The 144179-nt window shown below is 43.2% G+C and overlaps 1 protein-coding gene across 1 annotated transcript; it reads right to left on the bottom strand.

Moving 5' to 3' along the window:
• Positions 1-47762: 47762 nt before the first annotated feature.
• On the bottom strand, positions 47763-114748 carry LOC124622035 (15-hydroxyprostaglandin dehydrogenase [NAD(+)]-like). The gene is made up of 6 exons (XM_047147593.1): positions 114618-114748; positions 92399-92525; positions 86294-86400; positions 68283-68456; positions 50530-50681; positions 47763-48387 (listed from the first exon to the last, which is right to left on the bottom strand). The coding sequence occupies exons 1-6, from the start codon at positions 114708-114710 to the stop codon at positions 48258-48260; spliced, it is 783 nt and encodes a 260-aa protein (XP_047003549.1). The 5' UTR covers positions 114711-114748; the 3' UTR covers positions 47763-48257.
• Between the last annotated feature and the right edge of the window lie 29431 nt (positions 114749-144179).

The raw sequence follows: 144179 nt of genomic DNA, 5'->3' as shown, positions 1-144179 counted from the left end.
AAATCGCGAAGGGTGAAATTGCAACCAAGTTTTTTGACAACATGTTCTTCTAGCAACGGGGCAAACTGTCTATTTGAATCCACGTAAAAAGCAGAAATATACGCCACCATTACATACGATGCTTTGAAAATAAAAGCGAAACGCGACAGGCAAACTTCGGTATGCTTAAAACAGTAAACCAACAAATAACAACTGTAAATAATTTTTTATTCTAGTCACTATTATTATCCATTGGGTGTAGTGTACTACCTTCAACGCACAGTGCTCTGCAGAGGGTAAGTGGGTTTCTGACATCTGCAAAGGCTAATGATGGTGATACGCCCTTCTCTCTGGTTTTCTGGATGCGTTTACTGTTTCTCTCTTATCATCAGCTACCGGAAGACTGAGTCGTTCCTGTTTCTTTGCAGTGCCAGACGTGACTTATTCGATTACTCGATTACTGCAAGTTACCACAAAGTTCTCTGATGGTTCTTCTAGCTATTAATGACTACGTGCGGCTGATAATGACATGAAACTCGAAACCGATCACGAGTTTCAGTAAACTAACATCTGAGCAAGAAATCGATTTCGATAATTTACTGTTGCAGACCGTTCCTCGCATTGGAAATAATGTTCGGTGCAGAATCAATGAAACCGTCAGCGTTCCTCTTTGGTAAATTTACAAGTAGACAGCGCAATGCTTAATGCACTGAGAAGAATTGCAAGTTATCGCGACTTTATCGTGAATTAAGAAAAATTTCAGAATCGACAGTATAACTAGCTTCAATACAATATGCAATATATGACGCCTCATTGTAACATGGCTTTATTTGACTTTCTATTGTTGAGGAAATGTTCCACAAAAATTTCATAAATCCGTTTAATTAAATGCAACAGATAATTCTAACTTACGGAACATGTTAAGAATTTGACAGCTGTATTTAGATGACATCTGGTCATTATCGACTTCTTTGTTCTTCGTGAATGGAATGTAATTTACAAGACCTAACATCAGCAGACAAAAATTTAGATCGGACGCAATTATACCGCCAGACCTCTGGCGTACCGATTTTAAATGGTTCACAAAATTTTAACATCCGCGATTGATGTGCGAAAAATATTCCTTCCGCCTTTGGAAAGGGAATTAGGTTTGTAGGTTTCGTCGTTACATTATTCACATAAATAGTTCATAATGTTCAATATACAGATGTAAAACAGTTCTGTGTGTCATGACAGTGATGTTAAAAGCTTTTTTAGTCTTGAAAATATTGTGTGCTATATAGATTTCAGTTCAGTATTTCGTCGGTCTTGTATTTACAACAGTTTCTCAGCATTAAATTATGAAATTGATATGTGATTTTCAAAACTGTTCAGTTAGTATTTCGTTACACTAATCCCGAGTTTCAAATTTTGCTCTCAGTGGTTGGATATTACAGTGACGGAAAAAATCGCAACAGCAAAATATAGTTAATATATAACAATGAAGTTTCGAATACATTCCTGTCTAGTTAACGCGTTTCAGTGATCTACATTGCAAGTTCACAGGTTAAAATAAGCACGACGTCAACCACAGCAGGGACTAGGCGCTCCAGTCATGGACTGTGCGGTTGGTCCTGGCGGAGGTTCGAGTCCTCCCTCGGGCATGGGTGTGTGTGTTTGTCCTTAGGATAATTTAGGTTAAGTAGTGTGTAGGCTTAGGGACTGATGATCTTAGCAGTTAAGTCCCATAAGATTTCACACACATTTGAACATTTTTCAAGCAATGCAAATTCGAAATGTTGGTACTTTAATAACCCGTGTAACCGTCAGAATGTTGAATGCTAGCATGAAAACATGTATACGTACATGTATTGCCTTCTACAGGTTCCCGGTGTCAGTTTGTGGGATAGAGTTCCATGCCTGTTGCACTTGGTCGGTCAATGCAGGGACGGTTAATGCTATTTGTGGCATAACATAGGGGATATCATCCAATGATGTCCCATATGTGCTCGACTGGAGACAGGTCTAGTGATCGAACAGGCCAAGGCAACATGTCGACACTCTGTAGAGTATGTTGAGTGACAACAGTGATATGGTAATAGCGTTACCATGTTGGAAAACACCCTCTGGAATGCTGTTCATGAATGGCAGAACAAGAGGTCGAACCACCAGATTGACGTCAAATTTGCAGTCAGGATGCATGGGATGACTACGCTAGTGCTCCTGCCGTCATACTAAATGTCTAGCACACCGACAGGTTGGTTGCAGGCCCTCAACTGACCTCCTCCTAATTAATACATGGCCATCAGTGGCACCGAGGCAGAACCAGCTTTCATCAGAAAACATAACAGACCTCCACTCTGCCCTCCAACGAGCTCTCGCTTGTCACCACAGAAGCCGCAAATATCGGTGGTTTTGGGTCTTGGGAATGTACGCTACGGGGCGTGTGGCTGGAAGCTGTCCTCGAAGTAACCGATTTGTAATAATTCGTTGTATCACTGTAGTGCCAATTCCTGCTCAGATTTTTGCTGCACATGCAGTACGATCCACCAGATCCATACGCGGAATACGATGGTCTTCCCTCTTAGGTAGTTCGAAGTAGCCGCCTGGAGCCCGGCCGTCTTGCGACCACACCTTCTAGTGACCACTGCTGACAGCAATCGTGTTCAGAGGCTACCTTCCTGCCAGGGCTTTCTGCAGTGTCGCAGGAGTAACATCCAGCCTATCATAGACCTATTACACGACCTCGTTCAAACTCAGTGGGATGTCGATAATGGCATCTTTTTCGTCTTCAGAGCATTCCAACGAAACATCAACTCACCACGTCCAGTCTCTAAGGTAACTAACGCTCAGACCGTTACAGCGTGTCTTTAAAGCAAACGTGATTTTCAGTCTCATAGTGCCACTACTAGCGCTACTTTATGCGGCCGACATGAAATTTGAATAGACGCCATCTTTCGGATGTAGAAACACGCCTACCAACTTTCGCTCATGTCGCACTACTCCATCTGGGTGCTGATTTTTTTTAGTTAGGTTAAGCTAATCCCTGGGTTAATTTCATTTTGGCTCTCTATTCGGTCTAGTTCTGAGACAAAACATAGTAAAACCCCAGGAGAGCCGTTCAACCACTGATCAAGTGCTTCTACACAATGACAGGTTAAACTACATTTCGACAATTGTTATAAAAATTTTTTCAGCAATGTTTCCAGTTTAAATATCTTTTTTGTGTTAACATTTACAATGACTAAAGTTTCTTTTCATTCGGTACAATTAATAGAGGAATTGATTTTAAAGAGCGTAATCTCATTAAAAGATTCAAAATGATATGATAATTAAATCAAGGCCCTACGCTGCCCACAGGCGTTGATAAATATCAACGGGGACAGTTGAAAATATGTGCCCCGAACGGGACTCGAACCCTGGATCTCCTGCTTGCATGGCAGACGCTCTATCCACCTTTTTTAACCACTTTTTTATTATTATTCCACAAAAACAGTAAGAAAAAAGTTAGCTTACAATGAAATGACATAAATAAGGTGAAAGATAATTGCAGTCATAAATTACAGCATTCAAAGAATGAGGAATGATATGCAGTCTTTAGCAGTAGCACTCATTCAGCATCTCCACTGTCACCTTCAACTTACTGGTGGCAGTTCAGCATGCACATTTCTTATCTGAGCCACCGAGGGCACAGAGGATAGTGCGACTGCAGGGACTTATCCCTTGCACGCTCCCCGTAAGACCGATACTCCCAACTTAATGTCAACACACTACATTCGTAGTGCCCCTGCCCGTTACACTCATTACTCGCGGAAGACAATCTTACCCGGTCCCGCAAGTGTTCGGGAAATATGTGTGCATCTGCACAGAAGCAGAAGGTCAATCGCCGGTTAGCCTTAACTATATACGAAGATGGTATCAGTTCTTTCGGACATGTCCAAAAGAACAGATACCATCTTCATATATAAAGGATTCAGTTTTATTTGATTAGTGAGAGTACTTTTATTATTTTACAAGATTTCCTTTTGTGTTGATATGAACACTTACTATTATTAGTGGCAGGAAGAAGAGTCTTTCAACTTCTCTTAAAACAACTGCTACTGAAATCGGGTAGGATTCGGCAGAAACAGCCAGTAGTAGACAAAACTATATTTGTTACAACATAATCTTTGATACTTTTAACGCCGCGCGGGATTAGCCGAGCGGTCTAAGGCACTGCAGTCATGGACTGTGCGGCTGGTCCTGGCTGTGGCTCGAGTCCTCCCTCGGGCATGTTTGTCCTTAGGATAATTTAGGTTAATTAGTGTGTAAGCTTAGGGACTGATGACCTTAGCAGTTAAGTCCCATAAGATTTCACACACATTTGAACATTTTTGATTTGATACTTTTAACATTATTTCGCGGACGACAATTTGACGAATTCAAATCTGGTTTCATGTCTTTGAAATGCCATACACACATCTACCAGTGCAATTACTGAATGTCTTAATAGTGCTATTGACAGCATTTCACAACTTATGTACAGCTGCCACACACTGCAGTTCCAGCAATACCGGCTGACAAGCGGTGACTGTGAATGGTGCGATGCAGTCTCCATCACGGAGAAAGGCGTGCTCAGAAAATTGTATCGTACATGTTCCTCATGACACGTGTTTAAACCGTGTTCGTGATCAGTGTCTCACATCTTACTCAAGATCCATGAGTTCTCATCATGCAGTAACTGCACCAGGGAAGCAAAATTCATTTTATTTGAAGACTAAATTGATTTCTTTTTAGTTGTGTTCGTGCCATGAACAGTATTCACGAGTGATTCATTCTATACTGTACGACTGTGCATAACGTCCTTTTCTCACCGACTAGTCTGTGCAATTACATCGCCTTTCGTTTCATTTGTGTGAAGATTGAGACCGAGTCAAACGCGAATTCAACTGAACGTTTTATTCTAACAGTAACTAAAACATGGTATTACTTCCCTAAACAGTACAAGAACATTTCTGCTTCTAGTTGCAGGGCCATCACACGCCTATGAGCATTTACCTGTTCCGTACACGTGCTTTAGCAAGTCGTTACTTTCACTGGAAGAGTCTACCTTATCAGACTTACCCCCATGTATAGAAGTCAGTACTTGCACCAAGTTCTGTTCCTGGCAGTTACAAAATCGCTAGCCGGAAACAAGGAAAGAAGTCATCAAAACAGGCCTATGAGCAAATATGCAAAGTATCAAGTTCAACAAAATCTGAGCACTTTCAATCGTCCAAAATTCTGTGAGATTCGATTTCATTTTTATCATTCAGTGTGAGAATTTCTGTAGCATTTTATACGACTAAAATTTTCATACATTGTTTACTGTGAATGTTGTCTACCTGCTTATAACTAGTAACGCAACTATCTGCTTAGAGTGATCCATTGGCCACAAATTTTTATATGCATCATGACGGTCATCCCTTGAGTCAGTGAATTTAGTGGATATGGAGGCTGAGCAGGTGAGATGGTAACACTGCTGGTGCAGTTGGCTGAGCTCCGGAGCTGGTATGCGTCCCAGTCATACACACTAAGACGTCAGTCAGTGAAACAGCATTGTCTGGAAACATACTTACTGACTATGATTTTACAGTATGGATTGCCTTCTGCAGACTAGTAGAAGGTATGCTGATTTGCATATCTGAGTACGGCAAGAAATGCAGACACGGACACAGCGCTTCGTCGGCTGCGGCCGTTGTGCAGCTCGGGACCCGGCGGCGATGTTGTGCAGCTAGCTGGATGAGAATTCTGTAGGCGCAGGCCTACCGTGGCTCACCACCAGGCAGCGCAGTCCACTCCAGTTCTCTGAAAGGCTGAAGTGCGCTGAAGAGAATGCCAGCAGTATATCTGGGAAGGTGAGTGCCATGAAGGTAGAAGCTGGGGCCCGAATCAACAACGCAAGTTACATCCAGGAAGGTGGTACAACGTACAGCCAAAGACGCGGTGCTCAGGTGTCTCGCCCAACAGCTTTTCGGCTGTTCGCCAGGGGAAGGCCCAGGCATGGACTTATCTTCTTCAGTCACAGCAGTGACCAAGCAGCAATGGCAGCTTGCAGTGGCTGAGGTCTTCTACAGCTGGCTGGCTGTAGTCTCGGGGGCGAAAGCTTCGCACGGTACCAGGGAGGATATAAAAGTTCGCCAACCAAATTATGCTGTGGTGCCGGCCGCTGTGGCCGAGTGGTTCTAGGCGCTTCAATCTGGAATCGCGCGACCGCTACGGTCGCAGGTTCGAATCATGCCTCGGGCATGGATGTGTGTGATGTCCTTAGGTTAGTTAGGTTTAAGCAGTTCTAAGTTCTAGGGGACTGATGACCTCTGATGTTAAGTCGCATAGTGCTCAGAGCCATCTGAACCATTTTTTATGCTGTGGTACTTCAGGTATTGGCCAACGACCTTGCCGTAGTGGTAACGCCATTTCCCGTCAGATCACGGAAGTGAAGCACTGTCTGGCTGAGCTAGCACTTGGATGGGCGACCATCTGGTCTGCAGAGCACTGTTGCCAAACGGTGTGCACTCAGCCCTTGTGAAGCAAACTGAGGAGCTACTTGATTGAGATGTAGCGACTCCGGTCTCGTTAACTGACATACGGCAGGGAGAGCGGTGTGCTGATCACATGCCCTTCCATGTCCACATCCAGTGACGTTTGTGGGTGAGGATGACACGGCGGTCGGTCGGTAGCCGTGGGGTCTTCCAAGGCCTGTTCGGACGGAGTTTAGTGTAGTAGTTTTACCTCAGGTGTCGTCAGTTCCCCATGGTGTTGCGCTTTCGGTCAGCCCTGGGGTGGTTGAGATCAGGGGTTACTTGTTATGGGTATGTATGGGAAGGCTTGTAGAATGACAAGTACTGTCATACTGCGCCATCTGCACTTCTCGATTAGGGCTCGGCTCAGTGTGGAAATGTACAGGGTGTTTGAAAAAGAACTCTCTAGTTTTAATGTGTCCTAGAATCTGTACAAAGTGACATACACTATTTTAGTTTGTGGTATTTGATTCATAAATCCTCCAAGGTTGGCTCACCTATAGCTGGTAGGTCTGCTTGACCTTGAGACGGCACCAGTGCTGCTCTTTCCTCTGTTCCCTCAGTTCAGTCCAGGCGTGCGTGCAGTACAGTGCAGAACATCTCAGCGACAATTTGTACTCCGCAACAGAGAGCGCAGTATGTTATTTGGCTTGTGAAAACTGAGTCAGTAATAACAGTGCAACGTAATTTTAGACGTCATTTACGGGAAAGAATCGTCGCGGCGGTTGGGACGGTTACACCTGAAATGTTGGTGAATACGTGGCGAGAAGTGGAATATCGTCTCGACGTGTGCAGTGCAACAAATCGATCCCACGTTGAAGTCTGCTAACATTAAACAAAACTTGATGGAATTCTCTTTCATGATATGTACTCACTGATGTAATTTTTCATTAATTTCCCCATTAAATACATACTCAAAACAAGGGAGTTCTTTTTCAAACGCCCTGTATTATGAGCGGTGTCCTGTCTTTTGGAACACTGCACTCCTTGCGTACCCTGTATACCAGTAGTGACGGGGTATAAGCTGATTTTGATTATCTGTCGTCTACGCCTCCCTATTAACTTAAAAAACTTGTTACGTGCACCCCGGGAGTTGGACCTGCTGTGAAACACCATTATCTAATGAACTCCCAAGAAACCTGCAGAAAATTAACGCCAGTTATATAACGTCTTAATCGGGGAATACTCCTCCATTTAAGTTTTCAATATTTTCTAAAACACCTACATAAACTGTAACTTGCGTCTCTGGCAGAGAATCACAAAGAATCATCAAATGATTAACTTACAAAAATGTAAATAGTATCCTACTAAATCTCTTTTACATAAATGTGCCTTATTTTTTACTCTGAAGATTCTCCTGAAACACCTACAAATTTGATTAATTCTGAAGTAAATGCATGCACGTTACATAATTCTCACAGATCATTATCGTCAGGAAATGTCTGTCTGTATCTTCTCTGCTTTGAATTAAACTCTTCCATGAAATGGAATATGAACTGTGGCGAAATGTGTCTCATGATATGGTGGTGCTGCTAGCCTTGGATTGCTCCAGGCTTCTCCTCAAAAACTTAAGAGACAAATCTAATAACTCAGATCGTTGGCTTCCTGTTAAGGGGCTTGACTGTGAAACTTTTAACTTAATGCAATTCTTTATTCAAGGCGTGGCAGAGAATTGTGGTTGTTGTCTTTCATCTTCGGGTGTCATACTTTTAATCCATTGCAATCTGATCTGGCAGTATTTATCACGAACATCTTCGATTTTCATTAAATCGACCGAGCCTGAACATCATGTATCACAAGATAACAATTAGCCAGAAAAAAATTCGAGTTTTGTGTCATTATCTCTGAGGAATTCAATGCAGTCTTCCACAAGATTCTTAACAGCAAAGAATGCACGTCCTATCGCTGCAAGGAAAATATTCGGCTAAGTCTGCACTTAACACATTTTTTGATCTGGTGCTCACAGCTTCCAGTATTCTGCAGTTATTTACAGGTAAAATTGGAATACTTTATTGTTCACGTATTCTCATACAGAAATCTGTGGACACATTTACATCCAAACAAGCACCCAAAACTATTGTTACTGGTAACTTCTTTATCCGTGACTGTATGACTGATTGTTTAACACCTGTACTGTCAATGTCAGAATGATTAATGCCGGAGCATTACTCCTGCCTAATGTACATCGTGTCCCTGTACCTCAGAAGATCAACTTTTCAGTTACAGCCCTTGCTTCACTCCATGACTGACACATTAGGGCAAGATGTCGTTATATCTACTTTCTGTCTCATCATTCGTCTGATGATTTAGATTGTCGACGACCTGTGTTACGATCAGTGGCTATTTTCGCCAGTTCTGGGGGTTCTGTCTATTGTCTTGCTTGTTGTTATGCCAGTGGTTATTATTATTTTGCATGTACCTAGGACTGTACCTCCACTCTAGACTTTTCTGCTTGTTATGATTACTGTTTTTGTTGCTGAGTTGATTACTAAAGTGCCCGTTATTGTGTACCACAATGTACGCATTGTGCTGATGCTAATGACGGCCTACACGGAGATTTCCTGAAGAATTACACCCTCATCCGTTACCGTTACTTGGAACAGAAAGCTGATTAACTAAGTGGCATCAGGTCTATTGAGTCAAGAATAGATGTGAAATCCTTTAAGTTGGTTTCTGATAAATGAATTAGTTTTTCTCTCTCTTCTGTAGTCAGTTTCGCCTTTACAATCCGCAGAATGTCACTGTGCGAAATCTACATCTACATTGATACTCCGCAAGCCACCCAACGGTGTGTGGCGGAGGGCAATCACAATAATTTGTTTTGTGAATATATTTGTCAAAATATTGGCTCAGGCTTCCCTACATGAAATTAAACAGTTCTGGATTAAACACTTCCTTTCTAGGCATTCTCGGAAGTCATTAGACCTGTACTTGGCCAGAAAGGGTCTTCCGAATTGGTCGTAAATTCAACAATATTCCGCAGCTTCCGTAACTCGTAAGTACCCGTTGCTGTGAATGTATCCACTGACGAAGCAGATTTTCTGGATGTCGTTTCATGACCTTGATATCACACCTAGAAAAGTACATGTGAAGACAACAGCGTGTGTACTTTTTTTATCAGCTGAAAAAGTCTGAAAGTGCCTGTGATTAATCAGTTTCTCTTTTGTGAACATTGAGGTGTAAGTGGGCACTGGAGCTGCTGTGTGTTGTAGATTCTGCAACAATCGAGCAACTGACCCATTCTCTTCACGCCGTGTCCTCCCTGACATCGGCTCATTTCCTGCGATAATTAGGAATCATACACAACAGTTTGTATGTCGCGTACTGCCGCCTTAATTTCAGTTAACTCACTGTTGAACACATTTATTTGTTCTCTTATTTCCTATAACTCATTTTTCCTGGTACCGGTTGAATCATCATGTTCTTTAGACCTGTGAGTAATTGTAACCTGTATCTTGTTATTGCTTTTCTTCCTTACCAAACGTCTAGATCGCGAGTTCGGTTGAGAGTTGCTCTCTCTGCGGCACGAATTGTTCAGTTATGCCGTTTCCCTGTTCTAGTGAAACATTTCTGACTAGTTGTGCTAACTACTGAGCAGTGTAAGACAATGATTCTTCACTTAGTTCCCCAGTTAATCTGGTCAAAGCTTCAGGTATGCCTTTCTGAGCTTGCCTTAATTCGTTTAACTCTTTCGTTATTTGCACTAGCAACTCACAAATTTCATTCCTAGGGTAGTCCTTACTTCAGAAATTTTCTTTGCTAAAGTTTCAGAAGCTTCTTTTGCTATGACAGTTTGGTTTGGGGAATTTTCCTATTATAACTTCTCTTGATTTTGTGCCGTTACAGTTGCTCTTGATTTTGTGCTGTGACAGCGACTTGGTTTAGCACTTCGATCATTGTTCTGGACAAAACCTCTAGTTTGCTAAACAATTCCACTAACGGATATCGTGGTTGAGTGCTTTCAGCAACTTACTCAACATTTTTAATCAATTACTGATCATTACTTTCGTCAGTTCCTTCCATATTCGTTTGCTTGCCTATTTTTACCATAATAATTGGAAATTTCAGAAAAAAGAAACAGAAATGGAATTTAAGAATTAGGACACTGCTTATCCAATTATTATATGTGCTAAGTCTTTTTTTCAAATTTTTTAGTTCTAAAACAGCTACTTGTAAGAAACGAACTATGTGTGCATCACAACAATGTGTACACGACGCAAAGTGGGTAACTGTACTAAAGAGCGAAAACTTCCTACACTACAGGCAGAATTTTGAATGTATTTGGAACTTTTAACTTTACACAAGGAAAAATATCACATAAAGCAAAGTAAACTTGTTTTCTGGCTTTTTCTCCAGCTGCGCTGAAGTGATTTCAGCTAATAGGACTCCATTTACCGTTTTTACATTTTATTCTCCTCCCACGGATTTTTCATCAACAAATAAGAAAGCCGGCCGTGGTGGCCGAGCGGTTCTAGGCGCTACAGTCTGGAACCGCGCGACCGCTACGGTCGCAGGTTCGAATCCTGCCTCGGGCATGGATGTGTGTGATGTCCTTAGGTTAGTTAGGTTTAAGTAGTTCTAAGTTCTAGGGGACTGATGACCTCAGAAGTTAAGTCCCATAGTGCTCAGAGCCATTTGAACCATTTTTGAACAAATAAGAAAACGTACAGTTCTTATGTACAATACCGTGCATAACAATACTCATAACATTTCCTTTGCTTAATTGTACTGTCCGAGAGCACCAGTATCGTAAATTCTTTAGCGACGATTTTAGATGTTATGTTTGCGGCAGTAGGGTGGGATATCGCTTTTGGATTAATTTTTAATTATTTTTTTCTCATTTCTTATTGTGAGTGGTTATGTTTTCCCCCAATGTGCAACGCAGTATATTACACGGAGGGAAAAAAAATCGCGACACCAAGAAGGAGTTGTGCGACCTAAATGGAAGTTGATAGGCTTGCTTTTTCATCTGGAGGATATATCTTTTCAAATTTCGTGACAGTTGCATATGAGGATACAAATCAGTTTTGCCTTAATACATGATGTAATGGTCGTCAGTGTTGGTCACCTTTGAGACAGGCTGTGGTGAGCTGATGTTAGTCAAGAATGCCTTTAAAGCGACAAAGACGCCATTACCGACACCTCACTCAGTTTAAAAGAGGTCGTGAAATAGGGCTACGAGAAGCTGGAAGCTCCTTCTGCGAAACTGCAGAAAGACTTGGCAGGAATGCAGCCACTGTACATGATTGCTGGCAGCGATGGTCACGGGAAGGTACGGTCGCAAGAGGACCGGGCCCCGGGCGTCCACGTGGCGCTACATCGATGGAAGAACATGGTGTTCGGCGTCTGGCTGTGGCGCATCGGACTGCATCTGCAGCAGCAATTTGAGCAGCAGTTGGCGCCACAGTGACACAACGAACTGTTACAAATCGGTTACTTCAAGGAGAGCCCCTAGCCAGACGACCTGTAGAGTGCATTCCACTGACCCCAAACCACCGCCATTTGTGACTTCAAGCGTGTGAACCGAGAGCTCATTGGAGGGGAGGGTGGAGGTCTATTGTGTTCTCTGATGGAAGCTTTTTCTACGTCTGGGCTAGTAACGGCTATGTGGTGGTTAGAAGGAGCCCATTTGATGACCTACAACCAATCTGTCTGTATGCTAGACATCCTGGACCAACACGTGGAGTTACCTGCACGCAATCTGTCTGTAAGCTAGACATACTGGACCTACACGTGTAGGCAGCAGGAGCTCTCTCGTGGTTATCCCACGCACCATGACTGAAAATTTGTACGCCACGCTGGTGATTCGACCTGTTGTGCTGCCATTCGTGAGCAGCAATCCAGGGGGTGTTTTCCAACAGGACACCGCTCGTCCCATATCGCTGTTGTAACCCAAAGTGCCCTACAGTGTGTCGACATGTTGCCTTAGCCTGCTAGATCACCAAGTATATCTCCAGTCGAGCACATGTGCTTCATCACTGGGCAATAATTTCAGCGTCATCCACAAACAGCATTAACTGGCCAAGTGCAACAGGCATGGAACTTCATCCCACAAACTGACATCTGGCACATGAAGAGAGCAATGCATGCACGTTCGCATGCTTGCATTCAACATTCTGACAGTTACATCGGTTATTAAAGTACCACATTTCATGTTTGCAGCGCCTTATCTCATACTGCGATCTTGCAATATTAATCACTTAAATCTGTAACGTAGACAGCCGGCGGGTGTGGCCGAGCGGTTCTAGGTGCTTCAGTCTGCAACCGCACGACTGCTACGGTCGCAGGTTCGAATCCTGCCTCGGGCATGGATGTGTGTGATGTCCTTAGGTTAGTTAGGTTTAAGTAGTTCTAAGTTCTAGGGGACTGATGACCTCAGATGTTAAGTCCCATAGAACTCAGAGCCATTTGAAACATTTTGTAACGTAGACAAATATATTTCCTAAATGTCATTACTCTACGTTACTAATTTCTTCGTGTTCCTATTTTTTCCGCCAGTGTATTCATTGGTCTGACTTATTAGCGCTGTTATTTATTTTTAATTAGGCTGTGAAAAATAAATCACACGAATGTGCCGGCTCGACAAGCACAGAAATCAATCCGCTAAACATTTTGTTATCCCACCAATTGTGAAATTTCCACACAATATGGTTATCAGTAATTAAGTATGGCACATCGAACTACGTAATGAGAAGGACAGATTACGAAGTTTGTCACACCTTTATAAGGAGTGATCAAAACGCTTCCATTTGATGGCGTTGCTGCAGCTTATATGCAACGTATCGGGTCTCCTTTTTGGACATATAAGCAGTGAGATTTAGGCAAGGGATTAGTGTGGCAGTCGTGTCTTGTCGACATATGTTTTTGTAAATGCGGAAACACGTGAACTATGGTGACGTTATTATCAAATGTGTCCAAACGGGACCAACGTGCTGTTATTCTTTATTTGTCTGCCGAATGAGAAACGTCAGACATCCCTCGAAAAATTTATAATGTGTATAAGGCAGCATGCTGTCGAAAATCACCGTTGTGGAATGGTATGTCACGGGGTGCTGCTGCTCCATGGCAACTCACTTCCCCATCACAATCGTTGTAACCCAGAAGCTACGCCAACTCAAGTGCGAGACACTGAAGCAGCCGCCCTACAGTCCTGATATCTATCCATGCCAATGTCACGCCTTCAGCCTTTATGCAAATGCCTTGAAGGATCAACTGTTCCTGCCGGACAAGGATGTCCAGGAGCCAGTACGGACTTCTTCATGCAGCAGGACACGGTATTTTACCAAACGGGTATCTCCAGCCTCGAATGTCGGTGGGATGATTACTTCAATCCTCAACGGTGACTTCGACTGATTGGCATACATTTCGGGACTGTACTGCTTTCGAGTGGAAACTTTTTGATCGTTCCTTATAACTGAAGGTCCATTAACTCTTGTGTGATATAGTGTCGTCAAATTTAAAACAAAACGTCTCCCTTTCTCCGCTATTGACATCAGATAAGCAGAGGCAAATTAGTATTAATAACATTCACTTACAAGAAGTAGTGGACAATTAAACTATGGCCGCTCATAAAGATTACACGCCAAGAGCGTCTCTGGCAGTCACTGGTAATAAAAATAAACAATTTTTTTCAGCCTTCAGTTACAAGATAATTTTTACTCGTTTACCTAGGTTTCGATTCCAGTAATGGAATCTTCTTCAGAACCTATGAATTAAACCACATACGGACATATATTACTCACTGAAATACATCATCAGTCTAATGATTGAATAATAAAGAAATTGTGATACTTACAAAAAAATAAATTATTTTGAGAGCCAAACACTGGCCATGTCACAGATTAAAAACTGAAACAATAAAGACGCATAATCATAAGATTATGTCTGTCAAGATCAAAACCATTAAGGCGAACGTAGACGGAGCTGCGCCGGCCAGAAATAAGGACCACATGTGAGCGGCGCGGAAAACTAGGCGTCGCGAACAGTTTCGCGGCGAGGCTCGGCCGCGGCCAAGCGCATGCGAGAACGCAAGAGCAGGCGCAGGCGCCAGAGACAAACTGTCTCAAAATTATTTAGAGCACATATACATATAAACGAGATGTGACTGAAAGCCGTCCTGCAAATGGACAAACCTATCTATTGGTATGGCAACATTAAACAATTTACCTGAGAACAAACTACAAAGCCAAGGTATAATTTTTTTTTTTTACATTTAAATATTATAGTAAGAGGGCGAAGCCCCGTTACAGTTAACTAAAAAATTAGTGTCGAAACCATGCTTGCTAAGCACAAAATGTCTTTAACATAAAAACGCCTCAGCAACTATGTGTCATTAACAAGAATATTACGAAATACAAAGACACACATGTACAATCGCACTATAATAAAGGGACAAAGCAGATAGGGAAACAGCATCGGCCATTCGAGGCGGACTGTGGGTCAACTCCACTGGAGTAAAGGTTGAAATCCTTCGAAATAACTTCTATCTTTTAGTTGCAACTGATCATTAAGTGAGTTGTCTCTATCAATAATAAGATGTTTAAAAATTTGCAATTCTTCGAGGGTGTCTAGCCTACATCCCTTGGCTTCATTATGCAAAAGCACTGCGTCTTTTAGAGGCTTGGGAGCATGCGCCTTTTGGACCAGATGTTCAGCAAATGTAGATCCTCGTGTTCCATCACCGCTTTTTGTCGGCCGATGCTCTTTAAACCTAACCGACAGGGCCCTTCCCGTCTGGCCAATGTAATAGGAAGGACATTCAGCACACGTGATCTTATACACACCTGACAGCGACGATTTATCCGTACCTTTATCCAGAGAATGAACTAAATGCTTTTTGAGGTTGTTGGTGGTAGAGTATGAAACTTTACACCCTAGGTTTTTTAATAAACGACCTACCTTATAGGATATGTTACCTATAAAGGGAACTGATATGTATTTCGTTGCCTGGTTTTGATTGTGAGTACCTGAACTGGAAATGGTGGTAGTCTTCTTTCGTGTTTTTTTGTTGAACAACTGTCTCACTATACTGGGATTATACCCATTATTCTGAGCGATGTTTTCGAGGACTTTTAATTCGTTCTGTAAGTTGACTGGCGAAAGCGGAATGGAAAGGGCTCGATGGATACTCGAGTGAAAGAAGACCATTTTATGGGCCTGAGGATGGGTGGAATCAGCTGGGATGATGAAGTCGCAATAGGTTGCTTTCCGAAAAATTTTGAAATCTATTTTGTTGCCAATAATGGATAGAGTCAGATCAAGATAGTCTAAGGTCCTAGCAGCTGCTGATTTTCTTGCGTGAAACTGATTTTTTCATGGAGGTTATTGAAATTGGTAAATAACAGTTCTAGCTCTTCATGGGAACCTTCAAACACAAACAGCAAGTCATCTACATATCTCGCATCGAATATTATATTATTTGCCAAATCTGGATGATTCCGAAAAAACATCTGCTCCATTGAGTTTATAAAAATATCTGACATGATACCAGCTAACGGGCTGCCCATAGCTAGACCACAGGGTTGCGAATATATTTTATTATTGAAAGAGAAATAATTGTACTTGAGGGTGGTGCGTAACAGAACCATTAGTTCATCGATCTCAGGGGCAGATAATTTTTTATGGTATCGCAAATTGGTTTCTATAATGCCCATCGTCTGCTCATCAGGTACATTAGTATATAAATTTTTAATATCAAATGATAAGAGTTTTGTGTTGTTAGAACAGGCTAAAGTTTTAAGTTTGTTGGCCACGTCTACCGAATTTTTGACGGGAAAGTATTTTTCAAACACAAAATTCTCTTTCAATTTACGGTGTAGGGACCTAGCTAGTTTGTGGTATGCCCTTTTGGTACTGTCAACGATCGGACGGATAAGATGGGAAATTTTGAGAACCTTAAACTGGCTTCTCAAAATAGGTGGTTTCGGATTCATGTTTATAAGGCATTTTTTATAAAACTCGCCGATTAACTTTTTTGTACTGCTAAGAGCCGACTTTATCTCTTTTTGGATCACGGGTGTGGGGTCCACCTCGATTGGCACGATGCCATTTTCCTCAAAAACATTTCCATTTTACGGACGTATTCGCTTTTGTGAGCGATAATTAGGGAATTGCCTTTGTCGGCCTAAGTTATCAGTGCTTCATTATTTTTAAGCTTAATATTAATGCTCTTCAACGTTTGATATACAGTAGGAACAGGATTTTGAACAGAGTAATCTTTTTGGACAATTTTACAGGCGTCATAAGCTATTCTTGTTTGCGCATTTTTTGTTATTTTAGAACAATCAAGCCCAACTTTGAGGTCGACAATTAAATTTTCTACACTTTGAGAAGTACATTTAGGTTGTACATTAAACTTGAAACCTTTACATAAAAGCTGGTTCTCAGCTTCGGAGAAACAAATACTAGTCTTATTCACTAAGCGTTCGTAAAATTGGGGTAGGGCGGCCGCCCCATTACATGTGTTATGAACGCCAGAAACCTCAACACAATTTAATAATTTGGCTAGCTTTCTTTCATGTCTAACACTAATTTCGGTTTTACGGTTTGCTAACCATAAACTAATATGCATCCAAAAAGAATCAATTTGAAAATTAAAGGTAGTCTTAAAAATTTTTGAAAGTTCAAGATATAGTTCATAAGCTTCTTCATTCAAGCTGTCTTTCTTGGAGTACAACTCAGCACTTCTTTCATTTAAAATCTGGTGTACGAGTTTCCTTTTAAGACCAGGGGACTTATTACAAACTTTGTTATTAATATAGCCTTTTACAAAATCAGGTACTACATTTGACAACTTGCATTGCTTAATGAAAGATATTGCCATACCTGTTTTCAGTATTTTATACACTATGTCCATATATCTGTTAGCTGCTTTACTTGCCTCGGCAGGTACAAATTTACTTTCAGTAACCTCCACGAAAAGATCAGTTCCACGCAAGTAATTCAGACAGCTGGTAGGACCATAGACTATCTCGATCTGACTCTACCCATTATTGGCAACAAAATAGATTTCAAAATTTTTCGGAAAGCAACCTATTCCGACAACATCATCCCAGCTGATTCCACCCATCCTCAGGCCCATAAAATGGTCTTCTTTCACTCGAGTATCCATCGAGCCCTTTCCATTCCGCTTTCGCCAGTCAACTTACAGAACGAATTAAAAGTCCTCGAAAACATCGCTCAGAATAATGGATATAATCCCAGTATAGTGAGACAGTTGTTCAACAAAAAAACACGAAAGAAGACTACTACCATTTCCAGTTCAGGTACCCACAATCAAAACCAGGCAACGAAATACATATCAGTTCCCTTTCTAGGTAACATATCCTATAAGGTAGGTCGTTTATTAAAAAACCTAGGGTGTAAAGTTTCATACTCTACCACCAACAACCTCAAAAAGAATTTAGTTCATTCTCTGGATAAAGGTACGGATAAAACATCGCTGTCAGGTGTGTATAAGATCACGTGTGCTGAATGTCCTTCCTATTACATTGGCCAGACGGGAAGGGCCCTGTCGGTTAGGTTTAAAGAGCATCTGCCGACAAAAAGCGGTGATGGAACACGAGGATCTGCATTTGCTGAACATCTGGTCCACAAGGCGCATGCTCCCAAGCCTCTAAAAGACGCAGTGCTTTTGCATAATGAAGCCAAGGGATGTAGGCTAGACACCCTCGAAGAATTGCAAATTTTTAAACATCTTATTATTGATAGAGACAACTTACTTAATGATCAGCTGCAACTAAAAAAATAGAAGTTATTTCGAAGGATTTCAACCTTTACTCCAGTGGAGTTGACCCACAGTCCGCCTCGAATGGCCGATGCTGTTTCCCTATCTGCTTTGTCCCTTTATTATAGTGCGATTGTACATGTGTGTCTTTGTATTTCGTAATATTCTTGTTAATGACACATAGTTGCTGAGGCGTTTTTATGTTAAAGACATTTTGTGCTTAGCAAGCATGGTTTCGACACTAATTTTTTAGTTAACTGTAACGGGGCTTCGCCCTCTTACTATAATATTTAAATGTAAAAAAAAAAAATTATACCTTGGCTTTGTAGTTTGTTCTCAGGTAAATTGTTTAATGTTGCCATACCAATAGATAGGTTTGTCCATTTGTAGGACGGCTTTCAGTCACATCTCGTTTATATGTATATGTGCTCTAAATAATTTTGAGACAATTTGTCTCTCGCGCCTGCGTATGCGCTTGCGCTCGCGCATGCGCTTGGCCGCGGCCGAGCCTCGCCGCGAAACTGCTCGCGAGGCCTAGTTTTCCGCGCCGCTCACATGTGGTCCTTATTTCTGGCCGGCGCAGCTCCGTCTACGTTCGCCTTAATGGTTTTGATCTTGACAGACATAATCTTATGAGTATGCGTCTTTATTGTTTTAATTTTTAGTCTGTGACATGGCCAGTGTTTGGCTCTCAAAATAATTTAATTTTTTGTAAGTATCACGATTTCTTTATTATCAATCATTAGACTGATGATGCATTTCAGTGAGTAATATATGTCCGTATGTGGTTTAATTCATAGGTTCTGAAGAAGATTCCATTACTGGAATCGAAACCTAGGTAAACGAGTAAAAATTACCTTGCAACTGAAGGCAGAAAAAAATTGTTTTTTTCTATACATATACGGTTGCTGACGCGCTGCATGATGTTAAAGACTGGTAATAAACTATTAGTTCGTCTCTGCTCAAAAACTGAGCAACAGTTCTGTAAATAAAATACACCAGGTGATCAAAAGTATGCGAACACCCCCTAAAAAATACGTTTTCCATATTAGGTGCATTGTGCTGTCACCTACTGCCAGGTACTCCATATCAGCGACCTCAGTAGTCATTAGACATCGTGAGAGAGCAGAATGGGGCTCTCCGCGGAACTCACGGACTTCGAACGTGGTCAGGTGATTGGGTGTCAGTTGTGACATATGTCTGTACGTGCGATTTCCACACTCCTAAACATCCTTATGTCCACTGTTTCCGATGTGATAGTGAAGTGGAAACGTGAAGGGATACGTACAGCACAAAAGCGTATAGGCCGACCTCGTCTGTTGACTGATAGAGACCGCCGACAGTTGAGGAGGGCGTAATGTGTAGTAGGCAGACATATATCCAGACCATCACACAGGAATTCCAGACTGCATCAGGATCCACGGCAAGTACTATGACAGTTAGGCGTGAGGTGAGAAAACTTGGATTTCATGGTCGAGCGGCTGCTCATAAGCCACAGCAATACCGGTAAATGCCAAACGGAGCATAGCTTGGTGTAAGGAGCGTAAACATTGGACGATTAAACAGCAAAAACGTTGTGTGGAGTGACGAATCACGGTACACAACGTGGCGATCCGATGGCAGGACGTGTATATGGCGAATTCCCGGTGAACGTCATCTGCCAGCGTGTGTAGTGACAACAGTAAAATTCGAAAGCGGTGGTGTTATGGTGTGGTCGTGTTTTTCATGGAGAAGGTCTTGTAGCCCTTGTTGTTTTGCGTGGCAGTATCATAAAACAGGCCCACATTGATGTTTTAAGCACCTTCTTGCCTCACACTGTTGAAGAGCAATGCGGGGAATGCGATTGCATCTTTCAACACCATGGAGCACCTGTTCATGATGCACAGCCTGTGGCGGAGTGGTTACAAGACAATAGCATCCCTGTAATGGACTGGCCTGCACAGAGTCCTAGCCTAAATCTTATAGAACACCTCTGGGACTTTTTGGAACGCTGACTTCGTGCCACGCCTCACCGACCGACATCGATACCTCTTCTCAGTGCAGCACTCCGTGAAGAATTGGATGCCGTTCCCCAATAAACCTTCCAGCACCTGACCTGCGAGAGCGAAAGCTGTCATCAAGGCTAAGGGTGGGCCAACACCATACTGAATTCCAGCATTACCGATGGAGGGCGCCACGAACTTATAAGTCATTCTCAGCCAGGTGTCCGGATACTTTTGAATACATAGTGTAATAACATAAACGGTTTGTGGTGGGGGCTTTGTGTTTGGAAGAGCGATGATTTCTTAAGATTGGAGATGTTTCCAGCTCCTGTTGCAAACAAACTTTGGTGAGGCAGGAGACAGCACTCAGCAGCTAGTACTGATTCAAGGAGCACGAATAAATAAAATAAAATAAATAAAAAAAATTACTGTAGTAAAAACGTTTATATTTTTTACATATATCAATTTTAAAGTACTCAGCGAAGTTCCTAGTCTAAAATAGCGTGAATATTAAGAGTTTAGAAAATGGAAATGAATTCTACAAGGTTACAAGCAATGCTTAACGCAGTTTTAGCTTATTTCCCACGTGGATGGGCTTGCATACTGGTCACCAGCAGAGAACATTCAAGGTAGGTACAGAAGCACATTCACGTGCTGACTGCACGGACTGCCGACAGTAAATCCAGCGCAGTTCGAGAATCCACAGGCACGACCGACAAAGTACAAGAAGTTGAATATCCCCCCCCCCCCCCCCTTTCCCCAACCCCTGCGAGAAAAAGTAAACGACAGACTGTGCTTGGCAGAAAAGTGTTGCCAGTATTGTCGGCGAATGGTGAATGAATATAACTGAATTCTTACCTGACTATGACCGCAGGAAAGAGCTGTATGTAAAATCAATTTTCGTTGAGCTGCAAGGCGCTCTCGAAATAGAGAGTCGGTGGATAGTCCTCGTCGGAGTGCAAGAAGGCCGTCATGGGCCTTGTGGGGCGGTGGTAATGTTTCAAGAGTGCTGAGTGCATCAAGGCGGCAACGGGTGATATTCAGTGATCAGTAAAACTGTTCTGTAATCGAAAGCTTTGAAAGAGTTTGCAAGATCACGCCTGGTTGTGGGGATGGGATTCGGCTCACATTCCAACTTTGTGGGCAAGTGTTGCGGTTTAGTGATCGAGAACGTGTTCCGCAGGCAAGGGTCTTACGCCAGAACATGGAACCATTGTAGCCGTCTACACAGAGGCGTTGCCTCAAAGTAGTATTACGTGTTTGGTTGAGGGAGTACCGCAAAGTTGCCGCGCACAGCCTACTGCAACTGTCGGGGATCAGCTTATGCCGATTCAACAATAGTTGTAGGTAGTGTTTGATGAAAACGAGGCCGGCTTGGCGGAGTCTAATAGAAACAACAAACTCCGTTCTTTCCCAAGAAAATATAAAATGCGCCCATTTTGTGTGAGTCTGTTTCAGTTTTTGACGTTATACTGTTATTCTACTTTCTTTGTGGGGAAGACTGTCTCCGACAGTACCCTCCGGAACTACTAAAAGCCATTTGGGTAATTGTGATATTTGAGGTATTCATTTCTAAATCTACATCTACTCCACAAACCACCAAACAGTGAGTGACGGTGGGTACTTCTGGTACCAAAAATTGAGCCCCCTCCCCCCCCCCCCCCCTTTCGCTGTTCCGCTCGTGAATTGCGTGTGGGAAGAATCATTGTCGGTAAGCCTCTGTATTAGCTCTAATTTCTCGAATTTTCTCATCGTGGTTGTTTCGTGAGACGTATGTAGAGGGAAGCAATATGTTGTGCGACTCTTCCCGGAAAGTGCTCTCTCGAAATTTCAATAGTATACCTCTCGGTGATGTACAACGCCTCTCGTGTAATGTTTGGCATTAGAGTTTGTTGGGCATCTCTGTAACACTCTCGCGGCGACTAAACGATTCCGTGACGAAACGCCCCGCTCTTCGTTGGATCTCCTGTATCCCTTCTGTCAGCCCTACCTGTTATGGATTCCAGATTGATGAACAATACTCAAGAGTTGGTAGAGCAAGCACCTTGTAAGCCGCTTCCTTTATCGAATTACATTTCCTTAAGATGCTTCCTATGAATCTTAGTCTGCCATCTGCCTTTACTACGGTTTGTTTGATGTGTTCATTTCTCTTAAGTTTACTCTGGACAGTTACTTCTACGTATTTTACGATAGGTGATGTTTCCAGCAGTTTGTCAACAGTACTGTAATTGTACAGCAATGGATATCTTTTGCTGTGTACGTGCAATATGTTACACTTATTTCCGTTCAGAGCCAACTGCGAGAGCCTGCAACATTCGTCAATCGTCTGCAGATCATTCTGCAAATCGAAACTGTCTTCTGGCGTTGCTACTTTCTTATAGACACCCGCATCATCTGCGAAAAGCTTTAATTCCTACCGTCGGTTTCTGCTAGATCATTTATGTGTACTGTAGACAGTAAAGCTCCAGTCATACTTCCCTGGGGTGCTCCGGAAAATACCTTTACATCCGTCGATTTCGTCCTGTTAAGAGCGGCACGTTGAGTTAGGTCTGCAAGGAAGTCTTCAATCCAGCCACAAGTCTGGTCCGATGGTCTGTAAATTCGTATATTTTTTCAATGGGCGGTAGTACTGGACTGTGTCCAATGCCCTCCGGAAGTCGAGGAAATCGGCATCAACCCGAGCTCCTTTGTCTACGGCGCTGTTGATTTTTATAGAGTAGATTTTCGTTCTCCAAAACCTTAATAATTCTTGGGCATAAAATGTGGCCCGTAATTCTACACCAGACTGACGGCAACGATACGGGCGTACAGCTGTGTGCATCTGTATTACGACCCTTCTTGAACAGCAGGGATGACCTGCACTTTTTTCCAGTCGCTAGATACTCTTCGTTTCTTCAGCCAACTATCCTAAACTGCTGCTGGAAGTGGAGCAAGTTCTTTCTCATAACCTTTGTAGAGCCTTATATGTGTCTCATCTGGTCCTGACATCTTTCCAGTACTAAGCAACTGCAGTTGTTTTTCTACTCCGATCTCAGTGTCTGCCATTTCGACGTTCGTGCGACTGAAAGGGACCGTACAACGATCCTCCGCGGTGAAACAATATCGGAATATAGAATTCAGTATTTCGGCATTCTCTTTGTTATTTTCGGTTTTGATGCCAGTTTGGTCACTGAGTTAATTAACACAGGATTTCGAATGGCTTATCGATTTTACATTAGACCAAAACCTCTTACAGCCTTTACTGTGATCGGATGACAAAATTTTACTTTTAAAATCATTGAACGGTTCTCTCATTGCTCTGCTTACGATCATTTTCCCTTCGTTCAGCTTTTTTTTGTTAACTAGGCCTTAATATTTTTAATCAGTCTAGCGTCGGATCTGAGAGTGTTTTGAAAGTAGCTGGCTTGCTGCAGTGCATTTATCAGTGAGATAGGAGTGGTGATGTTTTTATACCGCCTCTCCGTCGATCACAGACTGGCGCCCCTTATCTAGACTAATTTAATAATGCAGCATGCTGAAGATGAATCGGGGTCCACCAATGAACGTTTCTGAGAAATAGTGCGGAGCACTTCTTAATGTAATTAATCTCGCACTCCGGACAACGCCAAGGATGTCTGGATTTCACCAGCAGATGCACATGGGACTTGACTGATTTCATGTAAGCTCTGAGACCCAGATGGAATTCCCCCGTCAGAAGTTCACGTCCTCCCTCGGGCATAGGTGTATGTGCTGTCCTCAGCTAAGTTAAAGTTAGTTTAATTTGTGTGTAAGCCTAGGTACCGATGACCTAAGCAGTTTGGTCCCGTAGTCCTTACCACAAATTTCCAGTTTTTTCCCAGGTGGAAGGAACATTTCACGCTCTTCGTAAAATTATGCTGTCTTAGATTGCAGCCAAGATTTAACAGCGTCTTGACTTTCTTTTCCAGGATGACAGTGTTTGGATTCAAGATACTTTTTCGTCTGCATGGAGAGATGGAGATTATTTGGGGCCAGTTATGAATTGTAGGGCTGTTGCTGAAAAGCAACCCGTTCTAACTGACGCAACAATTATTTCGTATGCTGGGCAGATTATGGCCAAGCACTTTCGTGCAAAAATACTCAACGGTATGCAAGAGGCAGCTTTTCCTTCTCTTTTCATAATGGCTCACGCCAGGCTCCAGAATTAAATCTCCCTGCACAGTTCATCCACGAACAATTTTCCTTCAGTGTCCCAAAACACAATAAACATGGCCTTTCTTGCTGACAAAATGTGGCATGCTTTTTTTAGTTTGTTAGGTGAGGCGGTTTGATCACACATCATAGACTGATGTTAACAAACCCGTATCCTGTTGACAACAACGATTCTGTTCATTGGGACTTACCCGTTGGCATCTTAGCGATCATGAAAATGATCATTTTTTATAAATTCCACAAAACTTAAATCTGGATAGTCTGACAGGGTTTCAGTTACCGTCCGCCGGAATACGGGTCTAGTGTCTTTACTATTGCGTCATCTAGCTCGGTAATATACTACGAAAAGTGTGCTAAAGTTGTCCGATATTTGAAACACTGTGAAACGCCCGTTTTTGGGAACTGCGCAGGAAGTAGCAGGAATGAGGAATGCTGTCCTTACATTTTATTTATTAATTTAATTACTAGATGAGAAATCCGGCTTTGCCTAGATATTACTTTGTCATTTTTCTATTACAAACGAAACGTTGTACGTACTCCTCCAGTAGACTCGATGAGAGATAATCCCGGACAGTTATCCGAACTCTGGATGCAGCTGCTTTGCGTGTCTATAACGCGATTTTTGAACATCTCTATAGCATCGACTCTTCCTAACCCTATAGGCGGATATAGTTTCAGCCTACAGCCTTTGGCGCTTCGCAGTAGAAAGCTGTCAAAAACGCTGCCAGGTGTCAGTGATTTCCTTAAGCTGACTCGACTGTAGGACTGTATTAATACCAAAGAACAAATGTATTAAAAATTAAAGCATCATGCAGAATTTTTTTACCCATCTCAATGTTTATGATGTCACATCTAGTCAGCTACGTGTCGCACGATGGTATATTTGTGTAGGTACACTCAGCGGAATATGTGGATACTGTATACGAAATAGGTTACGAATAAAGTAGGTAGCAAAGAAGTAATGTACTTAAACATCATGCAGTATGAAGCAGTTTTTCATGCCTCTCAGTGTCTATGACGACATACCTCCTGAACAGTGTGTAGTGATACAATTTTGAGGGTGCATTTATTGCGAATAGAGTCAGTAGCACAGAAACAATAAATTGAAAGGTCATGCATGATGTGGATCTTTTTCACGTTTCTCTTTACTTATGACGTCACAAGTGTTCAATTCCGATAAAAAGTACTCCGTCTTCAGGCCACGAGTGGCCTACCGGGACCATCCGACCGCCGTGTCATCCTCAGAGGAGGATGCGGATAGGAGGGGCGCGGGGTCAGCACACCGCTCTCCCGGTCGTTATGATGGTATTCTTGACCGAAGCCGCTACTAGTCGGTCGAGTAGCTCCACAATTGGCATCACGAGGCCGAGTGCACCCCGAAAAATGGCAGCAGCGCATGGCGGCCTGAATGGTCACCCATCCAAGTGCCGACCACTCCCGACAGCGCTTAACTTTGGTGAGCTCACGGGTACCGGTGTATCCACTGCGGCAAGGCCGTTGCTCCTCAATTCCGATAGGCGTGCAGTTTTTACACACACAGCGATTCTTGCCTGACAGTAAGGGATAGGTGTTCCAAGTTTGGTTGAAATCGGTCCATGGGTTTAGGAGGAGATCTGGAACACACACACACACACACACACACACACACACACACACACGCATCAGTTTTTACGACATGTATGGATTCACTTATTTGCTATTTTGTGACTGTTATCTAGATACAACAGTAGAACACCGGCCGCGGTGGCCGAGCGGTTCTAGGCGCTTCAGTCCGGAACCGCGCGACTGCTACGGACGCTTGTTCGAATCCTGCCTCGGACGTGGATGTGTGTGTGATGTCCTTAGGTTAGTTAGGTTTAAGTAGTTCTAAGTTCTAGGGTACTGATAACCTCCGATGTTAAGTCCCATAGTGCTCAGGGCGACAACACTAGAACAAATATTGTAAATAGTCCTCACGGATTTGCCAACGGTTCACGTTGCACGGGTTCTCAGCCGGGAAAGCTTGAAGAGTCACATCAGACCAAGTGTTGTACATGAGACTGGTATATAACCAAAATTTAAAATAACACAAAATTTGAAATGTGGTACAATAAGTCAGCATTTTTGTGTTTAAGGAAAAAACTACTCAAAATATCTACTTAAAAACATAACACTGGTAAATCCACGCTGGAATAGCGACAATATTGTATAGAAACCGGTATTCCATGCATTTTCTCTCCAGTCACCTACCACCTCCCACACTCCCACCATGTGTCCACTATGGGGCCCTTCCCTCGTGATTCAGTACCACCAGGACTGGAGCAACTGAATCAACTCTCCGCCAGGATTTCTACTACCAATTGTCATACCCTGAAATGAGGACTATACCACCCACTATCCTTCCCACCCTTCCCACCCTTCCCACAGTGGTATTCCCCCACCGAATCTATGCGATATCCTTGCCCATCCCTACTCCATCCCTTTTCCCAGTCTCTTGCCTCATGGGTCATATCCATGTAATAGACCTAGATGGAAGACCCGTCCCATACATTCTTCCACTACCACTTATCCTAGTTCAGTCACAGGCATCTCCTATTCCTAAGCTGCAACACTGTCCTGCTTTCTCCGTGGTATGGCAAACAACAAGCTGCCTGTCCACATGAATGGCCATCTATAAACTGTGGCCAAGAGACAGCTGGACCAACCAGTTGCTAAACATGCTGCCACACACTACATGCTTCACTTTATTGACTACTTCACAGCCTGTGCTGTCTGATTCCTTCCTACCATAAGCTTTTCTCAATTTCGCAGGTGGGAACTTTTCCTGCAGTACATCGTACGTTCCCATAACTCACTTGGCCGCAACTTTCGCTGGTCCCTATTTTACCTATCCATTACCGATCCATTGTGTCATTTTTATAAACGATTTCCAATTTAACTTTCGTAACGCTGGATAAACAAATGAAATCAGTTTGTCACTGTCTGATAGACTTTTGACATATATGTTAGCATTACTCTTTAGATTGACTAGTCCCTGTTAGCTATCGCGCCTGCTTGTAAGTTCTATAGTGCAAAAGATTTATTATACGTATAAGCACATTTTTTGGTTTTAACGCATCTATCTAGCTATTTTATCACAAAGCTACCTTAGGCCTTGTGCCAAAGGCCTTGTCGCATGGAAAGTCCGGTTCCCGCCAGTTTATCAAAGGTAAGCGCTATCGGATTTAGCTAGCATTTAGATGGGTTGTTGGCAAGCGGTGTGCACTCACCATTGTGAGACCAGTCGAAGAACTGTTTATATGTGAAGTAGCGGAACCGGGCATGAAAACTGGCAACGGCCAGCGGAGCGGTGTGCTGACCACATGCCCCTTCATATCCGCATCCTGCGACACCTGTTGGATGAGGATGACACGGCGGTGGTCATTGTCATGGGCCCTCCGAAGCGAATTAGGACGCAGTTTAGTTTTCCTTAGTATTCATGAATTTGATAACAAGAGGTAATAGTATTGGGAAGTAGTCACAGTCAGGTATTTGGTTGCATAAATGCGATTAACCAAAATTATCTGCTCAACAATACTTTCTGAAGCCTAGTAGAACTTATTTAACTGTGGCAAGAAATTTAAATGCCTTTAAGGCTTCTCGCACTGTGCGAATTGTATATGACAGACTTGTAGAAACGTATTACAGAAAATCTATTCAGACATTCCGATTCTAAATTAATCTAGGAATGGATATTAAAAATAAATCCTTTCATTTACCGATATCGTATCAATATCAATAACAAAAATTATTTACTCCAGCGTCTCCTGGCCAATCGTCATAAAAAGCGTGTGACAGAATTTTTTCCGTGTGTGTAGGACCAGTTAACATGTATCGATATAGTACCACGCACACGGCGAAAGATAAATATTTTAAACACGAATAAACATGATCAAGTGAAGCAATAAAGCAAGACTGTGTAAACATTTCACGCATATATTTTGTGTGTATGTAGAACATTCATAATTATTTGACGTTTCATGCATTTTTTAACTTTGAATCTGTTGTGACTTGGCAAGACAGCCAAGCCACTAGGAGGTGAAGCCGAAAGGCACGCGTTTAAGCTCACGCAGGCTGGCGTGAGGTCTGGAACAGGTAAAGTAATTGAGACTAGCAAGTAAAGTACGTAGCTTCTTGAATACTTAACTTTAATCCATAATTGGTGAACATCTGTCTGACGGTACATGCATCACAAGATAAATAGCAGTTGATAATGGCGCCTTGCTAGGTCGTAGCAAATGACGTAGCTGAAGGCTATGCTAACTATCGTCTCGGCAAATGAGAGCGTAATTTGTCAGTGAACCATCGCTAGCAAAGTCGGCTGTACAATTGGGGCGAGTGCTAGGAAGTCTCTCTAGACCTGCCGTGTGGCGGCGTTCGGTCTGCAATCACTGATAGTGGCGACACGCGGGTCCGACATATACCAACGGACCGCAGCCGATTTAAAGGCTACCACCTAGCAAGTGTGGTGTCTGGCGGTGACACCACAGAATCCATGACATATTATTATCTTTGACAATCGTATTCTTGTTAAATGAATTAGTGATTATGATATGTGCCTCGGATAAAAAGGACAATTCAGTACATGTATAAATAGTAAAAAGCATTGTAATAATCTCTCCGTTCTCTTTGGGTTTCGTTACGAGTAACACTTGCGTGTTAAGCAAATGTAGATGCTGGCCGTGAGTCTTTTGTTCATGAAGCTTGAGATCCGCCATTAGGCGAGTTGTTGTAAAAAGCATTTAATTTAGCGGAAGCCGCTGTACCAATCTGCGAGGGCAACGGCCGCAGACGCGCCACATTTAAAAAATATTTATTTCAGGCATCGCAGTCGCCTCGACGGTAAAGCGAGTTAATATTATTTAACATTTTCTTACAGCTTCCAGAAGTGCGGGCAGACTATATTATATTATTCAGTGCATTTCTCAGTTTGATTTGGAAGGTACTGTGCGACATGTTCTATGCGATCACAAAAATATAACGAATAACTGTGTTATGACTTTATCATTTTCACATTTTGTGGCAAGGTCTGCTCTGTGAAACTAAAGCAATATTTTACATTTTTTCTCTGAGATTACGAGAACGCTAGCTAGCCGCGCGCCTGTTCTAATTAACAGTATTCAAAAATCCACTGCATAACGTAAACAACATTCAGTGCTGTGACGATCATTTGAATTTCATTACTGACTCTTCTGAATACGATGCAAGGCAGTGAGTTCAGATACAGTATTCTTTCTTTCTTGATTACGTAACAGTACCAAGTGATTGTTTCCTACATGATTATCCAGAGCAGATGTAGAAAACCAATAATTTGATCCACGGTGTGCCACATTTATGATAAAAGCGTTTATTCCCTCTCCCACTCCATGTCGGAGCTTAACATATGTGTGCTAGTGTGACTCATACAGCCAAAGTGAAATATTTACTCAACATTACTCAAAGTTACTTGCTTTTATGAAGAAAGAATTACCAAGTAAAGACAGTGTAATAACATTGAATCAAAATCATAGCAACGCGTTACAAATAATTTTGTGTACTGCCATCAGCTCTGAGTTTCAGTTTTATATCAGTCTGAACATTGCAAGTCCAAACTTTAATATCGTAAAGCAAAGTTACTAGTTACCATGTTCCAACTTACTTGCTGCTACACATACATAATCATATCTAAATAAATAAAACCACAAGCCGAATAAAATTAACTCTAGTAGTAAAAAAGTGAGAGGAGGAGTAAGGGAGACGGAATAACTGGGCCCAACGTGGGGCAACGAACAGTTGCAGTGGCCACCATATATGTGCACAATAACTAATCCAATGTACTTCTTTTACAGAGGATAAATTATAAATGGATATATGTATTTATGTAATTAACTTTTATGTATTCGTATAACTGTGTAACCATTATTGTGTACTGATATCCGTGGTATATTTACATGTAATCTTCAATCACGGAGAGGTACCAGACTGACTAAAAGAGTTAGAGCACAGTACGACCTGCCGAAGATTTGGCCTTGGCGATCGCCAACAGGAATTAAAAGACCAGAAAATAGAAAATTTTCTCACTCAGCGGGCTGAGAGAGACGAGTATGTTGTGAATTAATTAGCGGCTATGCGAAAAGAGATGGCGATGTTTAAGTCAACATACGAGTCGATTCCCAAATCTGTACAAGAGCTATCTGAACAGGTTGGCAGTTTGCAGTTGGCGAACACCACCCTAGTAGAAGAAGTTAGCATGTTATCCAACCGTATGGAGGAACTTGAAATAGACACTGAGCAAACTGTAGAACAAAAGTTAACCGAACAAGCCACAAAACTAGAAACAGAGTTTACTTCGTGGCTAGAAACTAAAGACAAAGACATCGAGTCTAAGGTCAAGGCCTATGTAAATGAAGCAACAGTAGAATGCGTAGGTACTGGTGTTACCAAACAGATTCAAAGTTACGTACAGTCTCTTAAGCAAGTGCTTAAGGACGACATACCGAGTTGGCAAATGTCAGTGACAAAAAGGTTAGCCAACTTGGAAAAGAGTTTGTCAGGTGTGCACAAGACTAGTGTAAGTGATTATGTGCCACACACAACTAATGTTTTTGGTACCACAATTGCTTACGCTGGGCGTAGCAATAATGCTGAATTTAACTCCAACAATGCCAGAAGCTGCAGCACACCTACTGAGCATGTAGCTTACGCGCCAGACGCACCTACGGCTAACACAAAAATGTTAGTCGAAGAGAGCTTGATTAAAAATCGCCAATTTCAAAGATTTACTACAGACCGGAAATCGGTGCACCCAGTAGTATTCATTAAGAGCTTTCGCAACATATTGCCTAGCGTGTGGAACGACCAACAAAAGATCCATTATATAATATCTTACATACAAGGAGACATCGCGCTCTGGGCTACAGAGGCAGCGGATAGCTGCAAAACTTACGAGCGATTTGAAAAGGCTTTCCTTTCAAAATACGGGTCCTCTTGTATGCAGGAGCGCCTAAGGAAGGAAGTATATAACCTGGAACAGTATTCGCCACGCCTTGGCAGTTTGCAAATGTACTTCGAGAATTACATTAATAAAACCCGCTACTGGAATGAACCGATCCCACCCAGAGACATTATACGGCTGTTGAAATCTCATTTGCCGTCTAACATTAAAGAGAAGCTAATCCATATGCCAGAGACCGACATGGAGCACTTCCTGTCCATCTTAGACTGTATCGATCTAATTCAAGAGGATGCTAGAAAAGCCTATGAGCACAATAAAACAATGGCTCTAATGGAAACGCCGATAGGAATGGCAAGGCACCGCACCCAAGCCATGGTAACGGCGGGGGCGGAGGCAAGCGACAAGAATATAATACAAACAATAAGCGCAACTCAAATGGTTATAGTTCACCACCGAATGGCAAAAAGCGGAGGTACGATGACCGGTTCGAGCCCGGATCATCAAACGCAAATAGGTGGCGGAGTGACAGAGGTCAGTGGCAGAACTATTCTGAAAATAACAGGAATTGGAATGCCAGTCCACGTCGCGACCCAGAGCGTCCAAACCAGCAGGGCTACGAAACAAATAGGCAACCACAGCAAAACGTGCCTATAGCACAACCGTGGAGGCCTAGTAAGTCACATGCAAACGTCGTTGAGGTCACGGAGGAAGCACATCCGTGCACTTCACAACAACAACATCCAACAAACTAACTGCGGCCGCGATATGCTCTTCGTCGTTGGCCGTGGTTAAGGGAGAGAGCACAACCACATACATTCAGGGAGTAAACATGATCCGATACAATAACGGTATGAAGATAGAGCAAGAACTGTTAGACGAGCCACACGTGTGTGTGGAAGGTGTAGATAACACGGTGCAGGCTGTGATAGCAGCATGTGTTTACGACGTAGCCGTAAACATTATCATTGATACGGGGGCATCAGTAAGTGTCATAAGTTTTGACTCGTACAAAGTACTGACGAAGGGACGAAGACTGCCGACCTTCCCAGTCAACAATTGTCGTGTATCCGGAGCAATCACTGCGAGAGCCCAATCAATTGCGCACCAGGTGCACGTACCGATAAACATTGAGAACGTTGCCATAACGAGCACATTTCTCGTAGTTAAAGGTTTACGTGTGGACTGCATACTGGGCGTCGATTTCTTACGCGAAAGGGACGCAATTATCGACCTTTCTGCTGGGATTCTGAGTATTATTGATAAGGGGGAGAGGATTGAATTGCCTATGGTACGGACCAAGGAAATGTTAAAACCGTGCTGCAACCGTATCAATATTAAACATAAAACCCCATATGTGTTGCACGTAAGTAGTGACTTCAAAGCTAACGACCTGTACTACTCAAACAAAAACGATAGCGATTTTGACGTAAATATAGATGCTTTTGCTCGTAAGGTACTGGAATCAGAAAAGTTAGATCCTGAACAACAACAACAGTTGACAAAGTTATTGCTGGAATATACTGATGTATTCTCTGTACGCCCCGGAATAATAAGAGGTTATCAATTCACTATAGAAGTGAAACCCCCCCAAAACTTATTGTTGTGCTGCGTACTCCATACCATGGTCAAAGAAGGAAGCAGTGGCGCAGATGCTGGCATGGGAAATAATAGAACCATCCCTGTCCCCGTAAAAATACGACAAAGATGTGAGAAATTCACCAACCTATAGTATAGGGGATTTAGTCCTACTCCGGACCCATCCTAAGCCATCAGCTACATTAAAACAGAACAGCAAATGGCAGCTGGTATATCAGGGGCCATTTGTTGTAATACAGGTTCCACACGCTCGCAGTTACTTGTTGGCACACCCACAAACAGGTAAAATTAAGGGATTCTGCCCCCGCAAAGACGTCAAGTTGTTAAAACAATAAAACTTGTAAATAGTAGTTATAGGATGATTTATTTTGTGCTTTAGATGTTAAGGATTATGTATTGTAAGTGTAAGTAATATGAAACCACCCTGTCATAGAGGATAGTTAACCAATTTCCTATGAAATGCGTTGTACAAGAAGGTATTAACATATTCAAAACGTTTGGCTCCTCAAGCCAGAATTCTGTTGAGAAAGTAAACTGTTAAGCCTTGAGTGAAAGACTATTTAAGTGCCTTATAGGCATATTCACTTCTTAAAGATTTTTAAACTATCTTGCCTTAGTAATAGGATGGAAGTCAATAATATTAGTTTCAACATCTTGAAAAATATTGCGTTCATTTTACTATAAAGGTAATTGAAGTCAACATAAAGACAATGTGTCAAACAGGGATATTAAATAAGTTATTGCACAAATATGCTCAAGTCAAACTGAGTGCACACTAAGGGACTCGTTAGCGGATGATTTTCTGGCAACTACACAATTCTTATAAAAATCACACACCTTGACTAATGTAAAAGTACGTAATCATTGTGGCTGTAAATGTTACGCTCAATGAACTTTGCAAATTATATGGACTCACAATGATGAGCATTTAACTGTGGTAACAATACTGTTATTGGTTAAAAAAGAACTGTGTGTTGTAACGCCAGTGATGTAAATATCAGGCATTATATGTGTGGTGTCACCGCCAGACACCACACTTGCTAGGTGGTAGCCTTTAAATCGGCCGCGGTCCGTTAGTATACGTCGGACCCGCGTGTCGCCACTGTCAGTGATTGCAGACCGAGCGCCGCAACACGGCAGGTCTAGAGAGACTTCCTAGCACTCGCCCCAGTTGTATAGCCGACTTTGCTAGCGATGCTACACTGACAAATACGCTCTCATTTGCCGAGACGATAGTTAGCATAGCCTTCAGCTACGTCATTTGCTACGACCTAGCAAGGCGCCATTACCAGTTATATTGAGATTGTAATAACATCTAAACAAGAGCGATGTTCTCCAATTGTGGATTAAAGTTAAGTATTACATCAACAACGTACTTTATTTGCTACTATTAATTCCCTTAACTGTTCCAGACCTCACGCCAATCTGCGTGAGCTTAAAAGCGTGCATTTCGGCCTCCTCTAGCAACACGGTGTTGGCTCTTCAGCCAACACTTCAATATGTGTAGCAGGGACAGACAAGACTGTTACGTCTACACCTTGTGCAATAAGAAAAAAGGTTATCATTTTGGGAACGAACTGTGCACTAGTGGCACTTCCAAACTAAAAAAAGTCGAAGTATTCGCGCAGGACGATATCTGTGTCGATCGCAAGGGGAAAGTGAGTGTGTTCGGTGGATCCTCGCGTGTCGACAGACACCAATAGGTGCTTCAACCGGGAATACAATCGAAATATGTGTAGTGCAACTCCGCGTGTGATGTACTTTGAGAAAAGTGTCACAGTACGTGCAGTTGTATAGGCCATGAATCCGTAACCGTGAACAACCCCGTGCAGTTCGGTCGACGGAAGGAGTACTTGGACAATACATCAGTGTTTAACCACGTGTATTTCTCCCCACAGCTAAAAAGTAGCCACGTAAAGCGGTACACTGTGTTTGACATTATGTTTCATGCTTCCGTCAGCGAGTGGGGCGGATTAGCAGCCGCCGCGTGACGTGATCCAGACGGTCAGCAAATGGCCGACCTAAACAATTGCCGGTCGGAGCCGAATCAGCTGATCCGGTACCTACTCCACCTGCGCAAGCGCCAGCTATGTCATTATTGTGTACTGATATACGTGGTATATTTACATGTAATCTTCAACCACGAAGAGGTACCAGACTGACTAAAAGAGTTAGAGCACAGTACGACCTGCCACAGTAAAATCCCGGGAAAGCTGCGCCCAGAATCATGGAGCAAAAAGGTAATACCACAGTGTAGTCAGTTTGCGTGCAGAGTGCATGATGCTTGACCACTTTCAGGTCGTATCTGGTGTGTGTTTGTATGCATAATTCTTGTAGAATAGAAAGTAGTCTGTTAGTGTTTACTTCTTTTTTGCAAGTGTTTATTGTTTGTGCATAGAATTTAGTAAATATTTTGTATCATTTCGTGTGTTGAAAGTGATTGATAGGATCTGTGTTCACGGTTGAAACCATAATTATGGTAGTAAATCTGAGAAGACAGCGTACAGAAACCATGAACACAGAAGAACAGCAACCCCATCACATTGTGGAAGTAGAGATAGGGGCTGCAACTAGCCCCCAGAGTAGTGAACGGAAGGTTAACACAAGATGCGGAGGTGGTGGCGGCGGCACAAGAGACCGTGCCACCGTCTACCAGCCCATTAAATGTAGAACCATCGCAAATACCAATGCCAGATGGTGGCAATGGTTTGGGTAGTAATTCTATTCAAAGCTCATTAGAGAGAATTCTAAATTATCATACTTTATTTGTGGAAGAGCAAGTGGACAGGGAACGCAAACTTGAGCTTGAATTGGCAAAACGCGACCGCAAGCTGACCGAAGATTTGGCCAACAGGCATTAAAAGACCAGAAAACAGAAAATTTTCTGACTCAGCAGGCTTGATTTTCTAACAGCTGTGCAAAACTGAACGTACTTAGACATTTCTCTCTTTACTTATTTTGTTCATCACTAAACTGACACACTTTTTTTTTCTTTAAGCGCAACGCAGTTTTACGTTCAATAATCCCTACAAAAGAATGGCCCTGACTAACAATAACCTTTACCTTTCATGAATCACTTACCTCACAAAAACCTTCGTTACTGGAACTACTGCAATACAGCGAGCGCCAATACTGCCAGCTGAATGAAAGATTCAAACCACTGAAGGCAACGCTGTGTGCTGCTGAGATCCAATTGACCAACACTACAATAGTGAATGTTCCAACAATGCCAACTAGCCACAGACTGCACACGGCACAGTCAGTGATTTTCATACGGAGCGCTACGTGGCGTTACCAACATAAAAACTTAAACAGCCTATTTACATAGCCCCCATGCACCCCACAAAAATTTTACAAATTGTTTTGGGCAGTGCCCAATGCTGATCTGAAAAAAATTTTCAATGTTACAATAAAAAAGATATCAAATGCACACACTTGTTGATACACTCTTTGTCAAAAGCAAAAATTGTCCACTGTCCATAAAGACAGTCCTGATCATTCATCACAGTAGTAATTGCATTGCACAAAGTCTGATCAGGAAAAGAAAATGCACACGGAAGTAGCGGATTTCCATGTAGTCTTGAAGAAGTAGTGTTGTCCTTCCAATGGAAAGACAGTGCTTACTCTTGACATGCAGTCAAGAGAGCAAACCCACAGCAGAGTCACTCGAAGTTTTGAAGAATATTGGTAGGTAGGTCATCACAGAGCAGACCCACTGTAGTCCTGGTAGAGATTATGGTAATGGTGAGCCACCAAAGCTGCAGGCCCACAGTAGTATTTGTAGAGATGGCCAGCAGCCATCCGTTGCAACTGTGCAGGTGCACAATCACCATCGAAGAGTCTTCCGAATAATATAGAAAGTCCATGAGCCACCACTTGTGCGCTCAGAAAAAATTTTTGAGTTGTCCTTAGAACCAGCAGTGCTGTTAACTAGTCAACAGATGTGCAAACGCGAACAGTCCCCTTTTTTTAAAACTTCTAACATATTGTGCATATACTATGACCAACAGAAACGTGTGCAGTGAATTAAACTTAATTTGAAGAACTGGTTTCGATAAATTTACAATATAAGCATACAATTACAAAGGTACAAAATACATCATTAAAGAACATATTAATACATATAACATTTGTAGTAATATGGGCTTTATAAAAAAATAGAAATAGACATATACATCAGTGTTACAGAAATTATGACACAAGTAAATAAATAAAAAATGAGAAGAGCTTTCAAAACATTAACTTCACACATGAGCATTAAAGCAGAACAGAATAAATAATGTCTAAACATCTTTACAAAGTAGATAACATAGTATTAGAAAACTTCTACAGCATAACTCTTATCAGATAAACACATAAAGACAGGAAGAACACAAATACACAAGGGTATATGAACACATAGTGGAATAACACAAAAGGAAAGAACGGTTTGTTTTCAGTATGACATTTGGTACTGCAGTATTTATCCTATTTGATTTGTAAACAAAACTTTCTTTTCTTTTTGGAGATCTCCCTTAGTTCATAATTATTCCCAAAAAGTCCTATCTATACTTGTTGTCCCTAAACCCTACTGTTTTGTTCATATCCTCTTTCAAAATAATTATTCTCCATTGTACACTACTTTATGCCAATATTTTTTTTAATAGCTTCTTAATGCATTTCTTCCAATTCATCACATCTCATCCTCTTATATAGCCTACCATCTCTTAAGCTAACTTAAATCTATTGAGTTCAGATATATATACTAAGGGACGAGCAATGCAGCAGAACAAAACAATTAACACAAACAGCAAATACAAAAAAAAAAGGAAATTGGCAATGCAAGCAGCAATAAACATAAATCAGCAAAGAAAATGCAACATTACAACTAATATGAGCCAATGTGCAGCAAAAAGAAAAATAAATCAGTAGTAAAACTGGCTTAGCAGAGTAACACAAAGTAAAATTCAGTAGCACTATGCCTGGCAAACAGCAGCAGCAAATTCAATAACTTATACCTAAACATGGCAAAGCTCAAGCAGAAAAAATATTACAGTAAAGATAGGAAATGTCTAATACCTATGTCAGATTTTAACACTAGAGTGATGCATCACAACAACTTACTCTACCAAAAAAGTTACCAAATCGTTGAAAAAATTATGGATGCAATTCCTGTGAAGGAAAATGTCTATTTCTGCTCCCTTTTTCAAGACAGTAGATCATAAAATTATTCTATACTGGGTCTGTAGACAGAAAACTTTTCTATTAGTACAGCTATTACATTTTATTATAAACAATGCTGCGGTGCAGCTAGAAACTAGATATTAAACAAAATGAGCATATATATATATATATATATATAAAGCAAGGCATGAAACGTCATTCACTAGCCATATGGCATCTCCTAAGTCAGTAAAAAAATTCTCTGAATAGACAGCTGTGTAATTCTGTGTTAGAGGAATATGGTGCCGATGTGTAAAGGTGTATAAGCAAATACCATATTAGCTAGGGCTCCTACCGCTTGGCTTGACACGCGCTTAGTACACAAAGCAGGCGTGCACTCCCTGAGGATGAATGTAATTATACCCTCAGGCATTACAGATTACAATACATCACCGAAAACCTTTTTTTTGTGTCTTTATAATTCAAAAATCTTTAAAAATAAATGTTTTAAGTACTAAATTAATCACTCAAATAAGTGTAGTGTAGCGCTAAATTGTGCGCCTTGTTGTAAGATAATCTCTGTGATTACTCAATGGTAAAAATGTGCGAAGTGTCGTAATTATCGTCGTCCGTAAGCAAAGTTCTGTAGAAGCCAATGTACTTAGTTCGTAATAAACAAAAGTGAAATGCTATGCATATACATATCGTAGTTATTACGTAGATTACCGTGATCAAGAAAGTACTATACTGTAAGGTTTTGTTGTGCTACAGAAAAGGCTGTCTCATTGTAGCTATACCACAAAAGTTACTAATAAAACATGTTTCACTTTCCAAAAGAATTCAGAAAACGTGGATAGATATAAAACAGATACAGTGCAAAAGCAATAATATAAATTGTGTCACTCATTAGTAGCGTAGTGATATAATCGTGTAGTTGTCAAATAAACTAACCACTGTGTCATCTGGTGTCTCTCAGAAAGTACTTTAAATCCAGAATGTATTTTCAAGTAAACCAAAATGTTGCATTAAAATCTCAGTAGCAGTACCAGTATATGTTCTAAGCATGTAAGCCTTATAGTCGTTACGTAATCGTGTAACGAACAAGGAATAATGTATAGACTGTGTCGTCTGTTCACTACAAAAATGCATTCGTAATTAATGTCTAAATAAGTTCCCTAGGTTCGTGACTGTATAGTTGACTTCAAAACATTGTTGCATGTTAACCGTTTCTAAGTGTGACAAACCATACTAGTAACGTGAAGTGAAAAGCTTTATGTGGTATACATCGGTAAAGAATTCTCAAAATTTTCTCAAGGTTAGCGTCCATGTTATTTTTCTCTGAGTCAGACGGCACACGTGGCCGCCTGCGGTGCGAATCATTGTCTGTTACCTGTGCTGTTGTTGTCGCTCGTCGTTACTGGGATTTGGAGATCTAATTTCTACAAATTCACCTTGTCGAGAGGGCCCTGCCCTGTTTGAATGCTGCAAGTTCTGATTGAATTCTGGTCTGTTGTTAAGATTATATCGTCTGTCGTCATGTCGGTAGTTTCTGTAATTTCTTTCTTGTCGGTCACATGGTGGAGAACTTCTCCCTGAGTCGTAACTACGCGCTAGGCTGTTGCGTATGAAATTGTTCTATCTCCCTTGATAATAATAGTTCTGGTTCCCATATTGTCTGTTTCTATGATTGTCTCTGTCATAGTCATTACCGCAGAGAGATGATCTTTCCCTGTAATTATTACCATTCTGCCAACGGTTGTCATGTGGGTGGTGTCTGTTTCGGTCACGATTTGCGTTGTAAGAATAGCCTTGTCGTGTCCAGCTATTATTTCTGTAATCGTGGAATTGTGGCGGATGTGACCTGTAATTGTTGTGTTCCTGTTTCCGCGTCCCGCCATTGTCTTGTAACAGTCCCTGAAATGCTTCAATGTCGTCTTTGCAACGTCCTGCCAAAATAATATGTCGTAAATGTTGAGGCACTTTGATTAAGCAAATGCGAATAAGTTCCGAGGGGCTGTATGATTTTGACACATACTGATTCTTATGCAACATGTCTTCAAAATATTTCACAAGACTGGAAAATTCAGATTTTTCGAAATGTTTCATCATTATGATTCTATGTTTTATGCGATCTTGAGTAGCTTGTGACCAATATGCTGAGATGAAGGCATGATAAAATTCTCCTTCACTGTGACCGATCGCATTCTTATAGCTGGTTCATTCTTTAAGTAGCTACACATAAATTCTAGTCTGTGCTCTAATGACCAGTTGGGAGGAAAACAATGAGAGAATTGATGAAGTCATGCTTGTGGATGAACGTCGTTGCCAGAATTCTTAAATGTTTTGAATTTACGTGTAGTAATGAACAGCTTATTATCAAAGTCATCACGACGGCGAGTCGCATATCGGTCATTGTTACGTCGTGTCAGCGGTTCCACCTCAAAATTTGGTGCACCTTGCCAATTTCTTCCATAATTTCCGAAATGCCCTGTGTTATTATTTTGTGGCTTTTCCGTATTTCTATGTCCCTCTTCCCGTATTGGAACGCGAGTGTCCTCTGAAATATGTAATTCTTGTATTATTTCTGCCAACTGAACATATACTTCCCAGATTTATCTTTTGTGTTGCGTATTAACATGATTTTGTTTAAATTTCTTAATTTGTTCATACCCTTCTGTGTCAGTGAAGGCTACGGGTCTTGTGTCATTCAGATCATCTACCTTTGTTGATAAGTTAGTGAACTGATCCGAAAGTTCGGCTACTTGCTCCGATAATGAACTGATTTCCTCAGTGTGTTTTTCTGAACCAAATGTCAGAGTGTCCATTTGTGTTGAAAGCGTATCTACTGTGTCCATTAAGTTTTCCTGAGGTTTTGCAAGTTGCGTAACCGAATCGGTAGATGCAACTGAGTCAATTTTAGCTTGCAAGGTGTCGTGATTTTCATGAACAATAGTTTGCAGCTCTTTTATGGCTGCTTTGTGATTGTGTAATGCATTTTCATGACGCGAAAAAATTGCTTGAAAATGCTCACAAATATGTATTTTTAAGTCATTACAGACTTTTTGACATTTAGATTCAATTTTAAGTAACTCCACAGTTAAATCTTCACGCGTTTGTTCAAGCGCTTGTTCCAATGAGTCTAACTTTTGAAGCTGTTGCTGTGTTCGTCTCTGATTTTGTTCCATTGTGTCTAAGTTTTGTAACTGTTGCTGTGTTCGTTCCTGATTTTGTTCCAGTGCGTCTAATTTTGAAGCTGTTTTCCCATTTGTTGCATTGATTGTAACAACAATGCACTGGTGTCTGAAACATGTTCATCTGTACTTTTGGGCAGTGCATTTGCACCGGCAACATTTGCATTTTGTAAAGCAGAAAATGTGTCTTAACTGGATTGAGAAACGGGTAATGACGCAAACCCTGAATCTACGGTATTTGCAAGATTGTGTCCTGTCATTTCGGGTTCATGGGGCGAGCTGTTGCCGACCGATCGATCGACAATACTACCCTGTTCACTAGTTGTTTCACTGTCTACACGATTATTTATTGCCTGGTCCATTCCCCTATGCACAATTACCAAATTACTATGTTGAACATTAGTTAATTCATTACACGCTGGCGCTAACACACTACTCTCCTCTTCAGTGTCATTTTTCAGTTTACTTTGGAGCCTAGCATTACGTTTTTCACTTGCCATAATTCTCACAATATTACACACGATAACACAGAGAAGCACAATTTGAAGAGCAAAATAAGAAAACACATTAACATAACACTGCAAATAATATCTAATTAATTGCAAGCACAGCTGCGAAACGTTTGGTGCAAATCTACATGAATGCCACAACTGTTTTACAGTACAACAAAGAAAAACTACAACTACTAAGGAGATTCTCTCTACAATTACGCGCTAGTAATAGACAACAACTACACTAATTACACAAACTACAAGAAAAAATCAGAAGATTCCAGTGGAGTATCCTCGGCTAAGGGTCGACATAGGAAACGTCCCCTTTGAAACATTTGTAAATGGCAGTGCTGGTAAACTTCTACGTTATTTGATTTTCAAACGGCTGAGCAAAACTGAACGTACTCAGACATTTGTCTCTTTATTTATTCTGATCATCACTAAACTGACACACAATAGATTTTTTTTAAGCGCAACGCAATCTGACTTTCAATAATCCCTACAAAAGAATGGCCCTGACTAACAATAACCTTTACCTTTCTTGAATCCCTTACTTCACAAAAATCTTCGTTACTGGAACTACTGCAATACAGCGAGCGCCAATACTGCCAGCTAAATGAAAGATTCTGACTACTGAAGGCACTAACTACTGATAGGCATAGTTAGGAATTGAAAGATTTTGATAGAGAACAAACAATGTATTTACCTTAATAGTGTTCAAAATTCATAATATATCGGTTCATGACATCCAGTCTTACAAATTTCCTTTTCTTGACGGACACACGTCCAGATCGTCCGCTCTCAAAACTCTGCCTTCTCTCTCCCCACATCCACCACTGTTGGCGGCTCACTTCCAACTGCGCAACGCTACGCGCTGTTCACATCCAACTGTCCAACATTACAATAGTGAATATTCCAACAATGCCAACTAGCCACAGACTGCACACACCACAGCCAGTCATTTTCATACAGAGCCCTACGCGGCAATATCAACATAAAAACCTAAACAGCCTATTTACAGTTTATTTACCGGTTTAGGCTTATGTTAAAGCCATCTTCAGAATTTTTGGCCCACTATGGCTAGTGTTGGCGGCTCCTCGGTTATCTCGTGGTACCATGATCGTACACCGTGTGCGATCGTGGTACCACGAGATAACCGAGGAGCCGCGAGCACCAGCAATAGGGGGTCAAAAATTCTGAAGATGGCTTTAACTTAAGCCGAAACCGGTAAACAAAAAATATTATTGCGATCTCGACTGTTGATTTTAACCTAAATATAGCACCAGATCGCTGCACTCCTCGGACAATGTTGTTTAAATTTATGGATCCTTTAAAAGTCGTGGTCTCTCTACAGATTTCACGAATTTACGGGTAAATGGTCAATGTAGGAACACGATTACCTTCCTCTTTCAATTGCTAGGGTATTTCACCTTAAGCAAAATGCTCTTGAGTCATTACCTTGCACAAGATCCCAAAACCTACCAATACGAGTACATTGAATAACAACAACTCTGTACTCTAAAAGTGTGCCTTACACCTACAAAATAGCCAGACCTCAATTACCTCTGAGTCATTAACTCTTGTTCCTTACAACCTGTGAATACACTTCAGTACCAATAAATAATTACGTAAACCCGAAAACCACTAACTCGCCACCAAAGCTCTCCTCGAATCACATTAACTGCTATGCCAATTCCAACTTATCAGCAACGAAATTGACAAACCAGATCCTCCAAAATTTGTTTTGGCAGGATACCCAAAGTTGCATGTATTGTCAGTAGTCTCTTCCAATTATAATTCGCATTCAACAGCTCGCTCTCAGCAACTATCGTGCCCAAAACTGCCGCTTCACAACTTGAGCCGACTCCTCGTTCGGTTAAAACGATGCTGCCTATCTAGACCATACGGAAAAGGATGGGAAGCATTAATTTAGGCAAATCTACGGCGCCACTATTCCTTTTAACAATATAAATATTGTTGTTGAGGGCCATTGGACTCTCAGCTGCCAGCTCCGACAGTAGGTTGTAACCTCTTTAGACTGTGGGGAGACAGGTGGCAGCACACCACAGAAACCTTTGAACATGCACTTACTGTGTCACGATGTTATGAAAACTACAACACAGTTACAATACATATATTAGAAAACTTTCACAAACATCAGTTTTTACATTTCCTTAGATATTAACCTATTTTTTGATGCAAAATTCAATAGGCGACACTATAAAAAATATGCATGTTCAACTCGACACAGCACACCTGTCCCCATCCAGCAATACCCAGCCTTCTACTCCACCAACACGCCCAAAAGTTTTGCAACCTCCTCCGCTTTTCTCCTCCCACCCTCTCCCGTTAAACCATGTAAAGGAATTATATATAAAAAAAATTATGAATATATAGACACTAGTTCAACTACCAGAGATTAGTGCGTAAAGCATTTGCTGAACAAAACAAGCTTTACGCTCTTCGTTTATAAGTTTTTGAATAAGTTACCTTTCGCTGTTATCCTGTCCTAGTGTTAAGAAGTGTTGTGCTATTTCTTACTGATAACATTGGGTTAAATAATGAAAGTGATTTTGAAGCAGAGCGATCTCGTCTTTTGTGATACCATGAGTCCCAGCTCCTGAACTCACAGCACTTCACGCGAAATATTTATTGCGCGACATCCACAATAACTTTTATTTCAAAATTTCGAAGACCGATTGAATAAAGATTTTTCTAACATCGACAATAGCAAAACATAATAATATAAGAGGACGCGTTACAACCACCTGACTGCACCTGGCAGCCCTACCCCATCCCCACCACGTCCTTACATGCTTCTCCTAGCAGCACTACACCTTCTCTCACCCCTACCCTACAATCCCTCTGCCTCCCCACCCGAGCTACCTCCTTACCACACACCACCAACAGGTTGCTTCTCCTATCAGGCGCAGTTGCAGTCCGGGCTCAGTGGGCAGAGACAGTGTTCATGTGTGTGTGAGTCTGTGAGTTGTGATTGTATGAATATGTGTGCGTTTTCTACTGTGGAAGAAGGCCTTTTCGCTGAAAGCTTAAATGTATAGCAGTCCCTTTGTTGTGCCTTCCCACAAAGCATCCTCTGCTCTGTATAGAGAGTAGCAAACTAACTTATTCATAATACTGTCTATTTAAATATACCAAATAAAAAGATAAAAATAATGTAAAGATCTAACTACTGCCTTTTGGCCTTCTGGCACGCTGATATAGGCTCAACTAGAGTCCAGAAGCCACATGATACTGTCCACTGTACTACACCACATTGCTACATGATAAATTTTATAATTTGTAATTGTAGACCACACTGTACTGTACAGCTCTAACCTATACATCACTCCACTATACTACACTACACTACTGTACTTGGTATCAGAAGCAAAACTAGATTTACTCATTTTCTCTGTATTGTTTATCCCTGGCACACTAGGACACAATTCACCCAAGTTCTAGAGATTGGAAGATGGCTCTCAGAATCTCTGAAAATTCTGCGTGGTTCCCCTGACGCACATATCGCTGTCTTCCAGCAAGTCGTTGTAGCCTGAAGCTCTGCAGTGGTGCGTCTTATACTATGATATGTAGCCCCTTCCTGATTGGATCTCGGCCGTGTAGGCTGCAGATCGTAAGTTTATGTTTTGGCTGTCAGCAAGTTCAGTTTGTGTCACAACTCCACATTCCTTATTATCTAATAGAAACTTGTATTACCAAAGAGGTTTGTATTATGTAAATTCTTGCGTATTTGCATGGATAAGAATCTGAACTAGATGTCACATGTTACGATATTCGATATGCAAGATGAGCAGCTATTTGTTTCCAGGTAACAGCAAACCCTGAAGACACTGTTCATTGCTCAGAAGTGTGTAATATGGGTACATGATTTCTTCCTCAGGAAGTTTATTGTCAACAGTCAGTCTAAAAAACAGAAATGATTTACCCTAGTCAGCAGCCACAAATGTATCTTGAGCACTTGCCTACCTACAGAAAGTTTTAATAGGTAAGAAAAGGAACTTCGAACAAACTAAAAGTATATCTATTCAGCAACTCCTTCTGGACGGAAGAATTTGTGAATGCATAATGCTATTTGAAGGCCGCTGTGGCCGAGCGTTTCTAGGTGCTTCAGTCCGGAACCGCGCGACTGTTACGGTCGCAGGTTCGAATCTTGCCTCGGGCATGGATGTGTGTGATGTCCTTAGGTTGGTTAGGTTTAAGTAGTTCTAAGTTGAAGGGGACTGATGACCTTAGATGTTAAGTCCTATAGTGCTCAGACCAATTTGAACCATTTTGAGTTATTTGAAGTGTGTTTGTGTGAGTCTAATTTTAAAAAAAGGTTATTTAAGTGCAATGCAAAAGCCCAACCACGTACACGATTCACATGTTGCCATAGGTTTCACCGATAAATGGTATTACATTTGCAAGCAAACTGATAGTTTAATATTATGGCAAGAGTTTACAATTACGGGTTATAGAATCTGTGAATAACTAACCAACAAACTTCATTATTAATTCCATGAACAACATTTGTTCGAGTGCTTCGGTCTGTTAAGTGTTGATACTAACAGTGCGCTAAATGAAATCTGCTGTCCTCATGAGATATTCATGAAGTGTTGCGGCTGGCTGGACGTACTTGAGGCGTAAATGATTCAGAGGTGAATTTGTCTTCACTAGTAATAGTGTGCTGTATTCTGAGAAGTAATATTATATATAGATTAACGATGATTTCTTCATTGAACTTAGGCCGGCCGCGGTGGTCTAGCGGTTCTAGGCGCTCAGTCCGGAACCGCGCGACTGCTACGATCGCAGGTTCGAATCCTGCCTTGGGCATGGATGTGTGTGATGTCCTTAGGTTAGTTGGGTTTAAGTGGTTCTAAGTTCTAGGGGACTGATGACCACAGATGTTAAGTCCCATAGTGCTCAGAGCCATTTGAACCATTTTTCGTTGAACTTACCTTCTGTAATTGTTGAAAATCATCAGAAATGTGGAGTTGAGTGTATATTTTTGCACACATCACTATTTCGCTGTTTTAGTAGTTGGTGCACCTACGTAAAATCAGAAAATGGGAGCACAGAACTTTACGTCTCGCTTTAACTGTCTTACTGTCTATCTGTCATCTATTATACCTACGTTGAATTTCATTTTTACTTTAAAAATATACATAAGAGATTCATTCTAAGGAAAACAGTGTGTATTATTAGTCAAAATTTCCTAGAAACTTTATTTAGCATCTGAAACGCATAGGAAATCTTATATATATATATATATTTTTCATTACACTACAGCATCACTTGGAGTAACTTGATACATATGTTTGACTCTTATCTACGCCTAAACCCATTTGGATATAAAACAGTACAGACGAACTTATAAGTTTTGAGATGAATTAAGTAACTTTTTGTATTGAATGATGTACTTACGTGTTCGTTAATTATGCAGTGGACTTAAAATTAATGGACTAATATGAGAGACTTTAACATCAATATGATGGTTGTAGTGGGACTTACTGTTAAGAAGTAGGATGTTTATTAAGTTCCACTATCATTTCAAAAAATCATAACTTGGCAACTATTAGAGACAGAAAAGCATGGTTTGTTGTAAAACTTTTAGTAGACTTCAGTGTTCTTTTTTCCTTCATCGTGTGTTGCAGATTTGATTTGGAGCACACGGAAATGGTGATAGAGTAAGAGAAGACGCAATGTGCCATCTGATATGCAGAATCCAAATCTGTTTCAACGGTATCGTGGAGTTATCGACGCCAGTATGCGAAGGCATCACTGGCAAAAAAAAAAAAAAAAAAAAAAAAAAAAAAGGTGGTTCAAAAACTTCAAAGAGACAGGCAGTGTCAAAGGCCATACCGCGCTCTCCTGGTGCTACGCCGTTAGACTTGTTTGTGTGCGGTTTTGTCAAGGATCACGTATACACGTCAGTCAGTGACATGCCTACCCTTCGTGCACGAAACAGTGAAGCGATCATTTGGAACTGTTGATACTGCTATGCTGAGAAACCGAATATTGCCTTGTTGTCCTACGAGCGACTTGTGAGGCATGCACTGAAATTGTGGCGAAACAGAAAGAAACAACTTTGAGAGCTGGAAACGTTTTACAGCAAACCATAATGTTCTGTATCTTATAGTTTACAAGTTATAATTTTTTGAAATGATAGCGGTACTTTATGGCCACTCTGTATATGACAAATTCTTAACAATCTCTGAGCAAAATTCCTGTCTATATTCATTTCTGGACACATTGTATATGACAAATTCTTAACAATCTCTGAGCAAAATTCCTGCCTGTATTCATTTCTTCCACATGATTTAGTAACATGGCCAGGAAAGTATCGTAGAGAACAGGTATGGAAGAAAACTCACACGAAGAGTTACATAACCTAGGAATCAGTTAGGTGTGCAGACATTGAGATAACGGGAAGGACAGTTTAAGGCAAGCGGAACGTCGGTCGGCGCGCTGTGGCCACTTGAGCACGAGAGCCGCTGGACTGCGGCTGCGGTCAGACCCGCATCTGCTCGCGGGCAGGGATGGCCACCTGGTAGGCCGGCTGCCCGCCCTCAGACACCCACAGAGAGCCGTTCTCTCCTCGCCGCAGCACCTCCACTGCCGCTCGTGCCACGGCGTCTGGCCTGACAACAAACAACACTGCTTAGTTCTGAGCGTTATACACTGACGGAAATAAATCGCAACACCGAGAAGGAGTTCTGCGACATAAACGGAAGTTGGTAGGAGTGTTTCTACATCTGAAAAACCAGAATGGCTGGAAAGGGGTAAACTGCTGGATCCCAGAAAAGGTTTCCAACATTGAGACTGAGATCAAGTGCTCAGGATATGCAGTGTGTCGGCCCAAAGAGACCGCAGCCACTAGTGAGGACGAAAGAAACTATTAGTGTGAAAACTGAGCGTAAAATATTTTGGATTAACTTACTTTTTGTTTGTAGTAATTATGAATTTTCTCTTGAAAAAGCTGTAACTACATCGAGGTGATAAAGTCATGGGACAGCAAGATGCACATATGCAGATGGCGGTAGTGTCGCGTACATTAGGTACAAAAGGACAGTGCACAGGCGGAACTGTCATTTGTACTCAGCTGATTCATATGAAAAGGTTTACGACCTGATTATGGCCGCACGATGGGAATTAAGAGACTTTGAACGCGGAATAGCAGTTGGAGCTAGGCGCATGGGACTTTCCGTTTCGAAAATCGTTAGGGAATTCAATATTTCGAAATTCAAAGTGTCAACAATGATCAAGAATACCAAAACTCAGACATTACCTCTCACCAAAGACAATGGACAATTCGAGCGAATGATTTTGTCACCAGATCACCCGACATCAATCCCATCAAACATTTATGGGACTTAATCGAGAAATCGAGAGGTCAGTTCGAGCGCAAAATCCTGCACCAGCAACACTTTCGCAGTTATGGACGGCTATAGAGGCAACGTGGATCAGTATTTCTGCCGGGGGCTTCCAACAACTTGTTGAATCATATCGAGTTACTACACTACACAGGGAAAACGAAGGTACGACACGATTTTGGGAGGTATCCCATGACTTTTGTCACCTCAGTGTATACACAGAAGAGCCAAAGAAACTGATAAACCTGACTAATATTCTAAAGTAGAACTGGAGCGAACTGACATAATGAATGCTGCAGGGCTGCCCACAAATCCATAAGAGTACGAGGGGGTGGACACCTCTTCTGAGCAGCACGTTGCACAGTATCAAAGGTACGCTCCATAATGTTCATCTCTGGGGAGTTTGGTGGCCAGCGGAAGTGTTTAAACTCAGAAGAGTGTTCCTGGAGCCACTCTGTAGCAATTCTGGACGTGTGGGGTGTCACATTGTCCTGATAGAATTACCCAAGTCCGTCGGAATGCACAATGGACATGAATGGATGCAGTTGGTCAGACAGGATGCTTACGTACGTGTCACCTGTCAGAGTTGTATCTAGACGTATCAGCGATTCCATATCAGTCCAACTGCACACGCCCGCACACCATTACAGAGCCTCCACCACCTTGAACAGTACCCTGCTGACATGTAGGGTCTATGGGTTCATGAGGTTGTCTTCATACACGTTCGTCCGCTCGAAACAATTTGAAACGGGACTCGTCCGACCAGGCAAATTGTTTCCAGTTACCAACAGTCCAATGTCGGAGTTGACGGGCCTAGACAAGCGTGAAACTATGTGTCGTGCATTCATCAAGGGTACACGAGTGGGCATTCGGTTCCGAAAGCCCATACCGATGATATTTCGTTGAATGGATATCAGGTTGACATTTGTTCATGGCCCAGCACTGAAATCTACAGCAGTTTGCGGAAGGATTGCACTCCTGTCATGTTGAACGAGTGTCTTCAATTTTCGTTGGTCCCATTCTTGCAGGACCTTGTTTCCGACTGCAGAGATGTCAGAGATTTGATGTTTTATAGGGTTCTTAATATTCATGGTAGACTCGTGAAATGGTCGTACGGGAAAATCCCCACTTCATCGCTACCTCGGAGATGCTGTGTCCCTTCGCTCGTGCGCCGACAATAACACCACGTTGAAACCAACTTACATCTTGATAATCTGCCATTGTAGCTGCAGTAACCGATCTAACAATTGCGGCAGACACTTGTTGTCTTATGTAGGGCTTGGTGACCGCAGCGCCCTATTCTGCCTGTTTACATATCTCTGTGTTTGATTACGCTTGCCTATACCAGTTTCTTTGGCGCTTCGGTGTAGTTAAGAGTGCGTTTATGTAGGAGCAGACGGCGGCACTCACTTCTGCAGTGGCAGCGCTGCCACCTCCAGGGCGGCCATTTGGGCCATGGAGGACATCTGAGGGCCTCTTGCCCCAGCCAGCATCGGCGTCTCCGTCACGCCAGGGCATATGGCCATGACGCGCACTCCCGTACGTTCCCAGTGGTATGGCATCTGCAACAGAGACCAAACCGGACAATCGACAGAGGCAAAATTCTATTATCTGGTCGAAATAATCTGGACACCCTCATGTAACACTGAATTGACCAAAAGATGTCACGAGAGGTGGACCTGCCAGTATAAAAAGACGTGGGGACTAATGTGTTGTCAGCAGAGAAGCAGTAACAGGAGAATGGGTCAATCAGGAAAGATCAATATCTTCGAACGTGGGGAAAAAAATTGTGGTAACTTCCTACGGGAACAAACTGCTGAAGTCATCGCTCCCTAGGTTTACGCGCTACTTAATCTAACTTATGCTAAGGACAACACACACACCCATGCCCGAGGGAGGACTCGAACCTCCGACGGGGGGGAGCTGCACGAACCGTGGCAAGGCGCCCCGGACCATGCGGCTACTCCACGCGGCCGGAACGTGGCTAACCATTGTATGTCACCTGGGTAAGAAATTCACCAGTGACTTTGGAACCAATCATAAGCTCTCCACGTCGACTGTGAAGTAGAAACCCGAAGGAACATCCACAGCTAAACCAAGACCAAGCAACCTCATGTGATCACCGACAGGGACCACTGAGCATTGCGTAGGATAATGTTTTACAGCATGCATGATATCAGCGGAAGAATTCACTCGTGAGTTCCAAAGTGAGACCAGCAGTCCAGCTAGCTCATTGACTGTGCGCAGGGAGTTTAAAATCAATTCACTGCAGTGGTCAAGCGGTTCCTTAGAAGCCACACACTTCTGTTGTCAGTGCTAAGCGACGCTTGAGAGGTGGTGTAAGAAGAAAATGGTTCAAAAGGCTCTGAGCACTATGGCACTTAACATCTGAGGTCATCAGTCCCCTAGAACTTAGAACTACTTAAACCTAACTAACCTAAGGACATCACACACATCCATGCCCGAGGCACGATTCGAACCGGCTACCTTAGCGCTCGCGCGGTTCCAGACTGAAGCGCCTAGAACCGCTTGGCCACTGCGGCCGGCGGTGGTGTAAGAGCGATGCCACTGGACACTGGGCGAATGTAAACGAGTGGTTTGGAACGATGAATCAGGCTACACCTTGTCGCAAACCGATGAATGGGTATGGGTTAGGCGAATGCCTGGAGAACGCAACACGCTATAATCAGTAGTGCCCACATTGAGGTACAACGGAAGTGCTGTTACAGTGTGGGGGTGTTTTCCGTCGTTAGCGTGTGGTCCCTGCGCTTAAGCAAACGCCAAGTCCGGGACGATTTGGACAAGGTTTACTCCATCGCGTATTGCGTACAGTAGAGAAACAGTTCGGAGACGGTAACTGCATCAGCATTACAAGGCACCTTATCATAAATTAGCATCTGTCAGGCAATTTATTATGGACAATAACAATCCTGAAACGACTGGCCTGCCCAGATTCCCGACCTGAACCCAATGGAGCACGTTTGGGATGAGTTATAACTCGACTTCACTCCAGATCTAACCGTCCAACATCGGTGCCTTCTCTGGTTTCGGTTCTTAAAGAAGCATGGGCTACCATTACCCCACAGACGTCCGCCTACTTAGCTGAGTGGTAACGTGTTTGCCTATCGTGCAAGCGGGCCAGGGTCCGATTCCCGCCGGTTGGAGATTTTCTTCGCTCGTGGACTGGTTGTTGTGTAACTATTGTGCTTGTGTTCTAAAGGACAGGAACTTAAAAATAACAATGACTTCAATCGACTTTTTCCGTTGAAATATTCTTTACTGCAGAAACTGCATGCATATTATTCTACATATTGACTGTAATCTGTCAACTGAATAGACTAACGATGTAATTTGGTGTTATAAATACAGGGTGAGTCAAGAGGAAAGTTCAAGCGGTGATGGTATTAGTGATTCTGAACAAAACATACGTCCTGTTCCTAACAGTTTACGAAGAAAGTGACGAAAACACTGGGGAATACGACAACCGCGATGATGATGATGATGATGAAGTCCCATACTCCGTGACGGAGCGTAGGGGAACAATGCGGGAGACCCGCGCCGCCGTACTAGGCAAGGTCCTAGTGGAGGTGATTTGCCACTGCCTTCCTCCGACCGTATTGGGGATAAATGCTGATGATGAAAACGACACAACAACACCCAGTCATCCCGAGGCAGGAAAAATCCCTGACCCCGCCGGAAATCGAACCCGGGACCCCGTCGTCGGGAAGCGAGAACGCTACCGCGAGACCACGAGCAACCGTAGGTGATAGTAAATGAAACACTGTGATCTTATGTTTCGTTTATCTGTGTAAATTTCCTCACAAAATAAGTTGAGAAAGTTCACCATCAACTACAATGCATTTCGCAGAGTTTATAAACAGTTGCTGTGTTGCCGATCTGAGTTCACTCGTGTAGTGCTTTAGTTGAGCACACACACGTAAAATGCGAACGAGAAGTTCCTCCTCTGCGTCCAGTCTGCGTTTGCAAACCTGGCTCTTAAGCAAACCCCACAAACAGTAATCTAATGGAGTATGACCAGCTGACCTCAGCGACCAAGAAGTAACTCAATGGAGACCTGCGTCACTGTGCCACTGGTCGTAAGGAATGAGCAGCAGCTCCGTCGTGCGCAAAGTACATACGACGTCGTGTTGCAAAGGAATATGCTCCAGGTATTCTGGTAAAACCATTTAACGGCACTCAAGATACCATACTCCACTAAGATGGTTATCTGGACGTTGTTACTCGGCGCCCCACCATGCACAAGTGACGTGCGCTTTGAAATGGTCAATAAAGACAACACTGTGTAGCCTAATGTTGCTTTGTTGTACTGGCATGCGACTACTGGTGAAGACGGTCATGAGACAGCTGGATGTCTGATAGGCTTAAGAAAATTACATATGTTCATTTGAAGTTTTCTGGACAGAATCATCACTACTATCACCTCTCAGAGCATGTATCTTTCCTCTTGACTCATACTGTATTTACTGCGAATTTATATTCCTTAGACGTTTTATACAAGCCGCAAACGCCACAAACGCTAAGTGACGAGGACGAGGAGGGTGTATTTATTCATGTCCACCACGCCAAATAAAGGTTAGGGGAAATGAAAGTAGGTCAGATTATCACAATGGAAATTGTCAGCACATTTTCTGCAGTTTGAAATAGCGGACATTTATAGAGAGAACCATCTTATTTCGAAAACTGCTCGGTATCATAGTTGGAGGTACTTTAAAATTCCCTGTCAGACTGTGAATCCCTGTATAATGCGCTAAATGTCCTTCAGATGAAGTCATTCCAGCAATTGTTATAGATATGTCAAACGACTTGGAATATCAATTGTACGTGATGCGTTGTGTCTTGAACGGGGATTATAACATAAACATTTGTGAAAATAAAACACGGCTGGAGCAGTGTAATCGAATTAAGTCAGGTGACGGTGAGGGAATTAGATTAGAAAATGAGACGTTGGGTACTGTACGAGTGTTTTGCTACTTGGAGCTGCAAAATATGTAAAAACGGCAAAAGTAAAGAGAATTTAAACTGTAGACTGGCAAAGCAAGACCATCTTTTCTGATAAAGAGGAGTACATTGACATCGAACACAAACGTAAGTAAGAATACATCTACTAACACATTGAGTAACAATTATTAGTGTCGTCCCTATGTACAGATCAAAGCGTTTTTCCAGTTTACGGTACATCGTTCAATGAACTTACCGCTTGAAGATGGGATTCAGAAAAAATTAACCATCTTACAACAACTGGGGCTTAGGGCAGTTTTTCATGCCGATATGTTTAGGAAAATGTCCTTGGTGATTACAATTAAAGTTAAACTTTCAAACCGCTGTAGAAACAACATCACTGGTCAGAATGACGTCAAATTGGAACTGAATATTATCGGAGAAGGGGGAAAACGTATGGGAGAAGAAAAATAAATAGTTACAAAATGTAGCAATAGATGGCACTATAAGCATGATTATTTAATAGTGGTCGACTACAAATGACAAATGAATCATATAGCAATGCCTAAGGTGTACGTTTGACGTTAAACTAATTGTACTACTCAGTGTGCATGGGTGTACGTAAGGCCATCCACCACGGCAAGGTCATATTACATCGGACGGAAAAAATCGGTTTTAATTGTCCTGAGGCCAAGAACCGCATAAAAAACATCACTTACATCGGGTTTAATTGTCCTGGGGCCAAAAACGCATATAAAGCATCAATCACATCGGTGTTTAATTGCCCTGAGGCCAAAAACCGCATATAAAGCATCAATCGTATCGGTTTTCAATTGTCCTGAGGCGAAAATCCGCATTAGAAGCATCAATCAAAATCAAATCGAATTATTAATTTCCGTGTGACTGGCGCAAAACATGTTCAACATGCTGTCCACAGTTTACTGCAACAAGTTGAAATAGAGAAACAGCATGTTCTACAACTGATCGAAGCGTTTCCAGGGTCACATTCAGAATATGTTGCGCAGTGCGTGCCTTCAATGCAGCTAAGTTTGCAATCGGAGCAGTGAACTCTACATCTTTCAGATAACCCCACAGCCAGAAGTCACACCGATTAAGATCAGGTGATCGGAACGGCTAGGCTGTAGGGAAATGGAAGCTGATAATTCTAGCGATTCCGAAATGGTGCTTCAGCAGCTGCTTAACTGGATTTGCAATGTGCGGAGGTGCGCACATCTTGCATAAAAATCATCCCACCCACGCATCCACGCTGTTGGAGAGCTGCAATGACGTGGTTGCGCAAAAGACACTCATAGCGCTTACCAGTGACGGTACAGGTTACATGACTGGAAGTACCTGTCTCTTCGAAAAAATATGGCCCTATGATAAATGATGCCGTAAACCCGCACTACACAGTGATCTTTTCAGGATGAAGTGATACTAGTTGGTTTTCGTGTGGATTTTCCGTTCCCCATATTCGACAATTCTATGTACTGACATATCCTGTCAGATGGAAATCTTCCATGGCCAATCAATGTCCACTTCCATGGGAGCAAGAAACTCTAAAGCAAAGGCCTCTTTTGCTGGAAGGTCAACAGGAAGCAACTCGTGCATATCTGTAATTTTGAATGAATAGCAAAGATGGATGTTTCGTAGGATTTTACGCACTGTGCTCACAGGTATGTTCAATGTTTGGTCAATTCTCCGTGCACTACACGATTGCACACCGCCACTCGTCTCCTCCTGCACTGCTTTGGCCACTGCTTCCACTAACGTCGAATCAATTCGTTTCCTCCCCCTACCAGGTTGCACACCAAAAGAACCGGTCTTTCCTAATTTCGGAGTCATTTTCACCAGACCCACCGCAGCCATCGGTCAAACGCCTTTTTTCAGACCCTTCAGTGTCCGGAACTTCTTCAAATGGCTCTAAGCACTATGGCACTTAATATCTAAGGTCATCAGTCCCCTAGACTTAGAACTACTTAAACCTAGCTAACCTAAGGACATCACACACATCCATGCCCGAGGCAGGATTCGAACCTGCGACCGTAGCAGCCGCGCTGTTCCGGACTGAAGCGCCTAGAACCACTCGACCACAGCGGCCGGCAAACTTCTTCAGAGCGACATGTGCACAGTCTTGTAATACGGCTTTGCAAGCAGAGCGCTATCCTCCATTGAGAGAGTCTTGGTGTACGTCACAGACGCGAAATGAGGAATAGCCATGTAGCCGGCGTGTTTAAATAGCCATGTCGCCGGTGTGTTTATGCCAACTTCAGTGGGTCGTGCGCATGACTGGTGTTGTCATTTACGTATTATGACACATACAGCGCCATTTATTAATCAATTTTAACACTAGTTTTGTTGTTTTACCATAGGTTTTCCCCCTTCTCCGATAATATTGCGTTGCTGTCTGATCTCATTCTGAACAGTGGTGTTATTTCTACAGCGTTTTCAAGGTTTAATTATAATCATCCTATATAACAAAAGACGGGATACCAGTGCAAACATGACCGAAAATGAGATCACATTAACAAAAAGTAAAACAAAAGAACTAAAGAAATGATGTTCCCCACGACTCGAAACCTTGGTACAATTTCTGTTGAGCTTATGAGAACATTCCTGAATAGGGAAGCTGAATAGGGAAGCAATAACACGCTACAGAAACCAACGCAATGTAACAATATTAAAAGTGAATCGTTCAGTAAATCATGCATCTGTGAAATTTATTGTGGAAAATGCCCCAAGTACTATATTGAGCAGGCAGATGTACATTAAGGGAACATATTAGAGAAATGGATAATAGTACTTGGATAGTCAATATTCATCTTATTGATCTTAAAGGGACCAAATATTAAACAATGCGTCCCTCCAAGTCTATTACACTATACAGAAGAACAGGATGATGAATATTTTTACGCCGGCGGAAGTGGCCGAGCGGTTCTAGGCGCTACAGTCTGGAATCGCGCGACCACTACGGTCGCAGGTTCGAATCCTGCCTCGGGAATGGATGTGTGTGATGTCCTTAGGTTAGTTAGGTATAAGTAGTTCTAAGTTCTAGGGGACTGATGACCTCAGAAGTTAAGTCCCATAGTGCTCAGAGCCATTTTTAGCCATTTTTGAATATTTTTACTGAAATGTAAATATACGATCTTCTTAGGTTTCGACTTCGATCTCATAGAGGATTTCCGGATAACGTCAATTCAGTCTTTCAGTTTTTGGAAAAGGGTAACTGAATGCTCTACGTGACCGCTGTCAGAACCCTATCCTCACCATACATCTAATTCTCTTAATAATGTAGTACAGGCAAATTTACGTACCACTCAAATAACTACACAGCCTGTAATGGGTATATGTGCAGATGTGATGTTTTTATGTGTGGTGAATTAATATGTGCACACGTCAGTAGGTTGACTTTTTTTCTGCGTTGAACAGTTTTCCCAAAAACGTTATAACCTGATGTTCTCTGCATGGTCGTAAGGAAGTAAGATTGGGTTTAACATTCCGTCGACATCGAAGTCACTAGAGAAGCAACAAAAGCTCAGATTGTGTCAAGGATGGGGAATGAAATCAGCCGTGCCCTTTCAAAGGAACCATTCCGGCATTTGTCTGAAGCGATTTAGGGAAATGATGGAAAACCTAAATATGGATGGCTGGACGTGGGTTTTACGCCTCGTTCTCCCAAAAGAGAGTCCAGTGTGATAACCATTGCGTCACTTCGCTCGTGCACAGCTGTATTGCACCACCAAATGGACTACACTGTCAGTATAGACTAACCGTTTTGTTTCCACGCGTCCACATTTTAACATCTGACTGCTGCCACGGGCAAATAAACATTTACGGCTTTCTCTTGCAACATGTACTTGGAGGTACTATCCAACCTAAAAAAAAAATTGCTGCACCACGAAGATGACGTGCAACAGACGCGAAATTTAACCGACAGGAAGAAGATGCTGTGATATGCAAATGATTAGCTTTTCAGAGCACTCACACAAGGTTGGCGCCGGTGGCGACAGCTACAATGTCCTGACATGAGGAAAGTTTCCAACTGATTTCTCATACACAAATAGCAGTTGACCGGCGTTGCCTGGTGAAACGTTGTTGTGATGCCTCGTGTAAGGAGGAGAAATGCGTACTATCGCGTTTCCGACTTTGATAAAGGTCGGATTGTAGCCTATCGCGATTGCGGTTTATCTTATCGCGACATTGTTGCTCGCATTGGTCGAGATCCAATGACTATTAGAAGAACATGGAATCTGTGGGTTCAGGAGGGTAATACGGAACGCCGTGCTGGATCCCAACGGCCTCGTATCACTAGCAGTCGAGATGACAGGCATCTTATCCGCATGGCTGTAACGGATCGTGCAGCCACGTCTCGATCCCTGGGTCAACAGATGGGGACGTTTGCACACAACAACCATCTGCGCGAACAGTTCGACGACGTTTGCAGCAACAAGGAGACCATGGCTGCGGTTACCCTTGACGCTGCATCACAGACAGGAGCGCCTGCGATGGTGTACTCAACGACGAACCTGGATGATTTTTTCGGATGAATCTGGGTTCTGTTAACTGCATCATGATGGTCGCATCCGTGTTTGGCGACATCGCGGTGAACGCACATTGGAAGCGTGTATTCGTTATCGCCATACTGGCATATCACCCGGCGTGATGGTATGAGGTGCCATTGCTTACACGTCTCGGTCACCTCTTGTTCGCATTGACAGCACTTTGAACAGTGCACGTTACATTTCAGATGTGTTACGACCCGTGGCTCTACCCTTCATTCGATCCCTACATTTCAACAGGATAATGCACGACCGCATGTTGCAGGTCCTGTATGGGCTTTTCTGGATACAGAAAATGTTCGATTGCTGCCCTGGCGAGCACATTCTCCAGATCTCTCACCAATTGAAAAGTCTGGTCAATGGTGGCCGAGCAACTGGCTCGTCACAATACGCCAGTCACTGCTCTTGATGAACTGTGATATCGTGTTGAAGTTGCATGGGCAGCTGTACCTGTACACGCCATCCAAGCTCTGTTTGACTCAATGCCCAGGCGTATCAAGGCCGTTATTACGGCCAGAGGTGGTTGTTCTGGGTACTGATTTCTCAGAATCTATGCACCCAAACTGCGTGAAAATGTAATCACATGTCAGTTCTAGTATATTATAGTTGTCCAATCAACAGTTTATCATCTGCGTTTCTTCTTAGTGTAGCAATTTTAATGGCCAGTAGTGTAATATTGTTCAGTATAACGTCCTCAGTCACCATTATTTGCACTTATACCCCTTACGCCCTGTATAATACAAGAATATACTTAGATCTGTCATTGGTATTATATGCCTCTGTACAGCTATGCACTGTTTTAACATCTTTTTGGAAATTATTGAGTGTTTTGTAATTTAATTTCCTATAGCCTTCTAGCTTAACAAACAGGAGTGTATTTGAGTTGGGCTGTACAGGAAGTCGCAATAGATGTACGTATGCTGTCGATGGTGAAAATATGGACGTTCTAAATAAAAAATGTGAGTGTTACGAAGCTTTTTCTGAAGTTATTTGTCTCAATAGTAGTCTTACATGATATCCTGCGAACTGTAGATGAAGGACAACAGATAGATTCCACTTTCCTAGATTACCGAAAAGCGTTTGACACTTTGCTCCATTGCAGACTATTAACGGAGACAGGAGCACACGAAATAGGTTCCCAGATATGCGAGTGGCCTGAAGACTTCTTACGTAATAGGACGTGGTACGTTGGCCTCGATGACGAGTATTCATCAGAGACAAGGGTATCGTCAGGAAGTGCCCCAAGGAAGTGTGGTAGAATCGCTCTTACTCTCTGTATACATAAATGGTCTGGCGGACAGGTTGAGCTGCAATCTGCATCTGCTTGCTACGCTGAGGTGACTTCAGGAGCACGCACGATGACTGAGACAAAATTTCTACACTCCTGGAAATGGAAAAAAGAACACATTGACACCGGTGTGTCAGACTCACCATACTTGCTCCGGACACTGCGAGAGGGCTGTACAAGCAATGATCACACGCACGGCACAGCGGACACACCAGAAACCGCGGTGTTGGCCGTCGAATGGCGCTAGCTGCGCAGCATTTGTGCACCGCCGCCATCAGTGTCAGCCAGTTTGCCGTGGCATACGGAGCTCCATCGCAGTCTTTAACACTGGTAGCATGCCGCGACAGCGTGGACGTGAACCGTATGTGCAGTTGACGGACTTTGAGCGAGGGCGTATAGTGGGCATGCGGGAGGCCGGGTGGACGTACCGCCGAATTGCTCAACACGTGGGGCGTGAGGTCTCCACAGTACATCGATGTTGTCGCCAGTGGTCGGCGGAAGGTGCACGTGCCCGTCGACCTGCGACCGGACCGCAGCGACGCACGGATGCACGCCAAGACTGTAGGATCCTACGCAGTGCCGTAGGGGACCGCACCGCCACTTCCCAGCAAATTAGGGACACTGTTGCTCCTGGCGTATCGGCGAGGACCATTCGTAACCGTCTCCATGAAGCTGGGCTACGGTCCCGCACACCGTTAGGCCGTCTTCCGCTCACGCCCCAACATCGTGCAGCCCGCCTCCAGTGGTGTCGCGACAGGCGTGAATGGAGGGACGAATGGAGACGTGTCGTCTTCAGCGATGAAAGTCGCTTCTGCCTTGGTGCCAAAGATGGTCGTATGCGTGTTTGGCGCTGTGCAGGTGAGCGCCACAATCAGGACTGCATACGACCGAGGCACACAGGGCCAACACCCGGCATCATGGTGTGGGGAGCGATCTCCTACACTGGCCGTACACCACTGGTGATCGTTGAGGGGACACTGAATAGTGCACGGTACATCCAAACCGTCATCGAACCCATCGTTCTACCATTCCTAGACCGGCAAGGGAACTTGCTGTTCCAACAGGACAATGCACGTCCGCATGTATCTCGTGCCACCCAACGTGCTCTAGAAGGTGTACGTCAACTACCCTGGCCAGCAAGATCTCCGGATCTGTCCCCCATTGAGCATGTTTGGGACTGGATGAAGCGTCGTCTCACGCGGTCTGCACGTCCAGCACGAACGCTGGTCCAACTGAGGCGCCAGGTGGAAATGGCATGGCAAGCCGTTCCACAGGACTACATCCAGCATCTCTACGATCGTCTCCATGGGAGAATAGCAGCCTGCATTGCTGCGAAAGGTGGATATACACTGTACTAGTGCCGACATTGTGCATGCTCTGTTGCCTGTGTCTATGTGCCTGTGGTTCTGTCAGTGTGATCATGTGATGTATCTGACCCCAGGAATGTGTCAATAAAGTTTCCGCTTCCTGGGACAATGAATTCACGGTGTTCTTATTTCAATTTCCAGGAGTGTAGTTGGTGTGATGAATGACAGCTATCTCTAAATGTAGAAAAACGTAAGTTAATGCAGTAATGTTCGAATACAGCATTAGTAGTGTGCAGCTTGATACAGGCAAGTCGATTAAATATGTAGGCGTAACGTTGCAGAGCGACTTGAAATGGAACGAGCATATAAGGAATGTAGTGGGAAAGTAGATGGCGATTTCGGTTTATCCGGAGAGTTTTAGGAAAGTGTGGTTCATCCGTAAAGGAGAGCTTGTATAGATGGCTATAGCTGAATCGGCGTTAAGTTGATCTCTGACAGTTGCTGTGAGCTGGGCGCAGCAGCGTCGCGGGCTTACCTCAACACATAACGTGACGCGATGTTGTAAACTTCTCTGTGACAAAGCCTTAGTGTTGGGACAAATTTTTAGACGGTTACTGGTTTTGCCTGCAGCCGTTAGAACTTCGCTGTTTAAAGCTCGCAACAACGCTACGAGCTATTAGGGATCAACTTAAGCCGCCTCGACTAAAGTGCGACCCATTCTTGATTACTGCTCGAGTGTTCGGAATCCTCATGAAGTCAAATTAAAGGAAGACATCGAAGTAATTCAGAGACGGGCTGCTAGATTTATTACCGGTGGGTTCAAACAACTCGCAAGTATTGCGGAGATGCTTCGCGCAGCCTGGTAGGAATACCAGGAGGGACGACAACGTTCTTATTGAGGGACGCTGTTGAGAAAATATAGAGAGCCAGTATTTGAAGCTGACTGCAGAACGATCCTACTGCCACCAACGTACATTTCGCATAAGGACTACGAATATAAGGTAAGAGAAATTTAGGCTTGTACAGAGGCATATGGTCAGTCGTTTGTCCCTTGCTCTGTTTGCGAATAGAACAGAAGGGAAACTACTGGCAACTGTTAAATGTACCCTGAGCCACGCACCAAAAATGGCTTGCGGTGTATGTATGTAGACGCAAATGAAGTGAAACGTAGACGATAAATTTATTTTAGATCATTGGCTTATTTTATCTGGGAAGATTTGGGCCATCAGACCATTTCTTACATCCAACCGGGCGTTCAACATATTTTACATCACATTCCTTACAATAAATATGTTATAAGTTATATTTAATATTGAACATTATAAAACATTTAGTAATTTCTATAGCGCAGAAAGAGAAAAAAATAAACACGATTTACAATCGTTCATAAGAGTCAACAATGCCAACAAGTTTCATGAACCCGCTACAGTCTGGAGCCGAGCGACCGCTACGGACGCAGGTTCGAATCCTGCTTAGGGCATGGATGTGTGTGATGTCCTTAGGTTAGTTAGGTTTAATTAGTTCTAAGTTCTAGGCAACTGATGACCTCAGAAGTTAAGTCGCATAGTGCTCAGAGCCATTTCAACCATTTTCATGAAGGTAGATCTAAATATTGACGGCTAGAAGTAATGGGCGTGAGAGGAAGGATGGAAGAGGGACAGAGAGAAACACGTAATAAAAAACAAGTTTTGGAGAGAGGGGAAAAGGAAGTGCCTCGAATGACTGAGAAAGGAAAAGAAAAAGAAGCAGAAGTGGTAGAAAATAGGAGCATTTCCTTCGCTGTTTTAGGGAGGGAAGACTGGCCATACATGTCGGTTTTAGGGAAAACCTTATGAGGGTGACAGAAGATAGTCTTTCAACTTTTCCATAAGAGCAACTGGGTATTTATCAGTGCGCAAGGTGCAGGGTAGTTTGTTGCAGAGGCGGGTGGTGGCAATGGAGGAGTTCGCGAATGTTTTTGTCTTGTAGATGGACACAGACAGGGTACTAGATAATTAGAGAATAAGTGTTTCTGAAAAGTGGTACAGGATGCTGTAGATCGGCTTAGTTACTCATGGAAATTAAGATGTCGCAGCGCATATTTGCAGCTGCCCTTGCGAATATGTGAGAGGTGTGCAGTATGCACAATCGTGCACAAAACGAGCGAGACCCCTCGCCTTTTTGTTATGCTGATCCGCACAGCTTGAAAGTCTGCTACACAGCATAACAGGCAAGGCGACGAAGTGCTACCAACTTATTACGCACAGGCGTGAAACTGAAAAACTATCCGAACTTTGTCAGACTGTTTTCAATCATGTGTAGGACTATATTAATGTGAGTTACATTTGATTTGAACATCGAAGTTGTTTGATGTTTGTATATTTTTTGTTCATTATTTTCAGCCATAGACAAACGCCTAGGTGTGTTAAATTGATACTGAAATAAAATGTCATGCATGGACCAATAGCATTAAATTCTTAACTACTTGTTATGGTACTGCAGTATCCGCCAACGTTTTCAGACGTCCATATCGCATACGACGTTCCTAGGGTGTTTATAAGTGGATATTGCAGACAACTTCGTACAAAATTTGAATGTAGCTTCGTAAAAGTACCGTGATCAAACGATCTGAGTTGCTGGCGAATACAGTTTATCCTCACTAGACAGTATATATTTTCATTATACATCCGGTGAAAAGGGTTTCGCAGGCCCTTGTGGCCCAGCGGTTCTAGGCGCTTGTCACGAACCGCACGGCTGCTTCGGACGCAGGTTGGAATCCTACCTCGGACGTGGTCGTGTGTGATGTCCTTAGGTTAGATAGGTTTAAGTAGTTCTAGGTCTAGGGGACTGATGACCTAAGCAGTTTGGTAGCATTGTTCTTAGAGTCATTTTTTGACCTTTCGCGAAAATTTTCTTTACATAGACGGCCATATCTTTAGATTGCGTTGATATAAAAGCTCATTTTTTACACCATCAAGGGACCGTATACCGCAGGAAGTGCGATACATTTCCGCTCATTATGTCTACCCGTGCTCGAGGTAAACGCGTTTTAAGGGTTGGGTAGACAGATAGACGGTCAAGTAAGTGAGACTAGTAGGGTTCCATTTTTACGATTTAGGTGACGAAATCCTAACAACGAAAATAGCAACGACCGTTACTGAAGGTGAGGGCCGCATAAATAATTCCCCCCACTCTTTATTCGAAATGTTCTAGTTGCAGTCCTTACATCAGCATATTAATCGTAACTCCGCTTTTGATCCAAATCACGTTTACAGGAATGTAAATAAAATCCATCTGCCTACACACGTGCTAATTCAGATCCCGGTATTAACGCCACCGCGTTTTAGAAGTGCGAGCATTCAAATGGTTCAAATGGCTCTGAGCACTATGGGACTTAACATCTGTGGTCATCAGTCCCCTAGAACTTAGAACTACTTAATCCTAACTAACCTAAGCACATCACACACATCCATGTCCGAGGCAGGATTCGAACCTGCGACCGTAGCGGTCACGCGGTTCCAGACTGAAGCGTCTAGAACCGCACGGCCACACCGGCCGGCTGCGAGCAGAATTATCCTACTAAATTTACTCGCCAATAACAGTATTTAGTTATTTCGGTAAACATCCCGAATGATTGTCACATAAGCGGTGACATAAAAGTAGAAAATTCATGTTTTTGAGTCCAGAAAGCTCTATGCAACGGAAACTGCAGATCATTTTGCCATTTTCATTGCGAAATTGCCGCCTTATTCATGTCTGGAGTAATAATAGAGGGCTGTTTGCCTGGGTTCTCTGCTAGCATCGTGAAAGGTGTTTGCTACTGCAAGGGAGGTCTGGTTTGTTTTCGGTTCTAATCAGGATGGAGGCAGATAGTCTATCAGTAAAGCAATTTCTCGGGCCCCAATACGTTTTATTGCAACCTTTATTCTGGCGCCTTGTGGATGTCAATATGAAACTCTTGTAGAATTTCATACTTGTTACTGCCTACCTTTTCCGCTTCTGTCAATAATTGAATTGACTTAAGTGTGGCACTGAATGATTTGTAACAGAATTTTGTTATGAATCTTCATGCAGTGCTAAATTTGCACACTTTCATGGTGGGTCAGCAACGGTAATCCAGTATGGCTGGTCTGAACGTTGACACAGACCGTTTCGCGGCCGAAGGCGTATTATATTTTGCTAATTCCTAACGATCTGGGGTACTTTGTCTTACTAAAACTATTATGTTATCTCGATAAGCTGAAATTCATTGTTATTAGTACAGTTCATACTCATTAGCGTTTCTTCTTTCATTTATATCTTATATTTACGTGTTGTGTTTAACACACTAATCAGCATTAATATAGTCTTACACATGATTGAAAACAGTCTGACAAAGTTCGGATAGTTTTTCAGTTTCACGCCTGTGCATAGTAAGTTGGTAGCACTTCGTCGCCTTGCCTGTTATGCTGTGTAGCAGACTTTAAAGCTGTGCGGATCAGCATAACGAAAAGGCGAGGGGTCTCGCTCGTTTTGTCCACGACTGTACATTCGTGGAGTGTAGTTGAGTGCAATGGAATGCATATACAGAATTGTGTTATATTTGTGTCGTGTGATGCTATTCCTCTCGAACAGCACCAAGTGGACCACCAAACTTAGGACGTCCTCATCCGACTGGTGCATCGTCATTAACATTGCCACATGCCCCCAGTTTGTGAGACAAAGCGGCGAGGCTAGAATTAAATCCCGGACACTGGCGCAAAGACTCATCATCAGGAAGCCTACGTCATCACGTATCCTGTGCTTGCTGACCAAATACTGGCGGTGAAAACGTAATTCACCACCACGATTTGCACAGTGCGGCAACTCGCGTCAAAATCTGGGCAGAATTAAAAAAAATTAAAAAAAAGATGAGCCCGTTCCTGCTTGACATTAGTCTCACAAAATCATGTGCAGATTGCAATGGCACATATTTATCCATTGCTGTGGCGTCGTTCGAGTCTCACGTCGTCATGATACATTCCGTGACAGTGGACGGTAAACGGTGAATCGACCAACGACCAATTTCTCATTTTATTGTTTGTACGGCCTATTTAATATACTACACCGATCGTGACTAGTTATCAGGACAAAATAAGATGGGTGCCACTCCAGAAGGTATGACATTTTAACCGATGTAATGATATATATCGATTTAAAACTTAACTGCTACCGATATTTTCCGAAATCGTTGGCTACAAAATTTCCTCTGCGTGGCTCCACTTTTGTAAATGGTCCTCCAAGTAACTACATAGTATAGTCAACGAGCTCAAATATATTTGCGTGCACATATTTGCACTTTTTATTGGACGGTCATGTTTCTATACTGCGGGAGTGCCACAAGTTAAATTGCGTCCCTCATTATTGCAATTATCTCATAAACTATTATCTACACAGAAAACATCAGTAGGGTTTCCTGTATAATTTTTGAGGAGCTGTTTGGAATGGTGATCATAATTTTTTTGGTAAATAGGCTAATGATTTTTTTACGTGATTAAAATTTCCTCCAGTAATATTGCTTTCTTCTCTAAATGCTGAAAACTATTCATATTTTGTGCAGAGAATTCCAGAATTATAACATAGCTACCAAGGACACTGAAAAATATACTGCATTTCTCGAAAGCCGGGTGCCAAATTCACCGGATTCACAATATTCTGCAATAATGCCGGATGCCGACATTGGGTCACAGTTTTGATGCGCGGATATGAGACAATCGAAGCTAATCGGTTGCCGATTGGTCGTCTGTCTGAAGAAGCGCAGGAAGCTCGTAGTAAGCATACCCGGCGTTATTGAGAAGATTTTATACGGAAATATTCCCGTGAGAAACCTATGCATTTCGTATTTCATCGGCTTTTGGCATCTTCGGATCCATTAATCACGGGAGTACAGGAAATGAAAGTTGCAGTTAAACAGATATCACCTAAGGTAAAAGATCTGCTTTTCTAACCATCTCCCAGTAGACAACCCGAAAGCGATTCCTCTGAAAGCAGTAATGACAAGAACGACGAATGTGACTACGATTTCGACTGAAAACTGTAAAATTACGAGTAATTAGATGGGTAGGTCACATAACTAATGAGGAGTTTTTGAATAGGATTGGGGAGGAGTTTGTGGCACAACTTGACTAGAAGAAGGGATCGGTTGGTAGGACATGTTCTGAGGCATCAAGGGATCACCAATTTAATATTGGAGGGCAGCGTGGAGGGTAAAAATCGTAGAGGGAGACCAAGAGATGCATACACTAAGCAGATTCAAAAGGATGTAGGCTGCGGTACGTACTGGGAGATGAAGAGGTTTGCACAGGATAGAGTAGCATGGAGAGCTGCATCAGACCAGTCTCAGGACTGAAGACCACAACAACAACAACGAGTAAAACATTTCAATACAGAAATTTCGACTTATATTTCGTTATTAGCGATCTCACAATACTTTATACCAGAAATTTTGCTCGAATGAGCCAGATTTATGATTTTAGATCTGCCAAACTGGATGCGCCATTTTGAATTTTGTAAGCCCGACATCGGATTTCTAAAAAGCGACCCAAAGCACCTACAAGAAACTCAGTTTTGTGCGATTTTATATTCACTTTTGTATTATGCCCAGGTTTTGAACCAACTTGCCTAAGTGTGCGCCGCACCTCTTAGTGGAGCGCCATCGCACGGGCGTACGTTAGCGATCCCGGCTACGGAGACGAGTTTTCAGGTAATTAACAAAGAGGTAGTGAATAGAATTAGGAAAAAAAGAAGCTGTTGGCAATGGTTGACTAGCGATGGGATAAGTTGATACGACACCAAGACACAGTGAGTTTATTAATAAAGGGAAGTGTGGGGGATAAAAATTGTAGAGGGATTCCGAGGCTCGAATACAGTAAGCAGATTCAAATCCAGAAGTCCTACAATGAAGCGATTATTGGAGGGTAGATTAAGGTGCAGATTTTCAGCAAACCAGTCTTACAGCAGAGGAGAACAGCTATACACTGTGATAGGTGTTTTTTTTTTCAGTGAAAACTGCGTCATCAGCTGGTATTGATGCGGAGTGTGGGCGGGACTCACCCCGAACGAGCGCACGAGGCCGACGACGGCGTGCTTGCTGGTGACGTAGGCGGGCGCGCCGGCGATGGCGGACAGCCCCAGGATGGAGGCGACGTTGAGCACGGCGCCGCCGCGGCCGCCGCGGTCACGGCCCATCGCCTCCAGCGCCAGCAGCGTGCCGCGCATCACCGCCGCCTGCACACAAGCACACAGACACACAAGCGTCACATCCTGGCAGCCGACCACGTGACCGCACAACTGTGACTGAAGGAGACGGGAGATTTTCCCAGTCTGAGGGTTTGTGACAACGCAATCACACTAAATTGAAATAGAGACTGGAGACTGAGCATTCCGGTCACTGCTGTGAATGTGTAGCTCACAGCTTCTGGCCATCAGCAGTGTCATATAATTCTCGTGAATTCACTGACCTTAACGTTTGTAAGACGTCGTGGTCTCCTGACCTTCATTGGTTACATATTCCGCCCTCACAATCATATTCCGCACAAGACGCTTCATTCGAACTCAAACTCGATAAGATAAAGTCAATGTTGTATGAATTCATGTAAACGATATGCAAATAACTAATAAAGCGCAAGTGTGCACTGTGGTTGAAATACTCGAGGCTGGCGTACACACATACATTCCAGACACGACGGTCACAGGAGCTTTTAGTTCGAGAGAGGCAACCGCACGCCAGGAGGCCAGTCCCAACCCATCTACGTCGGCCGGTGGACGCCCATGGAGCAGACAGCGTTCGCCCGACGGAAAGGAGGAACGACCCCGTGTTCGGCTTAAAAGCAAATTCTGCTACATTGTTTGGGAGTGGCCAGCCTACACATTCTTTACACATAGCATGCAGTTTCAGAGATTTTCACAGGGAGACAGCAAACACCAAACGCCGATACTACAGATTTCCGGATTGGTCGCCTTAAACGAAACGTCATTCTCCCGTTTTAGAAGAGCAATGCTGATTGGCAGACTATATTTATGATGTCTTGAGCTGAAGGAGTAATGGAAGAGACTGAAAGATATACCCCTTCACGTCTGGCGTGGAGAGGCGCCGTTCTGTTGTCGCTCTTGGAGCGAGGAACAAGTCTCTCCTCAGTACTTCACTGGGAGAGCACCTCTGTCGAGAGCGAATCGAAGTGCGACTTTCTATACTGAGTCTTTGCGATTAAGCGTTGTTCACTGTGTTGGCCGACACACTTATTGTGCGGTGTGAACGGACAGAGTAGTAGTTAAATGCCTGCGAGCGAATTTTTGAGTGGCATCGCAGTGGACTGGTTATCTGACCGGTGTACCACGCCAATAGTTAGACTAGGGGCGAATAGGAATCCTTGACTTCATCAAGGTGTAGGGAGAGTTTGTTTGGCGAAGGTCAATCCAGATAGAACGAGAGTTATCTTCTTTGTCAGCAGTGAGCGGCACAGACAGCAGTCATCGCAGCTTTCGGTATTGTGCACTACAGCTATTGCGAGCCCCATATTTTCTCCACAACAGTACACTTCACTGCATTTCACATGCGACAGCCTCGACTGTACCTAGCAATATTCTAAAGGATAATTATTCAAGTTGAGTAGGTGCGCCTCTCAGCCTTTCTGCCAAGTCAATAACAATCTTAAACTTTGTATAGAAATTTCATTAGCGAATTCTATCCTTGAGAGGTAATTTCACATTCCGAAAAGAACCAGGATATAACTTGTTCAATTCATAACTAAAAGTGCCATTGTGATTTCTTAGAATTTTTTCAAAATAAATAATAACTTTCGTTAGTTTCATGTTTTTCTTACACTAACTAGCACTACTCCAGTACCCAAGTATCCCACTAGTTACGTAAGAAATTTTGTGAATTTATTGTTGAAAGTTTTTCAGGCATTTCTCTTTAGAACGTTAGGAGTGTCTGTCTGACTTCTGTAGTAGTGTGGGGGTGGAAATTGCATCTTGCAGGAGCCACAGGGTAAAGGGTACATCTCAGATTAATACGTTGCACAGAATAACAGAATAGCAGATCAACCACATGCTCACACGTTCAATATGTGAGCAGTTGCTTCAGTCTAAAAGCTCCGTAATTTTCTAACCTGCGTTATAAACGATACTAGCTGTACCAGACCACGCTTTGTTGTGACTCAGTCTGCTTAAATGGAAGAGAAGAAAGGAAAAAGCACACATTCCTAATATGTGCGTGAACTGGATATTCGTTCTAATCTCCTTCTCTTCCCTGTCCCTGTCTGTCACCCCCTCCTCCTTTCTTTGTCCATCTCCTCTTCGTTCCCCATCTCTCTGTCCACCACCTACTCCTCCTCTCTATGTCCATCTTCTCCTGACCCCTCTGTCTACCTCTCTGTCTACCCATCACATCCTCCCTGCTTCTCCATCCATCTTCTCCAACTCCCTCTCTCCATCTGCTCCTGCTTGCTCTCTCTGTCCACATCCTGCTTCCGATTTTCTATTTCTACACTCCTGGAAATGGAAAAAAGAACACATTGACACCGGTGTGTCAGACCCACCATAGTTGCTCCGGACACTGCGAGAGGGCTGTACAAGCAATGATCACACGCACGACACAGCGGACACACCAGGAACCGCGGTGTTGGCTGTCGAATGGCGCTAGCTGCGCAGCATTTGTGCACCGTCGCCGTCAGTGTCAGCCAGTTTGCCGTGGCATACGGAGCTCCATCGCAGTCTTTAACACTGGTAGCATGCCGCGACAGCGTGGACGTGAACCGTATGTGCAGTTGACGGACTTTGAGCGAGGGCGTATAGTGGGCATGCGGGAGGCCGGGTGGACGTACCGCCGAATTGCTCAACACGTGGGGCGTGAGGTCTCCACAGTACATCGATGTTGTCGCCAGTGGTCGGCGGAAGGTGCACGTGCCCGTCGACCTGGGACCGGACCGCAGCGACGCACGGATGCACGCCAAGACCGTAGGATCCTACGCAGTGCCGTAGGGGACCGCACCGCCACTTCCCAGCAAATTAGGGACACTGTTGCTCCTGGGGTATCGGCGAGGACCATTCGCAACCGTCTCCATGAAGCTGGGCTACGGTCCCACACACCGTTAGGCCGTCTTCCGCTCACGCCCCAACATCGTGCAGCCCGCCTCCAGTGGTGTCACGACAGGCGTGAATGGAGGGACGAATGGAGACGTGTCGTCTTCAGCGATGAGAGTCGCTTCTGCCTTGGTGCCAATGATGGTCGTATGCGTGTTTGGCGCCGTGCAGGTGAGCGCCACAATCAGGACTGCATACGACCGAGGCACACAGGGCCAACACCCGGCATCATGGTGTGGGGAGCGACCTCCTACACTGGCCGTACACCACTGGTGATCGTCGAGGGGACACTGAATAGTGCACGGTACATCCAAACCGTCATCGAACCCATCGTTCTACCATTCCTAGACCGGCAAGGGAACTTGCTGTTCCAACAGGACAATGCACGTCCGCATGTATCCCGTGCCACCCAACGTGCTCTAGAAGGTGTAAGTCAACTACCCTGGCCAGCAAGATCTCCGGATCTGTCCCCCATTGAGCATGTTTGGGACTGGATGAAGCGGCGTCTCACGCGGTCTGCACGTCCAGCACGAACGCTGGTCCAACTGAGGCGCCAGGTGGAAATGGCATGGCAAGCCATTCCACAGGACTACATCCAGCATCTCTACGATCGTCTCCATGGGAGAATAGCAGCCTGCATTGCTGCGAAAGGTGGATATACACTGTACTAGTGCCGACATTATGCATGCTCTGTTGCCTGTGTCTGTGTGCCTGTGGTTCTGTCAGTGTGATCATGTGATGTATCTGACCCCAGGAATGTGTCAATAAAGTTTCCCCTTCCTGGGACAATGAATTCACGGTGTTCTTATTTCAGTTTCCAGGAGTGTATATATATATATATATATATATATATATATATATATATATATATATATATATATATATATATATATATATAAGAACTCCCGGAGATCGGAGATACATGATTTTGAGCAAAAGCATTTACATTTTTATTTATACTGATTACTGTTTGCATGACTTGCATCGTCATTTTACATTCTCGTACAAGGATTTTACATCTTAATGGTTAAATATACTTAAAGTAATACATAATATAAACAAACCCAAAATTTTATAGCTGAATATATAGGTCTCTTAACCAGTCCACAGATCTCGATGTCACCCAATGCACTTCTTTGAGTCCATCAGGAAATTTCCGTTATAAACACTCTTCAGTCACGTGCTGCATAGTTTACACACCGAACGCCCCCCTCCACCCCCCCCCCCCCCCGCCCTGGCCCCCTCACCATCCGCACACATCAGGGTTTCCTTGAATTCCCGTTCGTACAAACAAGCATCACACTTTCCATGTCTTTTACGTAATCGATTCAGAGCTGTCGACAGTTTCCTGGGAAGACCAAATCCATCTACGCGCTTGGTAGTATCAAAATTTGCTGGAAGAACTTCTCCCAAACCGATTTCCTTTCTTGTCGCACGCCACATACAAGAGGCACGTCTTTCCTAGGCCAGGGTGGTTTGAGTCTGCTGTAACGTATATTCTGTAGCTGATTGTGCAGAAGCGATTTCTGATGAATAAGTACACCTTTGGTACTCTCTTACAGCTGGTGCTTTTCATTAAATTGATGGTGGTGCAATAGTAAATAATACTCGAAGCTAAAGAAGAGGTGTAGATTTTTAGTAGTGCCACAAATTATTCTCATTGCTTGATTTAGTTATCACCAACTTTGAATTCATATCCACTGTTTTTCTGTGTTAGAGCACAGTACTCTGCCGTAAAGTAAACTATAGCCAATGCAGCAGTACAAAAAGAATTTGTGCTTGCACGCCATCCTGACCTAGTTAGTTTTCTAATAATATTAGTTCTGTTGTTTACATTTTAGTATATTTTCTAAGTGGTTCTGAAAAGAAAGCAGCCAGTTCAAAATGACCCTCAAGTATTATGGGCATGGGTGACGTCCAGAGAAACATTTTCGAATATGACATTTAATCTCAGCTCACGGTTATTAAGATGGTAAGCATTTACCTATGTTTTAGATGGATTTAGATTCAGTTTCCAATTGTTGGAATAATCACCCATTACTTGTAAACCTGCATTCAAAGCTCCTTCACACTCTTCCAGGTTTTGTGCTTGATAAGCTACTGCTAGCTCGTCAGCAAGTTAGGTCTTTCTAGCATTTGCGTTGGACATATCACTGCTATAAAGATTAATAACGGTTGATGATAGCAAGGAGCCCTGATGTAGCCCATCTTTCAGCCTTCGCCATCTATAATTCTTTTCATCGAGGAGTACTTGGAATCGCCTGTTGCTAAGCAATCTGTCCATTAGATCAACTAGGATTTTGCATGATATGATTTCTGTAAATTTAAGTTTCAGACCATGGAGGCATTCGGCATCAAACGCTTTCGTAATATCAACAAATGATACTACAGATAAAAGATATTAACCTTAATATTTCACTGATCACAGTAACTGCCATATTTTCGAAAACCGACTTATTGGAATAGAGTTTCTTGGTCAATTAATGGTTGGATTCACATTGGAAATATTCTTTCTAGTAGCTTATTATCCACTATGTAGTAATTAGGTCTGTAATGTGATGCTTCATTACCATCTTTGTCAGGATTCTGGGCGCTATTATTTTTGCAGCTCTTAATTTTGCCGGCAGTTTTCCACTCAACAAAATCATGTTATGCAGCTGTAACAACCACTGCTTAGTTTCCGAGCTTGCGCTGCTCAGAAATTCTGGATAAATTACATCGAAAGCGCCGCTCTGTTCATACGCACACTTGCCAAAACTTCCTTTAGCTCACCAGCTATGTACTCGCGCGATAATAGGCGCGATAATTTTCATGTCTTAAAAGTTGGTTCTGATATAACACGACACACTATGTCGACTCAACACCAAATTACTTGAAAGTACCTGTTTCTCATCATTCCTCTGCTAAGTCCGCTGTCATCATCACCCTGCCTTACTTTCTGTTCTAACCCAATCGTGCAGTACTAGAGCGAAATTAATCAAAGCTAACAATCGTGCCCAAATCGAAATCCAACCTCTTAACCTCCAAAATAAAAAATAAATCTTCACCATTGCCTACTTACTACAGCAAACCAAGAATGAGGCTACTAGCATCCACAATACCACTCATCCCCTACCCCACCTCCGCCCATGAACTCATTAAGTACTTAGAGAGTCCCGCCGGCTCTCCTGCTCTTTCTTCCGTATGTATTAAAAAGCTTTGTATCGGTTCACAGGCCACAATCTGCTCCACACTACCCATTAGCCTACAACAATCCACCTCTCGCTGACAACCTAAGCAAAGCCTACCATTTTGCCCCCTATCTCCAAGACACTCTTAGCTTCCCCATCACGCCCAACTTTGACCCCACCATGACGGCATAGCTTCAAGACCGAATTGACCCATCTGTTGTTCCCCATGCTCCTAATTTCCAATATTTATACTCCATATCAACAGCAATCAATGTACACAACAAAAAGGCCAATACCACAAAGAAACTTATACTGCTACCAATCATGACTGGGTCACATACCACCACATTACAGAATGTCATATCTCCTTCTTAGAAGTCCTTACAGTTCTATATAACTCCATACTCCACATCACTTTCTACTCTGTGCCATGCAACTCCTCAAAAATTCTCCTCCATTTAAAATCCAACAACTTTTCTCGTAAAACCTCTTCCAACTGACAAGTCAGCCTTTCAGAAGGGTTCTTGAATCTATACTCTCGATACACATCCGAAAACGTTTTGAACAACACCTCCCTCTCCCCATCACTAAGTGTGACTTCTATCTGCTGATAATCAACTCCTACACATGGTGCTGACCCTCTCTAGTCCTGTTTCTAGACATCTAAAAAGGCTATGAATGTGTCTTTTTCAGAATACATTGGTATGCACTTCCTATCAGTCAGTTATGTCTACCTTATTGCCACTTTCTAATTAATCGTTCATTCCATATACAGTACAGAGCACTCACTCCCCTATTTTTATCCACCTGGAAGTGAGCACTTAAGATCTGTTCTGTCACCTATACCCTTACTTCAACATACTGACAACACCTTCCTTGCTGTTCATTCCGCATTCTATTTTCCCTTATGAAACCTCCAACTTCGCTTTACTGATATTTCTGCTGACATCGGGAAATACCTTGTCAATAATTGTGGGAAAAATTATCCGAGCTTTCTGTTCTCTAAACTTTTACCTCATCCTCCATGACGTTCCTAATTTAACTACCTGAAACACTAAAATTCTTGGGACTAATATCCGATGAAAAGCTAACATGGAACACTTAGTTAATAATGGCCAAAAGAAACTAAAACTACCAACTGACCGCACATGGGGATAAATCCATTGACAATCATGCACAGATACAAGATATTTATTTGCTCCCTCCTCACATATACAAATGGGTGGATCCCCATCCTCTAACATACTTCATTTCGTCTCGATTTCTATATCCGTTTACCATCCATTACCCTCATTACCTTTATCATCCCCCACCCAGGGAGGCTCGCCACTCTTTGGCAGGTACATGCTTGGCTACCACTGGCCCCCCGCCTTTGCAGCACTTTTTCCCTTCCGTGATGTATGTCTATCCTCTTGCTATTCTTTTTCTCCTCCCTTGGGGAACATGTCTGGGGTATGGCTCAAATGGCTCTGAGCACTTATGGGACTCAACTGCTGTGGTCATAAGTCCCCTAGAACTTAGAACTACTTAAACCTAACTAACCTAAGGACATCACACACATCCATGCCCGAGGCAGGATTCGAACCTGCGACCGTAGCGGTCGTGCGGTTCCAGACTGTAGCGCCTTTAACCGCTCGGCCACTTCGGCCGGCTGTCGGGGGTATTATTCGGAATGTTCTGCCTTCTGTCGCTGACCTGCGAACAGTCTCAACTTTATTTTTGGCTCCCTTTTCCTTTCTTTGTTTCCCTTCTCCTCTCGTTGATCTGCTTCGGCGTTTGAGGATCCTCTTTTTTCTTCTTCCTCCCAGTGTGCTCCTGAAGGCTGGCCCACACGTCTGACACATAAAATGTCGACAGGTAGGGTTCGCACGAACCCCCCGGTACAGACCAGGCCCAGGGAGGGGTGATTGCCTGAGGTGTAACCTTCCCAAATTGCCAATTTAATTATTTTTGTCAACCATAAGGCTATCATATGTGCCACGAAAACAAAGCAAACAACACAATAAAGATTAAGACGGTATGACAGCATAAAATCCATTTCTATAATAGGAAAGAACTCGACCAGAATAAGTTAACTCCCAATATTAACAGTCGCCGCCATAGTCCCTTCTTTCTGTGCATGCGCACTGTGCAGCTTACTCGAAAATTTAGAACTCCACACTCGGCTCCATGTAAAGCTCACTGACGTCATAGATATATCCTCCTCGTCGTTGGTTGCTGGTTCAGAAGCAGGAACAAAAGGAACAAGCACTTTGAGTAGACGATTTTTACCAGAAAGTCGATCGTGTAAAAACATAGGGCTGTGTTTGAATACGACTCGCACTGTTCGAAAAGTTTAAGTGACAGTTTGGGAAATTTCGGGTTGTGCTCCATCTTCTGATTGGCTTGCTTTCTAGTAACTTCTGCTGGTACTCTCACAACAACATACCCATATCCCAGTCCGTTCTAACTGCCAGCCAGACGTTCTGGATGTGGCCATCTTGAAAAACATCGCCGCTCAGTTTTCACTGGAAGTTCTCCACCAACTGGCCTCCGACCATGACCCAGAACTCCTGCACCACGGGTGCTGTCCTTTCATTTGATGTTCGTTCCACTGTGACCCTCACCGACTGGGAGAAATTTGCCATGGTACTCAATAACATCACTCGACTTAACAAGACCGGCCAATATAGTCCGTGCCTTGGTTTACCTTACCACCAAAAGCAGTGAAACTCTCCACCTCCACTGTACCTCGGGCTTTGACCCCTCTGGACGATTTGCCTCCCCTGCTACGGGAGCTGAAATTGCAAAAGAACTGCTACCACCGGCGGTGGAAGCAGTTTCGCGATCCTCGGGACAAATGCTAAATGAGACGCCTCCAGCGCAAATTCTGCCACCGGCTCGCGGAATGGAGGTCTGTACAGTGGGAGGACATGGTGTCCGCTTTCTTCCTCCACCATAAGTCTGACTGGGCTGTCATTCGCACCCTGTGGCGTTCTGTGCCAGCGACTGTCCATCCCATTCGCACGGCAGAGGGCTTGTCGTATGATACCCTAAAAATTGTGGAAACGCTGGCCGATGCGTCCGAAGTCCAAAATCGCCCCCTTGTCCAGGACCTTTCTCCGGACGAACTACAGGTCGGAAACGATGTCCTGACAGCTGTTGCCGCTTTGTGCAACCGCCCAACCCAGTCTGTCCCCCTCCTTTCGTCCATGGCAGAAATTCACCCTATCCTACGACGGAAACGTGGCTGGTTGGCCCCTGGATTGGACGGAATTTTAAATGAACATCTTTGCCAGCTTCCCCACACGCCTCTCATCTTGTTCACCAAGATTTTAAACTGTTGTCTCAGGTCTTGCCTTTTTCCACCTCAGTGGAAACAAACCAAGCTGACTGCTATCCCCAAGAGGTTCAAGGACCCTACGGTCCCCACCAAAAACAGACCCATCAGCCTCCTAAATACTATGGCAAAGGTCCTTGAATCTGTCATCCTCCACCGACTTTCCCAACCTCTGGCGGTGGTTGGGACAATCCGACTTGAACAGTTTAGATTCACTTCGCACCTCTCTGTCGAACTTCAGGTCCTACTGATCACTGAACATATCAGCAAAGGCTTCAACACCACTAAGTCGACAACTGCCGTTTTCCTGGACTTGCAGTACGCCTACGACAAGAAAACCTAGTACACAAGATGCTGACGCAGATCCCTACACAGGATATTGACGTCAAGATCGTGGATGACTTCCTCCGTGTAGGACTTTCCTAGTGGCTCAATGGAGAATGCGTTCCGGCATTCGCCAATTGTCAGGGGGCACGCCACAACAATCGGTGTTGTCTCCCGTCCTTTTTAATATCTATGTGAATGATATGCCGGTCACCCCCGAGTGCCACCTGGCACAATATGCTGACGATACAGCACTATATACTACTGGCCGTATTACTGACGCCGTCGTCGCATGCATCCAGCGACAGGTGGACGCCACCATTACCTGGTGCTGGACAAACAAAATAGCTCTCAATGCCGCCAAAACTACGGCAGTCTATTTCACCAAACGGCGCTCAGTCCTCCGCCGTAATATTTCGATTGCAGGCGTGCAGGTGCCCGATGCCCGACGACCACCAATCTCAGGTTCCGGATGGCCCACAAGTTGCTCTTCCACTGTCATGCGGAGTATGTCGCCAACAAGATTCAAAAACCGACCAGGGCTTTGTATCCCCTCTACCGCAGTATGAGCCACGATTAGTGTCATCAAGATGCGGACGTTGCAGCACCTGCAGGACAAGGTTCTCAGGTAGAGCCTGCACGCCCTGCCACTCATGAGAATTGTGACTCTCTACGAGGAAGCGGATATCGGCTCCCTCGAAACGACCAAACGCAACAACGCGCTGCAGATGTATGAGAAAATGGATGCCCTGTGGGACACTGTCCATGGGTTATGCCACGTTGGAACCATACATCCAAGCATCTACATCCGGTTCCTCTAACCATCCAAGAGGAAACGAATTCCGATCATGGCTAACGATAGTCCTGGCGCGCCCACCGCGGATGCATCCTTTGGTGGCACCAGCCCCCCATTCTACGTCCACTATTTTCCCACCCTACCTGACCCTGTCGGGCTAAGTTTTTCTGCCTGTCTGATGTAGTACTGTCACCGTTGGAGGGTTGTATGGGGACTCCAAGTCCCACTGCCACACCTCCAAAGTGTATTGCAGTGGCGCACCGTCTCTGCCCTGTGGATAAATTTACTGCCACACCAACACAGTTAGTGCGCAAAAGACCGGTGATGCTGTATTATAACATATCACATATGAAAAAAAAAAAACACAACAACCTGTCGTAGCGTTTTTAATGAACTGTTTATTTTAGACTACTGGCCATTAAAATTGCTACACCACGAAGATGACGTACTGCAGACGCGAAATTTAACAGACAGGAAGAAGATGATGTGATATACAAACGATTAGCTTTTCAGAGCATTCACACAGGGCTGCCGCCGGTGGCGACACCTACAATGTGCTCACATGAGGAAAGTTTCCAACCGATTTCTCATACACAAACAGCAGTTGACCTGCGTTGCCTGTTGAAACGTCGTTGTGACGCCTCGTGTAAGGAGGAGAAATGCGTACCATCACGTTTCCGACTTTGATAAAGGTCGGATTGTAGCCTATCGCGATTACGGTTTATCGTATCGCGACATTGCTGCTCGCGGTGGTCGAAAACCAATGACTGTTAGCAGAATATGAAATCGGTCGATTCAGGAGGGTAATACGGAACGCCGTACTGGATGCCAGCGGCCTTGTATCACTAGCAGCTGAGATGACAGGCATCTTATCCGCATGGCTGTAACGGATCGTGCAGCCACGTCTAGATCCCTCAGTCAACAGATGGGGACGTTTGCAAGACAACAACCATCTGCACGAACAGTTCGACGACGTTTGCAGCAGCATGGACTATCAGCTCGGAGACCATGGCTGCGGTTACCCTTGACGCTGCATCACAGACAGGAGCGCCTGCGATGGTGTACTCAACGACGGACCTGGGTGCACGAATGGCAAAACGTCATTTTTTCGGATGAATCCAGGTACTATTTACAGCATCATGATGGTCACATCCGTGTTTGGCGACACCGCGGTGAACGCACATTGGAAGCGTGTATTCGTCATCGCCATACTGGAGTATCCCCTGGCGTGATGATATGGAGTGCCATTGGTTACACGTCTCGGTCACTTCTTGTTCGCATTGACGACACTCTGAACAGTGGACGTTACATTTCAGATGTGTTACGACCCGTGGCTCTACCCTTCATACGATCTCTGCGAAACCTATATTTCAGCAGGATAATGCACGACCGCATGTTGCGGGTCCTGTATGGGCCTTTCTGGATACAGAAAATGTTCGACTGCTGCCCCGGCCAGCACATTCTCCAGATCTCTCACCAACTGAATATGTCTGGTCAATGGTGGCCGAGCAACTGGCTCGTCACAATACGCCAGTCACTACTCTTGATGAACTGTGGTATCGTGTTGAAGCTGCATGGGCAGCTGTACCTGTACACTCCATCCAAGCTCTGTTTGACCCAATGCCCAGGCGTATCAAGGCCGTTATTACGGCCAGAGGTGGTTGTTCTGGGTACTGATTTCTCAGGATCTATGCACCCAAATTGCTTGAAAATGTAATCACATGCCAGTTATAGTATAATATATTTGTCCTATGAATACCCGTTTATCATCTGCATTTCTTCTTGGTGTAGCAATTTTAATGGCCAGTGGTGTAATAATAAATGTAACTGTGAAACATGGACTGAAACATCTTCTAGAGCACAGGTCATGCGTTACAACGGCAACTAATAATAAATTAAAGATTGCAAACACGATTCTGTCCACTTCTCGAGTTTTTGCGCATCCCGCTATCTAGTGATATCTGATGGTACTCTCTCCTAAACGAGTCTGGCCGCTGTAATTCATTCTCGCGACAAAAATTATAGTCACTTAATTGAGATATATATCGTTAGTTCGGCATTTAACTCTTGATATAATTGTCTTCATTGTTTCATCTGAATGTTGCCGTCTTGTTTTGAAACTGATGGAAATATGGTAACTTTTTTATATCTTATTCTAATATATGAACAGGGAGGAATTGCTCATTTGCAACCTGCTTGGTAAAACACTATCGCCTCTCTTAAATAAATAAGATGGTATATTGGGTTCAGCGAAGTACTATATTTTCGAGGACAAAATTTTCGTCTTTCTATGTTACCATTACTGCAAAATCAGCATAAACTTTTATATGTCCATGTTGTTGTTGTTGTGGTCTTCCGTCCATAGACTGGTTTGATGCAGCTCTTCATGCTACTCTATCCTGTCAAAGCTTCTTCATCTCCCAGTACCTACTGCAACCTACATCCTTCTGAATCTGCTTGGTGTATTCATCTCTTGGTCTCCCTATAAGATTTTTACCCTTCACACTGCCCTCCAGTACTGAATTGGTAATCCCTTGATGCCTCAGAACATGTCCTTCCAACCGATCCCTTCTTGTAGTCAAGTTGTGCCACTAATTTCTCTTCTCCTTTATTCTATTCAATACCTCCTCATTAGTTATGTTATCTACCCATCTAATCTTCAGCATTCTTCTGTAGCACCACATTTCGAAAGCTTCTATTCTCTTCTTGTCCAAACAATTTATCATCCACGTTTCACTTCCATACATGGCTGCACTCCATACAAAAACTTTCAGAAACGACTTCCTGACACTTAAATCTATACTCTATGTTAAGAAATTTCTCATCTTCAGAAACACTTTCTTTACCATTGCCAGTCTACATTTTATATCCCCTCTACTTGAGCCATCATCAGTTATTTTGCTCCCCAAATAACAAAACTCATCTACTACTTTAAGTGTCTCATTTCCTGATCTAATTCCCTCAGCATCACCCGAGTTAATTCGACTGCATTCCATTATCCTCATTTTGCTTTTGTTGATGTTCATCTTATATCCTCCTTTCAAGACACTGTCCATTCCGTTAAACTGCTCTTCAAGCTCCTTTGCTGTGTATGACAGAATTACAATGTCATCGGCGAACCTCAAAGTTTTTATTTCTTCACCATGGATTTTACTCCTACTCCGAATTTTTCTTTTGTTCCCTTTGCTGCATGCTCAATATACAGATTGAATAACGTCGGTTAGAGGCTACAACTCTGTCTCACTCCCTTCCCAACCACTGCTCCCCTTTCATGGCCCTCGACTTTTATATGTCCATATGTCAATATGTACCGATATTCTATGAGAACTCTACGGTAAATTTGTTCAAACACAGTAGAATACTGCTCAGTGGTAGAATTTAATTATATTTTCTCCTGTGTTTCACGAAATTGTCAGATTTTGAGCAGAACCATACCATATTGTTCTGGCTAGTTCGTAGTTTATTGCGTATCCCTTGCACTAATACCGCGCAAGTCAAATGTTACGTGATTGTTCGAACAAGCTCCATACAGTATCGCACGCTGCGGTGTATCGGGAAATTTGGAGCCCGCTCGAAAGCTGGTACCTCTTTCCGAGCCCTATTAAAATGCACGAATTTTGACGCTTTGGCGTTAGCACCAAAATTTCAGACTGATGATCGTATCGTTAACTGTTAGTACCGTAGAGTCAATGCCTGAGCATAGTACTGGGGTCACGATGCCACTAGAGGCAGTTGTAGTACTCCTCGGTTTAGGCCCCTTGAGATGTGGGTAATGACACGGGAACGTAGAACTAGTGAGGCCTAACCTTCCTCCTACTGTTTGTTTTGTAGCTCTTGGAGATATTTATGACTGAGGGCCTAAGTATTTATCGTCAATACACCGTCTCTCAGCTTTGATGCTTTATCTTCAGCCATTGTTCGTATCCTTTCCTGTATGCTTCGTAGCTTCCTCTTCATAATCTGCTCATCAGTTTGTAGCATCCGCTCTCCTTGGGGCTCTAGAATAGCAAAGGAAACTGTTGTGCTATCAGCAGTTAGTATCAGTCTTTGTTTCTTATTTTCGAGGTTAATTAACTCTGTTGTTAATTGAATTGATCATGAATCAAGAAGAAAATCTTGTTGGTAGAGTGGGTGAGGCAGCACTACAAACGAAATGATACAGAGCTCTAATTACATACAATTAACACCCATCTGTGTCAACAATATATTATTAAATAGCAACTTCAAAAAATTAATTAACAAAAAAAGGACTGCAAAAGTTTCCAAACAGTAATAAAAAATAAAGTGAAACGCCGTTACAATGAAATAAAATGTCTCTTGTGAAACAAATGCATATAACAGCTTTTTTAATCTTTTGCGACTTTGTTAGTAGGATGGGCTAAAACAAGTGACAAAGTTTGAATGGAACTCGTTAATAAACTTTGGATGAATAGAAAATTGGAAGAAGCGAGAGTAAGAGAGAACTTCTGAGTTTGCTAACCACGACATATTGTGTCGATTACTGTAACCTTACGAAGTAGGAAAGACAGCACAAAAAAGAACTTCGTTATAATAGCCGTCCGCCATCCTTAAGAAAATATACACTCCTGGAAATGGAAAAAAGAACACATTGACACTGGTGTGTCAGACCCACCATACTTGCTCCGGACACTGCGAGAGGGCTGTACAAGCAATGATCACACGCACGGCACAGCGGACACACCAGGAACCGCGGTGTTGGCCGTCGAATGGCGCTAGCTGCGCAGCATTTGTGCACCGCCGCCGTCAGTGTCAGCCAGTTTGCGTGGCATACGGAGCTCCATCGCAGTCTTTAACACTGGTAGCATGCCGCGACAGCGTGGACGTGAACCGTATGTGCAGTTGACGGACTTTGAGCGAGGGCGTATAGTGGGCATGCGGGAGGCCGGGTGGACGTACCGCCGAATTGCTCAACACGTGGGGCGTGAGGTCTCCACAGTACATCGATGTTGTCGCCAGTGGTCGGCGGAAGGTGCACGTGCCCGTCGACCTGGGACCGGACCGCAGCGACGCACGGATGCACGCCAAGACCGTAGGATCCTACGCAGTGCCGTAGGGGACCGCACCGCCACTTCCCAGCAAATTAGGGACACTGTTGCTCCTGGGGTATCGGCGAGGACCATTCGCAACCGTCTCCATGAAGCTGGGCTACGGTCCCGCACACCGTTAGGCCGTCTTCCGCTCACGCCCCAACATCGTGCAGCCCGCCTCCAGTGGTGTCGCGACAGGCGTGAATGGAGGGACGAATGGAGACGTGTCGTCTTCAGCGATGAGAATCGCTTCTGCCTTGGTGCCAATGATGGTCGTATGCGTGTTTGGCGCCGTGCAGGTGAGCGCCACAATCAGGATTGCATACGACCGAGGCACACAGGGCCAACACCCGGCATCATGGTGTGGGGAGCGATCTCCTACACTGGCCGTACACCACTGGTGATCGTCGAGGGGACACTGAATAGTGCACGGTACATCCAAACCGTCATCGAACCCATCGTTCTACCATTCCTAGACCGGCAAGGGAACTTGCTGTTCCAACAGGACAATGCACGTCCGCATGTATCCCGTGCCACCCAACGTGCTCTAGAAGGTGTAAGTCAACTACCCTGGCCAGCAAGATCTCCGGATCTGTCCCCCATTGAGCATGTTTGGGACTGGATGTAGCGTCGTCTCACGCGGTCTGCACGTCCAGCACGAACGCTGGTCCAACTGAGGCGCCAGGTGGAAATGGCATGGCAAGCCGTTCCACAGGACTACATCCAGCATCTCTACGATCGTCTCCATGGGAGAATAGCAGCCTGCATTGCTGCGAAAGGTGGATATACACTGTACTAGTGCCGACATTGTGCATGCTCTGTTGCCTGTGTCTATGTGCCTGTGGTTCTGTCAGTGTGATCATGTGATGTATCTGACCCCAGGAATGTGTCAATAAAGTTTCCCCTTCCTGGGACAATGAATTCACGGTGTTCTTATTTCAATTTCCAGGAGTGTAGTTTTAGCACTCTAATTACTACGAAAAGTTGGGCGACCACTCAAGGAATGAACTGGAGTATTTCTCGCTTCATTATGAAACACACAGAAAATTAATCTTTAAGTTTTAAGACATATTTAATTAATCAGAAATTTGCATAGCTTATTTTGGTTGCGAAAACATTAGTATATTAGCTTACTTTGGACACTTCTATTTATTGATGACATACATAGTAACTGTCTGGGAAAATTACACGTAGAAAGTATTCATTTCACAGAAACGTGTTGTAGGTACAATATCTGGTGCACATCTTCGAACTTCAAGTAGACAACTACTTAAAAAATAGAAACACTAACAATAGCTTCCCAATCAAATATTTTCTTACATAGTTTGTTGCGTAGAATGAGGTGCAATTTGAAAATAATGGTGACTGTAATAAAAATGACATACGAACTAGAATACTCTCTGCTATCTACAACTTAACCTCACTCTTACACAGAAACCATCAAAGTATGCTTCCACAAAAATATTTAACCACCTCCGTTGTAAGTTAAAGGTGTTGAAGAGTAATTAAAATTTTCAAAAAAAAATTTAAATCACACCTGCTTGACAGATCCGTCTACTTCATAGATGAATTTCTGAGTAGATAGTATGTATGTTTTTGGGTTACTTTTATAAGACTTTATTATGGATCAAGATTAAAAAGTCCAGTATGTTTCCACAAAGAAAACGTATCTTATTTGTAAACCTAATGACGTGTTCCATATCACAGTAAGTTATTGCGAATGTGAACCACGGAAAGATTTAGGCTGCTGCCATTTCAAGCAGTACTCCTGTTTTAATCCTCACGCACCGATCGTTGATAGTCACTGCACCTGACACTTTGCCATTTCAAGCCCCTTGCTCTTCCACCTACTGCCTCGGCCCATCAAGATCTCCTGCAGTAGTTGGACAAATAGCTTCGTTTGATAATTAGATGGGTGTGTAACTTCCTATATCTTAAATCTAACCAAATACTACTCTTATCATAGTATGCCACAGACAAAAGTGTCCGTACTCTCCTTTCACTGATATGTTACAAGTACACCATACATACTACTGCAGCACCACATGTCAGCAGGTGGAATTGATAGTTGGCATGACAAAATTAAGATAAAATGTTTTACCACCAACAAGCAATTATTAAAAGTTTGTGTTTATCCGTGTTCCTTTCTATCCCTATCGGAAGAGTTTCTGCACACTGTAATACACCGCATTCTGTCACCTCTGGTTGTAACAAGGAGCAGCTAAGTTCCATATATGAATCACGGCGGTAGCCGACAGTATCGAAAGAAGCGTTGTGCAATGTGGGCAAGTGTGGTCTGTGGAAAGCGCTCTGAGAAAACTCACCACATTGACGGCAATTATCAATTCCCAGTTGTCCTCATTACCGATCCCAGCGTTGTTTATGACGATGTCGAGGCCTCCAAACGTTGTTGACGCAGTCTTGAATGCTTCTGTAAACAAGCAAAGAGAATTTAATAAAATGCCAGGTATAAAATCCATTCCACTTAGTGCTTTCATTCCGAATTTTTCTGTATTGAAGGAGAAATACTAGCAGCGTACCAAACATCAAATTGATATCGCACACCTCGTGTCCGCGATATGAAAGACAAAGTAAGATCCTCCAGGATTTGATAAGAGCAGAAATTCGCCAAGTTTCATATGTAACGGAACTGTTGCAGCAGTTGTCCACGGCGGACTGTATCAGCAATGCCCAGTTTCAGAAAAAAATCGGAAATCCAGATAAAACGCAGACATAAAGGTAGAGGAAAATTCATTCCAGAGTTATCTCCATACGCAACAAGCCCACTGCCGGAAATTATACCCTAGCGTGGGAAGTTACGACACGTGGACAGGGCTGAACAATCGGGGTAAGCAAGAGGGTTATTGTGGAGATGGACGCTTGATGTCGTCGGATGAGCACATGTCTACCGGAGTTATCTCCATGGAACTTCTGTAATAAATTAATTTGATGTGCCAAAACAAAGATCCGTTTGTGTCATGTATAACTATTTATTTAAAATCCTTGGTGTATTTTTGTTATTCACTTTAAAAATAACTGAGGCACGTAAACTATTCCTGAATGCAAATAGTATTTGGATGCCCTTAAGTGTTTGTTTTATAGTAGCCCGATAGAGATCCTATTACTAATGATATGTACCGAATTTATCTCTTTCAGTTTCAATTACGTTCGGATATGATTGGTTTGGTGACGTATCAATTTGCGCGCCATAGCGCAAATTGATTTGCGTTCTTTACAAGTCGAATCTAGCAGTCGAAATTTCTTGTCATGAAGTCAGATTAATATTTTTTGTTTAATGAAAAACATTTTGGATGCATTATATTTCATATTATCATAGTCTGTCGTCATCAATCCTTATCAACGACTCTGAACTGATCAATACGAAATCACAATTTATTTTGGCCAACAGTAGGTGTGTATTTAATCAAAATTGAATTTTTTATGATAGATCATTGTTTGTCACGCTTCTGTTGTGGTTGCTTGGATGTATTCCGACTCCAAACAATTCCTTCTCTGAGGAATCAAGTACGATGGACGTTTCGAAAGTAAGTTGCGTCATTGCTCTTGAAAGAGAAAATGGTCCGCCAAGTGACACAAACAAACGGCATTCAAACCCACGTCAGCTGCTGGTTCAGCGACGAAAGCCGCCTCAGCGAAGGAGGATTAGGCATGCACAGAGCGCAGAAGAAGGGAGAGTAGGAGCATACTGGTGTGTCCGACGTTATTCGAGTACACATCACGATGGTTGCCACCCTCACCAAAGATAGGTCCACCATTCGACGAGAGAGACAAAGGCTCTTGAGTGAAGGTTTTGTGCTCTTGGGCAACAACACAAAACCACACACGGCAATGCTCATAAAGGATCAGCTTCGTCTCCTCGGATAGCAAAGACTGGATCAGGTGGACTACAGCCGCGATTTTGGCCCATCGGACTTTGTTCCGTGCACTGAAAACCCCACTTCCAAACCAATGCTGAGGTGGAGCAGGCTGTGCGATAATTCCTTGCGTCATTGGTGACATAGTTTTACCAGAGTGGTTCTCCAAACTGACTGCACGCTACCACAAATGTGTCAATGTCGGTGGCGACTATGTCGAAAAATAGTGCAAGGTGTATTGTTCGTAATGCCATGATGTGTTTGTTTTTGGCAGTAAAATTCTCATGTAAAAAACAATACCGAAACATACTTTTGGAACGTCCCTCGTACGTTCACGTCTATTCAGTTACGTTTCTTCCTTTATTTTGAATGGGACACATTACACTTTGTGTGAACAAGCTATTCCGACACGACGCACACGAAGTAACGTCTACGTTGTGTGTGACTAGTTATTACGCATTATTATTGCTTTATAGTAAACAGTTAAATCTAATAACATCTTAACTTTTTCCATTCTTATCGTCAAGTGCGTCATGAAATTAATAGTATTAGTTCAATTTACAACGCTGACGTTCATTATTTGTTATAGAAAAGCAGTACGTGAATACTTTCTTTTCCTGACTAAATGGCTATCGACAAAGGCTAGTTATCATGCTCGTAAATTGAATTGGAGGTGGGAGGAAGGAAAGAAAAGGGAAGGAACTATTGATGTCAGCTGCATCAGGACTTTATGCGGAATCAGCGACGACGAGTGAAAATGTGTGCTGACCGGGATTCGAACTCGGCAGTTGCGTCAACCACCGCACTACCTTCACAGAGCGTTTATCGCAATTGCGCGGACTATCTCGGCACTTGTCTCGGCCGACCCACATTTACATCTGGCGCCACCCATCTGCTCTCCAGTGTGTGGTACTTGTAGCGTACAGATCACCGTGTGCCAAATTTTATTAGACTGTGTTTTAATTTCAGATCAGAGGGCAGCGGCAGATTTGCCGACAAATCTGCCCTCTATTTTAAGCAGCGTTCAAACGAACGTGGTGAGAGTTTTCAGATTCTGTGACATGTCCAATTTGTTTGCTAAAATTTTTAGGCGACATTCTTAACGTGTTAACTGGGTGACTGGATCACCCAATTTTTTTTTTTTTTTTGTTTTTAATTGGTCACAGAGTCACATTTCCCTGTGCCTTTCTTTCAGTTCTTCTGTAGTTTTACATGTGTTTTAATCCCGTGTGTGGCACCTTTGACACTTTCTCCGTTACCTTAAGGCGTGTGAGGCACGGCGGTTGTCTGGGTCAACGCGAGTGACGTAGGAGTGGTGATAGTCATTTTATAGGTTTCCTCTTTACTGTGTCACAAAACTTTTAGTCATTTTCTACACATTCGCTTCTTTTAAGATGTGCAAGGGCGCTGATAACCTCAGTGTTAAGCGCCAGTAAGCTTCAAACAAACAGTCGAACGTCACTGTGCATCCGCACTGAAGGTGGTGGATTCATTGCCATCGAGGCGAATCAGTTATATGTACGCGTGGTGTCTGTTCTTTCGGACATGTCTGAAAGAACAGACACCACGCACTTATACGAAGGCTAAGTAAATAAATTTTAAAAATAAATCTGCGTCTCTCTAAGCTGTATTTATTTTTCTACTTTTTTTTATAAAAAAAAACTTTAAAATACAATTCATCCAGCTTAAGTCTATCAAGGAACAGCCTCAGATTTTTCGGAACAGTTGCTCTATATTACGCAGAAAATCCTACGGAAATATATTCATCAAATAAAGAGAGGGTAGTGAAATTCCAAGCATTCAGAATGACAGGAATTATTCACTACATTGTAACAATTACATCACGTAAGAAAAAACGGCGGCCCTGAGAATAAAATGTTGGATGTTAATACAGCTTTGTACACGTACACTCTATCGGCGGATATGTAAATGATTAGAGCTGAATTCTCTGTGACAAATAGAACGACCACCTGAGTGGGTTATTGTCGTTCGTATTTAGTGGTATTAGACTGGAAAGTTGTACAGGTCACACCAATATTCAATAAAGGTTGTAGTGGTAATCCACTAAATTATAGGCCCTTATCATTAACGTCCATATGCAGCAGGAATTTGGAACATATATTGTGTTCGAACATTATGAATTACCTCAAAGAAACGGTCTATTGACACACAGTCGACATGGATTTAGAAAATATCGTTCTTGTGAAACACAGCTAGCTCTTTACTCGCATGAAGTGTTGAGTGTTATTGAAAAGGGATTTCAAATTGATTCCGTGTTTCTAGGTTTCCGGAAGGCTTTTGACAGTGTACCACACAAGCGGCTTATTGACCATCGTGTCAGTTATGTGACTGGATCCTTGATTTTCTGTCAGAGAGGTCATAGTTCTTAGTAATTGACGGAAAGTCATCATGTAAAACAGAAGTGATTTCTGGCGTTCCCCAAGGTAGTGTTACAGGCTCTTTGGTGTTTGTTACCTATATAAACGATTTGGCACACAATGTGAGCAGCCGTCTTCGGTTGTTTGCAGATGACGCTGTCGTTAATCGACTAATAAAGTCATCAGAAGATCAAAAAAATTGCAATACGATTTAGAAAAGATATCTGAAAGGTGCGATCATTGGCAATTGACCCTAAATGACGAAAAGTGTGAGGTCACCAATATCAGTGCTAAAGGGAATTCGTTAAACTCCTGTTACACGATCAGTAACTCAAATATAAAGTCCGTAAATTCAAGAAAATACCTAGGAATTACAATTACAAACAACTTTAATTGGAAGGAAAACACAGAAAATGTTGCAGGGAAGGCTAACCTAAGACTGCATTTTATTGGTAGGACACTTAGAAAATGTAACAGATCTACTAAGGAGACTGCCTACACTACGCTTATCTGTCCTGTTTTGGAATACTGCTGCATGGTGTGGGATCCTTACCAGATAGGACTGACGGAGTACATCGAAAAAGTTCAAAGAAGGGTAGCACGTTTCGTATTATCTTGAAATAGTGCAGAGAGTGTCACTGAAGTGATGCAGGATTTGAAGTGGAAATCATTAATACAATGGCGTTTTTTGTTGCGGCGGAATCTTCTCACGAAATTCCAATCACCAACTTTCTCCTCCAAATGCGAAAATATTTTGTTGACACCGACCTACATAGGGAGAAACGATCAGCATGATAAAATAAGGAAAATAAGAGCTCGTACAGAAATATATAGGTGCTCGTCCTTTCCACGTGGTAAACTAGATTGGTATAATAAAGAATTGTGAAGGTGGTTCGGTGAACCCTCTGCCAGGCACTTAAATATGATGTGCAGAGTTTCCATATATATGTAGATGTAGAGCAGGCCTGGTAGAGTATATAAGGTGCGCGAACAATGTCAGATGTTGAGTAATGACTGCGTTATCACCAGCTGAAAGAGTGTCAAAAGAGGGTCATTGTGGCTCCCTATTTGACTGCTGGTCGAATCGTCTAATATCCAGATCATTGGGGCTTTCAGATGCGGCAGTAGCCAGATAATGGACTTCATAGGAACGCTTGCCTGTCGTCAAGGTTACCGTCGACCAGATCTGACCATCACAGGGGGAGAACGCCGTATCGTGCGACAAGTTCATCTTAGCCCCGTTCCCATCTGCACCTGTCATCCCAGAGTGATGGCCTCCCTTCAATATTCTGTGTCGCCTTGCATCAATGTTTGGAGACTAACAACAACCAGTCTAGGGAACTGCTGCCCCCAGTGTAGGCTGCCATTGACACCACAACACAAACGGCTGTTTTTCGGGCGGCGCCGTGGCCGGGAAGCATGGACTGCTAATGAAGGGTGTCGTATTGTGTTCAGTGATGAATCACAGTTCTGCACAATCCCAGTTGACATCAATGAAGATAGCACATTAATTCTCCCTTCTTCCTTTTCATGCCGCCTTTTACGGAGTGTTGACAACACCTTTACACTTCATTTGGAAAGTTTGCACTGATTCATTAGGACTTAATCATCTAGAGGTAGAGTGCGTGTGTGGAAAGCCAAAGGGCGCTGGAATGAGTACCAGTCGAACCACGAAAAGTTTTCACTCTGTCTTTCACCTAGCCATGGTCCGCCCCCGGTAGCTCAGTGGTCAGTGTGACAGATTGTCAATCCTAAGGGCACGGGTTCTATTCCCGGCTGGGTCAGAGATTTTCCCCCTCATGAACTGGGTGTTGTGTTGTCCTAGTCATCATCATCATCTCATCCCCATTGACGTGCAAGTCGCCGAAGTGGCGGCAAATCGAAATACTTGCACCTGGCGAACGGTCTACGCGACGAGAGGCCCTAGTCACATGACATTTATTATTACCTAGCCGTGGAGGGAAGATGGGCCAGGGATGACACTCTGTTAGACAGTAGGTCCCATTTCGCCGGTTGGATTACTGGAGTTGTATTAGGGACACTCAAGTAATTAGGGACACTAAAGTCGCTGAAGTGGCTTAATTGAAAGACTCCCACTGTGTCATTCAGCCACACGAAATTATTGTTATTATTATTAGTATAATAGTTCATTAGTGCTCCAGTCGCTTCTACTCACCCTTGAACTGATCAGCTTTGGTGACGTCAGCGCGGATGAAGATGGCGCGCTTCGCACCAAACTCTGACTCCATCTGCGACACGGCCGCCTTGCCTACTGCCTCCGCCATGTCCAAGATGGCGACGCCCTGTTTCACAAAAGACGTTTAAATATCCAGCGAGTAAAGAAACTCAGTGTACTACAAAATTAATCACATTCGTCGTATCACAACCGTCGAAAACCTGAAACTTCCAAAGAGGTGGATCTTCTAATGTTCTTGATATATGTGACATTAATTTCCAAAGTCGCCTTCCACAACAGTTTAAGCATGAAAATGCGTGGATTCACTGTTTTTAAACAACAGTGTACAGAGCTCAATATACTAAATATATACTTTTTGTAAGTTACTAGCTGACAAACCCATCGTTGCGTGGATGTTCATTTCGCCGATTTTCTGTTAAGAACAGAAACAAAAATGAATTATAACTGTAGTGTGATATCGAAAAACTTTCATTACCATGTAATCTTCAAAATTATGAAACGGTCATACAAAGAAATATGCATGAATTGCAAATGTATAATTACATCTGCTTAGTGCGTCTACAACGCGATTTTGTAAACGTCACTACGGCGGCACTTATTCATAATTCTATACACGGTTACTATTTTCGGCTACAGGGGTTAGCACTTCACAACTGAAAGCTGTCAAAAGCACTACCAGGTGTCAGGGATTTCTTTAAGTTGACTCGACTGTAGAAGTGTCTTAGTAGTAAAGAATGAATGTCTCAAAATTTCATGTATGATGGACGTTTTTTCACCCATCTCAGTGTTTATGAACTCATACTCTTGAACTGGGTATCGTACAATGATGTATTTGTGTAGGTACATTCAGTGGTATATGTGGATAGTGTCTGCGACATATGTTGTGAATGGAGTTAGTAGCAAAGAAGTAATAAATTTAAACGGCATGGACAAAGCGACAGTTTTTCACAAATCTGTGTTTATGATGTCATATCTCATGATCTATGATAAGTAGGTGGTTTTTACCCCAACAAAGATCGTTGCCTAGCGGTAAGTGATACGTGTACCAAACTTTGTAGAACTCGATCCCGTGGTTTCGGAAGAGATGTGGATCACACATACGTACATACATACACGACACATACACACACACACACACACACACACACACACACACACACATATATATATATATATATATATATATATATATATATATATATATATATATATATATATTCTCATAATATGTATGAATCTTGAATACAGTGTGCTAGAACAGGCCAGGCTATCATGAGTAGGTTTGACATTCAAGTCTATACTCGCTTACCAAATTCGTCAACAGCACTCTTACAATTGGTCCAGTCACTAATCACACACTCATTAATTGTAGGCAGCAATCTGAGGTTAAAAGTTTCGTTCCAACGAAGTAGTGATCAGTCCCGTGCTGGTTGCGTTATGCTATGCCATTTCCCCACACTCATTAGATTTCGTGTTTGCTAATCACGTATTTAGTCTACGAGGTATCTGACAAGCGTGAACTTGTTGCTCCGGTGTATTTAGACCTGTTCCGGAGCTGCTGTTAACTATAGAAGAGATAAGATGCCAACTGTTGGTGATTGTACCTACTGGTGGCTGCGACAAATTGATATCTGGATCAATGTCTTTGTGGGATATAAGGAAACGAATTAGCAAAATTGCGTAGTTACTGTCCGTGACGTTTGGGCAATCGTGTTCAGCGAATCCATATACAGGTTTTAACGAGTTTAAGTGCAAATATTTCTATGCATGGCACCTTAATATGCACAAACATCAGTGTGTTGGTTGTTTTCTCTACTCCAACAGCTTCTTGACAAACACATCACAAACTTTAGGACCTGATGTTTTCTGCATGGTCGTACAGCATCACTGAGTACACTATGCCTATCGGTATAGACTAATGGTTATGTGACCCCGCCTTCATATTTCAACAACTGATCTTCTGCCCAGTAGAAAATAAACAATGATGAGTTGCTCCCGCAATTTGTACTTGGATGTAGCAACCAGCCTAAAAACATAACGACTTGCAATAGCTATAATTATTAGTCTGCAGATGACGTAAATACTTATGCAATACTGCTCAGTACACCGTCCTTAATCACCAATAGAAATATTTGCACTTATACCCGTCACACCTTGTATTTTTAGTGTGGTTTTAATCCACTACGTTGTGGGTCAGTCAGTTTCTGGAACTTCTACTGTATTTTCCTCGTGCCAGACACTTTGGTAAGCAGGAGAAACGTCCTCTTGGAAGACAAGTTGCTATCTCAGTTAAGATGCTGGTCAAATACCAGGACTTGGTTGTCCAAGAGCACAAATAAAACAATCCCAGGGCATCGCAGGTTTCCTCTAGCTTGTATCACTCCTTGCACACAGACAAACTGAAATATTCTCTTATCACCACTTTTCATTCACATAAAGGCATAAAAGTGATTCGTCTAAATAGGCTACTTGTCATCTTACAGTGAGGAAGCAACTCTTGCCAGGAAATCTGCTCCAGACGTCCATTTTATCCAAGGTGTTCACTTGTAAACAGGAAAGTACAACAATGTCTCCTTTCAGACAGATGACTTTTAGCAACGAATTGGAATAATAGTGAAGATTCTGATTCGTCATACTTGCGTTCTGAGGATAAGCAGTGATAAACCGGCTGTTCAAACGCTCCACTGTGATTTACTTTATCCAGTACACTACTTTCTTCAGACACCTAGCTTCCATATCAGTGAATAATTATACTACTTCCTTACATGCTTAACAAAGACAGGTCACCAGTTGAATTACTTACCTTACAGATTCAGGAATTGTCCCTGGTGGCCCACCCCTGTTTATGGTAAAAGTTTAGTTACTAACCTTACCAGATCTGGTGATGGAAGATAACCTGCTGAAAAATGTGCGGTGAGTAAATTCACAGTCGCAGAGGTCGAACAACCACGCTCGTCATTACTTCATGTTTACAAGATGGCTACTTTTATCAGTACTCTGTGGAGACTGAATAAAGAAATGTAGCAAAAAACAGTCAAATGTTTTGTGAAAAGATTGATCTAAAAGCTAAAATAAAATAGATTAGAGAAAAATTTGACATGCTTTTGAATGATGTTACAAATTATGGATAACAATTCTAACACAGAAGCAAATATATGGTTGACTTTCATTTGTAAATATTTAAAATCATACACAAGGAACTGTAACAAATGGAACGCTCATACGTTTGTTACATAGAAAGAGCACTATGTAGACGGATTGGAGCTGCTCTCTGATTTACGATTCCAATTTTAATCTATTCATTATATTCATTTTTTTGCTGGGGAAAGTTAGTGAGCAAGAATAATGATGTCGGCAGCAATGGTAAGGGATACCTTACTTCTTGTACCACGCACATTCTCTTTCCAGATATTCGAAGGATTCTGTATTGAAAAATTTTTGAGACTGAATAACTCTTGAAACTTATTTCAGCCTTCTAGCACAGGTTATAGAAATGTATGAAAGCCACACAACAGCAGATTTCACGACCCACAGAATCCATCATACCAATGTCCTCTAGTATGTTTTAAAATTCTTCGATTCTACGGTAAATCTAAACTTTTTAGCTTGTCAATCGGCACCCCGTGTGCTGTACACGATTTTGCGCATTATTCAAAGATGCGTCAAACGTTTCTCTAATCTATTTTATTTCTTAGTTTTGGAGGACTAAATTTCGCAAAACGTTGACCTTGCTTTTTTAATTTCTTTAATTTTTAAGTTTTGTTCAGAGAACATGGAATCTCATTGACTAGAACAGAATTGTCTTCACTGACGAGAGCTGCTTCGAATTGAGCCCCTATAACCAGCGAGGACATGTCTGGAGATGGCTCGAACAGCGGCGGGATACCAACCCAATTGTCGCCCGCCATACAGCCCGACAGCCAGGAATGATGATCTGGCTATTTCTTTTCATATTAGGACCGCTTTGGATGTCATCCACAGCGTCCTTACAGCACAGCGGGACGGCGACGATATTCTACGCGCCATTTTGAGCACTTCGTGGCTTACATTTCAAGAAGGCGATGCCCGCTCGCATAAGCAAGAGTTTCTACCTCGTGCCGTCATGCTTGTCAAACCCTACCTCGGTCAGCAATATCAGCGGATCTCTCCCCTCCCCCCCCCCCCCTCCCCAATTGAGAAGGTTTGTAGTATAATGGGGCAGGGCTCTTCCATCAGCTCCAGATTTTGAAGAACTAACCCGCCAGTTGGACAGAATTTGGCACTATATCCTTCAGGACGACATCCAACATGTCTGTCAACCAATTCCAAGCCAGATAACTACTTGCAGAAATCTCAATTTGTGAAGCTCTTTCACTTGAATGAATCATCCAATTTTAATGAAGCTGTAATCACCTTTTTGTCTGTACACTCACATTACTTCTAACGATTTCCGTCCCATTCGGACAATTTCTTCGTGATGCGTGTTTCTTTTTCTTAGAGAGTACTTAAATATCGATTGGTATTTTACTATTATTAAAACTATATAGATCAAGGAAAAGCAAATTTGGTGTCATTTAAGAATTCAATGATTAACTTATTATTTTAAGGACACTAGAAGGTATCTGTCTGGTCGATTTCACTACACCAATTACAGTCAAATCATTAAATCTTTTCTAAAGTGAATTTTCATCCTGCAGCATTGCGTGCATTGACTTGAAACTCCCTGACAGATGACAACTGTGTGCCAGACAGGGATTCTAACAGGAGACGATTATCTTGCATGTTCAGGTGCCCTAGAAACTGAGTTACCCAAGTACAGCTTACGACTCGCCTTCACAGCTTTACTTCCGCTAGTACTCTGTCTTCTCTCTTCCAAATTTATATCCTTTCTTCCAGGAAGAGAAGCTGTGAGGACGGGTCTTTTTAGGACAGATCAGTTGGTGGAGTACTTGCCAATGAAAGACAAAGAAAACGAGTTTGAGTTCCAGTCGGCCGGCCGGAGTGGCCGAGCGGTTAAAGGCGCTACAGTCTGGAACCGCACGACCGCTACGGTCGCAGGTTCGAATCCTGCCTCGGGCATGGATGTGTGTGATGTCCTTAGGTTAGTTAGGTTTAAGTAGTTCTAAGTTCTAGGGGACTTACGACCACAGCAGTTGAGTCCCATAGTGCTCAGAGCCATTTGAACCATTAGTTCCAGTCTTGCACTGTAAGTCGATCCAGGCTAGGTAGTGTAAATGTGTGTTAATTGGACCTGTTATCTGATATAAATGATTTAAACATCCTATAAAATAATGAATTAAGAATTCAATGACTACTAAATGAAACAAGAATCACCATTAATTAAATTTTTTACATCGAAGTGACTCATAAAACATCTGACAAGCAAAAGCAATTCTAAAGTAAAGCCTTGGCACATTTGAATAAATAATTGTGTTTCAAAATGAAACAATCACATTTGCAAACTTGTATCTTGATAATAGTGATGGTACTATAAAGGACAGATAGCACTAGAGAAGGGAATGCGTTGCATATGTGGCCGGAGTTTAGAGCATATTGGTCATACGAATCTGAAAGCAGGTCTTTAGAGCGACGCAAGAAGTTATCGAAACTCTATAAAAACGACATTGCTGGCCTTGTGGATCATCTCACTGCCGCATCTCGATCTCACCATAGCAACCTGTCGGTGGAGGCTGAAGTGGCTGTAGAATCAGTCATTGACGGTACACCAATGACTGACAGCTGCGGCTAAGTTCATCTCAGCCCAAAATCTTCCAAAGTCCCTAAGCTCACCTGCCTGGAGACGGACCCTTCCAGTGATAAAGGCAAGAGGGGGGAAATGTCTGACGGTCAAGGCTGCCGGAGATGAAATGATTTTGTAACGACTACTTACTGAATGGAAGACTTGTGTGTCCTTGTTTTGCTTTCTTTACTTTTATCGGATTGGCTGGGCCAAGCGCCAACCGTTGAAAAGAATGCTTAAAACATGCTGGTCCCCTTCCTTGATTTTTGATTAGGACAGTTAACCAGTAATGTGCTTCCTATCGTTTAATACTGGAAAAAGCCATCTCGCTCTCTGTCTATCTCTGTATGTAGCCAGTGAAGTGGGACCTTAACAGCACAGTCGAGTTTCTCTCTGCAATTTCCAGTTTATTTACATTAGCCAATTCTTACATTGCGTAATCATTTAGTTTTCGTGGACCCAACCTTCAGCGGCATTCCACTTACAAAGAGGTCCCAAATGTGGGCGCTCCCTTCATGTTCTATACGCTCTCTGTGCCATCTCAAGATTTGCAAAGAAATACAGCTTTCAATGTTTTGTTCCCAGTCCTTCCTAAGAACAGCATGTTTCCTCTGTCCACCTTTGAGTCGTAAGATCAGTCGCTGCCTTAGGCCTTACGCTGTGGAAGATCGTATCTACCCACCTGGCGGGCACTGACCACCAGATGCGGCATCTCAAAGGGAAGTCTTGTCAGCTGAGTGGCACTGACCTCCACCTCTGTCAGTGCATCCTTCTGAGAATTCCTCAGCACGTGGTCCCCTTTCTGGCTACGCGACCTTGCTGCTCACCCGAGCGCTGGCAGCTCATCCCAGTGAGCTTGCAGAGTGGCTTCGAAATTATATACACCATGCAGTTCTGAATAAAAATGTATATTACGTTAATTAACTGCTAATCAACGTCCGCAGCTCGTGGTCGTGCGGTAGCGTTCTCGACTCCCATGCCCGGGTTCCCGGGTTCGATTCCCGCCGTGGTCAGGGGTTTTTCTGCCTCGTGGTGACTGGGTGTTGTGTGACGTCCTTAGGTTAGTTAGATTTAAGCAGTTCTAAGTTCTAGGTGACTGATGACCATAGATGTTAAGTCCCATAGTGCTCAGAGCCATTTGAACCATTTTTTGCTAACCATCACTGGCACTGATATGCATTACTCTTCTCGATGTTGATTAATTATTCCTATATGGAGGGTCATTATGTTCTTATTTTATAAGGAGTATCAAAGAGTTTCCATTAGAGAGTGTTGCTGCAGCGTAAAGGTAACGTAGCACAACTCTAATGCAGGTATACACACTGGCTGCCAACGGTCTCCCAGTAGCCGAACATCTACATCTACATATATACTCCTCTAGCCATCAAGCGGTGTGTGGCAGAGGGCACAATTCTTTCCAAAGTCATATTTCACCCCCTCTGTTCCATTCGCGGATCGCGCGAGGGAAAAACGACTGTCTGAACGTCTCAGTACGAGCTCTAATTTCCCTTAGCTTTGAATGGTGATCATTGCGCGATTTGAAAGTTGGTGGTAACAATATGTGATCTACATCCTCGGTGAAGATTGGACTTCGGAATTTAGTGAGCAGTCCCTTCCGTTTAGAGCGCCGTCTATCTGCAAGTGTGTCCCACTTCAAACTTTCTATGAGATTTGTAACGCTCTCGCGATGGCTCAGTGTACCAGTCACGAAACTTGCCGTTCTTCTTTGGAGTTTCTCAATCTCTTGAATCAGACCCAACTGGTAAGAGTCCCACACAGACGACCATTACTCTAATACTGGACGAACTAACGTATTGTAAGCTATTTCCTTTGTTGAAGGACTGCATCGATTCAGGATTCTTCCAATAAACCTTAATGTAGAGTTCACCTTGCCCGTTACTTGTGTAATCTGATCATTCCATCTGAAATCATTTCGAATAGTCGCACCCAGATACTAGATGGATGTTACCGCTTCCAAAGACTGGGCATTTATTTTGTACTCGTACATTAATGGGGATTTTCGCCCTGTTATACGCAGTAGGTTACACTTACTAATATTGAGAGATAACTGCCAGTCAATACACCACGCATTTATTTTCTGCAAATCCTCATTGATTTGTTCACAACTTTCATGTGATACTACTTTCCTGTAGACTACAGCATCATCGGTAAATAGTCTAATGCCGCTGTCAATACCATCAACCAGATCGTTTATGTAAATCGTAAAAAGCAGCGCATCTGTTACTCTGCCCTGGGGCATACCTGAAGTTACGCTTGTTTCTGTTGAAGTCACCCCGTTCAGGACGACATACTGCTCCCTGTCTATTAGAAACCCTTTCTATCCAACCGCTTATGTCATCGGATAGACCGTAAGCGCGCACTTTTTGGAGCAAGCGACAGTGCGGAAATGAGTCGAACGCCTTTCTAAAGTCGAGAAATATGGCATCAAGCTGGGAGCCGGTATCTAGAGCCTGTTATATATCACGCACAAAGAGGGCCAGCTGGGTCTCGCATGTCCGCTGTTTCCTAAAACTGTGCTGGTTTCTGCAGATGAGCTTCTCAGTGTCTTAAAAGGTCATTATATCTGAACACAAAATATGTTCAATGATTCTACAACAAATCGATGTCAGTGAAATTGGCCAGTAATTATGTGCATCCAATTTTCTATATTTTTTATGGATTGCTATGACATGGGCCTTCTTCCAGTCCCGTGGAACTTTCCGCTGTTCCAATTATCTCTGATAGATGATGGATGAGAATGGTACTATATTTGTAGCACATTCAACATATAATCATACGGGGATACCGTCTGGGCCAGATGCCTTCCTGGTGTCTAAGGATCTTAACTGTTTTACAATCCCAGATACACTAAACACTATGTCATCCATCCTTGTGTTTGTTCGATAATTGAAAGGGGGGATGCTGCTGCAGTTCTGTACCGTAAACGAGTTTTTGAAAGCTAGATTTAAAATTTCTGGCTTCCGTTTATCATCATCAGTTGCATTACACGTAGCGTCAGCAAGAAAAGGTATTGAATTATTTGTAGCGTTCATAGATTTTACGTACGACCAAATTTTTCGGGGTTATTTATAGAATCAGCAGATTTCAAATTTATTAAAAGAATCTCGCATTGTCCTTCTTAGAGCTGCTTTCATTTCGGGTAACATCTGTTTGTCAATGGGGCAGTGAATACGTTTAAAACGACTGTGCAATATTCTCTGCTTTCTCAGCAACTCCCTAATATGTTTGTTGTACCAAAGTGGATCCTTTCCCTCCCCTATATTTTTGCTAGGCGCATGATGGACAATACCTTCAAATTCCGACCAAAGATGCTCAATATCTTTGGGTCCCGCTGTGAATGCTTGGAGCTGACTATAAAGATATTCATTGATGACACTTTTATTTGCTTTCCCGTACAAGAAAACTCTACGCTGTTTCTATTTTTTTTTTTTTAAACTTCCACTGACATAGAAGCCACACCGACATTATTGGTCGCCAATACCTTCTTCTAGATTAACTTGCTCAAATATATCAGGTCTGTTTGTCGCCAAGATATCTAATATGTTCCCATCTCGAGTTGGTTTTCTAACCAATTTCCAGTCAATGATAGGTTCAGTTGGACAAGAGGACCCAATCTATTTCATGTAAACAAAGCCGACACCATCATGGAACAACCACCAGCTTACACAGTCCTTGTTGATAGCTGTGATCTATGGCTTCGTGGAGTCTGCACCACACTCGAACTCTGTCATCATCTCTTACCAACTGAGATCGGGACTCATTCGACCAGACCACAATTTTCCAGTCGTCTAGGGTCCAATCGACATATCATCAGTTCAGGATAGGCGCCGCAGACAGCAAGGCACATGCTTCGGTCCCCTGCTGACATAGCCCAAATTTCTCCGCACTGTCCTAATGGATACGTTAGTCGTTCGTCCCGAATCGATTTCTGCGGTTATTTCACGAAATGTTGCTTCTCTATGAGTACTGACATCTCAACGCAAAAGCCTTTGCCCTCGGTCGTTAAATGAAGACCGTCGGCCAATGCGTTATCCGTGGTGAAAGGTAATATGTGAAATTTGGTATTCTCGGCACGCTCTTGACACTGTGGACCTCGGAATATTGAATTCCCTAACGATTTCCGAAATGAAATGTTCCATGCGTCTAGATCCAACTACTATTCTGCGTTCTAATTCCGTTTATTCCAGTCCTGCTGCCACAATCAATCCAACACCTTACCTGTGAATGATCTGAGTACAAAGAACAGCCCAGCCAAATCAATGCCCTTTTACTATGTGTTCGCATAACAAAACCAGCTGTATACGTGCATATCGCTATCCCATTACTTTTCTCACCTCGTCACGGGATTAGTGTGGCTTTCGTGTATTTCCAACATCCGTGCAGTAAATGCTTTGTGAAGTACAGTGACGTTATTACCAAGTGCGTCCAAACAGGACCAACGTGCTATTGGATTTGTTGGCAGCCGAAGGACCAGCACCGGTAGACGTTAATCAGAAAACGAAGAATGTCTGTCGAAAACCACTGATGTGGAATGGTGTACCAAGTTACACGTGAAACACAGCCCTCTCTGTTCCTCCATGAGATCCACAGGGCTGCATACAACGACGTGCAGGTTGATACCGTGTTCGTTGACTTCGGGAAGACATTTAAAACCGTCGCACATTCCAGTTTGCGGAAAAAATACGAGCTGACAGGGAATCAGACCAGACTTGTGACTGGACTCAAGACTTGTATTGTATGTTAACCGGGCACCTAGAAACGACGGAGAGGCTCCGTCCCCGCCGCAGCCGCAGTGGTCCACGACCCCACGACGACTACCGCAGTCCACTTCAGCCCTACGCCGCCCCACACCGAACCACTCTTTCAGCGATATTGTGCCGTTTGGGCCCCGGTGGAATACCCCCCCCCCCTCGCCCCCTCAGCCGCGAAACGTCTCACACTAGACGAGTGTAGCCCCTATGTTTGCGTGTAAGAGTAATGGTGGCGTACGCGTACGCGTATGTGTACCCCCTGATTCGGAACAAGGGGAACCAGACCGCATTCGCCGAGGCAGATGGAAAACCGCCTAAAAACCACCCACAGACTGACCCACTCACCAGACCTCGAGACAAGTCCGTTAGGCGGATTCGTGCCGGAGACAAGGCGCTCCTTCCCAACCCGGAAAGCCGTGCGTTAGACCGAACGGCTAACCAGGCGGGCATGACTCAAGACTTAGTCGCAGACAGAACTTAACGAAATAAAGTCCACAAATGCAAAGCTGATTTCCGTAGCACCCCGAGGGAGTGTGATAGGACGATTACTGTTGACAGAGAGCATAAATAATATGTTAGAAAGCGTCGGAAAATCTTAAAGACTGTTCGCAAATGATTAAGTTGTTGCAGAATGAACTACAGAGAACTGATGAATGGTGCAGGCTCTCGAAATTGACCCTGATCGTAAATGTATTAAATGTAATACACTGAAGAGCCAAAGAAACTTATACACCTGCGTACAATCGTGTAGGGCCCCCGGGAGCACGCAGAAGTGCCGCAACACGACGTTGCATGGACTCAGCTAATGTCTGAAGGAGTGCAGGTGGGAACTGACACCCTGAATCTTGCAGGGCTATCCATAAATGCGTAAGAGTGCTAAGGGTGGAGATTTCTTCTGAACAGTACATTGCAAGGCATCCCAGATATGCCCAATCACGTTCGTGTCTGAGGGGTTTCATGGCCAGCGGAAGTGTTTAAACTCAGAAGAGTGTTCCTGGAGCCACTCTGTATTTATTCTGGACGTGTGGGGTGTTGCAATGTCCTGATGGAATTGCCCAAGTTAGTCGGAATGGACAAAGGACTGGAACGGATGCAGGCGATCAGACAGAATGCTTACGTACGTGTCACCTGTGAGAGTCGTATATACGCTTATCAGGGATCATATATCACTCCAACTGCACACGCATAACACCATTACAGAGGCTCCACCAGCTTGAACTTCCCCTGCTGACAGGAAGGGTCCATGGATTCATGAGGTTATGGCCATACCCGTACTCTTCCATCCGCTCGACACAATTTGAAACTGTATTCCACTCGGCTTCTGATGTCTCGCTCGCTAATCTTCTGGTGAAGCTGAAGGGCGTCAGCCGTTCCTCCTCTCGTATCATTTTGGTGGTTTGACTCATTGAACCCGGCAGACTATCTTTTCTCTGCCTGCATGTGCCAGTATTTTTCATGCTCATGTTTTCCGTTCTAGGGAGGAAGATCACGCTGGGAACTGAAAGTATATGTCTTTATTCTCACCATAACCAGAAGTGACAGTCTACATCTACATCTACATGGATACTCTGCAAATCACATTTAAGTGCCTGGCACAGGGTTCATCGAACCACCTTCACAATTCTCTATTATTCCAATTTCGTATAGCGCGCGGAAAGAATGAACACCTATATCTTTCCGTACGAGCTCTGATTTTCCTGATTTTGTCGTGGTGATCGTTCCTCCCTATGTAGGTCGGTGTCAACAAAATATTTTCGCATTCGGAGGAGAAAGTTGGTGATTAGAATTTCGTGAGAAGATTCCGTCGCAACGAAAAACGCCTTTCTTTTAATGACGTCCAGCCCAAATCCTGTATCTTTTCTCTGACACTCTCTCCCCTATTTCGCGATAATACAAAACGTGCTGCCTTTCTTTGAACTTTTTCGACGTACTCCGCCAGTACTATCTAGTAAGGATCCCACACCGCGCAGCAGTATTCTAAAAGAGGACGGACAAGCGTAGTGTAGGCAGTCACCGTAGTAGGTCTGTCACATTTTCTAAACGTTCTGCCAATAAACCGCAGTCTTTGGTTAGCCTTCCCCACAACATTTTCTATGTGTTCCTTCCAATTTAAGTTATTCGCAATTGTAATACCTAGGTATTTAGTTGAAAATTTACGGCTTTTAGATTAGACTGATTTATCGTGTAACCTAAGTTTAACGAGTTCGTTTTAGCATGTAGATGACCTCAGACTTTTCGTTATTTAGGGTCAACTGCCACTTTTCGCACCATTCAGATATCTTTTCTAAATCGTTTTGTAGTTTGTTTTGATCTTCTGATGACTTTATGAGTCGATAAACGACAGCTTCTTCTGCAAACAACCGAAGACGGCTGCTCAGATTGTCTCCAAATCATTTATAGATAAGGAACAGCAAAAGGCCTATAACACTACCTTGGGGAACGCCAGAAATCACTTCTGTTTTACTCGATGACTTTCCGTCAATTACTACGAACTGCGACTTCTCTGACAGGAAATCACAAATCCAGTCACATAACTGAAACCATATTCCATAAGCACACGATTTCACTACGAACCGCTTGTGTGGAACCGTGTCGAAAGCCTTCCGGAAATCCAGAAATACGGAATCGATCTGAAATCCCTTGTCAATAGCACTCAACACTTCATGTGAATAAAGATCTAGTTGTGTTTCACTGGAACGATGTTTTCTAAACCCATTTTGACTGTGTGTCAATAGACCGTTTTCTTCGAGGTAGTTCATAATGTTCGAACACAATATATGTTCCAAAATCCTGGTGCATATCGACGTTAACGATATGCGACTGTAATTTAGTGGATTACTCCTACCACCTTTCTTGAATATTGGTGTGACCTGTGCAACTTTCCAGTCTCTGGGTACGGATCTTTCGTCGAGCGAACGGTTGTATATGATAGTTAAATATGGAGCTAATGCATCAGCATACTCCGAAAGGAACCTAATTGGTATACTGTCTGGAGCAGAAGACTTGGTTTTAATAAGTGATTTAAGTTGCTTCACTACTCCGAGGATATTTACTTCTACGTTACTCATGTTGGTAGCTGTTCTCGATTCAAATTCTGGAATATTTACTTCGTCTTCTTTTGTGAAGGCATTTCGGAAGGCTGTGTTTAGTAACTCTGCTTTGGCAGCACTGCCTTCGATAGTATCTCCATTGCTATCGCGCAGAGAAGGCATTGATTGTTTCTTGCCGCTAACATACTTCACATACGACCAGAATCCCTTTGGTTTTTCTGCCAGGTTTCGCGACAAAGTTTCGTTGTGGAAACTGTTATAAGCATCTCACATTGAAGTCCACACTTAATTTCGAGATGCTGTAAAAGATCGCCAATCTTGGGGATTTTGCGTCTGTTTGAATTTGGCATATTTGTTTGTTGTTTCTGCAAGAGTGTTCTAACCCGTTTTGTGTACCAAGAACGATCAGCTCCGTCGTTTGTTAATTTATTTGGTATAAATCTCTCAATTGCTGCCGATACTATTTCTTTGAATTCAAGCCATATCTGGTCTACACTTATGTTATTAATTTGGAATGAGTAGAGATTCTCTCTCAGGAAGGCGTCAAGTGAATTTGTATTTGCTTTTATTTTATTTTTATCTGATTTTTTGAACAGGTATATTTTCGCTTATTTTTCGAGGATTTGGGGATTACAATATTCAATCTCGCTACGACAATCCTGTGTTCACTAATCCCTCAACCGGTTTTGATGCTCGTTATTAACTCAGTACTAAATGTACCCGTTACCACTTACCCGAAACATGGATTCTTGTTCGCTTTGAATGAATGTGGGCATAATAACAGTTGCATGCAACTAGGCAAATTCAGATGAAGTCCCTTGGTTTAGATTCAAGGTAGCAGCATGAGAAGTCAGTTTAAGGTTATTTTCGAAGCCAGATCTGGTAGCGTCAAGTTGGCGCGGCTCTGTGGTGCCAGAGGCGGCTGTGCTTTATCTACATTGACAGAAAAAAGTCGTAACACCAAAAAATAATTTCGTGAATACATTTGTGTAGGTAACATATTTAAGTGATTAACATTGCAAGATCACAGGTTAATGTAGGTTGGTTCAAATGGCTCTGAGCACTATGGGACTCAACTGCTGAGGTCATTAGTCCCCTAGAACTTAGAACTAGTTAAACCTAACTAACCTAAGGACATCACAAACATCCATGCCCGAGGCAGGATTCGAACCTGCGACCGTAGCGGTCTTGCGGTTCCAGACTGCAGCGCCTTTAACCGCACGGCCACTTCGGCCGGCGTTAATGTAGGTGCGAGATAAGTCATTGCAAATGTGAAATGCTGGTACATTAATAATCGGTGTACCCATCATGAATACAAGAATGCAAACGTGCATGGTTTGTGTTTGTGCAGGTGCCGGATGTCAGCTTGTGGGATGGAGTGCCTTGGTCAGTCAGTACAGGGACGGATAATGCTGTTTGTGGATGACGCTGGAGCCCTCAGGCCCGAATAAATAATGTTAACTGCAGTGTTTGTGCACAGTTGGCGCTCAGCTACGCAAACTCCTTGTGATAAGGACAAGTGAACCTCTGTTATCCGAAATGCGGCCACTTTTAACGTGACACGTGATACAGGTGGAACCTTTTTGCGAGCAAAATGCGAACATCGCACTTTATTGCTGAGTCTCTTGCAGTTTCTCTGGAGCTAACATCTGGGTTATGGACGAGAACATCCGTTCGACTCGCTCCGCTCGTTGCAGGCACGTTCCGATAGCAATCTTTTGCAAGTTAGCTGAATTGTCGTTCTTGTTGGACACCGCTTGATGGAGTATTTGTGCGTACAACTTAACTGCTATCTTTAAGTCCCTTCTCAATTCTCCATAAAGAAGCATTTTTTCTTATTTTGTGAACCACATTTATTTTTTTTAGAGACCAACCAGCACTCGATACACGTGAATGACATGGACAGATTTAACATTAATTTCCTCTGTGCCCCATTCAAACTGGTATCTCAGCCCTGCAACACTCCGCTTCCTCCTTCCTTATCTGGATATGAAATCACGAATTTCCGCATAAGGAAGCGATCGATTTCATATTCAGAAGAGGTAAATATATTACAAATATCTTAATTTCTTGTCGCTTCCCACGCCCGGGTTCCCGGGTTCGATTCCCGGCGGGGTCAGGGATTTTCTCTGCCTCGTGATGGCTGGGTGTTGTGTGATGTCCTTAGGTTAGTTAGGTTTAAGTAGTTCTAAGTTCTAGGGGACTGATGACCATAGATGTTAAGTCCCATAGTGCTCAGAGCCATCTGAGCCATCTTAATTTCTTCGAAGCTGGCCATCGCATGTCGAAGAGTGAACTGTCGCTGCATTCGCCTATTTTAGAACTGTGATACTTGCAATGGAAAGTACTATAGGTGGATTTGAAAACACCGAATTGATAACAATATCTCTGTGATTTACATGGCTGTGAAAAGAGACCATTCGTCGTTCACTGAACACTTTTTTACATCTTCACAACTCATCGGAGTAAAAACAGAATTTCAAAAATCTTAAACGCTCCCGGAAATCGTTACAAAGGGCAAGCACTGCAACAAACGTGTCTGAAAAGGAAGCAGCAAGCAAAATCACATTTGGTGGGTGGGTGGGGATAGGGGGTGCTTGGTGCTTCCTGTTTGAGTTAGGAACATGAGGTAGAAAGTTTTTGGACTAGCCCGGACCAGCGGCCATTTGTACAGCTACTCGAACATGTCTTATTGCAGTTGTGGCTCATCGTACAGAGAACCGGAGCCCGGCGTCCAGCAATATTGTCCGAATCGATTAATTCCTTTTGTAAAAGATTTCAATTAGGCTAAAATTAATGTTCAACTAATGGCACCATCTTTACGTGCACCGTTCGGATTTTAAGTGCAAAAACAGCCATCCTTAAATAACTCCGGACTGGAGCGAGACCGATAGTTTAAATTTGGTCCATCGGTGCAGCAGACCTTAGTCTAAGAGAAATTTTAAACGTTTGAAAAGAAATCTTGCTTCGCTTGGATTTTGCGTGCAAAAAACACATTTTCCTGGGAGGTCTTTGAAGCACGCCACTTCTATACTTTAAACTTGTACGAATCGGTTCAAACGTTCCAGGAAATTAGATAAATGGATACAGTCGAAAAGAATTTTTTTATCGAATAGTCTTTATCTATTAACGAAATATGATGGTTTATAGTTGACGATACGTTGCACGTAAAATTCGTTCTTAACTGAACTCAATGAGCGGAAAGGTTTTAACGGAAATAAGATCAATTGAACGGTTTGCATATACAGTTGAAAACAGTTTATAGGACGTACATCAACAAAAGTGAAACAAGGGTAATAGAATGTAGTTGAATTAAAGCAGATGTTGCTAGATGACTTAATTTAGGTGAGGAAATAAAAGTAGTTAATGAATTTTAATACCTGGGCAGCAAAATTACTGGTAATGGCCGAAGTAGAAAGGATATGAAGTTTGGACTACCTATAACATAAAAGCATTTGTGAAAAAGAAGAATTTTTTAACATCTAACATAAATGTAAGTCATCAGTGATAAGAACCGCTACAATTGTAAAGAAAAATCTAGACCAGGTTACCTGTAGAAAGCTATCGAGAATAATATAATGGTGCAAGATATTCGAACTTCTGAGGAAAATAGGGGTAAATTATAGGGAGAGGTGGGTAATATACAATATGTACAAGAGCCAAGAGGGAATAATAAGAGTGGACGACAAAGAAAGAAGCGCTCGTATTAAAACGGGTGTAAGACAGGGATGCAGTCTTTCCCCTCTAGTGTTCAATCTATACATCGAAGGAGCTATGATGGAAATAAAAGAAAGATTGAGGAGTGGAATTAAAATTCAAATTGAAATTATATCAATGATGCGATTCGCGAGTGACACTGCTAACCTGAGTGAAAGTGAAAAAAAATTACATGATATGCTGAATGGAATGAACAATCTAATGAGTACAGAATATGGATTGAGAGTAAATCGAAAAAAGACGAAAGAAGTGTAAAATAGCAGAAAAGAGAACAGCGAGATTCTTAACGTCAGGATTGATGGTCAAATGGCTCTGAGCACTATGGGACTTAACAGCTGAGGCCATCAGTCCCCTAGAACTTAGAGCTACTTAAACCTAACTAACCTAAGGACATCACATACATCCATGCCCGAGGCAGGATTCCAACCTGCGACCGTAGCGGTTCCAGATTGTAGTGCCTAGAACCGCTCGGTCACAGCGGTCGGCGATAAGTAAAACAAAATGCAATAAGATAACATTGAAAACTCGCTTCATTCTGATTTTACATGCAAAAAACACAAATTTTGTGAGTGTTTTTATGTACGCCGTTTCTATTTTTCAAACTTGTGCGAATTGGTTCAAATTTCGTAATAATGTAGACAAACAGATGCAATTAATGATCGTCCTGTTCTTTGAGAGAGATTCATCCGTTGCCACGATATAAGAAACATGGTTCGCAGGTGATACCTGAGACATTCTATAGTCGGCGTAAGAAGTTCCCTGGCAACTAGCAGTGACTGTTGCCAGCTTTCCACCGAGAAGTGCTAACAGCTGCAGGAGAACCAGTAGTCATCTTAGACCAGCGACAACGCTGAGGTGTTACCACAAACACATATATAAATTGGCTTTCCTAGCGTGTTTTATTTTCAAAATGTCCTGCGTTTAGTGCTTCGTTCGAAGCAAGTCACTTTGACAGTTAAAGCAACATTTTATGTGTAAAATGGTTAGGCCTTGAAGAGAGGAACTTTTTGACCTTTTGCCTTCCTAGCGTCCTTTGTTCTCGAAATGTCCTAAATTTAGTAACTGATTGCAAAAAAGAGTTTTGACAGTTAAACATCACACCAAGCAACTTTTTGTTTGCAATAAATCCAACATTTCACGTCCGTCAATCTGATAATATGTATATTTAAAAAGATCAATTGGCAGCGAGGACTTAATGGCTTTAACAAGGGAAGTTCCGCAGTTCGAACGGTTGAAACAGAATACAAATGATTCTAAAATACGGAGATGTGTGAGATGTATCTACATTAACACTCGTCACTGTTGTTTATCTGTTACACTCAGCACTTGTGTACAATCGGTTTAAAGCTTAGCGAATATGAACACTATACAAACACGCGTTGCTGAAGAAACAATACCACGTTAGACAATTGTGACCGATAAGTTCACGAGAGTCATAAAAGAGGTGTTATTTGCCAAGACGCTAAACATTTGCTGCAAAGAATATGTGATAACTCAGGCAGTACTAAGTAAATCATATTTATGAAAATATAAGCTGCTGTGTTGAACGTTCCTGCCTTGTTCGTCATAGAAGTGCAAATGTTGATTTACAAAGAAGTGATTAAAACGCAGTGGAATGGAACAATATACACACTAAAAAAGGGTAACATTTTACGGTGAATCCGCAACCTGGTAGTTCACTATCGAATCCGATAGCTGTCACATGATCTAAACCATAGCATGAGCTGTTCAGTTCCGACCTATTTCAATCACTTAACTTAAAGCTGAACATTTGCACTTCGATGACGAATAGAAGAATAAACAAGAACACGACAACTTCTGTTTTGGAAAATATAGTTCTGTAAGTACAACGTACAGTTCAAAGAAAAGGAAACCTACAATTATAGCATTTTTAGATTTAGAAAAAGTTTTTGACAATGTTGGGTGGACTACAATCTTTGAAGTAATGAAGGTAGCGAGGATAAAATACAAGGAACGAAAGATTATTTACAACTGATACAGAAACCAGGTTCCAAATATAAAGTCGATGGCCATAATAGGGAAGCAGTGATTGAGAAGAGACTGAGAGTGGATTTTAGCCTATCCCACGTGTTATTCAATCTGTACATTGAGCAAGTAGTAAAGGAAAACCAAAGAAAAATTTGCAATCAGAATTAAAGTCCAGGTAGAACAAGAAAAAACCTTGTGATTTGCCACCGATAATGTAATTCTTTCAGAGACTGCAAGGGACACGAAATATCAATTGAACGGTGTGCATACACAGTTGAAAACAGGTTCTAAGACGTACATCAACAAAAGTGAAACAAGGGTAATAGAATGTAGTTGAATTAAAACACATGATGCTACATGACTCAATTTAAGAAACGAGGCAATAAAAGTAATTAATGAGTTTTACTACTTGGGCAGCAAAATTACTGGTAATGGCCGCAGTAGAAAGGATATGAAGTTTGGACTAGCTATAACATAAAATCATTTGTGAAAAAGAAGAATTTTTTAACATCTAACATAAATGTAAGTCATCAGTGAAAAGATCCGCTACAATCGTAAAGAAAAATCTAGACCAGGTTACCTGTAGAAAGCATTCGAGAATAATATAATGGTGCAAGATATTCGAACTTCTGAGGAAAATAGGGGTAAATTATAGGGAGGGGCGGGTAATATACAATATGTACAAGAGACAAGAGGGAATAATAAGAGTGGACGACAAAGAAAGAAGCGCTCGTATTAAATCGGGTGTAAGACAGGGATGCAGTCTTTCCCCTCTAGTGTTCAATCTATACATCGAAGGAGCAATGATGGAAATAAAAGAAAGATTGAGGAGTGGAATTAAAATTCAAAGTGAAATGATATCAATGATACGATTTGCGAATAAATATGCCAACCTGAGTGAAAGTGAAAAGAATTGCATGATATGCTGAATGGAATGAACAATCTAATGAGTACGGAATATGGATTGAGAGTAAATCGAAAAAAACGAAAGTAGTGTAAAATAGCAGAAAAGAGAACAGCGAGAATCTTAACGTCAGGATTGATGGTCAAAAAATTGATGCAGTTAAAGAATTCTGTTACCTAGCAGCAAAATAACCAATGACCGACGGAGCAAGGAGGACATCAAAAGCAGACTAGCTCTGGCAAAAAGGGCATTCCTGGCCAAGAGAAGACTGCTAGTATCAAACATAGGCCTTAATTTGAGGAAGAAATTAGCAGGAATGAAACATGGACTGTGGGAAAACAGAAACAGAAGAGAATCGAAGCATTTGAGATGTGGTGCTACAAGCGATTGTTAAAATTAAGTGGACTGATAAGTTAAGGAATGAGGAGATTCTGCGCAGACTGGGAGAGGAAAGGAATATGTGGAAATACCTGATAAGGAGAGGAGACAGGATGGTAGGACATTTATTAAGACACGAGGAAATGACTTGCGTGGTACTAGAGGGACCTGTAGAGGGCGAAAACTATAGAGGAAGACGGAGATTGAAATACATCCGGCACATAATTGAGGACGTTCGTTGCAAGTGCTGATCTCAGATGAAGAAGTTGGCACAGGAGAGGAATTCGTGGCGCCCCCCCCCCCTTCCAAAAAAAAGACCAGTTGTAAGTTTCTTTATTTCCTAAAAGGAAAGTACAACCCGGCTTCGACATTGGCTCAGTAACTGCGCGGGCAGTGTGGTGGATTGATAAGCAAAGGGCCTAGGTTTGATTCCCGACCGTGTCGGAGACTTTCACCGTTCGGGGAATGGATGTTGTACTTTCCTTACGTTCATATCGTCATAATTGACATTTCTCTATTGCGACAACTGAATGGGACGTCCCGAAAGCCAATTAAAAAAAAAGGAGAAAGAAAACAAGAAACGTTTTCGGGACCTGTGTCCCATCTTCAGGTGCCGCCTATGCCAATTATCCCAATTGTGAGCATTAAAAAAAGTAAACCGAACTTATAGTAAAATTCTTAAGAGAAAACCCCATGTTCGTACACAAAATGTGGTTCCATAAAAGTCGAATAACTGAAAGTTAAACTAAGTTAAAATAGCGTATCTCTGGTACATGGCATAAAATTGAACAGCTGTAGCGAATCTTATTGTTGATGATAAATATCGACAGTTGTGAAACATAGATAAATGTAAGCATGGGGAATTCTTCTCTGAAGATACTTGTGTAGAGTGTAGTCTTCTACGAAAGTGGACGATTAGCAGTTCAAGCAAAAAGATAATAGACTTTTTTGAAATGTGTTGCTATAGAAAAATGGTGAAGATTAGATGAATAGAGGAGGCACTTAATAGAACTGCAGAAAAAAGAAAACTACGGCACAACTTGACCAAAGACGAAATAGATCGATAGGACACAGCTTGATATATGAAAAGAATCGCCAATTAAGTAATGGTGAGGAGGAGGGGAGAGGCAGCCGGGGTAAAATTGTGGAGGGAAACCAAGGATCAATACAGTAGGAAGGTTAAAATTAACTTAGATTGCAGTAGTTATTCGGGGATGAAGAGGCTGCACAGAGTAGCATAGCGTAGAGAGCTGCATTAAACCAGTCCTCGGGCTGAAGACAGCAATAACTGCAACAACAAGTACTGTCTACAATACACTATTTAAACCCGATGTTTAATTTTTTGTTAAACAATGCCTCAGCTTTTGACTCTTGTGCATCGGCTAGTCATAAGCGTCCGGTACACGCTGTTGTTTCTCCAACAACATGTGTTCTGAAATCTCTAGACTCATTAATCGTCTAACGTCGAATGCTCCCAAATGCAGAACATTACAGCTAAATGATCTTGATGGAAGGCAGAACAAACACATCTCCGTATTTTAAAATCATTTTTCTTCCGTTTTAGTCATTCGAGGTGGTGTGGTTCGTAAAGAATAACAGCATGCTATCCCCTGACTGATTCTGACGGTTCATCTCGAGCAGTCAGTGCCAGATGTGGACACCCACTCACCTTGAGTCCCGCCTGGAGGAGGTGCCTGACCATCTCGAGGCCGATGCCTGAAGCTCCCCCCGTAACGATGGCCACCTTGCCCTGCAGCTCCATGTCGGTGTTCTGCTGCTGTGCCTAAGGTGGCGGCTGCCTGTCGTTACCGCTAATATTTGTCGATTCCAGCCACAGGCGCTGTTATGTAACACGTAATCTTACAACTATCAGTATGCACGTGTTGTTCATTTGTATAGCTGATATGGGCTGTTAGGTGCTGCGTAGTTGCAAGTTAAAGCGTCATTACGCCGACAAAACACGGTGACTTTTTATGCAGTCGTCTATTTTCGTCTCTTCCATTACTAATCTAATCATCACTCCGCTCTCACCACATCCAAAGGTATCTGTAAACAGCAGTAAACACCGAGCTTTCGCCTTTGTTCGTTTTATTCCTTACATCGGTCTCGACTGACAACCTAGCTGGCTTTTCACGATGTCATATAGGGTTACTATAAATGATTCATTCGTTTTCAAAGCTCTAATTTTTCCGAAGTATTTCATATACAAATATGACTGAGGCCCGAAGAGAACTATAAGTCAGCAATTTTACATACTACACACTACAAATGTTCTACGACTGCCACTCTGGCCACACGACACATGTCCAAGCTGTGATAAATTTCGTTCCGTACCTGAAGCATTTTGCATTCTCTGAGTTGTTCCATTTATGTACTCTCAAAGGAAAAAGTCACAAGGCATTAAGTCAGACGACCAGTATGGCCAAGGGAACAGTCACCTTCACCAGTACGATCAATCCAGTGATATGGAAGTTCCTCTTTTAGATGACAAACGTCGATGTTCCAACAAGGGGGTGATCGTCTTACTGCAAAATCTCCTACACATTTTTCTGCGGCATACCAAGCCTATGGCTTGCACAGACAGCTGATGTTTTGGACTACGTTCAAAATTTCCCGTCACTCTCTCTAGAGTTACATCTTGTACACTTGGTAGACCGGTATTTTTCTGTTAACAGAGGCAACCAGTGCACCTAAATTGTTGATACCAACGCACAACTCTCTGACAACTGTTATTTTCTATAATTCCTTATAATGCACGCTGTGATGTTGTAACAGACAGGCATCTCGCATACTCCGACATATAAAAACTCTTTTTTTATTTTTTTTAACTTTATCTCCATTTCGTAGAGCTGCAGCACGCTTTTAAATTACTAAAAAAACTGGTAGTACAAGTTGCATGATTGACAAAGTGGTAGGACAGTAATTCTGGATATTGGTGGGACTGGCAGTTAGGTTGGAAATCAAATCGGGAGACTGGCAAATTGGCTGTATAATTGACAAAATGGCGTCGCGACGGCCTACATATGGCATACGCCACAGTTGCTCCACATAAACCACAACTGTGCCATAGTTACGCGACGCCACAAAGACGCCACATTTACACCATACATACTCCACACATACACCATACATATGTCGTGCGGACACCATGGTAAGGTATTTTGCTAGTATAAAATAACGATGTCATAGCATCATCTATAAAAATGTTAGACGAGTAGCTCTAAATCTGGAAATTGGTAAACTGACAATTTGATAGGGCCCCCCAAATATGAAAACTGGTAAAATTAGCTATAAAAGTGGTAAACTGATAGGACAGCAAATCTGGAAACTGGTAAAACTGGTAGAATGCACCAAAACATTGAACAGTTCATGTGGGTGTGTATCCCAAATGGTTCAAATGGTTCTAAGCACTATGGGACTTAACATTTGAGGTCATCAGTCCCCTAAACTTAGAACTACGTAAACCTAACTAACCTGAGGACATCACACACATCCATGCCGAGGCACGATTCGAACCTGCGATCATAGCAGCCTCATGGTTCCGGACCGAAGCGCCTAGAACCACTCGGCCACCGCGGCCGGCCAAGGCAGTAGACGGACTGTTTCTTTTGACAAGCTGGGGCTTGCAGAAGTACCTACTCAGTACGCTTAGGGACCACCAACTCGATAAAAATGAATGTTGGTACAGACAGAAAAATTCCTAGTTGCCTAATAAAGATATTACTTCGAACAAATACCATACGCTATCGCTAATGCATATTCAAGACATCCAAATATTTAATGAAACTGCATTACTTATCTCAATAATTGTTGAGTGCTTACAGAAAATCTCCAGTATTTGCTGCTAGGTATAGAAGGCAATAATGGTGCTATTATTGGTTACTATTTTTAGGTTTAGTCTCTCTCTCTCTCTCTCTCTCTCTCTCTCTCTCTTTTCGCCTAGAGGATTAACATTCTTGTAGGGTTCACACACACCGTAATGCCAAAGTATCTATCGTTAATATTTACCGCCATTTTGGGGGAATGTGCTATGACGTCACACACTACGTTGCCAAAGTAACTTACTTCATCATTTTTTAAACTCTATCCCTCCCTACAGGGACTGAATTAGAATAACAATCATAAATTCATTTCTTGTAATAAATACCCACACCCCAATCCTTTTACTACAGAGCCCAGACCTAGAAAGGAGACCTAATTGCCAAAGAGCAGTGAAGCCCTACAGCTTTGCGATTTATTAGTGGAAGACTAATAAATAATGCAGGCTGTTCGAATACTTTCAAGTACGGGCTACATCATGACAGCCACTGTGATTAACTGTTGCTTGCTTGATGCTGGAAGTAGACCCACACTTAACGTCAGGCAGCTAATTACGTATACTGCATGCATATTTTTCTGCAAGAATCAATGGATTTACACAGTAGGCAGATACATATCCGCATAAAGTTTTCAATTTTTTTGGTTTATCCTACAGGTAATTTCATCAATTTACAGAGGTGGCATCCTACCAAATAGTCAATTTACTTGTTTCCACATTTAGCGCGTTTCGGCTAACATTTGTACAGACTATGCTATGACATCGTTATTTCATACTGCCAATGTATCTTCCCCTAGCATATGGATTATGTATGTATGGCGTATGTGTATGTACAACGTATTTAGGACGTAAACTTGAAGCGTCTGTTGCCTAATTGAGATGTGTGCGTTGCGGAATTGTGATATATTTGAGATATATATGTGATGAAATTGCGGCGTATGTGATGTACGTACGTCGTGACACCATTTTTACCAATTTCCGGTTTTGACATCCTACCAAACTGAGAGTTTCCAGTTTTAGTGTTCTACCACTTTATCAATTGTGCAACCAATACTACTGAATTCCTATCAATTTAAATGTGCGATACAGATGACAGTTACCAGACTCCACTACTGCTGCAAGTTTAACTGCTAGCACTTTATAAACTGCAAGTGTATGTGTTGTTACTGATTAATAGGGTTTAAAAATAAGAATAATTTTATAGGATATCTGCCAGCATTGGATCAGGGCGCTTTGGACTGCGCACATTTGCTGCTGTCTCTGTGCCACTGCGTAGTCGAATGACAACAGGTCTGATAGGTCGGGAAGGCATCCTGTGGACAGAGGCTGCTGCTGCTAATGAGTCGGGAGTACATCGCAGGGCACAACCATATCCTGATCCAGCGCTAGTCCAGACTCTGTAGCAATAGCAACAAATCCTTAGCATAAACCACTAAATATATAGTGCCTCTGGAGAACGAGTAAGAAACTCTAGCAAAGCCTCCGCGTGGTACTCGAAACAATTTTGTCATCACGTACGCCCACTCACATGTTGCAGCGTTGTTTCGCGTATACGGCAGAAGTTTCGCTGGGAAGGTCTTAAACATCTTCCATGCAGTCCTGATGCCTCTTCATCCGTTTTACATGGTTTTGGAGTCCTGAAGAAAGGCATCAGTGACTGTCAATTTGTTTCGGACGAAAAGGTGCATGCCTGGGTACAATGATCTTTCTGTACATAACCGCATTTCCATGAAACCGTCTTGCCTCACAGTGGAATAAATGTATTACCAGTTATAGCGATTACTTTTGATATAATAACAAGTTTTCTTATTTTTTCCGTATCTGCCTCGTTCTCGTTTAACTGACCCTTAGGCCTATGGACGCACACCCAATGACACACAGGGAGTACCAATAAGAACGAAATTACAGTTCAGAACATTCACACTCTTTTCTCTTAGACATTATAAGAGGGAACCATTCAACATAATATAACAAATGCATAGAATTGGTCACCTCTAAATAAGAACACCCCCCCCCAGGGGGTACAAAACTCTTTGTGGATACGCGTGTGGCGAACACAGGACTCTGAGTTCGTGCAGCTCTCTTTCCTTTCCGCGCTGCATAACTTCCCTTTCCATATCCTTCCCTGTCCCTGATCCTCCCCCCCCCCTCTTCTTCCCTTCCCCATCTCCCTCTCTTTGGGAGTATTTCTTTCGCCTCTGTCCAGAGATGGACACTTGTGAACGAACGAAGTGGTTTCTCTTCTCTTATCTCTACAATGTAAAGTATCTATCCTTACTTTGCCTTCTTCTCCATTGCAGCGTTTGAGAATTCTTCTCTTCTTTTCATTTCTTTCAAAAAATGGCTCTGAGCACTATGGGACTTAACATCTATGATCATCAGTTCCCTAGAACTTAGAATTACGTAAACCTAACTAACCTAAGGACAACACACAACACCCAGCCATCACGAGGCAGAGAAAATCCCTGACCCCTCCGGGAATCGAACCCGGGAACCCGGGCGTGGGAAGCGAGAACGCTACCGCACGACCACGAGATGCGGGCTCTTTTCATTTCTTTGTTCCTCCCTTTTTCCTTCTTTTCTCCCTGTGCGTGTCTGAAGGCCAACCATGTGTAAGCGTGACGGGGGCAACGCGTAATTCCCCGCCCCGGGTAGACAAGTAGGACAGGTACGTACCCCCTGGTAAAGGCCAGGCCCAGGGAGGGGTAATTACCCTAGCTGGTACCTTCTGAACATGCTGATTGGTCCCTCCTTCCGTTTCTCGGGAGGTGTGACCTGAGGTGTGGACAATCACTTAAGGCGAGAGTGCCCTCAGAGAGGGCCCCCACTAGGAAGAAGCACTCCATCAGAGACACCGCTAATCATGTGGGATTCTTTCACAATGGTTTCATCTACTTTTACAACTTCTGGCCACAAGAGAAAGCTAGATGAGTCTCAGCCACAGAAAATTCTTCCATCAGTGGAAAAGTTCTTAGTTGATTCTCCTTCTGACAATGGTTGAGACTTCTCAAAAATCAACCCTTCCGTTATTCAGAAAGGTGTCGACGCAACTGCAGGTTCTGTGAAGTCTTGTCCCTGGTACGAAATGACACCGTGTTGTTAGAAACAGACAGTGCCTCCAGGCACAAAAATTGCTTAGAACTTCACTGCTACACACCTTCCCTGTCTGGGTGGAAGTACACCATACTTTAAACTCATTGTACGAGGTGGTTCACACAAGATCACTCAACGGATTATCAAATGAGAACGTTCAAAATTACCTCTCTGATCAGGGAGTAACGGCCGTACATCGATTAATGAAAAGTTTTGAAAAGGAATAGGTTCCGACCCGCACTCCCTTCTTCTTGACATTTGGTAGAATTCAACTTCCATCGAATGTTAAAGTGGGATTAAGGTAATTTCAATTCGCCCTTACATGCCCAACCCTAAGCGTGGCTATCAGTGTCAGAGGTTTAATCATACCATATGGCCAAATGAAATACCTATGGCAGGGATACCCACAAGGGTGATTGTCCACCCCCATCCCCTCGTTGCATCAACTGAATGGACGACCACGCTGCTTCCTCTAGAGATTGCCCCATTTTTTAAGATGAACGAATAATTCAGGAAATCTGAGAGAATAAAAAGGTGTCTACCTTTGCTGCTTCGTAAGTTATTCACCAGTAGAAAGGGCACAGTGCTCCCCATGGGTAAATATGGCACTGTCCTCACCTCTCAGCAACCAACTAAGGAGGTAGCCATGCAGACTTGCGATCTCACCTTTAGCGACAAGTCGTCAGATGGGCCAGCCCAAAGATCGCCCTTTCAACCTCCGCACTATCACCCACTCACTCTAAGGCTCAAGTTTCATCGGGTGCTTCTAAATTATGGGTCCCAAAATTGGATGCCTGGACTTAAAAAAAAAAAAAAAAAGCCTGCTCATGAAGATTTTTTATGTACCCAGACCTCACAACTATCAACTCCTCCCTCATCTGATCGTCCTGTTTCCAAGAAGGCTCACAAGGAAAACAGTTTCTCTCCTCCACCATGGCGTGCCTCTTCTACAGCGCCACCCAGCAGTAACCACCCTCGGCTGTCTCACACGTCATCAAGATGCACTGCTGGTGGCTGATCAACTATCCGAACGCTGGTGGCAGGAGCGGCCCTGAACAACCTATGGATCAGGATCTTCTGTCTCTAGCTGAATGCCATTGTACGCCGTTGGCCACGATCTCTCAGCTGTCGCTGAGTTGACAGCAACTGTGGTGAGATTTCTCCTTTTTTCGTCCATCCTATGTCAATTATCCATTGGAATATCCACGAAATTCGCTCCAATCGGGATGAACTGTCGATCCCCTTACTGTCCTTCTCCCTGGTCATCTTCTGTCTTCAGGAAACAAAGGTTCGCTTTGTCTTCACTCATTTCCAATCAGTCCAGTGTGATCTCCACCTGTTGGTGGCGTTCCGGCACACAGGCGACTTATGATTCTTCTCTGTGATACATTCCATTATCACCAAATCCACTTACACAATCCCTTCCAAGCTGTCACTGTATATCTTCCCTTTTCTGGATTCACTTCTCTTTGTACCATACACATTACATCGTCAACACCAATTGCAAGACCCGATCTCCTTCATCTTCTTGGTCAGCTTCCACCTCCCTGTTTGCTGGTTATGGACTTCAACGACCACCACCTGCTTTGGGGGTTTCGGCGTCCTTGTCCGAGAGGCTCCCTATTGCTTGACCTCCTCCACCAAAAAGATTTTGTTTGTGTCAACACTGGAAAACCTACATTTTTGTCTGCCTCCACGTCAGCCTACTCTCATTAGGTCCTACTGGTCGGTGCTGTTCAGCTAGCTCGGTGCTTTCAATGGTATGCTCTTGCTAATACACACTCGAGTGACTATTTTCCATGTGTCCATCGATTGCAGCCACAACTGCCATCTATGCACTGAAGACGCTGGAAGTTTCTCCAAGCCGATTGGACACTTTTCTCCTCACTAGCAACGTTTGATGACCGTCAATTTCCTTGCATCGATGATCACGTCACTCATGTTACGGAAGTTGTTCTTACAGCCGCCGAACGTTCAATACCTCGTACCTCCCCTTTATCCTGACGTCCCCAGTTCCTTGGTGGAACGAGGCGTGCCGTAACGCAATACATGAGCGGAAACGTCCTCTTCGCGTTTTCCGCCATCATCCTACGTTGGTCAACTGTATTCGTTATAAGCAATTACGTGCGCGGTGCCGTCGGATCATACGCGATAGCAAGAAGGCAAGCTGGGATTTCTTTACCAGCTCCTTTAAGGCCCCTTTCACTCTGGCACACTGGTGACGGTTGCCAGTGATGGTCACTGGTGACTGTGGTGAACACTCTCGGGTCACTGGTGTCTGCCACCGCAGGTATTTCCAACTAATTAATTAGTGAAATGGGCTCGTACAGGGGTAGCAACTAAATATCGCTAGCCTTTGGTGTTTCGAAAAATAAGGTATTACATTTTATAAAAGAACATACAACTTACCAATTTTGTTTTTGTTATCCATGTTCTTCTCATTGAAATCAGGCACAAACTTCGTTATAATTTCTTGCCACGCACTCGTTTCCATCAGTTTGTTGCTATAGTCATCGCTTTTCACACCCCAAATAGCAGGAAGGCTTTCTACTTCACTTACAAAATCTACCGTGTTAATCAAATCTAAATTCATGAGTACAGTGTGTACAGTAAATGTTCAGTGAATATTTCGCGCCACTGTCTCAGAAATGATTGCCTGCCGGTTGGCAAATCTGCAGCGCTGCGTCTGTGATCAGTGTTCCAATGTGAACACTCCAATTCAAAGTAATGCATGTACAGCGGAACTGCTGTCAACACAGTGACCTTATCCATCACATGTGGCGGGCCTGAGTCACTGCTGGGTCACGGTGGCTCGGTGAGGCAGTGTAGCGTTCCAGTGTGAACGCTCCAGTTCACACGAATGTATCTCTGTCGGTGACCGAGGCTGGTGACCGTCACCTGTGTCCCAATGTGAATCGGGCCTAATACCTTGCCTAATACCTTCAGTCCCTCATCAGTTGATTGGAGTCGAATCCGACAGATATCTGTCACATCCAGTTTTTCCTCAACTTCTAGGCTAACTGTCGCGCAGGATACCTTAGTGGACCCAGTCGCAATCTCTAACTCATTGGATCAACACTTTGCTGAGATTTCGAGCCCTTCTAATTACCCACCAGCTCTTCTCCCAAAATGACGGGCAGGAGAAGAGCGACCTCTTGCCTTTTCCTCTCAAAATCGCGAAAGCTATAATGCCGTTTTTTCTGTGTGGGAACTCAGACATGCAATCTCCGCCTCTAGCTCTTCTGCTCCTGGACCGGATGCTATCCGCGTCCAAATGTCGCTGCATTTATCATACCATAGTCTGTCCTACCTCCTTCGCCTTTATAATCGACTCTGGGTCGACAGTACCTTTTCCAGAAGATGGCGGGACGCTACCGTCATTCGTGTTCCGAAACCTGGAAAGGACAAACATCTCCCCTCCAGCTATCGCCCAACCTCTTTCACTTGTAGTGTTTGTAAGGTTTTGGAGTGTATAGCAAATTGCTATATAGGCTGGTGGCTTGAGTCCCGAAACCTTTTAACGACTGCCCAATGATCCATACTTGCAGAATGTTGTAAGCCCCTTTCTTACAGCAGAAAGGTGGCGCTGTTCCAACAACATGATGTTCACCCACGCACTGTCCTTGAAACTCAACGTGCTCTACAAGCAGTGAAGAAGCAACTTCCCTGGCCAGAACAATGTCCAGATTTGTCTTCAATCGAGCACGTATGGTATATGATGGGACGAGAAGTGTTTCGTGCCACTCATCAACCAGCAACTTTTACAGAGCTACGTGAACAGTCGAGCAGGCGTGAAACAACTTATCCCAGGACAGCGTTCGCCATCTGTACGATCGGCTGGATGCCAGAATGAGTGCCCGCATTGCCGCCCATGGAGGTTACAATACACAGTAAAGTGGGTGTTTCAGCGTGGGTCAATACCTGGTACCTCAGAACCTTGTGTGCTGTCGACATGTAAATGTAATCAGTTCGTGTTCTCCATGGGCATTACTGCAGTAATAAATCTTGAGGAATTTAAAGGATTGTCATAATTTTTTCCAGCAGTTTGTGACAACCTGGGAATTTGAGTTAGATTGGAAGCATGCTCAGATAGCTGAAGCAGTGGAGAACCTGGGTTTGTGTCCCGGGCTGGTACAAATTTACGCTTGTCACCACTGAACTTATTTCAGTGCTCGACTGCGGCTAACGTATGATTTTCAATTTCGTCATGTATATACACAGCTGCAGGATCAAAGACAAATGGTGTCGAATCTTTCAAATGGTTCAAATGACACTGAGCACTATGGGACTTAGCATCTGAGGTCATCAGTCTCCTAGACTTAGAACTACTTAAACATGACTAACCTAAGGACATCCCACACATCCATGCCCGAGACAGGATTCGAACCTGTGACAGTAGCAGCAGCGCGGTTCCGGACTGAACCGCCTAGAACCGCTCGGCCACAGCGGCCGGCTTGATTCTTTCAGACATGTCGGAAACAACAGACACCACTCACATAAATACAAGGGCAGTTCAATAAGTAATGCAACACTTTTTTTTTCTCGACCAATTTTGGTTTAAAAAACCGAAAATTTCTTGTGGAATACTTTCAAACATTCCCGCTTCGTCTCGTATAGTTTCATTGACTTCCGACAGGTGGCAGCGCTGTACGGAGCTGTTAAAATGGCGTCTGTAACGGATGTGCGTTGCAAACAACGGGCAGTGATCGAGTTTCTTTTGGCGGAAAACCAGGGCATCTCAGATATTCATAGGCGCTTGCAGAATGGCTACGGTGATCTGGCAGTGGACAAAAGCACGGTGAGTCGTTGGGCAAAGCGTGTGTCATCATCGCCGCAAGGTCAAGCAAGACTGTCTGATCTCCCGCGTGCGGGCCGGCCGTGCACAGCTGTGACTCCTGCAATGGCGGAGCATGCGAACACACTCGTTCGAGATCATCGACGGATCACCATCAAACAACTCAGTGCTCAACTTGACATCTCTGTTGGTAGTGCTGTCACAATTGTTCACCAGTTGGGATATTCAAAGGTTTGTTCCCGCTGGGTCCTTCGTTGTCTAACCGAACACCATAAAGAGCAAAGGAGAACCATCTGTGCGGAATTGCTTGCTCGTCATGTGGCTGAGGGTGACAATTTCTTGCCAAAGATTGTTACAGGCGATGAAACATGGGTTCATCACTTCGAACCTCAAACAAAACGGCCATCAATGGAGTGGCGCCACACCCACTCCCCTACCAAGAAAAAGTTTAAAGCCATACCCTCAGCCGGTAAAGTCATGGTTACAGTCTTCTGGGACGCTGAAGGGGTTATTCTGATCGATGTCCTTCCCCATGGTCAAACGATCAACTCTGGAGTGTATTGTGCTACTCCTCAGAAATTGAAGAAACGACTTCAGCGTGTTCGTAGGCACAAAAATCTGAACGAACTTCTCCTTCTTCATGACAACGCAAGACCTCACACAAGTCTTCGCACCCTAGAGGAGCTCACAAAACTTCAGTGGACTGTTCTTCCTCATGCACCCTACAGCCCCGATCTCGCACCGTCGGATTTCCATATGTTTGGCCCAATGAAGGACGCAATCCGTGGGAGGCACTACGCGGATGATGAAGAAGTTATTGATGCAGTACGACGTTGGCTCCAACATCGACCAGTGGAATGGTACCGTGCAGGCATACAGGCCCTCATTTCAAGGTGGCGTAAGGCCGTAGCATTGAATGGAGATTACGTTGAAAAATAGTGTTGTGTAGCTAAAAGATTGGGGAATAACCTGGTGTATTTCAATGCTGAATAAAACAACCCCTGTTTCAGAAAAAAAATGTGTTGCATTACTTATTGAACTGCCCTCGTATATGCGCCCTGATGGCAATTAATGATCTTGCAGGACTCGGCAAGAGGCGAAGAGTGATGAGGTTGATGGGCAGGGGATGATAAAGATGTAGCGTGCAACACATTGGGCATTTGTGTTGGTCAGGAAGCGCACCTAGCCGAAGCGGTTAAGGTGACTGCTTGTGTACAGTGGGAAATCCAGGTTAGTGCCCTCGTCCGGCACAAAGTTCCACTTTTCGCCACCTAATTTACTTCAGTGCCTGACTGTGGCTAATGTTTGGATTTCAGTTTAATCATGTGCAAATGGTTACGGGATCGAAAACAAATGGTGTTGTTCTTTCGGACATGTCCAGGCACCATTCATATAAATATGAGTATTCTGAGATAAGAAACCAACTGGTCACACATGAATGTTACACGCAGTATTAGGTCTTGAATGAAAAATGCGTTTGAGATACGTGTTTATAAAATGTTTGGATTCAAAGACATCAGTGGCACTTCCTTGACCTACATTCATATACAGAGTAGGTAACGCAAGATTGACCCCGAAAATATTTTCAATAAGACTGACTCAGGAATGACCCTTGTTAACGAACATCACAGCAGACACTGAAATGGCCGCCGTTGATAGCGATCCATCATTGTGATTAGTCTATGAAACAGTGAGACACGCGTACGCCTCTGCCTGAGGAATAGCAGCAATACCATTTTCAGTGTCCTGATGTATCTTCTTCAGTTTGTGAACATCGTCTGAGTATATCTGACCCTTCGGGTTGGCCCACAGAGAGATCAGGCGATCAAGATGGCCAGGAGATTGCACTACCTCTCCAGATTGTCCCCTTCTCACTGTACACCTAATACACTCGTGAAAAGATTCTCAAAATGGTATCTGCTTTTGGTCAGTGTTTCTAAAATATTGACATAGCCGTTTATATTTTGTGAGTTGATCGACATATGGGTTAAACTGATTCTGAACATATCGGTTAGCAGTAATAGTTTGGTGAAAGAATCGTTTTACGGTGTGGGCACAAACCACTGTGCACTAAACACCAATCTTTACATTATGCAAAGGCCCTTCTAGGTACAGACAGTCATTCTCTGATGCATAATGGATCATATTCTGTGTGTTCAAGATCCCTTACAAGTGGATCAGGCCTCATCTGAAGAAGGGAAAAACTGAGGATCTAAAAGTATTGATTCTGCTTATCTCTCAATCATTCAATTAGTATCGATTGTGTCCTCAAAGATGAACCGTTTGTCATTTTGGAATGACAGAGAGACTTTCAGCTGCAATACATTGTATAAGACATGGTTTCACGATCTAAAGCATACTTGCTGTTCCTTATGCTGAGGTTGAGATGGAGCATCGCCAACACTGTTGAGCAGGCACTACTTGTAATCATGGTCATGAGAGCCACTGAGGCCGCATGATGCACATTCTTAGCCTGCCGTGGGGTGACACGTGAATCTCTACCATATGTGTACATTCATCTTATCCCCACAAACTTCACAGTTGTGTCACATTCACCTCGTCTTTCATGCTCTTGTTTTGACATGTTATGCGATAAGGATATCCATACGTCTAGACATCCCAAATGCTTTATATGGCACCTTATTACTTTATATGGATTGCAGCCATTCATCCGGCTCATTAAACTGCCTTTACTCATATAAAGTAACTTTGTATCAGCGAAGTTGTGTTTCACAGACTCATAGTGAACTCAGTACTTGTGGAGTTTGCAGATCAGTATACACGTATTGACATGGACAGGCTTTGTGAAATTGTACCTCCAGAGCGACAATCCCTTTACCAAAGATAGTGGCCCACTTAAAATTTGGCTTAGAGAGATAACATCTTGTGCCTTAACGCCCATCCCAGTTTAAATGATGTGAATTTCTCGGTGGTTTCTTAAATTTTCACCAAGTGGGGTGGCGCAGTGCGTAGCACATTGGGCTTACATTAGGAACGACGACAGTTCAAACCCGTTCCCAGCCATCCCGATGTAGATTTTCCTCGATTTTCCTAAATCGCTTCAGAAAACTGCTGGGATGAAAAGACAAGGCTGATTTCCTCTCCCACTCTTGAAACAAACCAAGTTTGTATTCTGTCTCTAATGACCTCATATTCAACAGGACAATTTTCCACACTCTTTTAGAAAATTGAATTATTCACTAATTTGGCAAAAAAAAAAACCTTTCAAAGTCAGATTGCGAGCGCCCTCTTTTCGTTATTGACATCAATGTACTCCTTCAACCAGCATGACCGACTGAAGGTTTCTGCAGCGTATAATGTACATCTTTGTATCCCCCAGCGTTATTGTCACCTTGGGGATAGAATAATTGTGTGGAACTGATTGCTGCATACATAGATTACAGTCAGTGAGGGAGTAGGGGGACTACCCACTCTGCACTGTTGCCACATGTATCCGAGATAGCAGTGATGACGTCATCCAAGATGGCGTCGTGTAGACTTGGCAACAGCGCATGACGTCATTCAAGAAAAAAATTGGCAGGAAGTTCAAATTCCATCAGGATAATGCGTCACTCCTAAGAATCTCGCTGGAAATTAAGGCACTTGAGGTTTCGCTGCTAATCTAAGAAAATTGCTCGAAGACAGTCAATCGGGCTACCTCCACTAACCTAAGTCACCCGACTGCCACTTCCTCGTACAAACTGGCGCCAAGTTGGAATTTATGTAGTAAACAAAGCTCACTTGGGTTTTCGCTACCAACCTAAGAAAATTGTTGCAAACGAAGCTCACCTCCACTAACCTAAGTCACCAGAGCGCCACCTCTTCCTAGGGGTTACTGGTAAAAGGACAGCCTGCACTAGGGTGATGGAGAGAGAAATGAGCGTACTTTATTTATTTGGGGGGCAATTTACTTACGGCTGAAGTATATGTGTCACAGAACACACGCTCTGACATGCCCCACAGCATACAGACCTGCAAACTACTCCTGCATAACTCATGTATAAGGCTCTACCCACATGCTTGCTAATTGTAAACCGTCAAAAATAACACATTGCGCGACCTACAGACATGCGAACCACTCTTAAATAATGCAATGCACTACTTCCAGATAGCCAAACAACTCCTAAATTGTCAAAATAATAATCTATCTAAAAGACTTTTCTTGCTAATCATCAACTGTCGAAATCATACACAAGCCTTTATTTAAAGAATTAGAGGCAGCACCACCACCCAGTACATTCGCCACCGAGTCCAGAGCCCAACTGACTTAGTTCACACCAATGCCACTAGAGGACGCTGTAGTGATGTCAGGTGATGATGCAAGAACCGTAATCTAAGATGGCGCCACCTAGTGTGTTGACCACGAGCTCCAGACTCCAACTGTCTTAGTACATTTCGTCGCCGCTAGTGGAAACCTCCGTGACACCAGCTGATGATGCAAGTACAGTTACCCACGATGGAGGCAAACAGTGTGTTCTCCACGAGTTCTAGAACTCAGTACCACCAGCAGAGGATGCTGTCGTCCTTTTCGTGACATAAACCCAGATGGTGAGGGAAAATGGTGGGTAAATGACTCAGCCTGCTCAAGGTTGCTGGGGAGAGTAAGGGTGGAGTGCACTCTATCTATTTTCAAACAACTTATTTAAGGATAGAGTACATCTGACACACTGATACAAAACATCCTCCCTGATGTGCCTGGGGTCATGTTGCACAGCCCACAGACACGCAACCAACTCGTAATTTCAGTACACAATAGCAAACTGCTCCTAAATAATTCTTCACACTGATGTGTAGACACGCTGAGAACTCGTAAACTGTGCAAATAGCGCATAGAAGGGCCTACAGAGCCGCTCGCGTAATAGTGCAATCAATGCACACAAGCACAGTCCACCACCCCATGTCCAGTAGAGTACACAGTAGGTAATGATAAGTGGTGCATCCGTCAGATGTCAAACCGCACACAGCCCCTGCTCGACTTCTGCAAGCATGAGGTATATGTAACTCATGAGAATTTCCTATCAGCTATACACCAATGATGACACGATCGCACATACAGTCGACGCAGCTGTCAGCTGTCAAACCACGCTTAGGCCCCACGCCAGTGTCCCGAAAGTATGAGGTGGCGTCACCCCCATTCATACGTAACACCTGAGAAATTCCTATGCAAATATGTGTTCACCATACGCACATTCTGATGTGATTGGGTGTGAGCACAACCGTGAGCTGCAGCCAAACGCAGGCCAAAGTTGTATGTAGGCTCCGTTAATGACTGGTGGCTTACTTACAGAGCACGCACTCACACTCCAAGCAGATCCGGCAGCCCGGTGAAGATGCTGCAGAATTCTGTTCCACAATATCAGAACCTGCTTTCTCCTTAGCGATTCTAACGTACCATATGTCACTCACGCTTCGCCACGGGTACCTACATACCATCGCAAACGCATCTAGCAACGTTATCAATTTTATACTCAAGTCACATTGCTATCTAAAATAATAAAAAAGTCTAACTCTACAAAATTACATAGCACCTCAGAAATAGTTAACACTCGTTTTCTTGTTGTCTCAGCTTTTACACGCCAAAATTCCTGCCCTAACAGAACTTGTTTACCAAAATATCGCCGAATCCAGTCTTCCTCCCTGACATAACGTGATAACCTTCCTGCTCTCAACATACAGAACTGTTCTCACCGCTCCTATATCCCACCACAATCAATTTAGCATTTTCTTTCTGGGGCTTTCTGTCGTTATTTTGCAAAAATTGCTAAATTGCACCGACACTTCCCTCAATCTACACACCCACAACCTGTTCTTTCTCTCTACAGACGCTACACTCAGTGTTAATAAACTATTTTACACTGATCACCATTTTGCACCGACAATTAAACATCGCAAAGTTGTCTGCAGGACATCAAATACATACGATACTCGCAAGAATATTGGAGAATCGAACCGATCTCCAACCAGGGAATATATCACCGTCTTGAACTAGTGAACATGCAATTCATATCCCCCACCACACCAAATCACCCCCTTTACATCAGCGAACCGAAGTCACCCTCTCAGAACTAATGTGAAAGACAGGCTCGTTTCCCCCTGGCACAAACACGTTACTGTTTCCACTTTCTTGCTCGCTTTTCTACAGACATCCCCAGACTCGTCGATTAAAAGAACAACCATATTTTCGCCATAATATTATACAATTTTCGCCGATATCAAGCACACAGCAGTAGCCTCCCGATCACTAAAGCAACGTAATGCACAACATATATACTGTAAATTATTTCTCCACAAACACCAAACTTTATCGAGGTGCAGCGTGCTGTAAACCATTGGCTAACCAGAAACAAATGAGTAAAATGATATTTGCACTATCGAATACCGATGTCGGTGATTTAACAGATTCCAGATGATCAATATTGTTTACAAACCAACTAGGGTCTTTCCCACATCTAGAGAACAGGCAAACACGTGTCCAACACACCACAATCGATATTCCCTCAACTAAATAAAGGCACCAAATTCTTCTATGATTATACTTACAATTAAATCTTACGATCGAGGTCTGAAATGAACAGTATTCGGCAATGAGCGAAGTATCGTAAATACACTCTGTTGACCGCTGCGGCTCTGGAAATACCTGTACCTTCCTTACCACTAGTCATAGTCTTACCTTCGCTATCACAGTACTCCAAGTCAAATCCATAACCTATCTACAACAGCACATAGACATTTCCTTTACACAAACAGATATACTTTATAAACATGATGCTCAAATGCGAACATATCACACACCCAGCACTAATACTAAGTATAATATTACCTCCTCAATAACTGGATGCATACGACACCAAGTAATACTGAATGAAAATCAATGATGGGTGCGCATGTCTCTTATGTTCTTCATGTGAGTCATACCACCATGTCATAGACGTAATCGAGCACATGTTAAAGAAAAAAATCCCGATCCCAACAACTACTGCATGTTACTCTCACAAGCGCTCTTCGTTCTATAGGTGCACCCAACTATCCATGTTAAAACCTATAACCGCTCTACAAATCGAGGTACAACATTACCTCTGAATGAGGTGGTGTTTTCCGGACAAATACCGTGACGGTGATCGTAGAAATGTGTGTATTAATAGCCAACGATGCAACCTTGTGATAAACTCAATGAACTTTGAAAGTCATTGGGCTAAGGAACGTGGTATGCAAGCGCTATTTGCGACTCCATCACACCGCATGCAACTACATAATTCATTAGTTTTTGCTATGCATTCTGTCTTGAGGCCATATCAGACGTTCCGCAATATATCTGCTGAGTTATAGGCGATAACAGACAGTAGTAGTAGTAGACGATGTGCTGATTGAGGTCCTAAGAAAAAAAAAATACACTAACTTCTCAGATCTCTAGCCTTACGCTATATATTAGAAAGTATGTCCATTCAAACACATACTTGCATAGGCTCCCACCCATAAGTCAATCATATTTCACGCACTCTCATATCTCTAAATGAGTCACCTTCCTCGAATATATGTGCTACAGTAAAATTACAACCTCCTATTAAATACACCCTACGTGTCCTCCAGTCGCACCCATTTGTACAGCTTTCGACAAGTGCTAGCTCCAATTTAAGTAAGAAAAAGACATATCCAACACCTACTCCAACCTGTGTAGAAACAGATCGAGCTGAGTTATTGCAACAGGACCGTGTTCTGAGCATTCGGCGGAAATGCGCGCTGTGCACACCCAAACTAGATATAAGTACTACAGGTCCCCAACATGCTATCTTCTTTATTCTATACCCACCAAAACCTAGAAAAATTACGAAGTATAAAAGCTCATCCTGTTTACAAGTCACCTAGGCGTCGATGCGGGCGCAATGACGTGTAGCTACGGTAGGCCTCCAGCACGAAGAAAGACATTTCACAATACTTCCCCAGAATAGCATAGCGTGCAGCCATCCAGGCATTCCTAACGGTTCATCAAGTCCGACACCTCAAACCGCAACTAGCTATGTGGTGACGATCATATTAAATATACAAACACCGCAAAGATCACTTTAAACTTTCATCACCTATACTCTAAGATAAATTATCATATGAGACGTTCCCTCTGGTCCTGATTGAAACACTGTTTTCTAATACGATTTTGTACATTGCCAAACATTTCGTTTTCTGCCACGACTTCGAGGTCTGTGTCAGATTCTAAACTGACATTAACATGCTCTGACCCATGACCTCTCACAGAAAACTAGACATCACGCGGGGTAAATCATATTCTTAGGACAGATAGCATAACACTGGATGATTTTTAAATAAAACGCACTTACAACATAAGGAAACTAGAAGATTTTGGCAACATTGTGGAAAGTTTCCAACCTACCGCCCGAAAGTGACTCATAACCTCTACATTTAAATTCAATGTCACCATGATGGAATAGATGATGGCTCAGCGTTCCATTTCGAGTTATTCCTAATTTTGCACTCATGTAAACGATCGCTGTTTAGCTGCTAGCAACCAAAAATGGTTCAAATGGCTCTGAGCACTACGGGACTTAACTTCTGAGGTCATCAGTTCCCTAGAACTTAGAACTACTTAAACCTAACTAACCTAAGGACATCACACACACCCATGACCGAGGCAGGATTCGAACATGTGACCGTAGCGGTCGCACGGTTCCAGAATGTAGTGCCTAGAACCACTCGGCCACCCGGGCCGGCTGGTTGCAACCTCCAGAAGCTGTCACCCATCCACAAAACTTCTTCCCCAACTCAAACAAGCGATGTTATTATGCGGTAACCAATGCGCGGATGTGATGGAAAAGACACCATCGATGTACTGTAATATTAACAACCGACTTGATAGCGCGAAGAATTTTACACCAAGTTCAGCACCGACCAATGATGTGGCGGCATGTTTCCCAAATTTCAGTATCATAGCTAAACCATGCCCTCTCCAAATTCAGGGTATCATTGCGAACATCGATAGATGACTGAGCAGTATGTCCATTAACTCTTAATTCTCAAACACATAAATCGTCAAAGTATATGAGACAGTGATCTACATATTTCTATCACCTCGAGCATAGTGTTTAATTTACGATCTATCTCTCAGCGTATGGGAGTCACAGTGCATTCTCGCCGTCTTAGGGTAAAAGACCATCCTCAAACTGTCATTTACCAATCAGCCCTGCAGCACAGTTAGCAAATTAATCTGCAACCGACCATAAAAAGACCTCTACACTCCAAGTCTCATGAATGAATTGAGCTTTCTGAGTCCTAACCCATCCAAGTGCATGAGACTTCTCGAGATGCGACCTTGTCGATGAGCTTAGCACCCCTTATTGATGTATAGTAACAGATTTCAAAGTGCATTCATATAATAGCAGACAGTTAAGAAGAACAACAAAGGATTGATTTTTGTACATGATGGAGCCCCAGATGGATGGAGCTCAACGCATTTTTACGTAAATCAACCAAGCTGTCAACTCTAAAGTATTGTTCTAGAGTCTAGGATCCGCACCTGGATGGTATTCATAAGAGAGATAACATAAACACACGCACTCTTAAAACTACAACGTTCTACTCTTAAAAATTGGTTATAATATTAGACCGCATACGTTTCCGACCTATCAGACACACACTCTTTTTCCCCATTTCTCTACACTGAACTATCTAATCGAATCGTGAAACATTCGTCTTGCATGATACGAGCACAATATAGCTTTGCGGAGACATATAGTGCCACTGTTCACATCTGATCATGGTTCAGAAATTATACAATACCAACATCAGGCCTATATATAAAATGATAGTTAGTAGCAGGAGATACATCGTACAAGGAAACAGATAAACACATAGCAGCAGCGACCGACATATGAAAATTACAAGTAATTCCGTTACTAACTCTGTAAACAGCCCATAAGTTGGGCAAATCTGTACACAGGGATTGCAGCGCATCACAAGCTATTACCGCTAGGTTACTTATGACCCTGAAGTCTCGATTTTACACCCAAGATGCGACAGGAGGATCGCATAAAATCAAAATTCGTTTAGAGGAGTGCATCAAGTTTCATCACACATGAAATGGAAGTCCTCTGATGATCGAGAGGTTTCCCGTTAACGATCGCAAGTAGACACTGCTTTAAACCACATACGGAACACATAACTGTAAACAAGTAGAACACAGGCTATGTCACGCGACTGATGCACCAGGATAGAACACTGGAGGAAAAAAAATTGACCTGCACCAATTTCTTCTCTCGAATGAATTAATCAACCTTTAAGTCGTACCTCGTTACAGTTCTTTCTCAATCGATCAACCCCTCAACTCTCTTTTATCCTGTAACGCAAATGCAAGTAAGTTTAGAGGTGAAACGATCTCTGTACTCCTCAAAAGCACGAAATACAGTAGTCAGCTCGCGTGTATCACTGATACCTCAATAGACATACTGTATAATACTGACTCAACGGGAAAAAATTGACAACCTCCCTGATTCCGCTTCGTTTCGATGTCAACGTTTTCTCGCATTCCCCTTGTTGGCGCATACTTGATCCCATGTACAAACTGTTCGGAGCTAACCAGAACATATACAAGTACTTCCTCAATTTCCCCACATTTCGGTGTATATTCGATCAATTTATACCTATTCCCTAGGCATTTTTCGCAATTCTATCGATTTTATGTCAGATCTATCCATGCGATCACGACGTAATCGCTCGTTCTGGGTTCTAAAATTGCCTGTAAATTTAACTCAGTTGCCAACACCTAGTTCAAATGCACTAATTGGGCGGCGTAATACAGCACTGTATTCGAATGTATCCAGTCACCTCCACATTCGGGGAGCGTTTGCTCTGTTTTCTGCATGTCTGCGTATATTTACTGCCTAAATTCAAACTTGGCGGCAATTCGTAGGAGGTCGGGTGACTTAGGTTAGTGGAGGTAGCCCAATTGACCGTCTTCGCGCGATTTTCGTAGATTAGCAGTGAAACCTCAAGTGCCTCATCTTCCAGCGATTTTATTAGGAATGACACATTATCCTGTTGGAATTTGAACTTCCTGCCAATTTTTTTCTGGAGGATTAGGTTAGTGGAGGTAGCCCAACTGAACTATCTTCCCGCCAAAATCCACCATCTTGAATGATGTCATGCACTGTTGTCAAGTCTACATGATGCTATCTTGGATGACATCATCGCCGCCATCTTGGCTACATCTGGAAACAATGCAGAGTGGGGTGACACACCTGTAGTCCCCATACTCGAGTGAGTGCCATGTAAGTTAACAAGGTGAGCCTGTTCTGCTTCCACAAGATACCTTACAACAGAATCCGTTCCCACAGCTTGGAACTCATCCAATCTAATGTTTTCCGTATCAGACAGCAGAGATTATTGCATATGTCCATATAAGTTGCTTACATCCAAGTACACAATGAAACTCAAATTGTCCGTTTCTTTGTTCTCCTTCTCACTCATTCACAAATTACTTGCCTCGGCGTACCTATGCGCACACTGGCAAAGTTTCTCATGAACTCCTGGTTTGAAAAAGAGCAGTATATCAACTTCGATCAATATTTTGATGTTGACAAGCGTCGTTTTTAATATTGCATCCCACAAGAGCCCCAGTGGAGTGTACTGAAATGCAGAGACAGTATGTTTGTGACCATGCACACACTCAGTCGATGAGTAGGTCCGATAATCGATATTCCTAAATATTCAGGACTCGCTCACAACGGTTGTTATAGCCGAGCCAATTGACCGACAAAACGCCGACACGGACGGTTGGTAGAGAACGTAATTCTGAAGTTTGGGATCCCCACAGTTTCACTGAGTGACGTGGGGAGTAATTTTATAAGTGATACTGTGGAGGATAGATAAGGTACAGGCGACAGCTTACCATCCACAGCCAAATGGTTCGCTGGAGAGTACACACCGTACGCTAATTGAAATGTTACGGCACTACATTAGCCGAGATCAAGACGATTGGGATCATTAGATTTCTTTCGCGACATTTGTGTAAAACACGACTCCGCACCGTACAACCGGGTACACACCTTTCTAATTGTTTTTCGGGAGGAAGTGTAATCTACCCGGATGGTTACAGAGATAACCCGCAAACGTAGTTCATAACTACGAGGATTACGTGACTGAGGTCCGACTACGGATCCTACTGCTGCATCAAGAGGCCCGCGTGGCGACGCAGGAAAGCAAGGAGAGAAATAAGGTTAATTATGACCGGACGCAAAACCCAAAAGAATTTAGAAGGCATGGCCGCGTGGTGTTGTGTGATGGAAGCGTGCAAAGAGGACGCAGTAAGAAGCTGGACAGTCAATGGCGAGGGCCATACACTGTAGTGGACGTAAAAGGACCAAATGTAAGAATTCGATTAAAAGGAAATAAATATGTAAAAGTACATGCCAATTGGTTGAAAGAATTTTTCTGAGTAATATAAGATAATTAAGATAGTGCATATCAGAGTGAATTGATGTCAGGAAAAGAAGTAAGGGGTCGTGCAAATGACAACGGAAGGCTGAGAAAAGCCGTTTCTGTTACAGATGAATATGGTGCAGACACTGTGGGCGACAACTACGGTGGAGAGTATGATGTTGACCGTCCTCGGTGAACGAGAAGCGCCGCCAATGGACATACGAGTACAGCAGTTTAAGTCAGCACCAGGGATTTATTACGACGACCATGGTATAGTTAACCTGTAAAGCACAACTTGGAGACTAGTGAGTTATTTTCAATTAAAGGAACTACATGAAAAAACCGAGCAGACGGAAGCGTTGGCCGATAGAGGAGTAGCGCATTGTCCCATCAAGTTGCACGTTGGACGTTGAGGAGCGTCAGAACGTTCAAAAGACAGTAGCATGGCATTTGGGAAAAATTACAGAATTAAGGGCGTTAATTGAGCATTTAGCCCAGTGTGAGACACCAAGAACTAAACGGGGTGTATTAAACTTCATTCGGGAGACTAGTAAGATACTATTTAGCACGATAGACGAAGATGATATGGCATTTTTCAAGGCAAAAATAGATGTATTAGGGGAGCAACAGAGAGAGCTGTTGCGACTGTCCAAGGAGCAAGTGACGATATAGTCAGGGCATCATTGACACTGATTAATCAGACACTAAACACGGTGAGTAAGAATCCTCAAATAATTTCAGATGGAATCGCGAAACTAAGTGCGCACGTAGAAGACTACGAGAACATCACCAATAGGACGGTACAACTGGCCTTGATTATGATAACCATCACGGAACAGCTAGTGTTTAATGAATTACAGCGCGAGCATGACTTGTTGATTTCCACCACTGTGGACGCGCAGAAAAGTCTCCTAGAACCACATTTGATAAATCCTGAGCAAGTAGTTAAGTATTTGGAACTAATCAAAGGAGAACTGAAGGACAAAAAAGTTCCCCGTGGAAATCACAAAGGACCAAGGATATCTGTTATTGCGAATAGTAGATTTATACACTCCTGGAAATGGAAAAAAGAACACATTGACACCGGTGTGTCAGACCCACCATACTTGCTCCGGACACTGCGAGAGGGCTGTACAAGCAATGATCACACGCACGGCACAGCGAACACACCAGGAACCGCGGTGTTGGCCGTCGAATGGCGCTAGCTGCGCAGCATTTGTGCACCGCCGCCGTCAGTGTCAGCCTGTTTGCCGTGGCATACGGAGCTCCATCGCAGTCTTTAACACTGGTAGCATGCCGCGACAGCGTGGACGTCAACCGTATGTGCAGTTGACGGACTTTGAGCGAGGGCGTATAGTGGGCATGCGGGAGGCCGGGTGGACGTACCGCCGAATTGCTCAACACGTGGGGTGTGAGGTCTCCACAGTACATCGATGTTGTCGCCAGTGGTCGGCGGAAGGTGCACGTGCCCGTCGACCTGGGACCGGACCGCAGCGACGCACGGATGCACGCCAAGACCGTAGGATCCTACGCAGTGCCGTAGGGGACCGCACCGCCACTTCCCAGCAAATAAGGGACACTGTTGCTCCTGGGGTATCGGCGAGGACCATTCGCAACCGTCTCCATGAAGCTGGGCTACGGTCCCGCACACCGTTAGGCCGTCTTCCGCTCACGCCCCCAACATCGTGCAGCCCGCCTCCAGTGGTGTCGCGACAGGCGTGAATGGAGGGACGAATGGAGACGTGTCGTCTTCAGCGATGAGAGTCGCTTCTGCCTTGGTGCCAATGATGGTCGTATGCGTGTTTGGCGCCGTGCAGGTGAGCGCCACAGTCAGGACTGCATACGACCGAGGCACACAGGGCCAACACCCGGCATCATGGTGTGGGGAGCGATCTCCTACACTGGCCGTACACCACTGGTGATCGTCGAGGGGACACTGAATAGTGCACGGTACATCCAAACCGTCATCGAACCCATCGTTCTACCATTCCTAGACCGGCAAGGGAACTTGCTGTTCCAACAGGACAATGCACGTCCGCATGTATCCCGTGCCACCCAATGTGCTCTAGAAGGTGTAAGTCAACTACCCTGGCCAGCAAGATCTCCGGATCTGTCCCCCATTGAGCATGTTTGGGACTGGATGAAGCGTCGTCTCACGCGGTCTGCACGTCCAGCACGAACGCTGGTCCAACTGAGGCGCCAGGTGGAAATGGCATGGCAAGCCGTTCCACAGGACTACATCCAGCATCTCTACGATCGTCTGCATGGGACAATAGCAGCCTGCATTGCTGCGAAAGGTGGATATACACTGTACTAATGCCGACATGGTGCATGCTCTGTTGCCTGTGTCTATGTGCCTGTGGTTCTGTCAGTGTGATCATGTGATGTATCTGACCCCAGGAATGTGTCAATAAAGTTTCCCCTTCCTGGGGCAATGAATTCACGGTGTTCTTATTTCAATTTCCAGGAGTGTACGTATTTTAGCAGGAGACACCTAAAGTTATGTATTAAAAAAATTGTTCTCTTATATAGCGGCACAGGAGGAATTCCTCATAATAGATGAAGCGAAGCGACACTATGCGCAACTGTCTAGTGACCTGTTACTTTGTAAAACGGTCACGATGAGAAAACAGATCTGTAAACAGAAATTCGTCCTAATGTTCACTTACGATGACGAGAGATGCGAAGCTCGCATGTTACAACCAGTCCAAGAGGTTCCCAAAGATTGCAGTCTTAAATACATCATTGTAAACGAAACTATCTGGACGCAGATACCCGCCAACCTATGGTTGTATGTAGCCCCAAAAGACAAAGGGGTTGACGATACTATGGTAATGATTTGCCACCCAGCGACGTCATTGTGCGGGGCACTGGTAGATTAAGTTTCTTAAGAAAATGTAAGTGTTATGGTGCACAGATAATATTGCAAGCTGACCATGTCATTCGCACCAACATATATAAAGTAGACATATTTCCTAAGCTAAATATAGGTATGGATAGTTGTATAATGGGCGAGAAACAGCAAAACATGACGCAAATCCTCATACTACTACCATCACAGGATATAGTTGGTCATCTAGACGATTTAAAGATAGCAGGTCGCAAAATGGACGACTTGCAAGGTGAAACAGAGTACCAGCAGGTTGGCCGAATAGTATGTATTCCATGTGGGGATACGGGAATTCAGTGTTGCTATGTATAGTACTTGTAACTTGTTGTATGTGTGTTTACTGTAACTGTTGTAGAAAATATGGAAGACGGCTTTGTGAAGTAGGAGGACAATGTTGTAACAAAGTGTGTGAAACAGACAGTTCTAACTGACTGTAATCGTAGAAGTATGGTAAGGTACACTTCCTCGCAATAGACTGTACAGTGCGTAGAGGAGGAAGAGATAGTAGAGCATGAAATGAGGGCTGAACCACGTACCCCTCACCCTGCCAGAGTGTCATGGGGAGAGCGTAGTAGATGCCGAAACCCACCAGAAAGGTGGACGTAAACACGCCTATGTGGGAGTCGCCAAAGCTGCGTGCTGACAAAAGAAAACCTAACTCAAAGCCTTAGATATAAATACCGCAAATAATGTAGGGAAAATATGTGTAAACTCATCCGAGTTTTTGAGACTTATATGGTGGAAAGTATATTAAATTTTTGATACAATGGAAACAAAATGTGAGTGTTATAACCATTCCAAAAAGACAGAATGACTGGAGGTATGTTACCTCGAATAACGGATTTTTATGAATTGTAACTTATGTGACAACCGACATTGCAAATTCTGTTAATGAACTAAGTACTCTCACAGAACATGTCATGCAATAAAGAATCTTTAATTTTTGTGATGTGCAAAGACAAAGTTGACAATAAAAACTGGCAATGTCCACTGGCACACGATATTAGTTGACGAAAATTTTGCAACCTCGGAGATCCGAGCTTACAAAATTTTCCTCGGGGGGGGGGGGGGGGGGGAGGGGGATGGGAGGTGTCGTATATAGTAAAATATTCAGTCCTAAGCATAGTAAAATGGCTAAACGGAAAGTATTCAGATTTTGTAAGAAAGACAGTTTAGAAACCGCTGCTGAGCGAGAGGCCTGTGAAATATTTGTCTGACACTCCGGAAGCCGCTATGCAAAGCTTGTTCTGATAACAAGGAGCGGTCCCTGGAGCATTACGAGGTTTGTAGCAAGCACAGCCGCCTGACCCTTGGACGACAGAGGCACCAGCACAAGGAGAACACACAAGACGTCGAGCAATATCACGTGCTAGCAGCAAGAAGTGACATGTTAGCCTCATGACGGACACGAATGAAACAGCCTTCATGGAACGTTCCAGAGTGGGTGGCGTTGTGTGCAGCCACCCCTTATAAGTCGGCGACCCGCCGGCTGGAGGGGGAGCGCAGTTGGGTAGACGTCAGGGACGCTACTTCTGTGACGGAGCAGGACTTGTCATAAGCCGTAGCAGAAATTACTTAGAAAAACCCCACTCGATTCCGCGCAGCAGACAGGATGTTGAAGTTCCATACTTATAATACTTGTTCCTAGTAACTTGTATATAGTTAGGGAATGTGCCAGGGGGGTACTTCCAGGGACAGTAACTACTTGTCTACGAGTAGGGGACTTACATCCTCTAACCGACCAGACTGCTACCGAGTTCCACACTCTACACTAGTCAGTAGTCTACTTTTGAGCCGAGGTCGGGGCTACAGTAGGCGGCCCACAAGCAGTGTCCCATCGGAATCACTGACTGAGTTAAGTTCCTCTGTCTCGCGAAGCGAGTGTCCGTCTTACTCCCTCTCAGGACACGACACATGGTAATTTTTGTCAGCCAGTTCGTGTCCGATATATCCGAACGAACATTAATTACCCACAAGAGGGTTATTGTCTATTGGGAATGATCATACTCCAGAGACACAGGAAATTTCTGACTTAATGGAAATGAAAGTTAAAGAACCTCAGTACATAAGCCCGGCGCAGCAAGATGAATTATCACACCTTTTGAAACAACGTGAACCTGTATTCCCGGAGAAATCAGGCGTTGTTCGGGGTTATACAGGGTGTTACAAAAAGGTACGGCCAAACTTCCAGGAAACATTCCTCACACACAAATAAAGAAAAGATGTTATGTGGACATGTGTCCGGAAACGCTTAATTTCCATGTTAGAGCTCATTTTAGTTTCGTCAGTATGTACTGTACTTCCTCGATTCACCGCCAGTTGGCCCAATTGAAGGAAGGTAATGTTGACTTCGGTGCTTGTGTTGACATGCGACTCATTGCTCTACAGTACTAGCATCAAGTACATCAGTACGTAGCATCAACAGGTTAGTGTTCATCACGAACGTGGTTTTGCAGTCAGTGCAATGTTTACAAATGCGGAGTTGACAGATGCTCATTTGATGTATGGATTAGCACGGGGCAATAGCCGTGGCGCGGTACGTTTGTATCGAGACAGATTTCCAAAACGATAGTGTCCCGACAGGAAGACGTTTGAAGCAATTGATCGGCGTCTTAGGGAGCACGGAACATTCCAGCCTATGATTCGCGACTGGGGAAGACCTAGAACGACGAGGACACCTGCAATGGACGAGGCAATTCTTCTTGCAGTTGACGATAACCCTAATGTCAGCGTCAGAGAAGTTGCTGGCGTACAAGGTAACGTTGACCACGTCACTGCATGGAGAGTGCTACGGGAGAACCAGTTGTTTCCGTACCATGTACATCGTGTGCAGGCACTATCAGCAGCTGATTGGCCTCCACGGGTACACTTCTGCGAATGGTTCATCCAACACTGTGTCAATCCTCATTTCAGTGCAAATGTTCTCTTTACGGATGAGGCTTCATTCCAACGTGATCAAATTGTAAATTTTCATAATCAACATGTGTGGGCTGTGTAGTGGGACGAAATTAAGCGACACCTATCCACCAAAGTCAGCCCAGTTTGCAGGTGACTATAAGTTTAATTTAGTTTTTGTTTATGTGTTTTCTTATTATTTGTAATAAATGTGAATTATCTAAAAGTTTTGTATTTTTTTTATGTGTTTCATGTACGGAGAGATCGGCGCAACGAACGGGGACAGCATCTTCGTTGCCGCGACCAGAGAGGAAATTGCTGGCCGCTATACGTCGCGGGTCGACAGCCAAGGAGCAACAGAAGATCCTGGAACCGAGTTGTTGCGTCGTGTTTCTAAAAAATTAAAAATGAATTTTTATACTCTTTTTGTACAACAATGACGTCATAATGATCTTAACCTTATTGAAAAGTTAGTCACTGTCTGTCAACGCTCAAGTTCACATCTGTATGTGTAGGAAGCTAATAAAATAGTGTATGCTACTAAAGTTTAAACACGTGTCTTGAAGATTTATTTATGAAGAGTTATGTGAACAGATTAATAATATATTTGACAAGATTATTGATTCAGACAGCGTTGGCCGAAACTTTGAATCTAAAAAGTTTATTTAATGTGTGATTCTGATATCGATTAGATCAAGATAACGTGTGTCGATATAATTTTCTGAGGAGAAACAAACGAAATTTAAATTCGAAAAAGTTACGAAAACCAATTGGCCCAAGTGATGTAATTCTCTGCACCCGACTCAACTGATGTTTTACAGTTTCGTTCAAGAACCATTCTATGACAATTTAAAAAGAATATGAATCATTTTTGAAGTGGGTTGTAACTGACGTAGGTGACGAAGTCTGCACATGGTCATATATCAAACGCAAACCTAAATACGTCGTTACACCGCACCGTGGCGACCTTAGAAACAGGACTTGTGTGCAACTAAGGCACACAGGTACGAAACAAAACATCAAGAGTCCTTCGGAAGTCAACGCGAGTTTTCGTGGAGCCTTCACCAGCCAGCGGCGACTTCGCGGGTGTGGGCATCTGACGGAGCCGCAGCCAAGCAGTACGGTCACGCAGTTGTTCCACGAGAAGGCGCGTCTGTTGGGCAGCAGCTGAACGCTGCAAACCCCGACAACCTTTTTTCTCCCTAAACTAATAGGCCCAGTACGTCAGCTGCGGGGCGTTCCTCCGGCTGGTATTAGAGGTGTTGCTGAGGGCTTCGCCTGTCTACGGCGGTGCCGGGCGTGGTTGCAGCCAGCGACG

Source organism: Schistocerca americana, chromosome 7 (assembly GCF_021461395.2).
Source record: "Schistocerca americana isolate TAMUIC-IGC-003095 chromosome 7, iqSchAmer2.1, whole genome shotgun sequence".
NCBI lineage: Eukaryota > Metazoa > Arthropoda > Insecta > Orthoptera > Acrididae > Schistocerca > Schistocerca americana.
The sequence above is the reverse complement of the archived record's forward strand: the minus strand, read 5'-3'. Positions and strand labels throughout refer to the sequence as shown.

Coding starts and splice junctions, on each gene's coding strand:
- LOC124622035 (XM_047147593.1), bottom strand. CDS start 114,710: ATGGAGCTGCAGGGCAAGGTGGCCATCGTTACGGGGGGAGCTTCAGGC. Junction 92,526..114,617: donor TCCTCCAGGCGGGACTCAAG/GTGAGTGGGTGT, acceptor TTTGTGAAACAG/GGCGTCGCCATCTTGGACAT. Junction 68,457..86,293: donor TGATAATTGCCGTCAATGTG/GTGAGTTTTCTC, acceptor GCTTGTGTGCAG/GCGGCGGTGATGCGCGGCAC.